Below are 102,513 nucleotides of genomic sequence, written 5' to 3'. Positions count from 1 at the left end.
CAAGATAAAATTTTCCACATCACCCTTTGATAGGCCATAGAAACGCTTCAAATCCTTTCGGAGACTAAATTTAAGTGCTTGGAAGCCTCAGGCTGATTCCACCGACTAGAGACGCGTCTGTGAGCCCAGCGCGTCCCGGAAGAGCTAATCTGGCTGGCAGGACAAACACGTGGAGGGCTTATTGACAAAGTCTTAGCGGACTCCGGCCCGTTGGGCTCTCAGAGTAAGTCTGGCAGGAGCAGGCCGCCAACATAGCGAGCTCCGCCTCAGAGGCTCTGCAAACTCTGGGTTCACTTCCCCAGCTTCGCGCAGGCCACGCAAAGGAAAACAAAGTCTCGCCCCCATTAGGAGCACCAATCCCACGCTCCTGCCTCTTTCCCTCCAATTAGCTTCTAGGATGTGGTCCTCACGCCAGACTCGTCCCGCCTCCGATTGGCGGCGTCTTACTGGTGCGAGCGGCCCTGGCCAATCAGCCCCCGTCAGTCCACCTCGCGAGTCCGCCGGCAGCGGCGCGAGAGCCGGAGGCCCGTTGAAGTTGATGGGGAAGCGGGCGTGGCGTCGCCTCGCTGGGCCCGCCTCCGCCTCCGCCCCGCCCTACCCTCCAGCCACACCTCTTCTCCCTAATCCTTTTCTGGGTTGCGGGTAGGGGCCTGCTCGAGGTATCGGCGAGGTGAGCTCCGAGGTCCGATTATCTGCCGCCGCCAGCATGGAGTTCGTGAAGTGCTTGGGGCATCCCGAAGAGTTCTACAACCTGCTGCGCTTCCAGATGGGGGGCCGGCAGAAGGTGTTACCCAAGATGGACCAGGTGGGCCGAGCATCCCCGCATCCCGCCGGAGCCGGGAGGCAGCGCGCGACTGCCGGCTTCCGGGCCTGGCCGGCAGGACCCAGAAACTAGGGCCAGGGTTGCGGCCAGCGGGTGCCTGACGCCTCAGGTTCCCTCCTTCCCTCGGGGGGGCAGACCCTTGACCCCTGTCAGGCCGCCCCACCCTCCCAGCCTCGTTCCCCTCCCCTTAATCCAGTATCGTGCCCGGCTGCCTTTGGTCTCCTAGGCACCCCCCCCCCTCGAATCCCCAAGTTGTCTTGCTGCTTAAAATGTTTCTGTTCGTTCAAGACGTTGGTTTTCAAGTAATTTTGCTTCATATTTCGTTCTGTTCCTGAGATTAATGTTTTTCTGTGTTCTAGTGTGTGGGTTACAAAACTAAGACTACATGGGTAGATTAAGTGGGAAAGGACCTGTGAAAGAATTTTGTGAACATAATGAACTATGCAAATGTTGTCACGAATACCTCCTCTGGAACGAAATCTTACTCATCCTTCCAGTTTTCAGTTACACCACCTCCATAAGCTTCTCCTCCTTCCCTGCATTCCTATCAGTCCCTTGTTCCTCAGTGTTCCCTGAGTTTTTTAGAACACTTATCTACTCTTGCAAGTTCTTATTAGTTGTCTGTATGTCTGTTGATTAGCTACATTGTTGGCTACTTGAATGCCAGCCTTGGTTTTGTTTATATTTCATCTGCCTCACTCCTGTACCCTTTGTTAAATGAATGCTTACAAAGGTATTTATTCCAACAAGAAGTGCATGCTCACAAATGGTCAAGATGGTCAGTTTCATGTTATGTGTATTTTACCACAATTAAAAAACCAAACGCAGTGACTTTAAAATAACAACTGTTATTTAGTTCAGAGTTCTCTAGGAGAGCTGGGGAGTTCTGGTCTGGGCCAACTTGGTTGATTTATACTGGGTTTGCTCACCTGGCTGATTGGCATGTGGCTGGACCATCTGATTAGCAGGCTATAGGTTGGAGCATCGAGAGGAGGTGGGACCCTGTGTCTCACCTGGCAGGCTAGTCTTAGGACTCCCCGCTCTTGACTGGAGTCGTGCAGACCCCAGTGTGCACGCACTTTTCAGCTTTCTGCTTGACTCACAGTTGCTACTGTCTTTTTGGCCAAAAAAAGTCACAAGGGGAGCCCAGTTGCAAAGGGGTGGAGAAAGATTCCACCTCCCAGTGGGAAGAGCCACAAACTTTATGGCCATTTGTAACGTACCGTACTTAGTCTACCTTGAAAACAATCCTAAAGAGACAAGTGCTAATATTTTCTAAATTAGGAGACAGTGGCATAAAGTAGTTGAATTTGGATGCTTTCAAGTGGTGGTTCCATAGGCTATCCTGGGCCTATCTGAAGACCTTCATGCTTCCACTCCGGAAGCTGGCGGTCTGGGATACAGAGCACAGGCTTTGACCGACCCCAAACAGCTGATCACATCCCAGCACTGTCACACGTGCTTAGGAAGCATCACAGGCACACAGCAATTCCTGGTTTCTTTCTTCCCTTCCTGATTCTGCTATATATTAACCTTCCTGCCTTCCCTCCCTCCCTCCATTTCTCCTTTCCTTCCTTTCTATATTCATTTAACAAACATCTGACCACTGGTTGCATGCTTGATGTTATTTTAGGTGCTGGAGATAAAACTGAACAAAATAGGTGACCACTTTGCTTTTACAAACCTTATATTCTAGTACAAGAGCAAGAGAGAATGAAAAAAAAAGCAAATATACAATATTTCAGATGGAAAGAAGTACCACAAAGAAAAATGATAGCAGGGCAAGGGAGCTGAGTGTCTGAAGTCAGGGGACACAATTTATAGGGTTGTGGTTTGGGTCCAGAGACTTCTCTGTGTCACATTTTCCTCTCTATGAAATGAGACTTGGAGAAAATGGTAGTATTGCTTACTTCTAGAGGGGAATGAATGGGTGGCCAGAGTAAGGGGTAGGGGGTAAGAGTTTTCACAGTATAATCTTTTTTTTTTTTTTTTTTAAAGTGAGACCTGGGCTAGTCCTTCTTCTAGCTCTAAGATTTGATGAGCAATGCAGTACAATATTATTTTGTTAGTTGTAGTTTCCCTGAGCCATTTTTAATCCCCATGAATCATTTAAAAAAAAATAGCTGAGTATACCTCTAATTAGAGGAAACAGGAAAAACCATTTTCCTTCACTTAACATTGTCTTAGTTTCTTTCTTAGGTAACAAAGAAGCTGGGGGAAAAGTTTACACTTAGCAGACATGGAGGGCTGAGATTATTTCAGTCATAGAAGGATTTGGCTATAGGAGTTCAGGGTTCCCTAAACTTGATTTATCCTGAATTTTTAGGAGCATATCAGTAAATCTGGTGGCATACTGCCACCTGCAATTGTGTGACATCACTTAGAGAGCACATAATGGAAAAAGTCAGTGTTTTGTAATCATGCAGTTCTAGCTTCTATCAAGGCTAAATCCTATTATTTAGACTAAGGTCTGTTAAGTCAAATCCTGACTCTTCCTTTCGATAACAATCTCCAGCAACAGTTTCTTCATCCATAAAATAGAGATGGTGGATCACAATCTGTCAGTCACAATTTCCAAACTCCAAAAAGGTCTGAAAACAAAGAGGTTCGTAATAAGTCTGGCTCAAGGTCATTCGGGAATACAATGTGCTTTGATATAAAGTGATCCCACATAGTATAACTATTCAAAATGTTTTGCTAAAGAAGTGTCGATAATCAGTTACGGGGAGCCACTCCACAATGACAGGCGATCTGTGCATTTTATTGCCTGTCTTCTGAAACACTGTAGATTCTGAATTCGGCTGCACATCTGGTCATGACAACCTTGGGTGGATTGCAGGTCTGTATAATACCTTCTTTGAAGGGTTGCGTAAGGATTAACGGTCATGTTTATATTGTGCTTGGCATGTAGTAGCTGCCCAATAAGTGGTAGTTTTTACTCTTGTTGTTATGTAACTTCAGTTCTCAAGTTTATGGGGTTTTCCCTCCCTTCTGAGGGAAACTGTGTTGCTTAAAGTCTGAATGGAAGGCCGTGGGTAGGGTTGGTCGCCGTCCACTTGTGGAACGGACTTTCACCTGGAGCCCCAGTCCTGGGAGGACAGTCCTGTACTTGTTGTCACTGCACATCCTTCCTCTTACTGCCCTTCATCCTTGTTTTCTCTTACTGGAGAGTTCTTGGGAGTGTGCTTATCTCAGCAAAGAAAAACAGGCTTTAGGCACAGGCCACAGTAGCTTTAGCTTTTTTTTCCTTTCCCTTAGTTTGGGGGAAACAAGCCGTGGAAATGTTTTCCATAGTGTGGTTCAGTTATATCTCCCTGTATCTTCTTGGTAATTTGAGGAAATTATTGTTACAGAATGAGGTATTGAAACAAATAGGTGCCAGGAAAAAGAATGATGGGGGGAAGGAGATGGGAAGTGAGTTAGTGACCTTGCTCCCTATTGAGCGGAGGAGGTCTGTTGGAAAAGAGAGACCTTGTTCTTCAACATTGTTGCTCTTCATAACTAGTGCCATGCACCTTTGAGATCTGGTGCAAACCCTTAGTTGTAACAGACGCAGAGCAGTGAAAGGAATCATTGTGGCCTGGTAACAGGTGTATGTGAAGAGCTGGCCCAGAGCTCAGAAAAAAGTGATTGTTCTGTTCATTTTATTTTATTGTGAAGTCTTGCCTCTCCACATTTTGATAGGGAAGGAGTTGTGAATTGTTTTTAGATGCTCTTTGAACTCACTCATTTACTTATCAGACCTTCCCTGAGAATTTTTGTATGCCAGACTGTATGTACTAAATGGTTTTACTAATATATGGTGTGTAGTAAATATTAATTTTTACTAGTAACTTTTTATTGAACTTGGCAATAAAGTGAAATTCTCATGATTATGTGATTTAAAAAGAAAAGCTCTATTCTCTTGACAAAAGAATATGTATCCATGGTAGGAAATTTAGGAGATACTCACGAATGAAAAGAACATAGTTCACCTGGTCCCAAGGTTCACTGTTAACATTCCAAAGTGACTATGGTATATATATGTACCATCACCCTGTTGTTAGATATTGCAAATGTTTCCCCTTTCTCTGTTAAAAAGAGAGTGGGGGATACTTGGGGGGTGTATATGGGAAGTCTGTATTTTCCACTCAATTTTCCCTGAACTTAAACCTGCTCTAAAATATAAGGTCTCCATAAAAAAAATATACAAAACAGATAGCAATTCTTTCTGATATGCTTGCATGTCAGAATATGGCTCTTTTTTTTTCTCTCTGGGAAAAACAGTTTTTGTTTTCCTTAGGGAAGAGTAAAGTTGGTGAAGATTGTTACAGCTCACTGATTTGAAAGGGAAAGATGATTCGAAATCTTAAAAGTAATAGCTAGCTTTCCAGACGCTAATAGAGGTTTTACAGGTGTTAAAGTAATACCAGAACTGGACAGTAATTAAAGGCGTAAAAAGAGATCTTATTCAGAAAAGCAACTGCAGTAGAGGAAAGAGACCTCAGTATAGAACTGGGCTCAGTTCTGAATATAAGAAGTAGTGTAGGGGTGGATGGATGGAAAATTACCAAGAGGAAACATCTGGGTTCTGCCTAAACGATCTACCGGGATTCTTGCTGGAGGCAGGTCAGGGCGCTGGGATGATGAAGGTGATCATATATGGGGCCATGGGGGATTCTTGCTAAACCAATTTTGCAGGGTTCTTGCTAAAGCTGAGCGATGCAAAGATAAACAGAAGTACACATGTGGAGGGCTCAGAGGAGCCTGACTAAAGTTCTGTCGCAGGGAGGAAGAGCAAACTTATCAAAAGAGAACTGGGTTCCCTCTGTAGCCCGAGGATTCTGGAGAGAAGGGGAGCACGAAGAGGAAAGCGCGGGACAGCAGAGGGGCTGGGAGTCGGAAGCCCCAGGGCGGGGCTCGCGGCGGGGCTGGGCGGGGCTCGCGGCGGGGCGGGCTTCGGCCCGGGTGTGGGGTGAGTGGGGCTGGCGGCAGGGTGGGCGGGGCTCGCCCGCCGGCGGGGCTGGCCCTGGGGCGGGCGGCGGGCCTCGGTGGCGGGGCGGTGGACGCCTGCTCCCTGCACCGCTGCGCCAGGCCTAGTCCGGTGGAGGGAGAGCCCGTCCCGCCCCTCGGTGGGCGCCTCTCCGCTCCTCTCGGGTCTATGGAGGAAGAACTGCGCTGGCCCTGCGATTCCCATGGCCGCAGTCGCCTGCGGCACCAAGGCCATGTCCCTTTTCAAGCGGACCTTGGTGCTGAGTCCCGGCGCGGGGCCCAGGGGCGCGGGCACTCCCCCGCGCGGCTGTCCCTTGTCTCCCGCCGCCTGGCCTTCCAAGGACCGGCCGCGGGGAGAGGGCATGTGCGGCCGGCTGCGGAGCCCCGCGGCAGCCGGCCGCCAGCCCCAGCCCCACTCCAGCTCCTCCGCGTCTTACACCACCATGTGTCTCTGCCCGCAGGACTCGCTCAGCAGCAGCTTGAAAACTTGCTACAAGTACCTGGATCAGACCAGTCGCAGTTTCGCAGCTGTTATCCAGGCGCTGGATGGAGAAATGCGGTGAGTGGCGGAGGCAGCTCTATTTGACTTGGGGGAGGAAAGTTTTGCCAGGAGACTTGGAGTCATTCGAAGCTTCTTTTTGACACAGCCCCGCGTGTTGTAGTCTCCTTACTTGTGCCTTAGCCAGAACATGCCCCAGTGGGTGAAGGAAATGTCCGCGGTTGAAACGCTCCTGTGTTTACTTTAGAACGCCCTTTCAGGCACCTAGCCATCTCTTAGTGTCCCTGCAGGCCCAGTTCTTTGGGCGGGGGTGGGGGGGGGGGGGGTGGGGGTGGGGAGTGTTTATTAACTTTTTTTAGTCCTGGCAGCTGGACCTGTCTGTGAGCTGCTCAAGCATTTTCCTTGGCTTCACTTATGCTACCTTGCATTTCTAGTATACTGGGTTAATTCTTCTGAAGTTGCCTCTGTGCAGATTATATACGTGACTTAGACCAATTGACTTTAGGTATGATAGTAGTTATAGTGAGAAGTTATTGTGTCTTTTGACTTTATCTGCAAAATACTAGTTCTTTCTAAACATTTGGTCCGCTGGTCTGTTCTACAGTTGTTCTGCATTAGTTAAATGTAGCTCGTTATGTAAGGGAGTAGTAATGACATCCAGCTGGTAAGTTTTTTAATTTGTTTTTTTAATAAATTACAGAAGTCCATTGTTCCCATCTAAGAAAGGGAAGCTAAGAAGTTGCATTAAGTACGAAAAGCTTTGGATAGCCACTCATAGTTCTGTAGAGTTAAGGGTGTAGGACGGTTTAGAAAATGGCCAGGCAAAAATGAGATGTGATTATTAAAACATAAATCTTTGAATGTTTGTTCCAATGTATTAATAGTTTTTCCTTTCTTACAGCCATGCAACATGCATATTTTATTTGATTCTCCGAGCCCTGGACACTCTGGAAGATGACATGACTATCAGCATAGAAAGGAAGGTCCCCCTGTTACGTAACTTCCACTCATACCTTTACGAGCCTGACTGGCGGTTCACAGAGAGCAAGGAGAAGTACCGACAAGTCCTGGAGGACTTTCCAACGGTAGTGGGACTAAGGGGGCACAGTCGTGTGCATGATTGGTGGGATGGCTGTCAGCCGGCCCATGTGCCTGGAGGGAACTGCAGAACCAGCAGTCTCAGGGCAGCATAGTATAAGGTGGCAATTGTGCATCTCAAGCCAGACTGCCTGGGTTGGCGGCCTCACACTGCCACTTGTTAGCTGGTGCTTCGTTACACAGCCTGCCCGTGGCTCTGTTTCTTCATCTATAAAATAGAATAATAGTCCCTGCCTCCTAGTGTGATTGTGAGGATGGAAAGAGTTAACATAGAGGGAGGTCTTAGGTGTTAACTGCTACTGTCATTACCAGGGTGTTGTTGGGAAGTCCAGCCTTTCTTTGTGTGGAAAGAGCACTCAAGTGCTAGTGTCGTGAAAGATGGGTTCTCCAGCCAGTGCACCCAAGAACACAGCTGAGGTGTGTTGCTCTGCTGGCCTCCGGGGCGCCCTGAGCCTGGTGGCCTGCTGTGTGGCTCATGATGGGTGGCAGCTGTGGGGTGGGGAGCAGGCTCTTCGCAGCTGGGGTGCGGCTGAAGCAGGGTGATGATCTCTCCTCCCACAGCTGTGAGCTTGACACGCCCCTTAACTTCCTGGTGCCTCAGTTTCCTCACTTGTAAAGTTAGAGCTGTAAGGCGTGAATGAATTCATACATGTAAAGTACTTAGAATAGTGCCTGGTACATACTGAGTGTTCTGTAAATGTTAGGTATTTATTTAGTCCACTCTTTTGGAGTAAAGTGGGTTCTAATTAAAATCTTGAGCTTTAGAAAATCCCACAAATTTCTCTTATGCATGTGACTAGGTCCTACTCTTCTGGAATTTGCATGTCTCATCACATAAATAAGTGATTCTTCTGTATCTTATAAATAAAAGTTAGATTGAGCAAAGTTTCATGTTCCCTAAGAGCCCAAAGAAGCCCTTTTGGTACACAGGTGCCAGAATTTGAGGGGAAGAATAGCCCTTAAGTGGCTCTCTTGCTATTGAAACAAATCTACATTTTAGAGTGGGGAGGGGAGGAATCCAACCATTAAAAAAGAATGTGAGAAAGACTCCTTCTGAGCAAGGGCTGTTTCAAATTACTGAGATCACATCTTCAGTGTCAAAGCCAAAAACAAGATATAGTACCATGCAAACCAAAAGAAAAAGGCTGTGAAGAAAAATTAGGTGTTCATACATTATATTACAAAAGATGAAAGAAAAATCTGTGGAGAAAAGTTAGGCAAGGAAGTAGAGCTCTCACCTAGGGAAGGTAATTGGTTCTCACAGGACTCCTCTCACAAGACCAGAGGAGGTGGCCTCTGACTGGAAATCTGTGGCCATTCACTTGATGAGCTTTGGAAACTGCTAATGCAGAGAAAGTGCCGCAAACAGGGTCACATCCCGTTTATAATTGAAGTGTCTTCTCACTTAAAAAATCATGCATTATTCTAGCTGGAGCCTCCGAAAAAAAAAAGCAGTCTCCCAAGCTACTTGAATCTTCATAACACGTAATTTATGTTCATGGGATAAATGTCACATGTGTTTTAAAAATCAAGGCAGCCCTATCCACTCAACAAAAATGAAAGATTACGAAAATAAGTGCTAAAATAATTTTGGAGGTATAGCTAGCAAATTTTCAGACACTGTTCTAATGTGCCTGTGAAACTTGAGTCGATTTCTTTATAAAAACAACACTGTGTTCTCGAAGGGTTCAAGATGAAGACTAAATCCATCTTTTCCTGTATGGAGTCGTAGGGTCAGAGTACAGGCCCTAGGCTCTCAGAAGCAGAGACTTGCTCCTGTGGCATGAAGGGAACAGCAAGTGCAGGCTGGGAGTCACTACTTTGCTGTTGTTAACCTTTTACGTTCCTGTGAATGTGAAATAGGTGAAGCTGTGTGTTTTGTGAGAGTGTGTAATTTTAAGATACTTGCATTGGAGGTCCTGTCCATCTGTGGTTCACCTTGAGAGAGGAGTATGTGGGAACACCTCCTACCTCATCTTCAGGAATAGCTTGTGTGCGTGCTGGCGTATCCCAGCATCTACAGTTGGAAGGGTGAGCTGGTTGCTGGGGATTAGGTATACAGTGGGTTTGGGACAAGGGCCTCCCTTGCTCTTGGATGGAGGCAGGAAGGGCCCTTCCCCCGCCCCTCACTTTTGAGGGCCCCCCTCTGGGCTGCCTCACCCTCAAGGGGGGCCATGGAAGTATGCCTGCCCCGAGCTGGTGCAGCTCCCCTTCTAGACCATCTTCTGGGGTCTGGAATTCAGTGCCCCTAATTCCCCGAATTCCCCCCTCTCCCCCTGCCCCCAGCCTGCAGTCCATTTCTTGGGGGCCCATCTCCTCCAGGGTGGACCGTGCACCAATGACCATACCCCTCGGCCCGAGGGCAGCTCTTCAGGAGGGTCTGGGTGAAGTTTGGCCCTGCTGGCTGGAGTGTCCTTGCACACGAGTGTGAGATTCCTCCCTCCAGCAGTCTTTGCCCTATTTAATTTTGGAACAGAACTGAGGGACCCAGAATTTTAAATTCACACCCGAGTCTTCTAGGTTGTTGTGAAGTTATGTTTGTCAGAACAGGAGAACATACTGCATTTGGTAAGTTACTTGCTGGATTGATCATTTAAGATCTTGAGCCATATGGTGTGGGGGCCGCTGTTGTGCTTTTGCCCCAGGCCCCGTGGAAGGTAGGGCTGAGCCTCCACAGGGCCTTCTAACCAAGTGAACTGACTGAAGTCTTCCTCCGGACACAGGCCGTCAGGATTGGGATGGGACCTGGGACTGTAATAAGGCTTTAGTGCTCATTAGTTGATACCAGGCTTTCTAGAACACTCGTATATTATGAGTTAAATTAGAGTACATCTTTTTCACCTGGTGCTAAGTAGTCTTAGAGCTCTACCTCCAAACATAGCTTGAGGAATAACAAAGGATGACTTTTAAACGATAATAGCAATAATAGCATACGTTCATTGACCTATGAGTTATGAAATGTATTTCATTATTAATTTATCATTTGCTTTGTTTTATATTAATGTAGTTTTAACACGTGATGTGCGTGCAACACTGTTAGCCACATTTTGTATGGATGAGGCAACTGACACATGGAGATTTAAGCCCCTTGCCTGAAATCACCTGTGAAGTTAAGTGGCAGAACCAGGATTCACACCCAGAAGGCCTGCCTCCAGAACCCTCGTGCTTAATCCCTGGCAGACTTTACTGCCGCTTTAAAAAATGGTTAAAAATAAAGCTTTGCATATAGGTGAAGGTAGTAGCATCCCCCAGTGTTTTAATCATAACATCCCAAGGTTTGTAATTAGGGGGATTTCTGTTCACATGCTCTCCTTGCCCCTACTTGGGATCTGGTCTTTCTCCATTGTACCAGCAGACTCCCTGTGGTGTCCCTTCCTTCTCGTACTCAGAATCACTAGAGAGTCACGCCGGGGCCTGGAGATGCTCTGTAGCTGGGAAACAGAATTACCTGGAGAGACAAGGAAAAGCCCTTCCTGGCTGACCTCGCTGGGCAGAGCTGCCTGGGGGAGTGCCCCCGCCCCCACCCCCCAACAGAGAGCTCTTCATTGTCACTCTTTCCTAGAGATTTCTGTTTTCATGTTTTGAATTACAGAATGATGTAGTAAGTACCAAAGAGTTGAAGTTGGCTCACCTTCAGCAGTGAAGTGTTTATTTTGGAGCGTTTGTTTTCAAGCCCAAGCTGCTCCTCCCCTAGCTTGCTGGCCTTTCCTCTCTTATAAATAGAATTGACCCAGCCTCTGTTGAAAGACCAGGTCCTTTGGAGATTCAGGGATTCAAATGACCTTTGGTAGAGTTGCTTGCTGGCTTCAGTCCCTGTGGAAATCATTATACCTTTTGGCTTTGTCTTGGACCAGCTCTTCTGGAAAGAACAGTTCTGGAGAGATGGGATTGATTTTATGGGTTTTGGGGGTTTAAGAGTTGATGTTCATCAGAATAACCCTAAAGTATCTCAGGCTCCTGAACCCCTTCGGTGAACTGCAGCCCTCTGGGTTTCCCTCGGGTCCTTAAATTTAGGTGTTTCCTGAGGGAGTTTTTCTAACCTTCCTGTAAACATAGACCAAGTATTTCTCACACTTAAAGTGCTTAGCAAAGTGTAGTCACTGTTTTCAGTATTGTGTGTGATAGCATATTTGAGAAGTTTCATGGTGTTTTATGTTATATTTTGATAACCTACAAACACTTCTTTGAACTTAAACAAGATACTTGTACGGTAGCAGTGACTTTTAAAAACATCAGTAGTACTTTTTGGACTATGAAAAAAAGATGTTGGATAGCCTGCCTCAGATTGAACTAAACTGAGTTGTTTAAGGAATTAGAAAGTGTAGCCTTGTAGTAGCAAAGACACTATAGCTTCATGGTATGAATTCGGGAACTGGTGATAGAAAATGGTTGGCCGGTCTCCTTGCTAGAGTATAAGCTCTGGGGGAGGGAGTTTGTGTGCATTTCAGTGCCTGCAGCAGTGCTGGTTGCGTAGGAAGTGCCCAAGAGATGCTTGCGCAGATGAGTCTTCATTGTCATGAGGCTTGTCTGAAAATGAGGCATTCTTCCTAAAGTTCTTCTACTTATGTCCAGTTTTATGTGGAAGCATCTCATTTCTCATTAATTGGAAAGATGATCATATACTAAGATGGAATCTTTTTGGGGGCGGGGTGGGGGGCATGCCTTGTGGGATTTTAGTTCCCCGACCAGGGATTGAACCTGCGCCCTCAGCAATGAAAGCTCAGAGTCCTAACCACTGGACCGCCAGGGAAGTCCCTGAATCTTCTTTTGAGTCTAGAAACTTCAGCATTTTTATATCCTCTATTTTAATATTTATGAAATTTGCTGAGCTTATTATTCAGTATGTAGATAGCTAGCATAACCTAGATGTTAGGCTTATAGCTAGATCGTTTGGGCGTCTTCACTCACGAGTTGTGTTACTGTTTTGCTTTATGATCTGTAGGTACCATGTTGGTTCCCAGTTTTAATATTTGTTTCATATTTTCTGTTTTTTATGACCTCCATTTCAGATCTCTTTGGAGTTTCGAAATCTGGCTGAGAAATATCAAACAGTGATTGTTGATGTTTGCCGGAAGATGGGATTTGGAATGGCAGAGTTTTTGGATAAGCGCGTGACATCTGAACAGGAGTGGGAGAAGGTTAGTGTCCCTGTGGAGCGCTGTCGGTGTGGGCGGCACCAGTGAGCCGGCAGTGCTCACTGCGACATTCAGGACGAGGGACAAGTGGTGGTTTTACAACTTAGCTGTAGTGCCTCCACATAAACACGTATTAGGGGCTTATGTGTAGTAATACCTGGAATAGTCCTTGCCCTGGGGAGTTTACCCTTAAGTTAGGCCAAAGCAGATATAACTCCTCCCAGAAGTGCAGACATTAATTAAGCTGATGAAAGTGTCTCTGACTTGCTGTGAAATTTTAGGTAAATGGCCAAATTATTTCATGTAATATACAGACATCAGTAGTTTTCACATCTTAAAATGTGTCTTTTATTTTTCTTTCCTTTACTGAACACGTGTGTGTTTCTGAGTCATTTCCAGTTCCTCCTTAACACAAACTTCCTTTTTTTTTTTAAATGAAATTTGGATTTTTAAAAAAAAAAATTTTATTTATTTATTTAGGCTGCCTTGGGTCTTCATTGCAGCATGCGGAATCTTTAGTTGCAGCATACGAACTCTTAGTTGTGGCATGCATGTGGGATCTAGTTCCCTGACCAGGGATCAAACCCAGGCCCCCTGCATTGGGAGCGCAGTGTCCTAGCCACTGGACCATCAGGGAAGTCTCCACAAGCTTACTTGTAAGTTCAGTGCCACTGTGGCCCCATTTACTTAAGAGGAGTAGGTATTAGGCTGTTAAATTATATTCTGTCTGTTTCCTAAGAAACGAAGGGGTTTCATGAGAATGCCAGGGTACTAACTTTGGATCAGGGGTGCATTACATTACACTGAGGAATGAGTGCCTCTCTAATACCCACTCCTTCCCCATCATCTTTTGATAGAAATAAGATGATGTGAGAGATTCCAGGTTTCTTGATGCCCGCCTCCCTCTTGCTACAGTGCTTCTACAAGCACACAAGATGCACATACGTGGGAGTAAACTGCAGTAGCTCCCGAGGGGCCCAGATTGCCTTCCTCCGGAGACAGAGCAGCTGGAAAGGGCTGTGAGAGCAGATGATGTGGCAGATACAATTATAATGGCTTTTATTTGGCCCGAGTTTGTTCCTGACCAGCAGCTGTAAAGGACACTGGCCAAGGGCCTTGGAGAGAGTACTTATCTGGACAAAGTGACGTAATTGACTACTAAACCTGACTCAAAATACAAGATAGGAGGGGAGGGGTCTTGCCCATTTTCCATAGGAATGGCCTTTGTGAGACTTACTCATCACCTCAGTGGAAGCAAAGACATTTTAAACATCTACACTGTGTACATTTTTTGTCTCTAATAGTGTTTAGGTTAGGATCCCAAAACAGATGCTACTGCATTTTCATCGAGTGAGTGTAGGTCCAATGTCCGGCCTCTTCATTTGGCAAGCCTCAAAACTTGATGACAGCATCTTTGGAACTGCTTTTTTTATGCTCCACAAGTTAGCATAGTGTGACTGCTGCTAGAATATCAGCTTATGAATTTAAAGTTAAAGCTGAACCTCCTGGCCATGAAGCAGCGCTGGTTATCAGTACAGTAACTTCCTTTTCTGCTGTGCAGATCTATTCAGGAAACTTAATTATAGATTGTTGAATAGAAGTTCTGATCAGATAAAATTGAATACTCGTAAAGATTTTTCTTTTCCTTCCACTTTAGAGGAAAATGAACACTTCCATTCTAGGAGTATTTCTACCCAAAGAATTATTATCTTAACATAAAACATGCTTTTCCTTGGGGTATACTAATGTTTTTGAAGTTCTAGTAATTCTTTTAAAAATTTCTTATAGTTGTCCACAGCTGCTTTCTCTCTAATTTCAGCATATTTTTACTCTTTCCAGATTCTTCCTCTCCTAGAACATATTTCAAGTGCTTTCTCTACTGTTTCATTGTACCCCTTGATTAGTCTGTGACTTTGTATTACTTTCAACCAGAGACACTCTCTACTCTGACCTTTGCCTAACTCTGCTCCAGAGGGTTCTGGAGTTCTCTTCTTTAACTCCTCTTCACTTCTTAAGTTGTCTAATGGACATTCATTTTACAAAAGTATTGCATTAAGTAATATAATATTGTAAATCAACTATATTTCAATGTAAAAAAAAAGGAGTATTCCATTGAGTTGTCTTAGTATACTCTTTTCAGGGAAGGAAATCTTTGACAAACCATTTTTATGGACAAAAAAAATTCTTTAAGATTTATGTTTACTCAGATCTCATTTGAGAGAAAGGCAGAGTTTTAGTAAAGTTGTTAAACCGTGCCTCTGAAGCCAGACGACTTGGCTGGGAATCCCTGGCCTCTGACTGGCCAGATGAGTGATCTGTGCAAGTTAATTGACATCTCTGTGCCTCAGTTTTTACATCTGCACAGTGGTGATAATTATAGAATGTGCCCCAGAAGATGTTCGTGAGGACTGAACATGCAGAGTGCTTAAACACATCCTTGTCATGTAAACAAATGAAGTACTACCACTACGTTCATAATGAGGATTTTGAGACACTGCAAGATCTTAAAATGTCTTCAAGACTAAATTCTACTTTGTCCCACCTTCCCCCTCTCCCACTGTGTCCTCAAGTCCGTTCTGTAGGTCTGTGTGTGTGACGAAGTGAGAGAGTAGCATTGACATAGATACACTACCAAATGTAAAATAGATGGCTAGTGGGAAGCTGCTGCATAGTACAGGGAGATCAACTCGATGCTTGGTGATGACCTAGAGGGGTGGGGTAGGGAAGGTAGGTGGGAGGCTCAAGAGGGAGGGGTTATGGGGATATATGTATACGTATAGCTGATTCACTTTGTTGTACAGCAGAAACTAACAACATTATAAAGCAGTTACACTCTGATACAGATCTGGAAAAAATTAAATGCTATTTAGTATTCTAGTTTCTGTTAGAATATTCCTTATTCGCTCATGACCTTCACTGCCAATTTTGGATATCAAAAAGTTTACTGTGCTAGTTGATTTTTCTAATAACCTTTTATTCTAGAAGCAGTGCATGTGAATTGTACAGATATAGAAAATACAGTAAAAAAAAAAAAAAAAAAAAAAAGAAACATCACGTGAGCCAGAGATCATTTCTGTTAAGTCTTTGCACATATCCTTCTTGGAATGTTTTTTTCTCCTTACAGGGACATGGTGTATAATGCATTGTTTTAAGCAAAATGAGATCTTTTTCGTTGTTTTTGGAACCTGGTTTTTTGTAGTTAATGATCTCTAGCATTTCTGTTTTAGTAAAAGTTTCATTATTAAACTACTTTAAAAATCATCTTTTACAGTACTGTCACTATGTTGCTGGGCTGGTGGGAATTGGCCTTTCTGGTATGTTCTCGGCCTCAGAGTTAGAAGACCCCTTAGTTGGTGAAGACACAGAGCTTGCCAACTCTCTGGGCCTGTTCCTGCAGAAAACAAACATCATCCGTGATTATCTGGAAGACCAGCAAGAAGGAAGAGAGTTTTGGCCTCAAGAGGTAACAGATTCAGGGGATTTGGGGAAAAATAATTTTGAACACTCTCTGACAACAAACCATTAAACTCTTTTGGTTGCAAGTGACAGAAGCACAAATCAGGCTCCCTTAGACAATATAGGAGAGTGCGTAGACTAGGTTAGGATTTCGTTTGCCTCAGGAAGACTGGCTGCATCCAGGGGTTCGGACTGTGTAATAAGGCTCTGTCCCATTTCTGTCTCTTGGACAGGCTTTCGCCAGTGGTGGATGTAACATCCCGTGACTCACGCATAGGCTTGGTTCCTATGCCCATCTCTTAATCAATTACTAGCTGAAGGGCTGAGTACTCAGTCTAGACCCAGATTATGTCTGCCCAACACACACAGAATGGATTCCCCCCAAGAAAGAAGGACTTGATGGCAGGAAGGAGCCCCAGATGGGCACCCACTACAGAGGTTCATTATCAGAGACAAGAGTAGACCTTCAACTTAATTAAAAATGGACAGGGAAAGGAAGGGCTTTGACATTGATTTTATTCAGAAGGAAAGCTAGGAAATCTTATCACTATTTCCTGATTTTGCTTCAGCATTTACCTTTTGTTTTCCATAAAATGATTTCCTGAGACTAAGTGCTTTTAAAGTGAAAAAAGGCAGGTGAGAAAGTGGAAAAAGTACTTGGAACTTATATTGCAGATAAAGAGTTAATATTCCTAATACTAAAAGAACTGCTAAAAGTTAAAGACCAACTGCACAGTAGAAAAAAGGGCAAAGAGATAACAGATAGTTCACAGAAAGGAAGATGCAGATAATCCTTAAACATCTGGGAAAGTGATCAGCCTTACTCCTGATAAGAAAAATTCACATTAAAACTCCCCTGACCTCAGACATCACAGGTTTTCAAGCTTCCCAGGTGACTCTTATGTGCAGCCAGGTTGAGAAATGGCTCTCGACATTCCCCGCCTTTGGCATCAAAGCTCAGAGAAGGGAAGGGGCTTGTCTCAGAATCCCCAGCGAGTCTGTGGCCACCCCGGAAGAGGGGCCTTTGTCTCCTAGGTCACAGCCTGGCGCCCATCCAGGGAACCACACCACCTCTCAGACGAGGCTCTGCAGCCCTGCGCATGCTTCACTCCCTGCTCTTCTATAAAATAGAATAGTTTATACTACCAGGTGGTGTTGTGAATAAAATGAGATAAATTTCTAGCACAGAGTGCTTAGTGTCAGTTTAAACAGCTTAACAACAACAAAAAGCCTCTCTGAGATACCATCAGATTGGCAAAAAGTCGTAAATTTGATAAGCCCTAAGCCAGACTGGGGCTATAGGCGCTCCTGTGTGGTTGGTGAGCGTGAAGCTTGGCAAATGACAGCTGTGGGAGATTACTGACCGCAGCCATTGTTTGTAGTGGTTAGAGTTTATGAATAACTCAGATGTCCATCCGTACAGAACAGAGTGAATCAACTGTGGTCCGTCCACCCAGTGGAGTACAAAAAGGATGATCCTACTGTGGAATGAGCTCTAGGTTATATTACTAAGTAAAAAAAGCCAGGTGCATAACAGTGTGTGGTTTAAATGGAAGGATAAACCAAAAAATAATATAGTGTTTTCAGTAATTGTGAATAGTAATAGATATTGAAATATTGAAACTATTGAAACTTTGTAGCATAAAGAAAATAGATAATTTTTTCATATCATTAGGAACCAAGATTTTCAGTCTAAAATAAGTTACAAAGATAGAAAACAATGAAGTTAAGCAAAAACTGCCATGATCCTAAACTGGATTAGAAATATCAGTATGAGCTCATGATATCGTTTCTCCTAGAAAAGTCTAGCTCCGTCTACTAAGAGTTGTGGAAACAGTGACTAAACCTTTAGGAGTGTGTACCTCTGCTGTTCTGATTATGGTCTTTTGATACCATTTCCATAGAGATATAGTTCACATACCATGTAGTTTATTCTTTTGTTTCCAGTGGTTTTTAGTAGATTCATAGAGTTGTGCACTTACCAGCACAATCAATTTTAGAACATTTTCATTACCCGCCCCCCCCCGCCCCGGCCCACCAAATCCCCAGGCCCACTAGCAGTACTGTGCATTTTCTCCTGATGCTCAGCCCTTGGCAACCAACAATTGACTTTCTGTCTGTAGATTTGCACGTTCTGGACCTTTCACATAAATGGTAGCATATAATTTGCAGTCTTATTTGACTTTGTCTTCAAAGAAAGACAATTTTGTGGCTTAATTTTTTTGCATGGATGTCCAGTTGCCCAGGACTATTTGTTGAAAAGACTGTTCTTTCCCCAATTGAATTTTAGCAGCCTCGTCGAAAATCACTTGACTCTAAATGTGAGAGTCTATTTCAAGACTTTCAGTTCGGTGCCATAAAATGATAATTTTTTAATTCTATAACTTTGTTTTACTAGCTGGACTGATTTTATAAGGAGACGTTTCCTCCTGTTTACTACTTGGTTACTGAGCTGTACAGTTCATATCAAGAAGGCGGTATATATAGTTGATTCATTTATTTTCCTAGCTTTTAAGATAATGAATTAGTTTCCTCAGAAGGTGAACAATTAGGGATTTTTGATTAACATTGTAAACACATGGATTAAAACATATGTGATTGGATTCAGTCTGTTGCAAATTAAGAATGGATAAGAAATTTGACTCTCCATAGAATCTCTTAGTCTTTTTAGGCCTAGTCATTTCTTTTCAGAAGTGTATCAAGTTACAATAAGCATTATTCTTTAGGAAGCTCAAGAATACCTAAAAATAAAAGTAAATTATTTGCTAGCTTCAGAGAATCCTCTAGATAATATCATTAAAGATCATCAGACCAACTCTGTTGCTGGAGCTGAGGCTGCTGTTTCACTGTCAGGTTCCTAAGATCAGGAGGTAGTGTTCTCACAGTAGAGACTCAGCTCATTCTCCCCGGATGACGCTTGTTCAGCAGTGTTCTTATCAGAGTTGGGAATGTAATGTTCATCATTAATTTTGAGGCCTGGCCATCTTGAGACTGTTTAATGTTTTCCTTGCAGTGCTATTCTAGCTGAGTTTGTTATAGCTGGTTATTTTTTCAGGAGTAGACCAATGCCTTGTGAATAACAGGAGGCCTCTTTGGCCTGAGGTCCAAAGTATTGCTTAGTACGTGCTGCACAAATTGTCCCAAAGGGACACTTTCCCAAATACTTAACTTCCGCTTGGTTGTGATTAGACCTCAATTGTAGTCATAATGGCTGTTGCACGGAGGTTAAAATGGACTTGGTCTTGGTGAAAGGTGAAGCAGCAGCTACGAAAGACTTCGTATATCACAGTTCTTGTTCACAAAGATCCTTTCATGTGGCTTGTACACTGCTTCCCTGTGCATATGTTGACTTGTCTTTTAATCTTCTCATCTTTCTAGGCTTGGGGCAAGTATGTGAAGAAGCTGGGTGACTTTACTAAGCCAGAGAACATTGACTCGGCTGTGCAGTGCCTGAACGAACTCGTAACCAACACGCTGCACCACATCCCCCACGTCATCACTTACCTTTCACGACTTAGGAACCAGAGTATATTTAACTTCTGTGCTATTCCACAGGTGTGGAGCGGGGACGCCAAGGGGGGCAGGTCGTGTGCTGGGGATGGGGGTGCCTAAAATGCATTTACTATTTTGGTCTGTGTATGCAGAAATGTGGTTCCTTAAAAAGATGACTCTAGTGTATTTTCTTCTGCCAGGGGCAGGCACGTTTCACAACACCTCCCCCTTTGCCCCACAGCCACCACACTCAGCTCAGCTTTGAGGTTAAGGCCGCTCCTTTCTAGACTCTTTTAGAACCTTTTTTTTCCATCAGCTGTTCTAAACTAGTTTGATTCGTATCCTCACAATTAAATCTAGGGCTCTGACTCAGATATATGAGGAGTCCTAGGTGAAACACAGGTAAAGCTGTTATTAAAAAGTCTTAATGAAGCACCTAATTTTTGCTATCTTTTTCCTAGATCTTGGGATAACAGAACCTGATCCTGTGAACCTAGGAGCTTACCCTTTTTAAATGCCTTTACCAATTATTTCAGTTTTTAACTCAAATAAAATGAAGAAAGTTATAGGATTTAACTGGTTTGGAAACATGGTTTGATCTTGCTCTAATGACCAATTTTGACAAGTTGATGGAACTAAAATCTCTATGCTGGACTTAGGTTTCCATCTATCCTAGAAATAATTTACCTTTGAGCATGGGAAACTATACCCTCACCCCACCCCTGCCTTTCTTTTGTCCCCCGCCGCCCCCTGTGCTACTTTTTTTCTTTAATGTGTAATGAGTATGTTCACTGCAGGAAAAATAGGAAGAAAAAACAAAATAGAAAAAATTTTCCAGATATTATTTTGGAATATATTTCAGATCTAATCACCCATTGCCCTAGCATGGAAAATGTTACATTGGCTTGTATTTGTTTTTTCCAAATAAAAAGAAAGTTTCATGACTAAATTACAGAATTATTCAAGACTGCAAAGGGCACTTTGGTTCTGCGTGTTGCCGAGAAATGGAGGTGTGGGAAAGGGAGAAGTCTTGATGTGCTTGCTTTATGGGTATTTTCTCCTGGTTAGTTGCATCTTAGCCCTTTGGCACTTTCTACCAAAGGTTCTCTTCCCTTCTCATGATGATTGCAGTGTCTCACCTTTTTTCATGAAATGAAATGCAGTGTTTTCTCTCTCTCTCATTATCTGTAGGTCATGGCCATTGCTACTTTGGCTGCCTGTTACAATAATCAGCAGGTGTTCAAAGGGATGGTGAAGATCCGAAAAGGGCAAGCAGTCACCCTGATGATGGATGCCACCAACATGCCAGCTGTAAAAGCCATAATAAACCAGTACATGGAAGAGGTGGGCTTCCACTTGATAATATCACTATTTAAACATTTCGTATTTGGATAGAAGATGATCTTTACAACTCACAATGTTACGGCATAAAGAGACGGGTTGGTGTCCTTTATTCGGAAGAATATGCACAGGGAGCTGACTATTGGGAGCCGCCTGGTACCCTGGTCAGAGAGGATAAAGGAAACCAGGCCTTAGGGTGGAGTTCCTAGGAGAATCATTTTGGGGGCTGGAAGATGAAGTTAGAGGCCAACCAGGCTTCTTGTTTTATGGCTGAGGCATGTGAAGCTGAGGCTGTGGCTGCCAGCGCAGTGTCTGACTGAGCGGATCTGGGACCCCAGGCCACACTTCTCGTCACCCAGTCAGGTACTTTCCATTGCGGCAGGGACCTCGATTAAAAAAACCATCATGGGGAATTTTGGCAAAGGAATACCATTAAGCTGCAACTATTTCTAAATTTTCTAATGCAGATCTCATTTCAAATGCCAAAACCATCTATAAAACAGAACATGCTTGTTCTAGTCAAGTCTCCAACTCTGGAGGGTGTAATACATGACTTCATTCAAAAGAACTTTTTCTTAGAGGCTAGAACTCTACTTGCCAGGCTCTGGAGCAGTGCTTCTCAAGTGGAGGTGATTTGGTTTTCTCCTCCCCCAGGGGGCAATGTGTGGTGATATTTTTATTGTCACGCTGGGGTGTGTGTGGCTACTGCCGTCTGGTGTGTAGACACCCGAGATCCTTAGGTTTGTTCTTACTGAAGATTGAAATACTGCAGAAATAGATGAAAACATAAGACCCCCCACCCCAATCCTCCCTCCCCAAAGATCACCATTGCACCTAGTTTTCTGATCCTTCCAGTCCCCAGGTTATGCTTCGACAGGGATGAGGTTTGTAACAGTGGTTTCTTCTAAACACAATTCTGCGTAACAACTGTTGCCTCTGATTTCCATTGCATATTGCACATTCTCCTTGTATTTCCTCCCTGTCTTGCACCTGCCAAGTTTTGGACCTCAGCATCTCTGCCCGAGACAGCTGTAGAAGGTATAAGAGAAAAATCAGATTTTTAAAAAATCCTAAAATTTTTTCACTGACTAGATGAATACATTCAGCGACTGACCAAAAAATTGCTACTTACGAGACTCGGGATATTGGGGGTCAGTGTTTAGCCAATGCTTATTTGGGGCTTACTCTGTGCCTGGCATAGCAGCCCAATAGGTGGATACTGTTAATGTTGAGGAGATTCGAGGCTCTAAGCCCGTGGCTGGGGCCATAATTTGGACCGTGTCTGGCTGACTTCAGTGCCTATGGTTGTTCACCAGTTCAAACGAGCTGTTCACCACAGTTCTAAGGGCTTGAATTATCCTTTCTAAACCAAAAAGGCCCTGTTTCTCCATTTTATATAAATTAGAAACATCCTGTGTGGTTTGTAGTTCAGGGAATATTTTAGTTTTGCAGGTTTCTTCTGATCACGGATTTTAGAAAATGATTTTTTTAGAACTGTTGTGGGCAGTTCCATTACTATATTAAAATTCAGATTCTATTTAGTATTTTCCTTAACTACTGGAATTAAATCCTAGTTGTGATTCACAGTTTGATTTAGGGCAGGGCTGGCCAGACTACAGCTGGCTGACCCCTTGATTTCGTAAATGACTTTATATTAGGACACAGCCAGCCCATTTATTTCCATGTTGTCTGTGGCTCCTCAGAGCTCTACAACAGCAGAGCTGAGTGGCTGTAACAGACCGGGCCCACAAAGCTAAAAACATTTTCTTGGCTCTTTAAGAAAAAGTTTGCTGACCTCTGATCTAGGGCATCATTTATTTTGTTTAAAATTACTCTGGTGAGACTCAGGGTATTTTGGAGGAAATATTAATAAGTTGATTTGACTTAAAAAACTGAGGATTTCTAAGTCTCAAGTAATAGAATGTGATAATGGTTTTAATATCAGCCTTAAGGACATTTTGTCAATACATTTCAAATGAAGACTTTTTGTATGAAGTCCACAAGTTGTTGGGCATTTTGCTGGCAGCCAGACGTTAACTCTAATCCTGTTTCTCCTCACTGACCACGTCTGTCTTTTTAAGACAGGAAGACATTTACCCCTCAGGTCCCTGGTTGTAGCAGTAATGCACCTGCAGGGGACTTCAGAGCTCTCCTCCTGCAACTCTGTAAAGTGCAAAGGACGAGGTGGAGCAAAGCCCAGATCCTCTGAGCAGGGGAGCTGCTCCTCAGGGCCCTCGTCCTCTGGAGCAGCCTCAGCTGGAAACCAGTGTGGGTACCTGGCAGCTGGTGAGAAGCTCAACCAGCTATTTTGGGACAGAAACAAACGCTCAAGCAAACAGCCAGAAACTTTAACTTCCTTCTCTGCCAAGGTTGATTCCTTGGCAAGAGCCAACTTTTTCAAGCGGGTGGAGCTTCCTGTTTGGCTGTGGTCCATCTAGAGCGGCACCGTGCCCTTCCAGCCCTGTGGATCCTTGTGACTCAGAGTGCAGTCCTCTGCCTGGCATCTGCGTCACCTGTCCGCCTGTGAGCATCTCAGTTCTTGAGTCAGGATGTGCTTGTCGCAGGATGCCCAGGTGGCACCAGTGAACACAGTTGTGAAGAGCACGGCTGTAGCTCCCCCTTCGTTCTCAGTTGACGGTGCCTTTACTTCTGTGAGCAAGTATGGGATTGGATTGAGCTTGCTGCATTTTTGTCTGTGTCCTGACTCCCATCTATGCCCTCTTTCCTTCCTGCCCACCTCCCTGAGCTCCTCTGCCTTGTGTGTCTAAACCGTTTCTCCCCCGCTCTTGCCTCTTAGTGTATATATGCACTCAGGTCACTCCCTGCAGACAGTGCCACATCCTGACTCCTCCTGGGCTTTGGCTCTGCACGTCCCGTCCCACCTCACCCCCCCCGCTCCGCCCCACCCCGCTTCCTTCACAGCCAAGCTTCTCGAAAGGGCAGATGTTCTTAATGTTATTCATTCCCTCCTTTTTTTCTCAACCCACTTCATTGTAACTTTTGCTTCCTACCTTTTTTTTTAAATTAATGTATTTGCTGCATTGGGTCTTCATTGCTATGTGTAGCTTTCTCTAGTTGTGGCAAGCGCGGGCTACTCTTTGTTGTGGTGCATGGGCTTCTCATTGCAGTGGCTTCTCGTTGCAGAGCATGGACTCTAGGCGCGTGGGCTTCAGTAATTGTGACATGTGGGCTCAATAGTTGTGGCTCTTGGGCTGTGGAGGGCAGGCTCAGTAGTTGTGGCGCACAGGCTTAGTTGCTTTGTGGCATGTGGGATCGAACCCATGTCCGCTGCATTGGCAGGTGGATTCCTAACCACTGTGCCACCAGGGAAGTCCCTGTGTCCTACCTCCGTCATTAGAACTTTTCTTACCCAAGTGATCTGATGACCCCCCAGCTCACAAGTTCATGACCACTTTCTTGACTCTTCACCCATCCCTCTTTATTGTGCGACACTGTAGGTCTCTCCTTGAAGCCCTTTCCTTTTTTGGTTTCTGTGACATTCGCCCCAGTTCAACCTCTGACCTCTCTGCTCTGTTCTCTGGCTCCTGGTGCTGGTGTTTCCTTGAGTTCGTTCCTAATTTTCATGTTTTCTCACTACAAAAGAGCTTTCTGGCCCCCGAATCTGCTGCCGTGGCTTCCTTCTTCCTCTACCATGTGCTCCTCATGACTGACCTGTGGATCCACCTCAGGCCTTGGTCATTAACTTCTCTTTTTGTTGTCTGATGATATTACCTTTCACGTAATCATGGAGTCCCGGTAATCTGGGGGCTGTTCCATGTCACCCCCTGTTCTCCCTAACCTATGTCAGGAGTCTCCACGTCCTGGCTGTTCTGCTTATGCTTTCATACTTGTCAGAATTATGTGCGCATTACCCTCTGACGGCAATTCTAGAACTTTACCTACAAAAAATAACCAGAAAATGTGCAGAGGTGCTTATTGGAGCATTTTGTCCTCAAGCCTCGTTGGGAATGCGTTGACTAAATTATAGTACATTCGTACTTGTGTTTAAAAAAAGAATGACATTATTTTGTAGGTTCTAGCATTAAAAGTCCATAAAAAATTGTGAGTGAAAGAAGTCAAATTATAGAACAATGTTTATAACCTGCTTTTTAAATAAAATTGTGTGCATGTATAATTATATATGGATAATATAGAATCATTTATACATTATACATATATGTAGAGTACATGTAATATATAATACATCTATATGACATTTTGTGTTTGTATGTAGGCTTATATGGGCATAGCAATAGGTATATAAGGAACCACACCAGGATATCATATTATTACATTAATGCATGTATGTGATAGTTTGTACAGTTTTACGTATAGGCTTATGAGGGCATAGTGAGGGGGATAATGTAAGGGAATTTCGATTTCTTCATTTTGTATTACTTGTTTTTATAAGCATAATTCTGTCGTTAAAATTTTTGAGAAGAAATTATAGTTTCATACCCCTGTGTTTTTCTCTCTGTAGCTGTCCTTCATAGCATAATATTAGATGTTAGATGTCATTAGTATATTCCTATAAGCATATTCTTTTATTTCCTTGTTATACTAACTCGTAGCTTTGCTTTTGAGGGGGAAGGTAGCAAGAATATAAGATGTGTTTGTGGAAAAAAATACCCATTGTATAATGAAAAAATTGAAAATAATTTTTTAAATACCTGCTCCGTCCTCTTCATCCACTCTGCCTCTATCTAGGCTCAGGTAGCAGTCCCTTTCCACCTTAGTAACCTCTAAGGTTGGTTGGTTTGAGACAGGAAACGTTGATCGAGGGCCTGCTGCGTGCCAGGCACAGGGCTGAGCTGGATATGGAAAGGCGGGGAAGCCATGGTCCTTTCGGGCCTTCAGCCTGGTTAGGGAGACGCGCAGATGGCTCAGCGTGAGTGACAGGAGAGTACCGGAGGGGGCTCTTGGCCTGATGTGGGGATTTGGGGCGGGTGGTCTGGAAGACGGGATGCCTAAGCCAAGACTTGGGAGGGATCCTGGTGGCAGAGGGAATGGTGTGATCAGGGAAGGGAGCAGAAGCAGCAACATGGCATGTGTGAGACAGTAAGAGACAGTTGTTACTGGAGTGTGCGGGGGCAGGAGGGGGCTACTGGGCAGAGCCAGAGGGCCCGGGGCACACTCTAGAGCGCAGGCCTCACCAGGCAGGGGATAGGGAGCCCCTGAGGCTGTCACGCAGAGGGGATTTCAGGTCTCTTCAGTGACGGTGTGGGGGATAGATGAGTGGGTTCAAGCACAGAGGCGGGAGGTTGATGTGGAGGCTGGTAAAGCTCAGATGGGAGGCACCGGGGGCCTAACCACCAGCAGGGTTTGCAGGCGTGGAGAGGAGGCCTGGGTTCAGCAATTATTCTGCAGGTTTGGGAGGGGGAGGGGTGTGCAGGTACAGGGAGGCCTCTGGGGTGACTCTTGGGGCCCCAGCTTTGTTCTCTCACCTGCCGCCCACACCTCAAGATTCCATCTCATCCTAAATGCCTTTGCCCGGTCTTTGCAATATCATTTCCCTGATCCGTGTGACTCTGCTCCAGCCTCGGTAGACAATGTGGACGTCACTGGCTCTGCAAGGTGCTGAGGGTGGAGCCCACGGGGCCCGCCCTGCTGCTCCAGGACAGGCTGCCTGACATCCTGCCTTATTAGTGGAGTGACTTTGGGTTATTACTTTTGTGTTCTCCGAGCCTCAGTTTTTCTCATTGGTAAAATGGGCATAAAATGCCCAGCTGTTTCAGGTTGTTGTAAGAAGTGAACACAGATGTTTATAAAGTTCCTAGGACTTAACTATATTTTTTTCTCTTTCTTCAACAGATTTATCACAGAATCCCCGACTCCGACCCATGTTCTACTAAGACAAAGCAGATCATCTCCATGATCAGGACACAGAATCTTTCCAACTGTCAGCTCATCTCCCGGAGCCACTACTCACCCATTTACCTGTCGTTTGTCATGCTCCTGGCAGCCCTGAGCTGGCAGTATCTGAGCACCCTGTCCCAGGTCACAGAGGACTATGTTCAGACTGGAGAACACTGACTGGGCTTGGTCTAGAGACTGAGCACCCTGGGAAACGATCTGGCCTTCTCTTTAGGGATGGATGTGGGCTTCCCCCATCTTTTCTCCCTCCTGCTTTAATCCCTCAAAGAACTCTGTGGGCCTGGACCTTTAGAAACTGTGACATGCGGTGGAGAAGAAGATAAGATTAAAGGGAAAGGACCCCTCAGCCTGGGCTGCCTGTGCCCAGCTGTGCAGGGTGACTGAGGGCCGAGCATTCACTGTTGCGGGTCAGGGAAGTGGCTGCAGAGAGATCGTACTTAGTGTGAATATGGGCTAGAATTATAATTAAATGTGTTTAATTTGAAGTAACCTTTGAATACCTATTCTAGGAGAAAGTAAAGTGCATTTTCTTTCTGTTCGGTTCCTGGTTTTCTCATCTTTTTGTTTTCTTCAGTGGACTTGAATGTATTAGATGCAAATGTTTAAAGTTCTAGGAATATTCCCATGTTTCCTAAGAATGCAGACTGTCTTCTGCACATGAAGGCTAAGAAGTAACTGCTAGGTGGTGTTGGCATTATTTCCTTATTGAAAGGGAGTTTAGGTTTCAAGATGGCCTTTGTCCCATCGTAGCAGGTTGGTTTCCAGTTAAGGCTGACGTTTTTGAGATTTTGAGAATAAAGAATTTAATTACTAGGCACTTGTCAAGGGCAGTTCACTTGAAGCCTGCATGAACCTGACCGCTACGGGACTCCAGGACAGAGTCCGTGCTTGAGGGACAGTGGCCGCTGCTGCCACCAGGAAGCAGAGACCCAGCTTCCTGGCCCTGCTTTGCCTGCCAGGAAGGGAGCGAGAGCATCGCCTCCGCCAGCCTGCTCTACTTTTGGCTAATTCTCTTAGCTGTGTTCAGAAATTTAGTGCATTCAGAGGTTATTTTCAGCTTTGGGTTTTTTGTTTGCTTCTCAAGAAAGGCAGAAATGTTTTCAGATGATTGGCTTGAAAGCCCGTGGCACTTAGCCCAGCTCCCCCAGCACGGGGATCCGCCTCCCTCTTCCCCCAGCATTGCTGAGATTTGGGCTGTGCCCACCCTGTGACTCCCTGAGACTCTCAGATCAGAGGGGGTGTTCGAAAAAGCCCCTTGGGCCGAGAATCCCTGTTGTAGGGCGTTCCAGTTCTTTCCAGAAGCTGTGTTCTTGGTGTATACAATGTATAGTCCTCTTTTCCTGCGGCTCTTGTGTAGTGACTTAGTCACTGAATGAGATTTGTCCCAGCAATAATGTTGGGTTTGCACTGTTACACACGCACCGACACTGATTCTCCTTGCGTGGCCACTGCTGCCGTCTGACAGTGGACTTTTGGTTCATGGAGGCTTCAGTTCAGCGGTTCATTTGTGACTTGGTCCTGGGTGAACCAGTCACCGCATTGAAGCAAAGTCACTTGCCACCTAGAGCACAGCTCTAACCAGACTCAACAGTGGTATTTCAAGTACTTTAAGCATCAAAACTTGGTTGGAGATTCCAAGGTAGGTGTTAAGATTTGTGTGTTGAAATCTGTTCTGCTAAAGTTCACGTACAACAAGGGACAAGCTGGTAGAAAGAGCCTTGGTCTGAGGCAAATGCACTGGAAACTTCTCTCATGGCTCAGCCATGGGCTGTGGGGCTTTCTGAGCTTCTGGTGGTTTGTGTGATCTCTTAGGTCTCTCCCAGCTGTAAAGCTGTAAAGGCCTTAGCTCTTGTGCCCACTCCTTTGGAAGAACATTTTCCTTCTAAATGTTTTCTCTGTGGTCATTGCCAGATAAATACAGGATACCCAGTTAAACTTGAATTTCAGATAAACTTGTTTTTTAGTATAATTATATCCTAAACGCTGCATGGGACATATTTATACTTAAAAAAAGGACTTCGGAAATTCCAATCTAATTGGGCATCCTGTATTTTTACTTTCTAAATCTGGCAACCCCACCCTCTATGCCACACTAAGGTAATCAATTAAATGTATAGCATCCCTGGCATAATTTGCTTGATTCCTACTTACAGTGGGAGATCTTAAGTTTTCCTCAGAGGTGTAGCTGACCCATCTGAACCCAGGGCTTTAAATCCAGAAACTCAGAGAGCCTGACCCCGTTTGGGGAACTTTCTGGAGCCCTAGCTAAGACCTGCACACACAGGCACACCCTGCCCTGGGAAACTCCTGCCTGGAAGCCCCACACTTCTAGCTACTGAGCCCCTTCTCTGGGGCAGGACATGTAGGGGGAGGAAGTGGGGTGGCTAGACATTTGTTAATTAGCAGGTGTTCTAGGTTATTTTTAGTTTTGGAAACAGAGCTATATGACTTAAACGTCAGTGAACTGCCTTCTGAAGGTTCCAGATTGCTAGGACCATGCTTTCTCAGTGAATCTGGGGAGGTGCTCCTAAACCTGCATTTTTAACAAGTTCCCTGGAGTCTTGGTTGAACTACATTTGCTCACACTTCTAAATCTGAACAAAAATATGTCCTCCACGTAAAGAACGAAAGGGTACTGTCACTTCCAACTGTCGTCTTGTTTGCGGGCACCCAAGAAAAACATAACACCTACTGAATTGGGCTGAGGTTGACAGGGTGGTATCAGTGGGGTAGTTTGTTTACTGAAGTAGTGACGTCAATCCCAATCATAAACATGGCTTTTTGTTCTCTAACAAAGACTCCTTAGGCCAAACGTGAAAATGCCCCAAGGTCCATTTTGGTTCACTTAGTGCATCTCTGCTGACTTCTGTGGTGAGGATGGAGGTGCAGGTGGGTACATGGTGTGGATGAGAGGGTAGGAAATGGAATTATTCAACTCAGTTTGGGAGTGGGTAGAAAATGTTAGAACTCCACTGGGGTTATGACTGTATCCTAGTTGAAATTGTACAAATCATGCAATGATGAATTAATAGCTTTAATCTTTGTTAAACATTCCATAAGTACCACCAGTTTTCCCTACAGTGTTCACCAGGTGAACTTATTTGAGCTTATTTGATGTAGTTCTGATCATAATTTCTGAGGCACATCAGATGTCAAACCTCTCATGCTTCTGGGAAGAGCTGATCCAGCTCCCAGTCGTGGAAAGGGAAATGACTTGGGGTATTGACAGGCCAGTGTTTAGCGGGGAGGGTGTGCCAATTCTCACAGTCCCCTGTTCCCTTGAGAACTGGTGTTCTTCCGTTATGTATGATTAATTAGGATGATGGAAAGGAATACGTAATTCTTAACCAGCAATGTAAATCCAAGAGACGGGAGCTCATAAAACTGCACACGGGCTCTGCCTCCACCCGGGGAAGCTGGGCTTCCAGCAGAACTAGTTGGGACAACAGTATACCACGCCTGCAGGAATCCTCAGGTCACTGCTGGTGTGTGGTTGGTAAAAAAAACAAGTAAAAGAGGTAAGAGTTCTCACCTCTTTAAGCAGGGACAGAGCTCTTCGAGGCTTGGGGCAATGTGGGGTGGTGGGTGTATAGAAAAGGGTTGATGAGAATGACAGGGAAGTATAAGGCGCCATGGTTTGAAAGTATGGCTGCAGCAGTGACGTTAAAATTAGGTGTTTATTTTGTTCCACTCAACTCAGGCAAGAGATTCCTGGTTAGAGGTTCAAGGGCACCAAATCCATGGGAACATGATTCCTTTTGAGGGATGAGGAAGGACAGCAGCTAAAAGTCTACAGACAGTGACAGACAATCTTCGAGATGCCACCAGAACAGACTTCACAGTGAAGGAGAGGGATTTTATTGGCAGTCATTCCTTTCCTTGTTATAATAACAGGGTGAAGCAGTGATTTTCAACAGTAGAAGCTGGCTTCTCCCCCAAACTAGTTTCGCTGTGGTAACAGAGGGCTGCAGGTCAGTCACATAAAATCCAGTTTGAAGGAGACAATCTGTACAGCTAGTACAGACCTTCCAGCTATGAGACTCTCATTCACATCATCAGCCGAGGTACATGAAAAAGAAAACCTAAGAATCACGCCAAGGACAAGACCAGAGAGGGTGAGCCATGCTGCGAAGCTCGACAGGTGCAGGGGCCCTGGGAGAGCGTGGCTTTCTCCCGAGGGCTGCCCCCATGCCCCCCCCTCTCTCTTCTCAGCCTATTCCAGAAAGCTGCTTGTGGGAAGCTGTCTGCTTGTGTGGGAATCCATCTAGCTAGAAGCTCTGCTCTCCACTCCTTTGGGAAACCTACCAACCCTGCAGGTCTGTCTGGCTCCCCGGTGATGCAGAGGCGGGGGCGTGCAGGTGGCAGGAGCGGGGACAGCAGGCACAGCCCTGCTGGTCTCTGGGGAAGACTCGCCCTACTCTGGCAGTGGCTTACGCGCCTAAGTGTTTGCGATGCGACAGCTGTCCATCCCCTGGGTAGGCCTTGGCTACATCTCCTTGGAAGACAGTGCTGATGGCACCCACGAGGCTTGGCCCAATCCAGTCCTTCAGGCCCTGTCTGAAAACCCTTGTATCTCATCATAGCTCAAAGAATAAAAGACATTCCTACCCCCCACCTGATCCCCAGTCCAAATGGCTATATTTAGAGAAAAATGGCCCCAGGGCCAGTGGACAGGCCCACAGGAGGTTAGATCTAGTACTGATGAGTGCATGGGATTCCAGCCACGATTTCAGATTCGATTCCACAATGATCCCGTCCTCTGAGGATTTTAAAGAAGCCTGGAAAGCAGAAGTAAGATGCCTTTAGAGTATGCTTAGCTTTTGACCTTTGCTGACAAAGCTAGACCCACCCTTGAAAGACGGGGACAGACGTCACAAACCAGCCCCAAAGGCGTCGGCAACCATCACACAGGTGCTCGGCCAGCTTGTCTGCCCCACAGCCCAGCCCGCATCGGGCCTCTGGACGCCACGTCACCTGCCCCTGCATCTGGTGCCGGGGGAGCGGGACAGAGCGCGTGTGGTTTGAGGCCATGGCCCTGTCCATACACCGTCTCGGGATCAGAGGCTGCCCTTGTGGCAACGGGAAACCCCAGCTCCCTGACACCTGTGCAGCTGGTGGAGAAGGACAAGATGCCCACTGTGCGCTGACCCCACTGTGCGCTGGTGCAGGGCCCCCCCACTCTTAGCAGGAAGGGGCTGTGCTCACCACTGTCACCCCAGTCAGTGTTCCAGGAGTTGCCAACCAGCCAGTAGGGGGTGTCGTTCTCCACTCCCCAGCCCAGGATGCGGATGGCGTGGCCCCCCACCAACTCTCCTGTGACGTGCTGGTACACCCCTGGGAAAGGAGAAAGTGGTCAGACCGAGGCCAGGCGGCTGCCCCATCTCCCACAGCACCCCTCCAGCTCAGCCGGCCACCCCCAGGCAGGACAGACGGGGCCGGAGAAAAGGACGGGCCCTGGTATTCGATGAGAAGGCTCCAGGGGTTCCCACAACATGTGGGGATTAAATATTTTTGAAAGCCCAATGCACTCAAATATGTTAATATTAAGATGGAGTCCAATAAAATGTGCTTGTTGGTTGCCTTTAAAGTTATAGATTCTAATAAGTTAAAATACCAACAGTTAACTGTTTTACATGCTGGGGCTCCATGTAATGATCTGTCGAAAGGATTCTGCGGCTCAGAGTTTTAAACTGCAGCTCTGGGGCACACCCAGCAGAGGTGCCACGGCAGGGGCTGGGCTGGCAGCTGCCCGTGCTGAAGGCGCAGAAAGATACTGGCTGCGGTGCTCCGAGGCCCGCCAGGTTACCCTCTCACTAGTGAATCACCTCATCCAACTGCAAATGTGTCACTTACAATGCTGGTGGAGGCTGTGTTAAGAACTGCCAGCTTTACAATTTTTTTCTTGCCAGGCACCTTAGTTTTTCTGTTTTTTTTAAATACGACTGGAGAGCTTTGGAGCTTTTGATCTAGCAGACGATAAAATGAGACAGAAGCCCTCAGCACAGACTGTTCTCTGGAATGGGGGATTTCTAAGACAGGACCATCCTCCCCCCACCCCCGTTTGAATCTCCACAGCAAGGTGCTCCCTATTTCTTCACGATGCTAAGACTTTGCCAAGACAAAGATGAGGAAGGAGGTCACTCAGTCCAGACATGGGAAACCTATAGTTACAACGTGAACGTGACGAGGAAGCAATGGAAGCAGACAGAGATGGGGGCTGGTGGCTCCCAGAGGAGCGAAGAGGCTCCCCGAGGAGATACTTGAGCTGGCCTTTCCGAGAGGAGTAGGAATCGGCCATACAGGAAACCTTGGAGATGCCAGCAGGAGCCAGAGGACAGGGCAGGCGGGAAGCTGCTGGGAGCTCTGCCAACAGCCAAGGGGTGGCCAGGGGTGTGCGGCACCGCCTCCTCCCGCAGGTCTGCCTCCCACCCAGGAAGTCCTGACGGCAGGGAACCCAGACCTCCCTACACCATCAGCTGCCACCAGGGGTCGATACACACCAGACTTGTACATCAGGAAGTCCAAATACACGGAGAAGGCCCCCTCGACTGGGCCGTTTTTGTAGATCTCCGCCATGATCTCCTTCTCGCCGCTGGAGATGCTGTATGAACTGCATCCTGCGAAGGAACCAGCCAAGTGGCGGCTTGCCCAGCACGCGCGCACGCGTGTGCGTGTCTGTGTCTCTGTGTGTCACTGTGTGTGTGTGTGTGTGTCACTGTGTGTGTGTGTGTCTGTGTGTATGCGCTTGTGTGCAGTGAGCCTGAGGCCCTGGAAGTGGGGCAGGTGGCACCCAGAAGGATCCTAGGCCAGATTACTCCCCTGTAAAATAAGGGGTTTGGTCCCTTCCTTCCCAGGCTGAGGGTCTAAGACACCACTGATGCAGATTTCAGGGTGGAGATGGGCAGAGAACGCACGGCGCTGCTCCCTCCCACGAGAGAGGCATTGATGGTGTTGATTCTCCATCCTGTGTCCCTGACCTAAGACTCCAGCACCCTGGCTTCCCCCAGGCACGGGGGCCGGGTCACCCACCCCACTTACCAAAGTGCTTGTCTTCTTTGTAGGACGGGGTATAGCCGGGCTCACAGACCTTGCTGCACTTGGGGGTGTCACCCTCCCCCGTGCACGGGGGCCGGGAGCCGTTCACGTGGTGCTCGCAGGGAGGGATGGAGTAGGGTCTGCAACCTGAGGGGCCAAGGAGAAGGGTGGGTGTTGGCGGAAAGCCCTTCAGAGACCCTTCAAGGCCTGCGAGAAGAACTGGGGTGACAGCTCATGGGAACAGAAGTTACCCTGGAGTCTGCAGCACTGACACTGTCCTTCCTCCTGTAGCTAACTCTGCTGTAGACAGGGCTGCCATGTCTTTCCACCTTAACTTTCACTTTATAGGGGGAAACAAGACTTTTATTCCTGCATATAAAACCCATCAGGGCTAAGAGCAGACACTCACCGACATGTGAGTTATAGAGGCCCCCAGACACCAGGCCTTGTTTGGTCCAGAAGTTCCAGGCTCCAGAGGGGAAGCCACCATTACAGCTGAGAAAAGAGCCACTTGTTAAACTCATGGTGAGAGTCGTTCTGGCTGCTCCCAGACCACCGCCCGGTACACCCACCACTGCCTTCAGCAACTGGCCCAACGGCTCTCCCAGATCCCCCCAAAAACCCCAATACATCTTCCCGTGACAGTCAGTTCTTGCAGGGAATCACCCAGGCTGCCCACCAAGATCCCCAAGACCACAGAAGTACTTTCACAATCAAGTCCACACGAGGCTGTGTCTTCTGTCTAGACAGGGATTCTCAAAAGACAGTATGTTAGAATCCGCTGGAGCACTAATAAATAACACTGATGCCAGGGATTCTGATTTCATTGCTGTGGGGTGAGACGTGGGCACTTCTTTTTTTTTTTTTAAACTCCCAGGTACTTCTATCTGCAGCTGCACCTGAGAACCACTGTTGCAGAACCAAGGCCGGAGCTGGCAGAAGGCAGGGATTTGGTTACTAATGTAGCTCATTTGGGAACCCATCACCCTTAATTACAGAGAAGGCGACAGGCCCCAGGCCGTTACATTTCCTTGAGCCGGAAAGGGGAACAAACATGACAAAACCCAGAAACTAAAGCACCTCTCCTGGGGACATCTGTTTTGCCCGGACCCACCACATACACCCAGCTCTGCGGGGGGCCAGCCTGGTTTCAGGTGCCTCCTGGAAAGCAACAGCCTCCTGGGGCCTCCTCCCAGACGCCCCAGGTCCCCACTGCGTCTCAGCAGGGACGTCGTCCTGCCTGCGGGAGTAGTACCCCCACCCCCAGGGAGCTCTCCAGCCAGCGTCCACCTGCGGGTCTGCTGGGCGGCTCCCAGGGGCTCCAGCTCACCCGTCCCCACACTCGTCCCCGCAGCAGGTCAGCATATCCTCGGCGGACACCTCCACGTTGACACGCCCGTTGCTGCGGATGCAGATCCGGTCAGAAATGGCTTCCACGGCCCCGAACGCCTGTAAGAACAAGCCGCACACAGGTGAGCCCCACTCCGCATTGTGGGCCTTCCAGCCTCCACCCGGGGGGACCTGCAGCAGGTACCTCAGGCCTTCCTGGTGGCTGGTCTCTCTCCATGGCAGCTGAGGGGACCGGCGCTCAGGCTGAGCTTTAAAGCAAGAGACCAGTCCACCCCAAGCCTCTACCTAGGCATGCAGTTCATTTCTGAAACATGCGGTTTTTGGTTTTTTACATAAAAATATAGCTTGCAAGAAAGACAGATACCGTGATTCCACTTACATATGAGGTACCCAGACTAGTTAAAAACATAAGAGACAAAAAAAAAAAAAAAAAAAAAACGGCAGGAGTGGAGGGTATGGCTGTTAGCACAACTGATGCCATCTTGGGCCCTTACAGTTTCTCTGGTCCTTTTACTGACCCTACCCAGGACTGTACAGTGCAGTAAATCACTTCTCTGTCATCAAAGGCTTTGCACTTAATAGATTTTAATAATCATCAGCCATGCAGCCTCTATGTTCTGTCAGTCCCCAAGCAATGATCAAAACCTTCGCTGACATATTCCTGGAACCCGTGAGAGAGACTAGTTACCCATTCACGAATCTTGACTTTCCCTTTCCAAGCACCTAACTACCCCCCATGCCCTAGGTTAGCTATGAAACTGTCGCAGCGGCTCCTCAGCGGTGCGGAACGTGGCTGAAATGCTTCCAGGTTGTCGTTCCCCACTCACACACCCCCATCCCGATCCCACCCTGGGAGGTACCCTGTAATAAACTGATTCATTGATTTAAAAAAAGAAAAATCACAGAGACAGAAAGTAGAAGAGTGGTTGCCGGTGGCCACATGACACAGTTCTGGCCAATGATCTGCAGATACAAGTGTCAAGAAGAGGAGGGGATTTTTCTCCAATAAAAATATAACGCCCCCCCCCACCCCAAAAAAAAGAGTGGTTACTGGGAGTTGGGGCGAGGGGAGCAGGAGTTAGTGTTTTATGGGGACAGAGTCTCGGTTTTGCAAGATGAAGAGCTCTGCGGACGGAGGTGGTGACAGCTGCACAGCAATGTGAATGGACCCAGCGCCACTGGATAGTACACTTAATGATTAAGATGGTTAAATTCATGTCACGTGACTTTTACCCAAACACAGTTAAGACAGCTAACTGATACAGATGGGATGCTTCTTCATGAAGCAGAGTAAGGGTCAAAGCTAATGGTATTTGCTGGTGGCCCAGGACAGCGTGTCAAACAGAAACAAAAACTGCTTCACAACCCATACGTGGGAAATGCCTTGTACAGGACATTCTGCACATCCATTCTTCTACCTGGTCCTGCAATAATTCATGACTGCAGGGATCTTTCCTGTTTTTATACTGGTGGAGACTGAGACTTGGGAAGTTTATGTGACTTGCCTAGCCACAGCTGGTCTAACCTCAACTCCCCTGGTCGCTCCCACCCCAACCCGTCCCCTCACCCCAGCCCTCCAGGCCAGCGGGGCCTCACCCAGCAGGAGCCACAGGATCCCTGGTCTCTGATCTCTTTGATGGTCGGGCAGTTTGGCCACTGTTCCCGGGCATCGAAGCGTTCAGGCAGACTCATGCCCTCAGCAAATGCAGCTCTGGAAAAAGGAAGGTCTCTGTCAGAAGCTGTCAGTTGCAACCTGCTTGCCCCACCAATCCCAGCAAAGGCCAGCTGACTGTAGCCTGGGCCATCAGCTAGAAGTGGAGAGGCACAAGGATGTGTGCAAGGATGTCCCCTTGGAATTTTATTGAAAAAAAAAAAAATTTTTTTTTTTTTTGGCCACGCCATTTTGCTTGCAGGATCTTAGTTCCCCGACCAGGGATCGAACCCGGGCCCCCTGCAGTGAAAGGGCGGAGTCCTAACCACTGGACCTCCAGGGAACTCCCCTTGGAATTTTATAAAACAAAACCAGGTTCTACTGCTCCACATAACTTACCAATCTGTATGCTTCTTCCTACACTTATTTTACAGATATTTTTGAAGAGTTTTCGCCATGGAGTCCAGATAATCATATCTCTTGCTTCCCCCACCCCGAATCAAACACCTGCCCAGGTTCATCATTTTTTAAGTATCTTCACAACTGTGTAATGGTCCCCACCACTTAACTATCCAATCCTCACTGTTGCCAGAGTTTTCTAACACTTCGTTCGAGAGTAATATCTACATGAAAATGCAAACTGCAGACTTTTCCAGAAAAATAAAACATTAATGGCAGATCATATGGCTTTTCTTAGATTTTCCTTAAGTTATTCAAGATTGGGACCATTCAGATCTTGGAGACCCCGACCTAGGGCCTTTCCCACTGCGGCTGGGACCTGGAGAAGCACTGTAGGAAACTCTGGCATTGGGGGTGGGGCCCTGTACCTCGGGCAGAGTCCCTGCAGCTCGGAGGGGAGTGAGGCCTACGGATGCCAGGGCCTCTCTTGCCTCCCCCTTCCCTCTGGACCAAGCAACCCCGCTCACACAGCAACAGTGCTGGTGCAGACGTGCATCCTCCCAAGGAGCAGGCGCTCACCTCTGGGGCAGCTTGGGCCCGCCCAGGACGGTGCCACACAGCTTCTTCACGTAGCTCAGGTCCACATTGTAGAAGTTGTGTCCAGCCTGGAAGAGAGCCCCACCCACAGCAGTCACCCACCAACATGGTGGAGGGGTGGTGCTTCCGGAGATGGGGTGGAGGGTGCACACTGCCCATGCAGGGTGACAAGGCCAGGGGTCTCCTGCCTCCAACTCTGCAGAGCAAGGGGGCTGGGGCACTGCTATAGAACGAATGTCTGTGTCCCCTCAAAATTCATGTTGAAACCTAATCCCGAAGTGATAGTGTTAAGAAGCAGGGCCTTTGGAGTTGCTTAGGTCATGAGGGTGGAGACCTCATGAATGGGATTAGTGCCCTTTTATAAGGAGACCCCAGACAGCTAGCTTGCCCCTCAGGCCAAGTGAGGACACAACAAGAAGCTGGAAGAGGAGCCCCACCCCGGAATCTGACCATGCCAGCACCCTGATCTTGGACCTCCAGCCTCCAGAACTGCAAGCAATAAATCTCTGTTTACAAGCACTGATCTATGCTCTTTTGTTAGAGCAGCCTGAATGGATTAAGCCAGACATCTGCAGAGCAGGCCGGGAGCAGCCCAGAGCGACCGCATGGGCAGTGGGCAGCTCTTAGACCAGTGGGTATCTCCTCTGAGGTGTACCATTTGCTGACATCATGAGAGACCCTCCACAGCCCTGAATATAGCTTATTTCTCATCTCTCGGTTCCTGCAGCCTCGGGCCTCAGGGCTGGGCAGAATCATGGACTTAGTGATATTGATGGGCTGTGACACCTACCACGGTAGGGTTACAGCATCTATCCAGGTGTGAACTCTTCCAGAGCTGGTTTACCCGCATGCACCTCCACATACACACACACACACACACACACACACACACACAGACAACACACACACACAGAAGGGGTAGGGCAGTGCACGTGGGCCTGAGCAGCCAGGATTTTGAATCAGATCAACTGCCCAGGACACACTGTCCCATGGGCTATAGCTGCAGCCCCTCCCCTGGGAGTCACAGTGCACAGAAGGGGCCCCCGGCCCACCTTCCACGTAGTGTTTTGCTTGTTAACAAAGTTGACCAGCTCATCCGACAGAGGTGGGAAATGCAGATCGCTCCGGGCACTGGTCAGCACCACCAGGCAGCTGAGGGTGGCCAAAAGCTGCCACATTTTGGAAACTGGATCCTAGACTCACCTGGAGAGGAAAGGGCACAAAACATCAGGATGCTTCTTCCCTCAGTTCAGGTGCTCGACACACACGAGGTGCCCCTCAGGTAGCTGCTCTGGGGCCACAAACAACCTAGTGGTCCAAGGGCCCTAGTTCCATCCTGGCTCTGCCATCTGCCCCTTTGGGTTCCTCAGCTTCCTCTCCTGGAGCTGGGGTGTTGGCAGAGAGCCTTCAAGACTCAGTGCCCACAGGCTCTCAGGCCTTGTCTCAAAGCCCCAGCCCGTGCCCACTGCATGCAGGACTGTGCAACAGACTGATGTCTGTGTCCCCTGCCCCCAAATTCAAGTAGAAATCCTACCCCCCAAGGTGATGGTATTAGGATGTGGGACCTTTGGGGAATGATTAGGTCATGAGGGTGGAGCCCTCATGAATGGGATTAGTGCTCTTATTAAAAAACAGACCCTCGCAGAGAATGGACTGGAGGACACGGAGTTGGGGGTGGGGGGAGCAGGGGGCAAAGGGGAAGCTGAGACGAAGTGAGAGAGTAGCATAGACATATACACACTATCAACTGTAAAACAGATAGCTAGTGGGAACCTGCTGTATAACAAAGGGAGATCAACTCCATGATGGGTGATGCCTTAGAGGGCCAGGACAGGGAGAGTGGGAGGGAGTCATGGGAGGGAGGGGATATGGGGATATATGTATAAATACAGCTGATTCACTTTGGTGTACCTCAAAAGCTGGTACAAGAGTGGAAAGCAATTATATTCCAATAAAGAACTTAAACAAAAAGAAAAAAATCCTGATCCCCAAGACCACAAAAACAAAAACAAAAAAAAACACACAGACCCTACAGAGCTCCCTGACCCCTTCTTCCATGTGAGGACACAGGGGACGTCTCACCAGGCAGGGGGTCCTCACCAGACCTGACCTGGGGCTCCCAGCCTCCAGAACTGTGAGCGATATGTTTGGAAGCTACCATCTGTGGCATTCTGTTGTAGCGGACTGAATGGCTAAGACAGACCATGCAGTCCTTCTCCAGGTGGCTGGGAGCACGAGAGAAAGCCAAGGGAGGGGCTGTGCTACGTGCGTGAGGCCCCCACAGACGTGGCCAGGACACTGTGTCACCGGGTCTCCAGGGCTGTCTCAGGACCAGGGCAGGGCTCACAGTCTGAAAGGGTGCTGGTCACTGCATGGTTTGTAGACCAACTATCTCGTGAGCTGTGAGGTCGTGGCCGAGGCGGACCTGCTGTCTGTCAGAACCCACCCAGGGCCCAGGCGACAAGCAAATCCAATAAGTCCACCCCAAACAAATGGACAAACCTGGATCTTCAGGCAAAGCTGGGCCCAGTGCCCTCCCCACTATGATCAACCTGCCTTTCCATGGGTTCCTGGGACAGTTTGGGACTTTTCCCAACTTAGTACTCCCAAGGAGTAAACGGCCTTTCCCTGTGATCATGTCTCAAGCGGAAGACCCATGGGATAAGAAAAACACAAGAGAAGAAAAATCTCATGAGCCACATTTTGGAAACCAAACAAGCAAACACAAGCCCACCCCCAGCCCCGCGTGCACTGTCTCGGGAGCCAGGAAGCAGAGCTGGTTTGGCGGGTGGCACAGGTCTCCCAGGACTGTCTGTGGTTTTTCCAGTCAGCCAAGGGCTCTGCTTCCGGTTTCAGAGACAGGGCTCCCGAGAAGGCAAGCCATCCCATCACCACCACGGCCTTAGATCTTGGACTGGCTGCAGGTCAGGAGATCAGCAATTTCCAGTTCAGCGTCTGAATCACACTCTTAGGCAAGAGGCTCTGATAAGAGCAAGAAATGTGATCTGGGTGCCACAGCACTGCGGGGCCTGGTGAGATGTCCACTCAGTGAGTGAGCGCGTGTGCGCGCATGCGTGCTGGGGACCTCCTGTTCCTGACCTCAGGGGCTGACACAGTGGGGTCCCTGTGTCACCTCCTCAGGTCACAGGTGGTTGTGAGCAGTACATGAAGATGACGTAGGTGACAGCACTGAACACGCTGCCTCCCACGCAGTGAATTATATTTAAGGGAAAATCTAAACTTACGTGTTGCTTAAGCAACAATTCACTTGGAAGAATCCATGCGTGAGGAGAGCCAGACAGTTCTGGAAAAGAGCAGTGATGGAGGCCTAAACCTCTGGGGTGGGAAACGGATGATAAGCCCTGGGTGACGCCAGCCCAGGAAGAGTTCCACCAACAAAACAGACCATGGGGAAGCACATCCTCTGTGTGGCAGAGGCGAGGAAGGAAGCAGCACATCCTGGTGGATGGCGCCTGCACAACTGGCTGCGCATTTTGAAGGGGGAAAAAAAAAAAGACTGAATGTTTACCCTCAAGTACTTACAATACAAAAAGTGCTACATGGGACAAAGATCTTGAATAAAAACACAGAAGTTGTATGAAGAAAATAAGCGCACTTTAAAAAATGTAATAATGGAGTGAGGAATGCCTAAGACTGATGTAAAACAGAATCTTAAAGGGGAAAATGAATACAGGAAAATAAGTCTCTTCTAGAAAAAATGAACTACAAAGTGACAAATGGACAAAAAAACAGTCCTTACAAATACTTAAGGCTTTGTTTCCCTAATGCGCAAAAGACTCAAAAATCAGACTAGAAAAAGCATAATAGAAAAATGGCCAAAGGACATACAGAGTAAATGTACAGAAAAAGAACTACAGAAGGCCAATGATATTTAAAGATGCTCAGCAAACAGGGATGTATCTTCCATCAGACTGGCAGAGGCTGCAGGGTTTGAGAGTTTTCAGCTGGGGTCAGAGGTGGGGAAACAGATGCAGACACTGATGAATACCCCGCCGCAGGTACAACCCAGCCTCCATCAACTCTCCAATCTGCACGCCCGTTGACTCAGCAGTTTGACATTTAGAAATTTATCCCACAAGCCTCAAAACACAAAGATACTGTACATGGGTGTTTACTAAACATTCTTGGTGTTCGCAAAAGACCGGACAGAAAGCGTCTAATAACAGTAACTGTTAAGTTGTGGTAAATGGTTAAGTAAGAGAATACAAAAGCAGCCATTAAGAAATGAACTAGTTGAAATGAATCACGTTGTACTGATAAAAAAAAAAAAACAGACCAAAATATACAAGTGAAAGAAAGCAGAGCCGCAGGTGAGTCATTGCAAGTGTGAACCCATCGAGCCACGTATACGTTTATTCCTGTCACTACGTGCAAAACGTCGAGAAAAACATACAAAAGTCACAAGAAACTTCTTGTTTTCATTATATAGCCTTTTTTTAAAAAACGAGCATGTTATATTCAAAGTTTTGTTTTTTAATTTTGTTTTTTAGGAAGAATAATAGCTGGTGCTACCAAAGACCCAGAGCCACCCAACTGAAAGAACACTTGTCCTGATAAGCCCCCAAGTGCATTCCCAATTGGAGGGCTCCTCCCCAGTGACTTCCTGCTCAAAATACTTCACCTTCCCATTTTCAGTGACTCATGGGGTGACTGCTGCTCACATGACCCCGTGTCAGGGAGCCTCCAAACTGTTAGGAAATGTCTCGCTGGGTCCACATGCCGCAGGAGGGGCGATGGAGCTCTCTGGGGCCTTTTTTAAAAAGCCTTCTGGGCAGAGGAGCAAAGCAGAGGGTTCCTTTCTATTGACACCCTGACTTATACTTGGCATCTTAACACCATCCCAAGATGGAAGCTGCGCTCCCTGCATGTGGGCATCCAGACCCACCAGGCAGGTTGAGACCTGGCCGATGGGCCCAGCAGAAATCGCACCTGGAAGGGTTGCCGCCCTCGGTTCTCACCACTACTTGTCCAGGTGTCAGGAACACGGCAGGGGCCTCAGGAAACCAGAGGCCATCCAGGCAGCACATTCCCTGTGTGTCAAACAGGAGAGTCCCCAGGGTCCCCTGCAGGCTTGGCCGGCTGCTGATGTGGAGAATGGCGCACTTCCACAAAATCCGGGCTGCACTGAAGATCTCTCTAGTTACGGAAATTTCCTGGCAGTCCAGTGATTAGGACTAGGTGCTTTCACTGCCGAGGGCCTGGGTTCAATCCCTGGTCACCCCTAGTCTGGGAATTGGTATCCCACAAGCTGCACGGCGCGGCAAAAAAAAAAAAAAAAAAAAGATTCTCTGGTTTTGCGGAGGCAGGGAACTTGGGCAGCCCCCCGCTGGTTCTCAGCGCCCAGGCTGACAACTGCCCCACGTCCTGCCCCGCTTTCCTGCTCCAGGCTCCTATCAACTGTTCTCCCTGCTCATCCCCAGCCTCCGTGAGAACCAGGCCCTTGAGCCTGGGGGTCGGGGTGCAGTGCGAGCCACCGGCCCAGCCTGTTCACAGGGCCGTCCCTGCAGCGGCAGCCCACCTGCCCGGGCCGAAGCATCAGAGAAGAGCATCAGGGCTGCGGTTCAAGTGGTCAACAGCCACTTGAGCCGGCTGGGAGGACGAGCTCGGGGCTTGGGAAGTCAGGAGACCTGGATTCCACTTCCTTTCTAGGTATGCACCTGCCTTCACTGAGCCTCAGTCTCACCACGTGTAAAATGGGGCTAATGACCACCCGTGTCCCAGGGTGGAAGTCCAAAGTGAAAGAAGGGGGCCTGCCACAGTCAGAAGGCAGCAAAGGTCCCCGCCCTTCTCCTCCTCCCTCTCTCTTCTCCTTTCCCCAGTCGCAGCCCCATGCCAGAGAAGCCCAGTTCACTCAAACTCGCCCACAATACCTCCACCACAAATAGCCCCAATTAAAACTGAGGCTTGAACTCCAACAGACCTCCCATGGGCCTCCCGTTCTGAGAGGCTGGGGGCTGTTGAGATCCCAGAGAATACGGAGTTAAATTTCTCCTCCTAAGGGGACAGATGCCCCAGGGCAGTGGTAACTGCATTCCAGTGGGAGCCCACCTCTTTCTTTCTGTCCACATCCACACGCGTCCTGAAACAGGACAAACTAAGCACAAATGGTTTGAAAGCATAAGCTGTGCTGATACCAGGCCAGTCACATTCCCGCACATGGCCACAGCAAGAAACACAACCAGCTTTCACTTCCCCTCTTTTGGACAAAGATTTCCCTTTTCTCAATGCTGTGGGGTTTTTTTTTCCCTTAAATACAGGAGAGAAAGGACACAAAGTTCTTATTGTGAGGGAAGAGGGCCCCAAACAGGATTAGGACACCTGCAAGTCACCAGATCCCCGGCAGCATGTGGGTGAGGAGTGACAGCTGTGGGCAGATGTGACTTCCGGCCCTCAGTCAGCTGATTTCCTAGGAAGACCTTGGGCTCCACTACACCCTATGGCCCTTTTCCAAGCTAATCTCTGGCTTTAAAAAATGGGCTCTCATTTCTTTCCGCTCCAAACCCTGAGAGCCCTTAACTGTTTACATGAAAGCACATTCTGCTCAAGCTCTGGAGAATGCTGTCCTGTGCAAAGTAGGGCCTGTGTGCAGGTGACCCTGCCAGCCTCCCCTCAGGGCAGAGCTCTCCCCACACCACCCTGAAGCCAGTCCTGGGACTACGGTGCGCCTCGGGGCTCTGGAAGGAGGGGAATGAACACAGGAGTCTTGACAATCCCAGGGACACATAACCAAACCTGACCTTTAAAACAGCTTTCTTAGGTGGTTAAGAGCCCTCTGTAGACTGGATTCTAAATCTGTATTGGATCTAAGGAGACAGGATGCATATACCTGAAATTTCCAAATCAGCCAGCTGCAATCTTCCAGCTAATCCAGAAAAAGATGGACAAATGTCCAGCCACAGTCTTTCATCTGCTCCTGCGCACTTCCTTACCCACTGCTGCCACTCAAATACTGCTTTTCAGAGTTGGCTCAAGAGAGCTGAGTGCCTACATTTTGCCAATAGCCACAAATTAAGGTTCTTATATATCAGCAGAGTGGCTCTAGGTTGGGGGGAGGTGGAAGGGTTGGAGGGTTGTGAAGGTTCAGTGCGACCATGTTAGAACTTGTGTTTCTTTCTCTTCCACAGAGACCACCCTTGCCTCTCGCTGTCACCGTGGACACTTCTCCCTTGAAGCGTGGGCCACTTCATTGCACCCACACAGAACCAGGCAGGCCTTCTTTCCCCCTTGATGTCAGCTGCCCACTTACACCTCAATGTTGGAGCAGCAAAAGCGCCTTGACCTCAAATGTGCTGACTGACCTGAAGGACACCTGGGACCTCTCCTCTTTGAGTCTGAATCACAGCCTTGACGTGGTCTTTCTGTTCTATGTCTTGGTTCCTAATGGAAACGTGTTTAGCTGCTTCTTGGCTTATAATCTTTATTTTTTTCTTTTTATAAATTTACTTATTTATTTTATTGGCTGTGTTCAGTCTTCACTGCTGCACACGGGCTTTCTCTAGTTGCCTTGAGCGGGGGCTACTCTTCATTGTGGTGCATGGGCCTCTCTCTGCGGTGTCCTCTCGTTGCAGAGCACGGGCTCTAGGCGCATGGGCTTCAGTAGCTGCAGTACATGGGCTCAACAGTTGTGGCTCACGGGCTCTAGAGCACAGGCTCAATAGTGGTGGCACTCGGGCTTAGTTGCTCCACGGCACGTGGTATCTTCCTGGGGCAGGGCTTGAACCTGTGCCCCCTGCATTGGCAGGTGGATTCTTACCCACTGCACCACCTAGGAAGTCCCGGCTTATAATCTTTAAATCAAAACCAAAAGCAAACACAAAGGGCTGCCAGTCCTCATCCTCACAGCTTTAAGGAGACAGATGGCTAGGCACTAGTTGGCTATCTGTCCCCTGGAGTCAGGCTCCCCACAAAAGAATGTCCCTAAGCAAGTGCTGTGTGACCCAGAAAAAGTATCCACGTCACTGTAGGCTCCAGGAGCTGCGAGAAGGCCCCTCCTGCCTCACCCACCTAAGCCCTTTAGGACACTCACAGGGACTCCCCCTGCTGCCCATCTGCCAATCATCTGTCTGAAAGAAGTGACTAATTCTCACCAGGCTGAGCAGGGTGGCCTCCTCAAGCTGCTCTCCCACGGCTACAGTGCCCACAAATGGAACATTGCTTAAGATCAGTCACAGTGGCTCATATCCTGCACACAGAAGAAAATTACTACCCTAGGCCTAAAACAATGGACCCCCCGCCCAGGAAGGCCCTCAGCAGTCAAACTATTTTGTTTTTTTGAGAACTAAGACCATTTGGGCAAAGTTCTGGAAAGTTCTGGAAGCTTTTGCTTGCCAGCTTGCTCCCCAACTCTAATGCTGACTTACCGAGATGCTGAAGTGGGCACTTCATCCCCATGTCTCAGCTTCTAAAATGGGCGTGCTGCCTGAATTCTGAAAGACCTTGAGGCTACTTTATAAAAGCTTTCAGAAATCCTTGGAGGTTCAAATGAGATTAGTGTTCTGTGACTCTCCAGCCTGCGGGAACACAGCGGCTCCCTAACTCAATCCCAGGCCAGATGACATTTCCCTGCTGGCTGGGCACTGGCGGGGAGGGGGGCGGGAACATTAGCAAACACAGAAGCAAGCAAGAGAAAGGCCTTGCCTCTCTGCCTTGGCCCCAGGTTTCCTCTCCTGGGGCCCTGGGAAGAGGTACTCCCCTCACAAGGCTGCTGGGAGATGGATGGAAATGCCTTCCCTGCAGCCGGGCTCCATGCAGATAGTCCTACTGCCACCAGGAAACAGTCCCTCACACACCAGCACCAGTGGGGCGAACACACAGCTTGCTGTGCACAGGTCCATTAACTCCTGCCACCCCAGGATAATTCTTTCTATTCTCAAACACATCCCAGTATAGAAGAAAAATCATGATCCTCTACTTTTAGGGACAAGCTCTCAAATGATGGTTTATTCTGCATCTTGGCCACCAAACCAAAGCACCTCCCAAATACCTGCAGGGTTAAGCAGATGGAAAAGGGGGGCCAATGGCTCCCCGCGGATGTGTGACAAGGCCTCAACCCTGGAGCGGCTAAACCCCTTGGCCGGCCCAAGTCTTGCACAAGCCCAGAGGCCATGTGACTTGTTTGTTCCAGTGAGCACATCCGACCTGTCCTGGTCTGCAAGACGGGGGTCACGGAAAAGCCCAGTCCAGCTAGTCTCACACTGCTCTATACTGGGTCAGCTCACTGTCTAGATGGCATCTGTCCCATCCTCCTTCTCACATCCTTGCTGGTAACTCTAGGTTATTTTGATGACCAGACTAAGTGAGTTACTGGCCTGGCAGAGACAGATAACACAAGTCAGGACTGCAGGTACCATCCTTCCCAGTAACCAGCATTCATAAGACAGTAGTGATGGAAAAGGGCCTCCGGTCTTGATTAAGGCTTTTGCTTCCCAGGTGAGGGGAAATGGAGCTTGAGAAAAGACTCAGGGCAATCTCTGGATGGTGTACGTGGGTAGGGACAGAACAGCCAAGAGATCAAATTGTAGAGATTCCTCCACAATTATCTGGGCGACCCTCATCACGTCACAAGTTTGCAGGTGCCTCGGTTTTCTCATTTGTAAAGTGGAAGAGTCACACTGCCCATACCCAAAAACCACAAGCATCCTCAAAGTTAAAAAATCAGAAAATACTATCTTATTGCAGACAAGTCCAGATACCTAGATTAGGATCAAAAGAAACCTTCTTAAATTCTAGCTGTTGACAAACACATTAAAACTCACGAAACATCACCGATCAGCAACAAAAATAGAAAAACCTCATCAATGATATCCTAGGGCAAAGAATTAAATTTGAATTTGCAGTCATGCAAATTAAAACAAGGACACCATTTCAAACATCAGATCGGCAGAAATTAAAGTCCGATAATAATCAGTGTTGGAAAATATGAGGAACAAGAACCCTCGAGGCCACTGGGAATACATGTTGGTAAAACCTCACTGGACAGCACTGACAGTACCTAGAAAATGGAAGGTGTACACACCTTAGGACCCAGCAACTTACTGACTTCTCCTGCTTCTGCCTGAGAGAACCTCTTGCAAGTGTCTGAGACAAGGATACTGCAGTGCTGTGAGAACAGTGAAAAAGCAAAAACTTAACTGCCCCTGAGGAGAAAAGTACGCTGTACATTTAAGATGAATAAACCGGACCTGTATGTATTAACATAAATCAATCTCACAGACATAAGTGGAAAAAGGAAACATGCAGTATAATTAAAGTTATCTCAATTTCAATAACATTATTCACAAATTGATACAAAGTAGTAAAAGAACAAGGAGAAAAAAACCCCCCCAAAACCCCGGCCACACAAGAGAATTATAAACAGAGGCGCAAATAGCAGTTACAATGTCCCTCAAGCAAGAGTAACAGACTTGCAGAGCGAAGAGGCTGGAAGCTGCTGCCTGCAGAGGGGGGCCATGACCAGGAGGGAAGGCACTGATGCTACAATGCTCCCCCCAACCACACACACACAAGCCTGAGATAAGAAGCTGAGGGTGCTGCAGAAAGCAGGTGGGGATGAGGCTTGAACTTTAAAACCAGACTGAAGTCTAAACACTTAATAGTGTTTGATCCCTAGATCCCCCTCCTACCCAAACTAGGGTAGGATGTGAACATACCAGCCATGGAGGGACTCCCGAGCACCCTTGCTTAGGCAACCCTGGAGTGTGTGCTGAGCATGAACCAAGAAAGATGAAGACACGGGACCAGGGGTACAGTGCCAACTGCTTCCCAATACCCAGTGAGTCCAATGTACACCTGGGTGTGCCTCAACTAGATTCATCAACACACTGTTAACCCCAACCACCTCTACATGGGAGGCTGAGCCATATTCAAGCGTCACTGCAATCCTCCTTAACCTACAGAAATTATCATTTCATATAGTTCAATCTCACATATTTCCAATACTTTCCTTATGCCAAACTGCCAAAAACAGGCAGGTCCTCACCCTGAAACATTTCAGTCCTTCTCTCCCAAGGATGTGGATATTCAATACAATCACAACTCATCACATTTAAGAAAACCATCCAACAGACATTCCAAGGCTCACCTGAAAGCACTCTTCCTTCACTTCCCAATCTGACCGCCAATGGCAACACAAGATAGCTAAGCCCTAAAATGTATGCAACTTCTTACTCCAACTCCCAGGGCCAGCAGCTGGGGAAAGAGAGCTAGGCTATAAGAAGGCTCTCGGCTCAAGCTGCTGAATCAGCAGCACACGGACAGGTGCCTCTTGGTGCCAAAGGGCTTCCACCCTCACCGCCTGACCAGTTCAGAAACAGGGCTGTCCTGACCCAGCAGCAGAGGAGGTAACTGGAGCCAGCGCTGTGTCTGGTCTTCACTGCCTCCCCCTGGACCTGTGAAGCCCCCAGATAAGAGATCTGCACCTTTCCATCTGGCTGCACCCCAGCTCTGAGACAAATGCCCCAAAGGCCTGAGTGAATCCGTTTACCAGAGCTCCTTCAACTCTCTGGGGAAAGCCACACAGGGTGGGGGCGGCCCAGCCCCTTCCTCTACAAAGCTCAAGGGTGCTAGGTCACCATTACCAGTGCCAACAGGAAATAATCCTCCAGGAAATTAAGGATGTTATGAAAGAAAAGGAAAGTAGCCTTTACCAAACCAGACACCCTGCTAAGGCTCTTCCTCTTACCATCCTGCATCCACAGATTCAGCTAGATGAATGCACCTCAGCTGTATTCACCTCTACTGGAGGCACCTGAAGGTCAGTTTTTTCAAGGTAACCAGAGGTGCTGGCTCTCCCTTGGAACCCTACCTCCCCTCCACTGGGTATGAGTCTCTCCTGGGTCAGGCAGAGGGATGCGGGGCCTGGGCTACTGTCCTCCCCTCACCAGCCTACTGGCTTCCTTAGTGCCTGGGGAAGGGGTTGACCAAGGCCCACTAAGAAGGCAAATCCAATTCACATCTACCTGGACAGCCTGCTGAGCCCCAAACTCAGCCACCCCACAGTGCTCCCTCTCCCAGGCCTCCAGGGTCATCAGCTGAGGGACAGGCAGCGCCTCCGGGACTCTGCCCTGCCTTCCCCTCGCCCACAGCACGCTGGGCCCAAGCCTGCTCCCAGGCTTAGCAGTCCAGGACACTCCCAGGGAAGGGGATGGCACTCTGGGCCCTACAGTCTCCTGTCCTCCCCTCTGCTTAGTTCCTCCTCCCATCTGTGGATTTAACTCTTCTGTGGGTCCCACCCCACTCCACCTATTTTCCAGTTTCTGTTTTCTGGGGGTCCCTGGAATTGTCTGTGATCGTGTGCAGGAAGACGTCCAGGCAAATCCTTTAGAGAAAAAAAAAAACGCCTAAAACAGATGCAGGTAAATACTATCATCTCAGCAATTTGCTGAGGAAACCGAGGCCCAGAGGCTCACAAGGGGCTGAGGAGCCGGGCTGCAGCCGAAAGTCAGCGGGGTCCGGGCCAAGCTCTTCCTCGCAGGCTCCTCCCTCGGATCTCCCAGCAAGTTCCCCGGCTCCACGGGGCTGACCCCACGGCAACCGCCCCCGGGTCTGGAGACAGCGGACCCTGGGGTCGGGCTGGCCCGGCCTGGGGGGCACGAGCCTCCCGGCCGGTGTGGGAATCGGGGCGGGGCCCGGCTGCCCGCGCGAGGGTTGCTTTTTGCTTTTCTCACAACAACGACATCCGGAAGGGCGCGATGCCGCCCCGGCTCGCCCCGCCGCGACTGCCCAGGAGTCCCCCCTTGCGCCTGCCCGGGATGCCGGTCTCCCCATGCCCCCGACCCGCCCGCACTCACCGCCCGCCGCCGCCGCCAAGGGCCTGGGCCTGCAGCCTGCGACCGTCCAGGCCGATGCCGATGCTGGTGCCGGTGCCTGAGCAGCCGCCGTAGCTTCCCGGGGCCGCCCCCGCGCTAAGTACGGCGCCCGGCCCCGCCCCGCGCCCGGCTGACTCACCACGTGACCGCAGGCCCCCCGCCCCGGCCGGCTCCGCCCCGGCCCTGCGCCCGTCAGGCTCCCGGGCATCTCGCCGGGGAACAGGGGCTCTGAGCCCCGCCAGCCTCTACTGTGCGCGCTGGGACTCGTGCGGAGCGGAAGGGGGCTGGAGGCGGTCCTTGGGGCCTCACCCCGCCTGGAGGAATTCCCCGTGGCCGCCCTGGCCGGGACGCAGCTCATCAGAGCCCCGGATCCCTGCTTGGGGAAGGGGATAGCTGTTTTTATTTCGTTGATCCAGAAACCACTGCCAGAGATGGGGGTATCGAGACAGCAGGCTTCCCAGAAGAGACTTAAGAGGCTGTTAGCGTTAATATTCTGAGAATGTGTCTATCAGATAGTCCAGCTATGTAAGAATAATTAAAAAAAATTACCACTGAGTACGGATTTCAAGAGCTGCATCAGGATTTCTATAGAGAAGGACCTGAGAGGCAGAAATCTTTCTGGAAGAGGGGTGCCAAGAGGGTGGTCCTGAGGAGGACATACACAGCTTTCAGACTGTTGTCTTGGACTTTACTTGGGGGTGGAGGTCCCTAAGGAGGCTGATGGAGATGGTGGGGGCAGCTCAAGACCCACCCCACCCCATGAATCCACGAATGTTTCTAATACTCATGACAACCTTGCAAGGTTGGTATGATCCCAGTTTTATTCAAGGGGCTCGAAAGTCTGGTATTTTATCCTGGTGCACCTGTAGTAAGAAAACTGTAGGTCTGGTCAACTCCAGGGAGCCCTGGCTGTGGGCTGCGTCCTGCGGATGCCTGGCTATGAGCTGTGACACAGTCCCTGTGCCTGCCAGGGCCCTTCAGAGAGCTCTCTGGACACATGTGCTCGCACCTGTTTGGTCCCAGTTACGGATAAGAGCGGAAAGAAAAAGACTCAGTCCACACATAGTTGCTACATCCTCAAGTGCGTGGAATATCCGGGGAACTTACAGTAGCCTTGGGGATGAAGAGACTCCAGCCTTGGACTCCAGACTGCAAGTCAGTGTTTTGCCAAGTCACCTTCATATGACATCAGTCATTCTTAAATTCCATAATAGTGCTCATAAGAGAAGGCACAAATAGAGAGGACACACACATGAGCATGATACATCTCTCTCTCTTATCTTCATGGCATGGCAAGAGGAGTGCTGAATGCTTTCCATGTATTCTCTCAGTTTTACAGAATTTTTGATGGGTGTCATTATAAAGGTGGAAATCCCTTCTGAAATAGAACAAAAGAAAAATAAACAAGTACTACTAGAGTAGAATTGAACCCTTCCTGGGAGATCTAGGAGTGCTTCATGGAGGACGGAACATACCATAGACCTTACTTTACTTTTCTCTTTACTCTCATTGGCTCTTAAGCTCCAAGAGGACCATGATTTTGCCTGTGTTGTTCCCTCTGCATCCCCAGCACATAGCAGCGTGCTTGGCACGTAGCACAGTGTGAACACACGTTCATTGAGTGAATTTATAAATGAATGAAATGGACTTTGAAGGTTTAGTAGAATTTTGGCTTAAGTTACCAGGTTTGGGGTTAGGGACTAGCCCTCAGAACTTATAGAAGGGCCCTGGCCTGTATGTGCAGAAGCTGCTTGCCAGCTGAGCTTTTGGAAAAGAGGCCTAGGTATACAACCAAAAGAGATGAAAACGTGTCCTCACAAAAACTCGGATTCAGATGTTTATTGCAGCGTTATTCACAGTAACCAAAATGTAGAACAACCCAGTGTCCATCCACTGAGGAACTGATACACAATACACCATATGCCCATACGATGGAATGTTACTTATAAAAAGGAATGAAATACTAGTACAGCTACAGCATGGATAAGCCTCAAAAACATTTATGATAAGTGAAAGAAGCCAGTCACAAAGACAACATATTATATGATCCCACTTATGTGAAATGACTAGAACAAGCAAGCCTATAGAGATAGAAAGTAGATTAGTGATTGCTTTGGGCTGTGGGGGCAGACAGGGAGATGGGAGATTTGGGAGGTGATAGCTAAAAGGTATGGGATTTCTTGAGTAATTTTGGATATATGCGTACCCTGTGAGCATAGTAAAAAAAAAAAGGCATTGAATTATACATTTTTAAATGGGTAAATATTATGGTATGTCAGTTATATCTCAATAAACCTATTACAAAAAAATTTTAAAGAGTTGATTAGAGAAGTACTGGAAAAGGCTAAAGTAGAAACAGTCCACTACCACCACCCCTTTTTAGGCTGTTCTTTAAAAAGTCCCTTTTCTGAAGAAATGTCTGATCTTTTTTTCCCTTATTTGTAAACACTTGTAAATTTGTTTTCCTCTGACCTCTTTCTCCCAGCTTCTAAATCCAGGGGAATTAGGCTGGTGGTGGAGAGATTTTTAATGGATGGTCTGTCAATATTTACTGGGTTCTTTAGCCAGCAGTGGAGTCTGATGGTTTGGGCATTGGCTAGTTCTTCTTCCCAGGTGCTGACCCAACAGAGTGAAACCTGATAAGAGCAGATCCTCTCTCTACCTTCTTTTTACTGCTTTAACCTGTTAGTTCAAACTTCAAGCTTGAGTTGCCAGGGCCTTACAAGATCAGACCAACCTTCCTACCCAAATGGATTTAAAAGAACAACAACAGGACAAAACAAAGGTTCCAGGTCCCAGGCAAAACTGGGACAACTCGGGACAATTTTGTCCATCCCCAAAAGGAACTCGACAATATAGAACAAGTTAAGCTTCTTTTTAACAATCTATTTGGCCAAAGACAGGTGGGAAGGAGAATGATAAAAGAATAAGTCTCAATCATCTATTATGTAATACACACGTTTTAGAGAATATTCTCAACAACCCCATGATGTGGGAGAGTTTCCCTCATTTTATAGATGAAGAAAAAGTGACTCAAGAGAGGTCCCGGTACATCCTAGGTTATCACAGTTTATTAGGGGCAGAGCAGCGGTTCTAATAGGACCACATGACCCCGCAGCCCCAGCCTCTCCTGCTTCCTCAGGCAGTAGGAGAGGCTATAGTACACCGATGGGCCTCTGCGTCCAGGATGGGATTTTAGGAAGGGACAAAGAGTGGCTTTTTTTCTGCCCAAGGTATTGTGTCCTCAGGAGATTGCAGTTAAAATACAAACAGATCATTGGAGAATTAGCCCAGGGTCACAAGGAACACTTACCGCAGAGAATTTCTGTCCCTTTGCTGCAGCTCTAAAGTTTGCCAAGAGTCCCTTTGCAGAACTTCTCCTCTCTGCCTATTTCAGGTTCTCGTCCCTACTAAGATTGCCTGGAAGGCTCTCCCTTTTCCTAGGGTCCACAAGCTTCAGCACTTTGTTTTGGGCATCTCAACACAGAGTGGGTGCAGTTGACGCTCAGGCTGCCTTTCTGAGAAAGTGCCTTGTCGGGGGGAGCGGGTAGAGTCTCCCATCTGGGTGGGTTAGAAGGAGCACTCTCTTCATGCCAGGTCCAAGCCTGTGATGCTGTAGCCCCTGCATCAATGTTTTTGGCTGGGAGGGGACAGAGTTTGGAATCTGCCACACAGAGCTGTGTGACTGTTATTGAGTCCACGCTCGTACTGCTCACTGCATGACATGCCAATAAACAGAGAGCTGAGTTGTTAGAGCAAGAAATAGCGACTTTATTTGGAAAGCCAGCAGGACCAAGAAGATGGTAGATTAATGTCCCAAAGAACCATCTTCCCTGAGTTAGAATTCAGGCTTCTTTTATACTAAAAGGGGAGAAAAGTAAAGCCCTGGTTCTGGCCAGCCTCCAAGGAAGTGTGTTAATTTTTTGCTTCCTGCAGCCATTCACAGGTGGGCCTGGTCAGGATGTGTCCTGTGAGCTAAACAAGGTATTTTAGCTTAACACTCACTACCTGGGAGGCAGGATTCGCAGAGAGGGGCCCTTATGCGTAATTTAAGCTTATAGGCAACATCCCTTTAGTGATTAACTTGTAACAGAATACAAAGTTTCTTCCTTATTACATGACTTGGGTAAGTGACTCAAACCCTCTGTTCCTCTCTGGCTAAGGAAGATAGTTGTATTTACCTCATTAAGCTGTGAGGACTAAGTGAACTGGGCTCCATTCATTCCCTTACGATTCGTATCCCAAACCCCATGCAATTTCTCAAATAAATCTGGGTGGTCCCCAGGGCAGAATTGGCTCCACTGGGTCAAAAAGCCCATTTGGGGGATATTGTTTAAGACAAGCAGAAATGTAACTGGAATTTGAGTTGCAACCAGCACCCTTAGCCCCAGAGGTCCCTTTTCTTGGAGGCTTAGAGCAGAGATAAGACTTTTTTTTTATTATTATTTGTTTAACTCATTTATTTGGCTGCACCAGGTCTTAGTTGCAGCATGTGGGATCTTTAGTTGCAGCATATGGGATCTAGTTCCCTGACCAGGAATCGAGCAATCGAACCTGGGCCCCCTGCATTGGGAGTGCAGAGTCTTAGCCGCTGGACCACCAGGGAAGCCCCACAGATAACACCTTTTGAAGGTCTGCTTGGGCCCCTAATTCTTCCTTTACACCTTTTATGAGCCTGAGAGCTTAATCTCCTGAGACCTCTAGTAGGTGGAAGGAAGGAAATATTTGAAAGAGGATTTCTTTCCCCACTCACGCCCTATCCCCAGTTCACCCAAGCCTATAGGGCCAGAAGCACAGGATTCTACTACCATGAACCAGAATCTTCTGAGCTTCCTGGAGAGCTCTGATCAATGGGAAGAATTGACAATAGTCTCCTCCACAGAGATCTTGTTACCCAAAAATTGGGTTCACCTCTTGGTGGATGTCAAGCCAATAGACACAACTAAGTCAAAAATCGGGAGAAGGATGTATTATTACTTGTAGGAAGGAGAACACCAGGGAATCTTTCCCTAAGCAGTATATCCCTGAACAGCAAAACTGGGGAAGTTTTAAGCCAAGGGTACATGCATATTCATGAAGGAGCTTGAGCAGAGGAGAATTAGCATAGAACTGGGACAAAGGTCAACAGAGTCCAAGTCTTAGTTGATTGAAGTCAGGAGGGTCAACATCATCATTCCATCCTCCACCTGGGTTAGGCCTTGTTTCTGCAGAACTTAAAGATCTATTGGGACTTTCCTGATGGTCCAGTGGTTAAGACTCCATGCTTGCACTGCAGGGGGCGTGGGTTCGATCCCTGGTTGAGAAACTAAGATTCCACATCTTAAGATCCTGTGCGGCCAAAAAAAATTTTTTTAAAAAGATGTGTTATTATGTATATCCCCTGAGGAGGAACTAGGACTCTGCTTTATCACTGCACTATTGTTTGACTGCCTTTTCTCTGTTCCTGCATTCCTTTGTTCCCTTAAAATCATTAATTACTGAGACTATTCAAGGGTAAGCATTGTGGCCAGGCTTAGATCACAAAATGGCTTAGGCCAAAATGGGTTCTCTTTTGTCAAGAAAGCCATGCCTGGTTCTCTTTCTCCAGGAACCCCTAACCTATCTGCTTATAATCTCCCTTCTTAACACTCTTTTTTTCCCAATGGTCCTAGCCGGGGTGGGGGAAAAAAAAATGGAGCCAGAAAAACCTGGGTTTGATTTCCAGTTCCACAGTTTCTTCACTTTTCCCAGCCTCTAAACAGATTGTTACAAGGGACAATTTAAGTTAGATTCTGTGTAGTGCACAAACCACAGTGCCCATGTAACTGAGCAGGACGCTGTGGGGCCTTGCTGGGGACAAACTCCCCCACGTTCCCCACCTCTTGTTTCTAAAAAACCTTTAACCTCCTAGGTCTTTCCCAAGTTCCAAACAGTGAATTTAACCAGGAAAATTAAAAAATACAGAGACAAAGGGAAACAAACAAGATAAAATAATAATAGTTTAGCCATAAAACAAAGTCAAGGACCTTTACTTCTTGCTCAAGGGCTATAGATAATATCCTGAACCATATCCTTGAGTTTTACAGATACAAACCCCTCATCAGGTGGAAGAAGTTAACTACATGCTAACGATCAGCACTTAGACCCCAGATTGGTTGGAGCCAGAAAACTGATAATTGAGGTCACCTTGTTACCTCATCACCAACTAATCAGAAGAATGTCCATAAGTTGATCATGCACCCCAGACCTTCTCTCTCACTTTCTTTTTTTAAAAACCCTTTCCTGATAGGAAGGGTAGGAAGGCGTCATGGGAGGGAGGGGATATGGGAATATATGTATAAATACAGCTGATTCACTTTGTTGTACAGCAAAAACTGGCACAATAGTGTAAAGCAATTTTATTCCAATAAAGGGCTTAAAAAAATAAAAAATAAAAACCATTCCCTAAAAGCCATTGGAGAATTTCAGTCTTTTGAGCATGAGCTGTCCATTCCCTTTGCTTGGCCGTGCCATAAATGCTGTACTTTCCTTCACCACAACCCAGTGTCACTATATTGGCTTTGCTGCACATCTGGGCAAGCAAAACCAAGTTTAGTTCAATAACACCCACAGACACATGCTTCATGTTTACAAACTCCTCCTGTTTTCTAATGGCCAGAGCAAAATATATAGAAAGTTCTGGTCTTAAAACATGGACAATAGCAAATGTTGGAAGGCTGTGAAGCATTGGGGGTTCTTGTGTATGGTTGGTGAGAGAGTAAAAGGGTACAACCACTTCGTTTAAGAAATACTCTGGGGATGTCCCTGGTGGCGCAGGCGTTAAGAATCCACCTGCCAGTGCAGGGGACATGGGTTCAATCCCTGGTCCGGGAAGATCCCACATGCTGTGGAGCAACTAAGCATGTGCACCACAACTACTGAGCCCACGCTCTGCAGCTACTGAAGCCCGTGTGCCTAGAGCCCGTGCTCCACAACAAGAGAAGCCACCACACTGAGAAGCCTGTGCACCACAATGAAGAGTAGCCTCTGCTCATCACAACTAGAGAAAGCCTGTGTGCAGCAACAAAGACCCAATGTAGCCAAAAAAACAGAAAAGAAAAGAAAAAGAAACACTCTGGCAGTTTTTTTGAAAAACAATGTAAATATGCCCTTACCCTATGACCCAGAAATTCCATTTTTATGTATTCACTCAAGATAAATGAAGATATATGGCCACAAAAAGACTTGTACAAGAATGTTTATAGTGGCTTCGTTCATAACAGCCAAAGACTGGAAAAAGACCAGGTGTAGGAGGATGGATAAACAAGCTGTCGTATATTCAACAATCCTGCCCAGACACAAAAAAAGGCCAAATTCCTGCCACACACAGCCAACCACAGGATCAGTCTCAAAAACATGCTGCATGAAAGAAACCACACATAAAAGAACGCCTACTATGTGATTCCTTTTAAGTGAACGAGCAAAACTAATCCATAGTGGAAAAAAAATTATAAAATTACTTGCCTCTGGGGATGGTGATGGTGAGAATTGGCTGAAAAGAGGCTTGAGAATGTTCTGGAGTGATGATTAGGTTCTATATCTTGACAGAGATTTGGGTTACACAGGTGTATGTCCTTGTCAACACTTGGAGAATATATACTTCAGATCTGTGCATTTCATCATGGTGGATACATTTTACATCAAAACAAATCACTGCAAGCAAATACTGGATTCTAGTTAATGATATGGATGCTGAAAGGGAAGTTACAGATGTGTGCAATTTACTTGGAAATACATTAAGATGATGGATGGTTGTGACTTCCCTCATGGTCCAGTGGTTAAGACTTCGCCTTCCAATGAAGGGGGTGTGGGTTCGATCCCTGGTTGGGGAGCTAGGATCCCACGTGCCTCGCGGCCAAAAAACCAAAACCTAAAACAAGCAATATTGTAACAAATTCAATAAAGACTTAAAAATAATGGTCCACATCAAAAAGAATCTGAAGAAAAAAGATAATGGTTGGATGGATGGATGGAGGAAGCGAGGGAAGGATGGGTGGATACATAGATGTACAATAAAGCAAATATGATAAAATGTGAACAGTAGAACCTAGGTAGTAAGTATACAAGTATTCATCATAAAATTCACTGTAATGTTCTTTCAGCTTTGCTGGCTTTGAAAATTTCCATAATATCACATTGGAATAAAAGTTCTGATCTTACAAGCATAGGAAACAAAAATAAAATGCAAATTGAAACAACTCCACAAAAATTATTCTCAAAAGGTGGGCTCAAGTATCCCTTTCTTTCTGTGCACATACATCCCTGGTGTCTCATTTTGTGTCCTAATCTCCTTTTCTTACAGGACACCAGTCATACTGGATTAATGCCACCCTAATGACCTCATTTAATGTGATCATCTCTTTAAAGGCCCTATCTGAAGAAGGGGATGAATTGGGAGATTGGGATTGACATACATACAATACTATGTATAAAACAAATAACTATGAGAACCTAGTGTACAGCACAGGGAACTCTACTCAATGCTCTCTCGTGACCTAAATGGGAAGGAAATCTAAAAAGGAGGGGATATATGTATACATATGATGAATTCACTTTGCTGTACAGCAAGAAATTAACACAACATTGTAAAGCATCTACACTCCCCCCAAAATTGCTAAAAAATAAATCCAAACACAGTCACATCTTGCGGTACTAGGGATGAGGTCTTCAACACATGACTTTTGGAGGGAAATAACTCAGCCCATAACACTGTCCTGGAGGTCAAGGCTGCTTTGGACCTTCCCAGAAGAGGCAGGCTATTTGGAGACCTCAGAGGAAAAAAAAAAACAGGCTGAAGCCAATCCTGACCAAATGTGTCTTAACAGAGTAGAGAGCGCAAAGCAATAAGGGACCAAAGGCCAGTCATTTCCTCAACAAATATTCATTAATAGTCTGTGATGGGGCAGGTGCTGTGCTGGCTCTTGCAAGTTAAAAGGGAACTTTGCTGCAAATCATAGTGGATTAGGTTGCACATGTGTTAGAAATCAAAGTAAATTTCCTTGACGATAAGTACAATAGCAAATGAGCTTTCCAGTATTCATTAAAAAAAAATCATTGTATTGTTTCCTGGTTTAGCATTAGAGGGGTAGTATTAATTCAGGTTTTGATATTGCAAATAAATATTGTCATCATCTTTACATGTAATACCTTGGTTACCTTGCTGATACTTGATTTCTAGAACTAACTTTATACTGTTCAGCCATCCTTCATGGTAGCACCTACTTGCTTCCTGTGGCTATAGTCAAGGGAGGGTTCAATAGTCCCTGTTAAGAAGGACCCATGGGAATGTATTAGTCAGGGTAAGTAATATGAGCTCCTATAACAAAAAGACCTGTTTGTTGGCAACAGATAATTTCTTTGGAGACTAGTCAGGGTTGGTTGGGGGGAGTTGCTCTGCTTTGTGAGTCACTGAAGGACACAGGCTGCTCCCTTCTTGTTGCAATATCATCTTCTACAGATGGACTCAGAGGTCCCTGCCAAAGGGAAGGGAGAGAATGGGGGAAACGTCCATGTCCTCTTCACCACCCTCGCCTATGAGCATACACTGCTTTCATATACATTCCACTGAAGAAATGTCTAGATGTAACAGGGTTGGGAAAGATGGTTTAGCTATGTGCCCAGGAAGAAGAAATGGTTTAGGTAAGCTCTGGTTGTCCTCTGCCAGGAATTCATAATCCTGGTTTTACCACTTAATGAACTTGCTTAAGGCTTCAGCAAGTTCATTAAACTCTGTGGGCTCCTTTTTCCTTATTTGTAGAAAGGCAATGATGATAAGGTTGATCTTATAGGGGTGTTATGAGAACAAGGGAGTGTCTTAGTGCAAGCTGGTAACAAAATACCTCAGACAGATAGGCTTAAATAACAGGAATTTATTTCTCACAGTCCTGGAGGCCGGGAGTCCAAGCTCAAGGTGCCAGCAGGGCTGGCATGTGGTGAGGCTCTCTCCTTGTGTTGCAAATGGCCAAGCTTCTTACTTGTTCTCTTGTGGTCCGTCCTCCACACTGGAGATGGAAAGAGAGAGGAAGCAAGCTCTCTGGCATCTCTTCTGATAAGGGCATTCTCATGACCTCATCTAAACCTAACTACTTCCCAAAGGTCCCATCTCTAAATACCATCCCACTGGGGGTTAGGGCTTCAACATGTGAAATTTGGGGGACACGATTGAGTCCATGTCAGGGTGTAAATATATGTAAGGCACCCAGCACAGGAAGCACTCCAAATCACTAGTGCTGACAACACATATGAATATGTTTGTACTCATATAGCTCCTTATTGTTTACAACGCATTCTCACCCCCATAATCTTTTCCACTTGGAGCCTCTTAGCAGCCCTGTGAGGTAGCCTTCTTCCAGATGAGAAAACCCAGGAGAGGCTGGGCGATTTGCCAAAGTCACATGCACTTAAGCAGCTAAGCCTCCTGACTCAGCCCACACTTTTCCTGTCTCTTCTGAGGTCACAAGCACCACCTATAGTACATGTCCCCTTGGACCCACTCCAAGACTGCTGAGGACTTTGCAAAGAGGTCTGAGTCACAGAGAATTGACCAGTCTGCTTTGGGTCCCGTACTTGGGGGTCTCCTGGAATGCATCAGACAATTTCTATTCTAGATACTAAATTTCCCCTAGAGACAGATCTGTCTGTGAAAAAGCAACTCCATGCCGTCAGCAGTGAATATGGAACATACAATCAGCAAAGTCATCAGGAAGAGTGACCATAGGGAAGTACCCCATTTCGGGGTTATCCATCGTTTGGGGCTCAAATGGGACAGAAGTTTTATTACCATACGCCAGCAGAAATCGTTTCTGAGTATGAAGTTCTTTTTGCTAAGGGAGGGTAAAGAGTAAACTGTTCCTGTTTAAATGCATAGTCATTGCTCTGTCTCATTTTAGAGACCAGTGAGATCACCACGGACAGATGGTCTAATTTCTCTGTCGATTTCAGAAGGCTTGTTTGCTGTAGACGGCCAATAAGTACTTTCCAGAAATCAACTAATATTCAGAGAAGATCTTTTATTTCTCATGAATTCTTCTTTTGCTTGAGGATGTCTTCAGATTTTAGAAATCGATGGTGAGAGGACTTCCCTGGTGGTCCAGTGATTAAGGCTCCATGTTTCCACTGCAGGGGGCACGGGTTTGATCCCTGGTCAGGGGACTACCATTGCACAGGCTGTGCAGCATGGCCAAAAAATTGGAAGGAAGGGAGGAAAGGAGGGAAAAGAAATCTACGGTGAGACATGAAATCCTTTGTTTCCTCCAGATGTTTACCTGTGTGAGCTCCCCCATCCGCGTCTGTTTATCTTGGGTTCTGTGTAGGCGAGAAAACCTCCTCTAATTGGCACAGGTGTCTGTGACTGGACGAATAAAGTATCTTTTGATTGTTAATCATCTGATTTGTGTGTGCGTGAAGGGAAGTAATGGATCAGTCATCAGGGAGCAGGTGAGGGAAGTTGGTGACTTTGCAACAGGAGCTGAAAAGGGCTTGAACGTTCACCTGGGGCCAGGTACAGCCTGAATCCCAGCTCAATTTTCTGCCTTCCATTCAGCCAGGAGTGGCCTTCAGTCCTGGAGAAGGAGCTTCACGGAAGACTGGCTGGGGTAACGGGCTCGTGAACCTGTAAAAGAATGGTGCCTCCTGCCAACAGAGGGAACGTGACCTGTGGGAGGTAGAGTTCTAGCTGTCATCAATCTGCTGGTAGTGCTGGACCAGATGCCGGTCAGGAAGCTGAGGATAGGAAGACAGGCTGAGCCCAAGCCTGGGGTCAGCCATTGCCGTGAACTGGCACCTCAGCTCAAGACCAGGAGCAGGAGGGGAACCAGGGTCGGTGTGTCCGAGACAAGCCTGAGTTAATCAAGGCAAAAAAATATCTGTGCTCTGTTAACTTGTCCCTTTGCTATTGCTATTTTCTGACACTTGAGGTTTTCAGCTGGGGCCTCCCCTTCCGTTTAGGTGCAGGTAAAATGAATGGAAAACTTCCATTTTTGATGGTCTTTGGATGTTAAAGGTGTCCCTAGACATTGCAAATCTCCAGGTGAAGGAGGACTTTAGGGAAGGAGGTTGTGCTTGCTTTCTGAAGACATAAAATTCCACTCTTGTTCAATTTCTTTATTACTTAATTATTTAAAATTTTGGACCACGCTTCATGGCATGCAGGATCTTAGTTCCCCGATCAGGGATGGAACCCATGCCCCCTACAGTGGAAGCGTGGAGTCTTAACCGCTGGACCACCAGGGAGGTCCTGCCACCCTTGTGCAATTTCTGAAGCTCACACTCATCCTGGTGAGTTTAATAAACCCACCTGGAGATTTGGAAGTAGACAGTGAGGATGGGCAGGTGGAGGTTACAAGGTGGAGGAGGGCTGTACCTTGCAGAAATGCATCCAGAACATGGGGCATCTCCTTCCAGATGTTCTTTTGCTGACCCCACTTGCTTGATTTCATGTTGCCCTGACCTCTCCTCCCTCCTTCCCTTTCAGTGGCAGGACAGCCCACTCCTTCCCTGACTCACACACAGCAGCCTTCCCGCTTCTCTGATGTCGGGGTCCTTCATCCCACTGAATGGGCTGACATTCATCCATCCCACAAGGTCTCACCTACCCCAGCCTGGCCTAGCTCAAGATCCTTCCTGTAACAGTTGCAGTTCCGGGTTCAGCTGTACTCTCTCTTTTTAATTTAATTTCTCTAGGAAAGTTCCTTTTGGAAATTCCAATCTTGCTCAGCTGAACTAAGGGGGTCACGGCAGGACCACTGTGGTGCTGTCCTGGCCTCCTGGGTTCCAGGTGTGCCTGGGGGCGGGGGTGGGCCCAGGGGAGTCCAGCAGCGGGTGGAGGCGGGGGCACAGCTCCTGCTCAGTCGGCAGGATTGAGTGCCCATGCTGCAGAAGCCTTCCCAGGCGAGGGAACATGTTCTAGACACACCCACCAAGGTTGCCCTGAAGGTTTCCTTAGTTTCTTAAAAATTTGTTTTTTATGTTTGGCTGTGCTGTGGGGCTTATGGAATCTTAGTTCTCCGATCAGGGATTAAACCCAGGGCCACAGCAGTGAAAGAGCCAAGCCCTAACCACTGCACCACCAGGGAATTCCCTAGTTGTTTTTTAATAAACTAGGTGCAGTGGTTAAGAATCTGCCTGCCAGTGCAGTGGATGTGGGTTCCATCCCTGCTCCAGGAGGATTCCACATGCCTCTGAGCGGCTGAGCCCATGCGCCACAACTATTGGGCCTGTGCTCTAGAGCCCATGAGCCACAACTATTGAGCCCACGTGCCACAACAACTGAAACCCACGTGCCTAGAGCCTGTGCTCCACAACAAGAGACGTCTCTGCAATGAGGAGCCCGCGCACCACAATGAAGAGTAGCCTCCGCTCACCACAACTAGAGAAAGCCCATGTGCAGCGACGAAGACCCAACACAGCCAACAAATAAATAAATAAATAAATTTATTAAAAAAGTGCATGTGAAGTTCAACTTTCATTCATAATACATTTATGTTCATATTGCTACAAAAATAATGTAATCTCCAGGTTTGCAGTGTTTGTATATTTATCTTGCTTGTATGTACCAGTCACTCTACTAGGCTTTAAGAATTGAGTGACGAGCAGGACTGATGGGGAATTTAGGATCTAAGTGGAGAGACAGATGTTCATCAGTTAGCCAAACCAGTAGAAAACACCACTACCTGTGGTATTTATCTGGAGGTCTGTACCTTCTGGGGGCTGGTAAACCAGGGGGGTCAAGTGCTCTTATTCTTTTCCAAGGACATTGTGAAGCTATTCCAACATGTGGCTCACTTAGCATACATTAGCTGAGTGACTGAATAAAGGGATAAATGTGTGAATTACAAAGTTTGACTGTGATGCTCATCCAGGAGTGTGATGGTTCATTTTATGTGTAAACCTGACTGTCCTAAGAAGTGCCCAGACAGCTGATAAAACATCATTTCTGGGTGTGTCTGTGAGGGTGTTTCTGGAAGAGATTAGCATTTGATTCAGTAAATGAGTCAAGATCACCTCATCAGTGTGGGTGGACATCGTCCAGTCCCCTGGGTGCAGAATGGAACAGAAGGCAAAGGAAGAGTGAATTCTCCCTCTTTTTGAGCTGTACGACCATCTTTTGCCCTCAGACATCAGAGCTCCTTGTTCTAGGGCCTTCGACCTCAGACTGTGAGTTACACCATCAGCCCCCCTGGCTCTCAGGCCTTTGGACTCAGACTGAATTATGCCACAGGATTTCCTGGTTCTCTAGCTTGCAGATGGCAGACTGTGAGACCTCCTGGCTTCTGTAATTGTGGGAGCCAATTCCTAGAAAAAATCTCCCCCGCCCCCGCCATATATACACCTATTGATTGTTTCTCAGGAGAACCCTGATGAATACAGGAGCTTGTACAGCCACTCTGGGCTGCAGATGAAAGCCAGCAAATGGAATCCAAAAACACTGGTGCTTTAACGACCTTCAGAGATGACGAGGTTGAATGGATTAGTAGGGAGTAGAGGAGGGTGAGGAGAAATAACATGAACATGAGCTCATCTGGACTAGAGTCGACTAAAGCCCGAGTTTCCAGACGAAGCACCTTGGATCTGAACCCACAGCCCGTGATGCCCATCCTTCTAGGAACCGCATGACTGACATCACCGCTTGGTACAGGTGCCAACTAAGGTGATGCAGGTTTCACCTGATAGAGATCATCGTCACGCTGGTGTTTCCAGGGCCAGAGTTAACAGAGGCCAAGGTCATAAGGTGATGTTGGCTGCTTCCCCAGCCCCCCTGGCTTCCGGTTGGAGTGTGGGACAAGGTATGGGGCTAAGAGAAACAGGTGCTAGGAGCCAGGGAGACAGCTTGGCAAGAACAAGGTATCTGTAAACCGCCTTTGATTTATTCCCGGCTTGTTCCCACTGTAATTAGACAGATGATGAGGTTGCCATCCCTGGGGTCTCCATAGTGGTCCCTGCACTGAAGAGGCATCTGTGGCCTCTTGGTGGGGTGGGTCTTCCCAGGGGCCTCAGGAGCAGTGTGCTGGTGAGCTGCGCAGGTGTGTCTCTGTGTGTCCTCTGACCTCTCAGTGTGAGGAAAGGCGATATAGAGGGAACAGGCTTTGGGAACTGGAATTCGGGCTCTGGCCTTGGTAGTCTGTGTGTCAAGTCACTGGGCTTTTCTAAGCCTCAGTTTCATCCACCAAGTCATCTGAGATACAGGGGCAGTATTTGCCTCACAAAATGGATGTTGAGATTAGAAATAAGGTACGTCACGTGCCTACACAGTACACGGTAGATGGAAGTTGTAGGTGATGGCCATCACCACAGTTGTGAGGTAAGGGGCCCCTCTCCAATATCTCCCAGGATTGCAGCTGAGATCAGGGTGTGTGTAATGGTGTCTCCTTCAGAGAGCCCACAGGATGCTCCCTCTTGAGTCTTCTTGGACACTATGCAGCTCCCATCCCATGTGAGGACTTGATGGCGCACTCCCTGTCAGTGTGCAGTCAGCTCATCACCGCTGTGGGTGGAGGAGAAGCAAGTACAGGTGATGAAGCTGAGGGAAGCTCAGCCTCCCAGTGGTATGAATGAGAAACCCCTTCCATGAGAACATCCTGCATTGATTGGTCCAGAGCAGGATATGTTCTAGGGTATCTTCTTTTTTCTTTTATTCTTCTTATCATTATTATTATCATTTCTGGCTGTGCTGCACAGCTTGCAGGATCTTAGTTCCCCAACCAGGGAACACAGTCACACTTAGAGGTACTAGGGTTTAGGGCTTCAATGCATGAATGTTGGGGGTGGGGCACGATTCAGCCCATAACACCTGGTAAAGCTTCTAGCCAAGTAGTGGCCCCCACAGATCCTCATTATTAGGAGACCCTGACATTTCTTTCCCCAGCCTCTTTCTCCCTGCTCCTAATTCTGGGATATTTCTGTGGTTTGGGAGTTGATAATTATGCAGGGGGTGATAGTATTATTTTTCACAGTGCTTAGTAATAAAAACTAATAGAAGGTAGAAAGGAAATGTGAAAAGCCGGCTCAGCATTGCTTTACAAACAGTCTACCCTCAGGGACTTCCCTTGGGCTAGGCTTACTGAGAAATTATCTGCTGGTTCTGAATATGTGGAAAATGTGTTGCTCCCAGGTCAAAAACATGCTGTGGTTACAACAGACCTCTTGTGCCTTTTGTGATGGGCTGTTTGCTGCATAAATGAAGAAAAGGTGTTTAGAGGATATTTCTATGTCCACATTAATGTAGCCTTTTTGGTGAGAGGGTCTCTCATAGTAGCATTTTTATTTATTTTTATAGTCCTTGAAAAAGTCTAAGTAATCTTAAAATTGAAGGGCACCTAAATGTGATTGTGGGCCTTGTAAGTGCCAGGTACTGTCTCGGATGTTGGGAATACAGAGAGGGTCTTGACAGGCTCTCCGCTCTCTAGGATGTCAACTTTTTACAGTATCCCATACATCTACTGCCAAAGGTTACAAGGCAGTAGCACTTTTCCTACATAACTCGAACCCCTGGCTGGTGGTCACTAGCCTTGTGCCTGAACAGTGGGGATGCTAGGATGCTTGCTACTTCACCAGGCCTCCCTGAGGTCTGAATACCGAGTCAGATCTCTATCCTACTTGCACCCTTCCCCTCCCCCACCCTGCCCCAGTTCAAATATCACTTTCTGCCCAGGCGAGCCTGCCACATCCTTTGATTTGGGCCAAATGGCCTCAGTTCCATCAGGTCATGTTCTTGGGAAACAGTTCACAGACCTGACCTCATCCTGGTAGGGCTTCTTGTCATTTGCTGCTATCTTCCTGAAAGCATGGGCTCCAGAATGGGCCCAACCCAGAGCAGCCCAGTGTCGGGGGTGGGGCTGGGGGACAGCCCTCCCCACCAAGACCCAAGGGCCATTTCCTCCAGAAGTCGTGGGGTCCTGGATGGTTCTTCTAAAGGCAAGAGTCTTTTTTCTCAAATTTCTAATGTCCGGACTCTTCGTTAAGTCACTTGAATTCTCCCTTCTCTGCATTAGGGCTGGGGTTGGGGTTGGGACAACATAATGAAGTCACATGTCTCTCATTCCCTTTATTGTTATGAATGATAATATTCATTTATGGATAACAATGTGGACCAGCTATGGAAAGTCTGGTGTAAGAAAGGCCTTGCCTTAAATATTTGTTGGATTTCTAAAAGCCTGACCTGTGGTTTGAGCCGTGAAAAGGATGACAGGAATGCCTTTGTCTTTCCGGAACAGCCCCAGGTCACTGTGAGCCCAAGGACAGGCCAGGCTCTTTTGCTCAATTGCAGTCATTGAAGCAAATTCTTATTTCTGCATTCCAGGTGAAAAGGACTTTGGAATTCTCCAAGACAGATTTTAAAATATTTGTTATACACACATAAGAAGTAAATATAAATAATAACAACAGGGAATTCCTTGGCAGTCCAGCCCAGTGGTTAGGACTCTGCACTTTCACTGTCAAGGGCCTGGGTTCAATCCCTGGTCAGAGAAATAAGATCCCACAAGCTGTGCAGCACAGCCCCCCACCCCCCAAAAAAAGATAATAATAGTGAAATGCGCTTTCACATACAGGCACAACGTCCTTCAGTCTCTTCATCAACCCTGAAAGAGCTCTTAACAGATGAGGAAACTGACGCAGAGCAGGGAGGTAATCAGTCCAAGGACCCAGAGCCAGTCAGCACTAAAGCCCAGACACGGACTCTGCTCATTTGGCTGCAATTCAGCAAATCAGTCAGGAGCGGTGACCAAAGCCACCAAGGGCCCTCCAGAGCTGGGAGAACAAGGTCGGCAGGAAGCAGGGGAGCCCAGAACCCAGCCCAGCCAGCTGGTTGCATTTTACTGGGGAGCTGGATGAGCCGCACTTCAACACACACAAATATACACGTGTACACACACACCACAGACGTCACACCCCGCCCACACATACCACACATACACCACACACTCCCCACACACTATATACACACACCCACATCACACATACACCATACATCATGCATACACACACCACACACACACACCCCCACACACACCCCACACACTATACATACCTCCCCTCCCCGCCCCACACACGCGCTGTGTTGAGCAGAGGAGGGGGAGAGGGAGAGCATGACTGGGGTTCTGACTGGGAGAACCCCGGAAGGCTTTGCCAAAGAGACCTCCGAGTTAGACTTTGGAAGACAGTTGAGTTTCAACAGGAGGAGGGAACTTGGGGCACAGAGGCTCCAGACCCTCCCAGGCGAGGGAACAGCAGGAACAAAGCTTTGAGAGGAGGGCCAGGTGTGGCCGGGGGGCTGGGGCAAGGGGTAAGCAGGGGAAGGACTTGGTGATGGTAGGTGACAGTAGACCAAGTGTGGCTCCTGTTTTGAAGAATTTCCACGTAGGCTCTTTCCCTGTCACACCTCTGGAACTTGGAACTTGTTTTGGCAGTGCCCTCTGCTTCCAGTGCTCTCCCAGCTTCATTTCTACCTGGGTTCCAGGCTAAGAATAAACATTTCTTCCCTAAAGTGTTTATTGATCCTGTGGCGGGAAGGACCTCACCCTCCTGAGCTGCTGGAGCTGATGCCTTGTGGTCATTTGGGGCAAGTGCCCTGGGAGCCCCAGGAGGGAGGGATGGTGCCCTGCTCACCTCTGCCCTTTCCAGGATCCCATTTCTGGCCCTGCACGTGGTGCTCATCCCAGCCCCTCCTCTGAATTAGTCTGTGAACTTGCCCTGGGAGCCCCCCGGCTGCTCCCCGGGGGCCCCAGGAGGCCTCAGCACTCGTTGTGCAATAAGCTTCTCTTCTCTGGGAGCAAGCGGGGCAGACAGACCTAAGCTGCGACCCCTGTCTAGTCCAGACCCCCATACAGTTTGTGTTCCTCTTTCCCAGAAAACGTGCCAGGCAGAGAAGGAGACAGCCTCGCGTCCCGCAGACAGGATCTCTTTCGGGAGCCCCTCTGGATCTACAAAGCATGCTGGCTTTTTAATGTTTCAACCGGACAGTTCAAACCCAGGACACTCGCCCTTCATTATTACAAATGCAGCAGCAAAAGTGTGGCAGCGCGTCTCTGCCCCAGGGGAAGGACAGAGGGGCTCCAGGCTACTCTTTGGCCACCCCAGAGCTTGGCTGCCGGTACCAGGCACCCATCCAGGTCCACCCGGTGGGCCAGGGAGGGTCCAGAGGTCAGAAAATAAAGGGAACACAAATCCATTTGGTCTCTGTCTCTTAGTGTCCAGAAACTTGCTCCTCACTGTGACAGAAAGCATGGAGGGGAAGCCTCACCCAGAGAGGCTGGTTATGCCGGGCTCACTCCTGAGTCCGGAGTCCTCCAAGGCCCCATCCAGCCACTGCACTGACAAGGGCAAGGTACATATTGCTGACCTTGGATGCAGAGGCCTCCTGATGTTTGCTTTGCCCCCCTCTCCTTTGAGAGTCACGTGCTTTGGTGAAGAGGAAAGGAGAAAGGCGTTCAAGGCCTTCATTTCCTTCTGTGTTTTGCCATCACAAGTGACCCCAAGCCCTCCTCATTTCTCTTCCCTCTTCTAGTAAAGCTGAAAGGGTTCCTTTGTCAGCCGTAGTGCACTTCCCCAGCCCCATTTGCGGCCCATCTTTGGCCCGCCACCTCTGTATCTTTCTTGTGCCTCCAGGATGCACTGAATAGCTGTGCAGATTATTCACTGCACAACCCTAGGGGGCGCCATTCACAGACATGATGAGGTGAATGGCACAACGGTACACAGTGGCTTCGTGGGTCCCCTTCTGCCTTCATACACTGTCTTTGTCATGTTAGAGTCCATCAGAGGCTTCCCTGAGTTGGCAGCTCTGAGGTCCTTTTCCCATTTTTGAGAAGAGTCTGGCACAGAGAACTATTTCTCTATTACAAGAAAAAACAGTTCAGGGATTATGACAAGTGGTAGCTGATACTTGGCATCAGTGTTGGGGAGAAACTAAGATGGTGGTGAGGAGTGGGGAGAAATAGAGCATGTCAGCCTTAAAGAAAGGAATTTCTACTCACTTCTGGAGGATTCTTGCCATAGAAGTGAGTAGTTCTCGTTCTCCTCACAAAGAAAGAAAACTGTCCTCAGAGGTTCTGCCTCAGGTGACAGAGACATTCTTTCGGACATCAGACTGCAGTTTTGAAGGCTGTCTGGCCAGCTGGCGCCTACAGCACCTGCAGGATTTTCCTCTCATGATGGTACCATCCTCTCTGCCTTGGTTCCATAATTTTTTTTAATTTATTTTATTAAAGTATAGGTGATTTACAATATTGTGTTAATTTCTGCTATATAGCAAAGTGACTGAGTTATACATATATATACATTATCCTTCAGATTCTTTTCCATATGGTTTACCACAGGACATTGAATATGATTCCCTGTGTTACACAGTAGGACCTTGTTCATAACTTTTTTTTCTGGCCATGCTACGTGGCTTGTGGGATCTTAGTTTCCCAACCAGGGACTGAACCTGTGCCCTTGGCAGTGAAAGCGCAGAGTCCTAACCTTTGGACAGCTAGGGAATTCCCATAATTTCATTTTATTTTTTAATTTTTAAAAACTTTAACCACTTTTTAGAGTTGAGGTATCCTTAATTTGCAATGTTGTAGTTTCAGGTGTACAGCAAAGTGATTCAGTTACACGTACATATAATTTCTTGATGAATGCATCTTTGTCCTCACAGCAAGGCTGGGATGTTTGATTTCAGGGGTGAGTCAGTCTGGATGCAGTGGTGCTCTTACCAGTCATCAAGTAGTGAGATAGTTCGAGGTGGTAAAGAGGAGGGGGGCGGGGAGGACGATCAGGAGGGTGTATCCTCGGGGAATCCCATGAAGAACATGTTCCAAGGAGCTCTACACAATCAGAGGTTTGTGCCTGATCTGCTGGGTCCACGGACCTGCTGGGTGAGGGTCCCTGGTGGGCCAGGAAGCGGCGTGGGTTCAGGAGCAGTTCAGGGAGGGCCGGGGTATGTGGGGAGAGGCCCTGAGAAGTGAGTGGGAATTTGTGGATGAGGATGAACAGCTGTCCAGAGGTGTCCCCTGTGGGCCCTGGATGCTGGGGTTGGTCCCCAGAGTAAGGATACTGGGGCGGCAGCAGGACCCGGGAAGCGGCAGTCCCCCGGGCCCTGGACTCTTCCCCAGCGGGTCTCTCCCGAGCTGTGGGGCTTCTGGTACAGCGATCCTGTCAGACAGCTCAGGGGCTGCGGGTATGATGGTGAGAGCCAGGGGTGGTAAGGGCTGCGAGAATGAGGCCAGATCCCCATTATGGGCTGAACGGTGTCCCTTCCCAAACTCATATGTTGAAGCCCCAGTATCTCAGAGTCTGACCACGTCTGGAGATAAGGTCTTTTTTTTTTTTTTTTAATATTTATTGGCTGCACCAGGTCTTAGTTGCAGCATGCAGGATTCTTGTTGTGGCATGTGGGATCTAGTTCCCTGACCAGGGATTGAACATGGGTCCCCTGCATTGGGGGAGTGGAGTCTTAATCACTGGACCAACAGGGAAGTCCCTGGAGATAAGGTTTTCAAAGAGGTGACTTGAGTTAGAATGAGGCCTTTAGGGTGGGCCCTCACCCAATCTGACTAGTGTCCTTATAAAAGAACTGTAGAAACCTGACAGAGGACATAGATGGGAAAAGACCACATGAGGACACGGTGAGAAGGAGACTGTGATAATGTGACATATAAAAAATATATATTTGGGGACTTCCCTGTTGGCACAGTGGTTAAGAATCCACCTGCCAATTCAGGGGACATGGGTTTGATCCCTGGTCCAGGAAGATCCCACATGCTGTGAAGCAACTAAGCCCGTGCACCACCACTACTGAGCCTGTGGTGTAGAGCCCATGAGCCACAACTACTAAGCCTGCGTGCTGCAACTATTCAAGCCCGCAAGCCTAGAGCCCATGCTCTGCAACAAGAGAAGCCACCACAATGAGAAGCCTGAGCACTGAGAAGAGTAGCCCCCGCTCGCCACAACTAGAGAAAGCCCACGTGCAGCAATGAGGACCCAACACAGCCAATAAATAAATAAATTTATCTATTTTTAAAAAAATATATATATATATTTGGTCATTCAGATGACCAAAATATATTTCTCATATATATATGAGAATATATATATAACTGTCCACAGTTCCTGGCTCTAAGCTCCCCAAACCCTTGGAATTTCCTAAGGGTTGAGAGTGATAAATGTTAATGAGGTGACTTTTGGATCCCACCTAAGGATGGGGCTGGTTGCCAGGGGGACCAACCAAGTGACTAGAACTTTCAGTCCCACTCCCGACCTCATGCCTATGTAATGACAGATCCAGAAAACCCAAAGGGATGGGGTTTGGGAAGCTTCTGGGTGGGTGAACACATGGAAATTCAGGGAGAGCCATGGGCCTGGAGAGAGCATGGATGTCCTCCGTCTCTTCCCACATAGCTTGCCCTGTGCATTCCTTCCATCTGGCTGTTGTTGAGTTACATTCTTTTGTAATAAACCAGTCATCTAGTAAGTAACATGTTTCTCTGAGTTCTGCGAGCCACTCTAGCAAAGGAACCATGTCTGAAGTGGAAGGGAGGGACAGTCCCGTGGGACTGAACCCTGAACCTGTGGGATCTGATGCTCTCTCTGGGTAGACAGTACTAGAACTGAGTTGAATTGTAAGACACCCTGCTGGTACCTGAGGATTTTTCTGTTGGTGTGGGGGACCCCCCCCCCCCCAGTTAGAACTGGGTCTGGGAACCTAATTTAGTGACCACGTGTAAGCCAAGGAGAGAGGCCTCAGAAGAAACCAACATTTCTGACACCTTGATCTCAGGCTTCCAGGCTCTAGAACTGTGGGAAAATTAATTTATATTGTTTAAGTCACCCAGTCCGTGGGGAGGCCCACAGGGCAAGAAACTGAGGGTGGCTTCTGGCCAAAAGCCAGCTAGGAACTAAGGCCCTCAGTCCAAGAGCTCCAGAGGAACTGAATCCTGCTGACAATCTCACAAGTGAGTTTGAAAGTGGATCCTCCCTGAGCTGAGCCTTCAGATAAGACCTCAACCTTGGCTGACTACAGCCTTGTGAGAGACCCTGAGCAGAGGATAGCAAAGCTGTGTCCAGATTCCTGATGCAGAGCAGCTGTGTGATGATAGCTGAGTTTTAAGGTACTGTGTACTAATTTGTTACTCAGCAGTAGATAAATAATTCAGTCCTGAAATAGCTCTTTGAGATGGAGGCTGGAGTTTATCCTGGGCCCGGTTTGCATTGGCCCGAGGTAGACACCTTGACTATACCTGGAAACTCGAGTCTCCTGACCTCAAATTCCTCATTGATGAAATGAGAAGTTTGGATAGACCTCCAGGGTCTCTTCTAGTGCCAACTTTCTACAATATGATTAAGAGCCCACAGGCAGCAAACGTGGGTTGGTTGGCTTCTAGTAGCCCATTGACACCTCATTTAAAAGCCAGTGTTTGGGGAATTCCCTGGTGGTACAATGGGTAAGACTCTGCTGGTCAGGGAAGTAGATCCCACATGCTGCAACTAAGAGTTCGCATGCTGCAGCTATAAACATCCCTCATGCATGCTGCAACTAAGACCTGGTGCAGAGAGAGGAAAGGAAGGAAGGAAGGAAGGAAGGAAGGAAGGAAGGAAGGAAGGAAGGAGGAAAGAAAGAAAGAAAGAAAGAAAGAAAGAAAGAAAGAAAGAAAGAAAGAAAGAAAGAAAGAAAGAAAGGCCACGGTTTGGCATTTCAGAGTTTTGCAGAAGGCAGCCAGAGTGGGTCAAATAGTATCTCCCAAAATTCATGTCCATCCAGGACCTCAGAGTGTGACCTTCTTTGGAAGGAGGGTCTTTACAGATGTAATTAGGTTGAAATCCTACTGGATTAGGGTCGGCCACCAAATCCAATGACTGATGTCCTTATAAGAAGAGGAAGGGAGTTCCCTGGTGGTCCAGTGGTTAAGACTTGGTGCTTTCACTGCCAAGGGCCTGGGTTCAATCCCTGGTAGGGGAAATAAGATCCCACAAGACGCACTGTGAAGCTGGGGAAAGAAAAAAAAGGGAGAGGAGGACACACAGAGACACACTGAGAAGGAGATGTGAAGACAGAGGCAGAGATGAGATTGATCAGCTACAAGCCAAGAACCAAAGGACTACCAGAAGCTTTGAGAAGACAAGCAAGGATTCTTTCCTAGATCCTTTGGCAGGAGCATGGTCCTGCTGACACCCTGATTTTGGACTTCTGACATCCAGGACTGTGAATGAATACATTTCTATTTTGTTTTCAGTCCAGTTTGTGGTAATCTGATACAGCAGCCCTAGGAGACTAATACAACAGCATATTTATTTTCTTTTAAATTTCATGTATACTATGCAGAAGTTATTGAGATTCTTGGAATTTTCATGAAGTATAGATATCTACCATGTGGCCATGAAGAAGGATGATTTTGAAGATTTTAGGTAATACTATAAACAGTTTTCTAAATTAAGAATAGAAAGCAGAAGTCTGTAGAGTGTGATTATGAATGGGTAAAAGGAGACCCACTGCAGAGGGAAAGCTGAAATACAAATAAATGGTAGGATTGTGAAGGACTTTCTCCCTTTTAATTTTTCAAAATTATTTAATATGTTTATATTCATTTCTATGGAAAACATTATAGGATATTGCATGAAAGGAACCTAGATTTTAAGAGAGAATCTGAAACATGTACTTTATGGAACATAATAATGAATTTGTGACCCAACTACCCACTTCAGGAATAAGTTAGCCATGAAAGTACATCACCTGTATATTTTTCCCTGTCTACCTCCTCTCTCCCAGAGGTAATAAATATTCAAAGTTGAACTTATCTCACTATTTTACCTTTAAAAAAATAGTACTGTGAATTACGAATCTGTAAATGGTAATTGTTTGGTTCTATTTACTTTGAGGTTTATCAGAATGGTTGTACATCCTAGTTTTGTGACATGCTTTTTTTGGTTCAACGTTACACACCTAACATTCATCTACATTGATTTCTATAGCTGTTCTTCATTCAGTTTCATTGATGTATAGCCTGCTTTTAAAATGTATTCATTCATGGTTTTGTTCCAGGTATTTTAGAATAAAGGGAGAGAGGTGGAAAAAAGGAAATTCAGTTTTTTGAAACAAAATTTTCAGAGAGCCAAACTTCTGCAAATAGGGACATGTGACATAATACGACCAAGTATGGTGGTTTTTTCTCTTTCCCTCCTTGGTTTGAGTTATTTCCTTGCCTGCTGCCGGGACGTGATTTCAGAGGGTTGCTTGCTTACTGGACCTGAGCCTCCCAGACTGGCTTTTGTTTCAGGAGGACCCAAGGGAGGGATGAAGGTGGGGAGGGCAGAGCCCTTTGACGGCTCAGGGCAGGGCGTGGACCTCACAGCACAGCGAAACTCCACTGCTTTCTTTGGAAGTGGTCAGGAAAGATCTTGTATTTTTGGCATTTTTGCTTCCTCTCTGCGTCTTTGGCCCACGCAGTGACCTCAGCAGCTCCTGACCGTGGAGTCACATGCCTTCCTCTACTTTGGAGTTTGAGCTTTATCCAGCCCCAACTCTTTGGCAACATGTAACATGTGGGGCTGATGTCAGCAGTGGGGACATCTTTATGCAGCTCTCCATCCGTCCACATGAGCACAATGATTCCTGGGGCACCCCAATTTCAGCCTCCCTAGAGGAACCCACAGTGTACATTGTCCTGAGACAGGCCCTGACCCGCTAATGACAGCACTCTCATGGTGCTTTAGCTTACGAAACCTCTCCATATACAATCCCATCCAACTCCTGCAGCAACCCTGGGGGAAGGCACTTCAAGTCCATTTGACAGAGCGGATGGTCTATCGTTAAGTGGGACAACTGGGTGGGAAAAGTGTGGTTAGAGAAGACGCTGCCATTTATTGTCTCTTCCCTGGATCTCGCCCTGTACTGGGTGCCTTGCACATGCTTGACCCTTTAAGCAAACTTGTGAGGCAAGTAGTATTTTCATGCTATTTAAAAAAAAGACAATTGTTATGTTCCTCCTCCCACCCCCCAAATTCATATGTTGAAGTCCTAACCTCCAATGGATGGTATTGGGTGGTGGGGTCTTTGGGAGATAATTAAGTTTATATAAAATTATGAGATTGGGCCCCCCACGATGGGATGAGTGTCCTCATAGGAGAAAGATCAGAGCTCTCTCTCCAGCATGTACATGGGAGAGGAGGACACACAGCGACAGGACAGCTCTTACCAGACATTGGATCTGCTGGCACCTTGGTCTTGGGCTTCCAGCTTCCAGAAATGTGAGAAAAAAATGTTGGTTAACCTGCCCAATCTATGGTACCCTTGTCATTGATTCTGAATTGACTAGGACAACAACGAGGCTCAAAGAATAGAGTGACACAGCAACCAGGGGAAGAGCAGGAACTAAACTCAGCCCTGGGTCTCAAGTCTAGTGCTTTTACCCATCACTATCTACATTAGCTGTCTTTTGCTGAGCAACCAGTTACCCCCAAACTTAGTAAAGGCACATTTCAGGGTACTGTGGGTTTAGTTCCAGACCTGCACAATAAAGTGAAAACCTCAATAAAGCAAGTCATATGAATTTTTTTGTTTCCGGGTGCATTCGAAACTTATGTTTACACTATACTGCAGTCTGTTATGTGTGCAACAGCATTAAGTCTAAAACAATGTACAGAGAATTCCCTGGCAGTCCAGTGGTTAGGACTCTTGCCCTCTCACGGCCGGGGCCCTGGGTTTGATCCCTGTCTGGGGAACTAAGATCCCACAAGCCGCACAGTGCAGCCAAAAGAGAAAATAATAATAATAATAAAACAAAACAATGTACATACCTTAACTAAACATTACTTTCTTGCTAAAAAATGCTAACCCTCATCTGAGCCTTCAGCAAATCACAACCTTTTTGTTGTGGAGAGTCTTGCTTCAGTGTTGATGGCTACTGAATGATCAGGGTGGTGGTTGCTGAAGGCCGGGGTGACTGTGGCAATTCTTTAAAGTAAGGCAACAGCGAAGTGTGCCGCATCCATTGACTCTTCCTTTCATGAAAGATTTCTCTGTAGCACACGGTGCTGTTTGATAGGGTTTTGCCCAAAGTAGAACTTCGTTCAAAGTTCGAGTCAGTCCTCTTAAACCCTGTTGCTGCTTTATCAACTAAGGTTATGTTATATTCTAAATCCTTTGTTGTTGTTTCAACAATCTTCAAAGCATCTTCAACAGGAATAGATTTCATCTTAAGAAACCACCTACTCATCCATAAGAGGCAACTCCTAACCCATTAAAGTTTTATCATGAGATTGCGGCAATGCAGTCACCTCTTCAGGCTCCACTTTTTTTTTTTTTAAGAACTTTTATTGAGATATAATTGACATACAATAAACTGCATATATTTAAAGCGTACAATTTGATTTTTTTTTCTTATTAGTAATGTATATACAGCAATCCCAATCTCCCAATTCATCCTGCCCCAACCGCCACCTCCCCACCCCCGCTTCCCCCCCCAGGCTCCACTTCTTTTTTTTTTTTTTTTTTTTTTTATTATTTTATTTTATTTTTTTTGGGGGTACACCAGGTTCAATCAACTGTTTTTATACACATATCCCCATATTCCCTCCCTTCCTTGACGCCCCCCCCCTCGAGTCCCCCCCACAGGCTCCACTTCTAATTCTAGTTCTCCTGCTGTTTCCACCACATCTGCAGTTACTTCCTCCACTGAAGTCTTGAACCCCTCAAAGTCATCCATGAGGGTTGGACTCAACTTCTTCCACACTCCTGTTAATGTTGATATTTTGACCTCTTCCCATGAATCACAAATGTTCTTAATGGCATCTAGAATGGTGAATCCCTTCTGGAAGGTTTTCAATGGATTCTACCCAGATCCATCAGAGGAAACTCTATGGCAGCTACAGCCTTATGAAATATATTTCTTAAATAATAAGACTTGGAAGTCAAAAGGACTCTTGATCCATGGTCTGCAGAATGGGCATTGTGTTAACAGGCATGAAAACAACATTAATGTCACCGTACGTCTCCATCAGATAATGGGTGACCAGGTGCATTGTCAACAAGCAGTAATATTTTGAAAGGAATCTTTTTTCTGAACAACAGTTCTAAATAGTGAGTTTAAACTATTCAGTAAACCATGTTGTAAACAGATGTGTCATCCAGGCTTTGTCATTCCATTTATAGAGCACAGGCAGAGTAGATTTAGCATAATTCTTAAGGGACCTAGGGCTTTTGTAAATGAGCACTGGCTTCAACTTAAAGACAGCAGCCACATTATCCCCTGACAAGAGAGTCCACCTGTCCTCAGAATCTTTGAAGCCAGGCATTGACTTCTCCTCTCTAACTATGAAACTCCTAGATGGCATCTTCTTCCAACATAAGGCATTTTGTCCACATTGAAAATCTGCTGTTTAGTGTAGCTGTTAGGGAGTCCAAGCTTGCACTACATTTAGGCCCCCTACAGGACAACAATGGAAAGGAAATTGCCCTGCCCTAGGGGTGGCTCCGGGCCCAAATTGGATGCCCTGTCAGGTCTTAGATGGTGATACCTGACCAGGTCCCTATGTCCCAGCAACTAACACAGTATTTTCTAATTGATCCCCATAAGGAGGCAGAGCCAGTCTGACAGCTTCCTGAGCCCCAGTGTCTGGGAACTGAGGCTGGATGGGAACGGAAGGTGGGGGAGGGGTGGGTATGTTGGCATAAGGGTTGGAGTGGCTGGGACAGCCAGCTTGGCTGGAGGTTGGAGCAACATATCCTAACCCTTGTTCCCTTTCTTTTCTTCCTGTGTGACAGACTTTCCCTTGGGTTTCTTTCACTATAAGGTGACAACTGTCTGACTTTTTCTCACCCTCATGTAAGAGCACAAATGCTTTCACATAGAGGATTTCATCATTCTTTCTCGCTTCTTCACAGAATAGCTCTAGAGCCATTCAAAGGCCACTGTAAAACCATAAATAGCAATTGATCATCTCTAACCATTAAAAGGTTGCCTTTTTTAACCTACTGTATACCACAGGCAACTCAATACTCTGTAATGGCCTAAACGGGAAAAGAATCTAAAAAAAAGAGTGGATATATGTATATGTATAACTGATTCACTTTGCTGTACATCTGAAACTAACACAACATTGCTAATCAACTATACCCCAATAAAAATTTAAAAAAAACCGCACCCCAAAACAAGGATGCCTTTTTGCCTTGGCATCAACCAACTGCGCTGAATTCTGGGATGGGGCTCTTGGTGATTTTAGGGACCTTTCTTTTCGCTCTGGGAATGTCCCACTTTTGGACAAGAACAGACAGGTTTTTTTTGGTTCCTTTCCTCAATTTGACACCAGTCTATAAATGGAGAAATGGTACAAAAACAAAATGAAGTGAGAAACCCAAAGAACAAACAGAGAACCTCAAATAAACCCTCAAGTTTGATCTCAGCGTTTTACATATCACAAGAACTACCAACTCAACTCCCACACAGTGTGACTCCTTGTCCAGGCCAATGACACAGGAGACTGCAAACGATGTAACTAACACAACAAGAGTGCACAGGGTCCCCAGAAAACTCTGCCAAAACCACTCCTGGAGATACTAACAGGGACTGTGGCCACACATTGTTATAATAAAATATCATCTTCCTCTCAGTCATGGGTTCACAGCTGTAATCAGACCACTTATCCAAAATGTACCCCAGAGGACTTTCTTTAGGGATAGTTGAAACATTCCCCAACTTTTAAAGGCAGAAATACAAGACAAACAAAACACAACTGGTGCACAAAAATGCTAGCATCCAAGCAAAGGAATTAGTTGCTGGACTTGTACAAATCAGGTACAAGTCCAGCAACTAATTCCTCTCTCCAGCAGGGTCTGCCACTCAAATGCAAAGCAAATCGGCTTATTCTGGAGAAAAAAGTCCCAAACAGAGAGGAAATAAAGCTTCTGCCTATACACCAGAGTAACCTACCCTACTATATTGAGCCAGTTGGCTCCCAGATGGTCGATCCCTTGCTCCAACTGCCAAGTGGCAGCCAGTGCTGCTTCAGGGAATTTTGAAGCGAAGATTCTCAGGACAAATGGTCCCAGCAGCTGCCCGGGCCTTACTCGAAAACTCCCCTATCTGGGGCCCTCTGGCCACGAGCAGCAAGGCTCCTGGCTGGCTTCAGAAGATGGTGGACTCATGTCCCCAGGAGCCACCTTCCCCGAGTTAGAATTCAGGCTTCTTTTATACTAAAAGGGGTGGGGGGGTAAAGTCCTGGTTCTGGCCTGCCTCCAGAGGGGATAGGTTAGGTTCTTCCTTCCTGCAGCCACTCACAGGTGGGCCTGGTTAGGATGTTTCCTGGGAGCTAAACAAGGTATTTTAGCTTAATGCTCATTACCTGGGAGGCAGGGTGCCCAGAGGTGGGCCATTATGTATAATTTAAGCTTATAGGCGACGTCTTTTCAATGATTAATTTGTAATACAATACAAACGGTCTTCCTTATTACATAGCCATCTTCGTGAATTATCTTAGCTAGGTCACCTGGGTAACTTGGTGCAGCTTCTCCATCAGCACTTACTGCTGCACTTTGCACTTTTATGTTATGGAGACAGCTTCTTTCCTTCAACCTCATGAGCCGACCTCTGCTAGCTTCACTTTTCTTCTGCAGCTTCCTCACCTCTCAGCCTTCAAAGAGTTGAAGAGAGTTAGGGTCTCGCTCTGGATTAGGCTTTAGTTTAAGGGAATGTCATGGCTGGTTTGATCTTCTATGCAGACCACTAAAACATTCTCCATTATCAGTAATAAGGCTTATGAGTTTTGACACGTCTACATTGGAACTTCCCTGGTTGTCCAGTGGTTAAGACTCCATGTTTCCAATGCAGGGGGTGTGGGTTCAATCCCTGATTGGGGAAAATACTTCCACCCCCGCCCCAAAGTCTCCTAGTGCCCCTTTTTAATCCATCTCTACTTTCATCCTTGTCCCCAGGCAATCACTGGGATGCTGTTTGTTACTGCATATTAATTTTCAATTTCAAGGATTTTATATTAATGGAACCACACAGTGCATTCTCTTTTATGTCTGTCTCCTTTCATTTGACATAATGATTTTGAAAATCATCCATGTTATTATGTATAGTTTGCTCCTTTTTAAAAATTAAACAATGTTAAGAGCTTTATTGAGGTATAACTGACATACAAAAAACTGCATGTATTTAACGTAGACACTTTGATAAATTTTGAGCTGTGAATATGCACCATGAAACCATCACACTAATCAAAATAATGAAAACATCCATTACTCCCCAAAGTTTGCTGTGCCTGTCTGTAATCCTTCCCTGCTGTTTTCTCTCTGCCCCTCCATCCCCACCCCCAGGCGACTACTGATTTGGCTCTAACTACAGATTCAGCTACATTTTCTAGAATTTTTTTTTTTTGTTTTTTTTTGTTTTTTTTGGCACACAGGCTTAGTTGCTCTGAGGCATGTGGGATCTTCCTGGAGCAGGGATAGAACCCGTGTCCCCTGCATTGGCAGGCGGATTCTTAACCACTGCACCACTTAGGAAGCCCTTTTTTCTAGAACTTTATATATGTGGAATCATACAGTATGGGCTCCTTTTTGTCTGGATTCTTATATGTAGATCTGTCTCTGTAGGTACATGCTCACTCTTTTTTGTTGCTAAGTAGTATTCCATTGAATAGACCACAATTTGTTTTATTCATTCACCAGGGATGGAAGTTTGGGTCGTTTCCATTTCTTGGTTATTATAAAGAAAGCTGCAATGAATATCTGAGTGCAACTCTATGTGAACAGATATTTTAATTCCTCTTGAGTAAATACCTAAAAGCAGAATGGCTAGATCACCTGTAGGTGTCTGCTGAATTTTTCAAGCAACTGTCAAACTGTTTTTCGAAGTGGTTGTACTTTTTACACTCCCACCAGCAGTATGTGAGTTCCAGCTCCTCCACATCCTCCCCAGCACTTGTGTGGTCAGCCTTTAGTGTAATAGTCCAGTGGGTAGGCAGTTGCATCTCATCATGGTTTTCATTTGCAGATAACTAATGATGTTAACCACTTTTTCATGTGCTTATTGGCCATTCATATACCTTCTTTTGTGAAATGTTTATCCAAGCCTTTTGCCCATTTTTGAAATTGGGCTGTTTGTCTTCTGAGTGAGTGAAATGCAAAGTATAGAGAGTGCTACTGTGGGAAGACATTCTGGAACCTTTTTGAAGCATTGAAAGTGTTGAAGTATGTGGGCCGAGCGATGGGATTCAGAATGTCCTGCTTGAGCAGTGGAGGAGCTGAGGGTGCGGGGCGTGGAGACTAATATCACCCTGTTTGGTCCTGAAGGATGGCTGGTTAGCCAAAGACGGGTAAGATTCCTCAGAGGAGGAACAACCTAAGACAGGCACAGCCGCAGAGGGGCCAACAGGGGTGGTGCATAGAACCTTCCTTATATCACCGTGTTTGGCCCTGGAGGATGACTGGTTAGCCAGAGATGGGTAAGATTCCTCAAGGGAGGAACAACCTAAGACAGGCACAGTCGCAGAGGGGCCAACACGGGTGGGGCACAGACCCTTAATCCTTTTGAGAGAGGTCTCCTGCCCCCAGGGCTGTTTTGCTCTCCACCCCCTGCTCAAATCCACACCTGCTCAACTCGGACCCAGGAAGTAAACAAAGATAATTGCCTCAGTCATGTGAGGCCTTTGATTGTTTATGAGTGTAACCTGAGAATGTTAGCCCACGAACTCAATAAAAGCAACCTGGGATGAATCAGCAGGGCTCTTGATCCGAGAGGTCTTGAGCCCCCCCGGTCCCACTTTTCTCTTCAGTCTGTGTCTGTGTCTTCTTCAAGCTTGCGGCACCCGTCACTCACCTCGAGTCGCCGAGCTGGTCTCGGCAAGCTACAAACATGTAAGTTATTTGCATGGGGACAGTAGGCCCCGTCTAGTTCTCCTTCTGACTTTTACAGCTTGCTGCCCACATTATGTGGTGGTGGCGGTGGCGGTGGCGGTGGCGGTGGTGGTGCTGGTGGTGGTGGTGGTGCTGGTGGTGGTGGTGCTGGTGGTGCTGGTGGTGGTGGTGGTGGTGGTGGTGGTGGTGGTGGTGGGGAACTGTTAAGGACCTGGGCAAATGTAGCCAAGAGGGTCACATGCAGAGGATGGGGGGTAGGGTGAGGTTGGCAGGCATCTTATGGCATCATAACCTTTAGGGTCCATGTGTCTGGGAAGGTCACTGGGTCTGGGCACTGCTTCCCACTTTTTTGGTCTCAGCCCCCATATGGCTCCAGGTTGAAATCTCCTCAAATTACGAACATATACATTACCAGGGGGACTTCCAGTGGTCCAGTGGTTAAGACTCTGTGCTTCCAATGCAGGGGGCATGGGTTCGATTCCTGGTCGGGTAACTAAGATCCCACATGCCACGTGCTGTAGCAAAAAAAAAAAAAAAGACAAAATAATTACCAGGAAATGTGGCTGCAAAGTACAAACACCATAGCTTATCTCATCTCCAAATTTATGTCTCTATAAAGCCAAAGCAGCCAGGAGTGTGGGTTTGGTGATCTTTGCTCTGCTGCCTCAAAGAGGTTTTGTGGATCACAGGGCAATGACTTGCCAGCAATGATGACTGGGGTGAGAATATTAATAATTCTTTACACTTACTGAGCACACAACAATTTTAAAAGTCTATCTTTGCCTAGTGTCCTTTTTTTCCTTTAAGATGGACAGGGCATTGGTCAGTGTGCCCATTTTACAGGGAAACTAACTGAGGGTCCGACAGACTGGAAGTGATGGAGGCAAGACTCCTTCTCCAGCCCAGAGAGACCTGGTGGAGTCATTCCCAGGGCAGCCTCAGCATCTTCTGGCTGTGACCTCCCACAGAGTTTACCTGCTTCAGGTGTACCTTATCTTCTCTTTTTTCCCTGTGGATCCCTCCTTCCCGTTTTTATTTATTGAACAAACATACACTGTTCACCGAACAAATAACAAAAAGAGAAACGAGTGTACTTACTGGACTCTGGAGCCAAAGAAACCCGAGTAAATCCTATAATCTCAAGGGACCCGTTTTCCGGAGATTCTCAAGTGGGCAGCCTCTCATCTTACTGGACAGATCTTCTTCTAGAGCCTCACCCTGAAGCCAGACAAGAGCTGGCGCCCTGGGTTTGTATTCATTTCGAATTCAGGCTGCGGGTGGGTCCCTGGAAGTCACCAGGAGCCTCCTTCTTCCAGGCGAAGCTCCAGGATCCACTTTCAGCTCCAGGCCGCCTTCCCCGCCCCTGCGAGCCCGTGGCGCCCTCCGTTAATGCCGACAGCGCCGCCCAGCGGCTCATCTGGGAACAGTCGCCACCACCTGGAGAAAGAGACGGATGTTCTGGGTGCCGAGCGGTGGGAAGAGCCCCGCTTAGGTCCCGATCCCCTACGGTCCGGCGGAAACCACCCCAGGCCGGCAGGGGGCCTTCTCCCCGTGGAGGACAGACGGCGACACACATGCCAGCTCGAGCCACCTCCGTTTGCTTCTGCTGCCGTGACTTAAGGTTTTCCCCTTTTCCCGTCTCCGGAGCGTGGTCTGTGTCCAGGGCTGCGACGGGGGGGAGCCGGGCGCTGAGACTGTCGTGGGGGCGGGGCTCCCGTCCGCACAGATGCCCGGGGCGCGCGGGTTTCTGTCTTAGCCTTCCCCGCAGGCCTCCTGGGAAATCCTGCCTCCTCCTGCTCCTCCTCCTCCTTCCTCTTTTTCATTAAACGCTTCCGTTTTCTGGACACCCAGGTGTCGGCCGCTGAATGACCCGAGGCGTGCAGCAGTCAAGGGATTTGGGATCCAGATGTAGCTGTGCCCCGGGTGAGCATTTTGTCCTACGCGGGGCAGGAGAGGCTCACGACTGAAAATAGAGCCTCCTTGACTGACTCTCACCCTCCAAGCTCTGCTGTGGAGCCCCCAGAGCCTGTAGGTCGGGGGACAGCCCCCTCACCTCCCGGCCCCCGCGATCCCAGACCCCATGGTCTGGCTTAGCTTCACCTCTCAGGCAGGTGGGCTCGCTGTCCGCCCAGAACATTCCCACGATTTCCCACCAGTCTCTTCCCCTGGAAGGCAGCTCCCCCAACTCCCTTGGCCTGAGATCGGCATATCCAGAGGGGCTCTGCTTGTTTCCCAACTCTTCACGGACATCTGACAAGAGTCTCTGACACCCGAGCTCCAGGACCAAAAGCTCATAGTGGACGTGTGGACACTGTTTGTGAATTATCTTAATGTTTTTCTAATTAGAAGGGTGATATGTCTGCTGTTCTATACAAAACATTTAAAGGAAAAGTAAGAATCATTCATTAAACTACCCTGATATAACTATTAATTGTAATTAATTGTAATTAATGTCTTCCTCTAGACATAATTTTTTCCGTGAAAATACATGTATTTTACAAACATAAGATCATATCTATTAACCATCTTTTAATGTGCAAAAGTTATGCTTCTGAAAAAAAAAGTTATGCTTCTGAAGCTAGCTATTGAGCTTCCAGAAAGCATGAACTCCTACTCGCCTTTCAAAGCCCAGTGCATGCCCCTCCCATCTGAAGGACTCTCTGATTCACACAGGCAGTGTTAACTGCTCTCTCTTCTGTGTGTTGATGACACTTTGACCATACTTTTATTTCCACACTTATTATCTTGCATTTGGCTATTGGTCTATGCAATGGATTTCCCCATTTGACTGGAACTCTTTGAGGCTGCAGACCCTGTCTGATAGAATTTTTATCCTTACCTATAAAGAGAAATTATTCTGACACTTGTGAAAATGGTAAGAAAAACTAACACAACATTGTAAATCAACTATACTTCAATAGAAAAAATGAAAATGAAAAAAAAATGGTAAGAGACTTTATTCAAGACTATTGCAAAGGGGGTCATGACTGTGGCAGTGAGAGAGAGAGATGGGGCTCAACTGCTACTACAATAAGGACAAGTGGGGGGGAATCCACACTTTCACTGCCGAGGGTGAGGGTTCGGTCCCTGGTCACTGGGGAACTAAGATCCTGCAAGCCTCGCGGCATGACCAAAAAGAAAAAAGTGGGGATTTCTAGTCAAGGAGCAGGGTAGGGTTAATGGATGGAAAATTACTAACAGGAGACATCAAAGGTAGGGGAGATCCTTGCTAAACTGATCTAGCGGCAGCCTGCGGACAGGATAGGGGCCAAGGTCGAGACCCAGTTGAGAGGAGGGCTCAGGTAATGTTTGGTCAAGGAGATAGTCTTTGTCACAAAACACATCCACTGAGTATGTCTCTATTAGAGTAAATATCATGCATATAATTAAAATAAGCCACTGCATTTTTAAACTATCTTCCAGGAGCAAAACTCATAATTCCTCTACAGAGTTTGTAGACTTGAAAAGAAGGAGTTTGTTACCACGCATCACATAACCCTTGATGCCAGAAGCCCTCTATAGAACAGAGGAGCTTTACGGAGACAAGGGACCCTCAGCCTGGCTTCTATCCTGATATCTCATACCCTCCAAATCCATTATTTATTCAACAAACATTTATTGAGTGCTTACTATGTGAAAGATACCGTTGTAAGTACAGAGAATACAACAGTGATCAGAACAGATCCCTGCCTTCTTTGGGTCTTATATTTTACTGGAGGGAACCAGACAAATAGCCAAATAAGTAAGTAAAATATGTGCTGTATCAGATGGAAGAAAACAAAGCAAGGAAGGGACAGTCCCATCCCTAGTCTGGGCAAGAGGGACCCCTTCCCTAAGCCCCACACCTTAGAGGCAGACCCGGCCTCCTCCAAGGGGAGGAGTTTGCCAGGCCAATGGGATGCAACCCTGGGAGCTTGAACCCCCTTTTCAGACCACAGTCTGGTTACCCAGAACATCAAAATTTCCTGTCAAAATGGCGCAGAGTCCACATTCTGGGCTTGTATGGATTTCCCTGAGGTCTGACCTTAGCGGGTAGAGTGGAACATGGGTGTATGTACCCCTAAGCCTGCAGTGTGATCAGGAGGTGGATGCATGCTGGGGGAACAGCTGAGATGCTCACGTGTGTGTGCGGATCTTTAGAGGCCACGTGGAACTGGGGGTGGGAGGAGAAAGAAGGGGCTATATTTGGGGGACCACCATTTTACTTTTGCTCCAGTCTCCAAAGATGTTAGGGGCAGGCCCAGGAAGATAAGGATAGGGAATTTTTTTGAGGGGGTACATCACTGCAATTTTAGATTGGATGGTCAGGAAGGCATCACAGAGAAGGTCTTACTGAAGACCTGGAAGATGAGGGAAGGAGTAATGTAAATATCGGTGGAATAGCATTCCAGACAGAGAAAAAGCAAGTGCAAAGGCCCTGTGGCATTTTCAGGAAAAGACACCTTGGCCCACAGGGACCAGCCACATTTGTGTTTGTGCAGAACATAACAGGCTGTGCTGTGCAGCACGTGGGCTCTTAGTTTCCTGTCCAGGGATCAAGCCCATGCCCCCTGCAGTGGAAGCACAGAGTCTTAACCACTGGACCGCCAGGGAAGTCCCCATAAGTGTCATATTGGGTAAATGAAAGGGCCACGGTTGTCCTTCCCTGCCCTGCGCCAAAGAATATACCTGGGTCAGCTCTGCTGTCAACCTGATGACCAGGGACTGCTACTCTTCAGGCCAGGATTTCCCCAAACCTGCTGTTTTTAAGGTTTTTTTCCCAGTTCCCTTGAGACTCTCTCCTTATCACAACCACCTTCCTGTTTTCCTCTCCCACCCGCACTCTTGATCTCCCCGAGTTCTCCCCACACATCTGCCTGTCCTCAGGGACACCCGGGTGTCGGATGTGGCTGCAGACACAGGGCTGAGAGGGGGGCAGCTGGGGCTGGGGGAGGCTGTGGCAGAGGAAGGAAAGACTCAGAGGTTGCTTGACCTGGTCTCAGCTGAGGGGAACAGGGAACGTGTGTGGGTATTTACACAGATAAGAGGAAAAGGGAAAAAAAAAACCTATTTTTTGGGACCGGTCCTGAGGTTTTGACCTGACAGGGAGCCTGGGTCTCAGAATTTCAGCTGGTGGCATCTCAGCTTTGCTGTCACTGCTCTGAGCACCCTCCATCCTTGTCCCTGGAGAGGGTTGTAGTCCCTTGGGGGGAGGTGGCCCCCTCTCAGAAAGTGGAGCCGGCTTCATCCCAGGGCTCCCCTCCCCCAGCCTCCCGTGGCACAGGCTGGTCCCCTCACAGGCCCTTCCCACCATCCTGGGCCCAGGTAGCACTGCCTGTCTCAAGGGATCCGTGCAGGTCCATCCTTTTCTGCGCAGACTGTCCTGGCTGGTGAGGCGGTGGGGTAACCTCCCCTGTGCCCTAGAGACCCCACACGTCTTTGTTTGATTGCCCTGATCACTCTGGCCCTGTGACTGACTTCTTCCCTTGGTGGCAGAGGCCCAGCACAGGGCCAGACACGCAGTGGACATTCAGGGTGTTAGTTTAGTGAATGAACAGGTAGGATATGAACCCCGAAATAGGCTCCTGGGACAGTTCAGTTTGTCTAAGGGTGGAGGGGGTGCCACAAGAAGGGACACATATTGGGTTGAAAATGGGGACTGCATTTGGCCAGCATCTCCACGCAGTCTCTCCAGGCCCCGGAGGGTCGTGCCTGCTGCCTGGGTTAGCAGGGAGGAGCTGGGGAACAGGAGCGGAACATAACCCATGTTATAAAATGCTTTTGATACAAAGAGCTCAAATTTACCATCTAGCAGGAGGTCCTTCCCTTGGGAGGTGGGTGGGACAAGGACGCTATGCCTATCACAGATGGAGAAACTGAGGCTCAGAGAGGTGACCTGACTTGCTCAAGGTACCCCCGTATTTAAAGTCAGGGCCAATCCCCCCACCCCGACTGACCTCTTGATTGCAGCCTTCTGAGCAAAGCTGAAGCAGAGGACTCAGGTCAGTGATTCCTTGATTTCAATGTACAAAAACTGTGAGATGATAAATAACATGGTTTTTTTTTTTTAAGTCCCTAAGATTGTGATAATTTGTTATGTGGCAATAGGTAACAAATACTGATGTACATCAAATAACATGGGAAACTTTGGGAATCATATTATCCAGTTAAGTTAAAGATTAAGATACAATGCTTTTAGTTTTAAACATCTTGATCAAAGTCACAAAAACTGTCCTTTCAAAGATGTAAGTAGTTAACTGTCTTTAAATATCCTCTGAGACAGACAGAATGTTCTATGATTGAGTGGAACCACCATTCATTAAATGAATGTTAAATAAGTTCAAGAGATCAGGCCATAGCAAGTTAGGTTATTTGGGCAAATACCCCCCACTGAAAACAACAAATTCTGGAATTAAAAAAAAAAATCTTAAAAGCATTTTAGTATGGATATAACAGCAACAAATTATCAGGTCAAAGCCGAAATATAGGGACTTCCCTGGCAGTGCAATGGTTAAGACTTCACCTTCCAATGCAGGGGGTGTGGGTTCAATCCCTGGTAGGAGAGCTAAGATCCTACATACCTTGTGGCCAAAAAACCAAACCAAAACAAACAAAATCAGAAGCAATATTGTAACAAATTCAATAAATACTTAAACAAACAAACAAACCAAGTATAAACAAGTACCTAGAGATGTAAGTGGAATGTTGAAACCACTTTTGCCTTGAGGGCATTTGCTAATCCTGGCAAATTGGGACTTTCCTTTGACAGCCTCATGGGTTGGATAATGAAGGACAGAAATAAAGTCCAAGCCCATGTAAGTTGGAAAGTCTAATAGAAAACTTCTCCCACAATATGCTGGCATCACAAAAGGTTACATTCCTAGAGTAAGGGTGAACTAGATATACAGCCATCCTACTGGTGGTTAGAAATTGCATTCATTGTATGGGTGGTGAAAGGAATCTTAAGCTTTGAACTTAGTTTAAGGCAGCTCTGGAGGTATATAGCCCCTGCATACCTGACATAAGCAAGCAAAATCTTCTTTGCAGAATGGTAGTTTGATCCTGGATCTTAAATTATTGCTATACATATTTTTTTAAGTATAATGAGCATCTCACAATAGAAGACAACGTGGCACCAAAAGAAAATAAGGTATCATGAGGAGAACCAGCATAAAGAACAGATAATAGAAGCAGATATACAAATACTTCAATCTCCTCTCTGTCTGAATATTCCAAGTATACCTCCAAAAAAATATACTTAGCATGCTTAAAGAAAATATCTGCAGGAAACTTTTCAAACTGGCATAACAGATCTTAATAGGAACCAAATAGAACTTTTACAAATGAAACAATAACCAAAAATTAAAATTTCAGTGGCTGGAAATAATAGCCGATTAGACACAACTAAATAGAAGAATAGGAAATTAGTCAGAAGAAATAATCTGAAATGCAACACAGGGAGACCAAAAAAAAAAAAAAAAAAAAAAAAGGAAAATGGAGAAGAAAGAGTGAGAGGTATACAAAATACAATAAGAGGGTCTAACATATGTATAGGTGGAATCCCAGGAGACAAGAGAGACTAGAACAGAGACAACATTTGAAGGAATAACAGTTTAGGATTTTCCAGAATTGATAAAGAGACCCCAAATCCACAGGTTCAAATATAATAGAATAAATCCCTAGGTAGATAAAGAAAACATATATCCATGCTAGATACATCTTAGTAGAACTGAAGAAAACCAGAGATAAAAAAAAGAATCTTAAAAGTCACCAGAGGGAGAAAAAAAAGAGATGACCACACCAGTCATAATGGAATCTAGAAGGTAATCAAATATTTTCAATGCACTGAAAGAAAATAACTGCCACTTTAGAATTCTATACAGTGCAATTTTTTTTTTTAGGAACAAGAGCAAAATTAAGACATTTTCAGATAAATAAGACCAGAGGAATTTTTCAATATTAGACCCATGTAAGGGAATTCTACAGGCTGACAGTAAAACAATCCCAGATGGAAGGACTGAGATTCAAAAATAGAGATCCAAGTGAGTGAAAATATGGATAAATGTAAATGAACATACATTGTATCAAACAACAATAATAATTTGAAAGAAGAACTGGAAAAACTGACATATATAGCAATAGCATGCCTGCTGGAGGGGTAAGTGGAATTTAAAGTGTTACAGGTTGTTTTACTGTCTGGGAGTGGGATAAACATACTGTTCAACTTTAGACTTTGATGAGAAGTTAACTCTGCATGCTCTGATTTCCAGGGTAATCATGATAAAAATAGGGCTTATAACTTCCAAGGTGGTAGAGGGGGACAAAAAGGAATGATAAAATTAATCAACTTGAAGAAGGGCATATGGGGATATATGTGTACATATAGCTGATTCACTTTGTTCTACAGCAGAAACTAAGACAACATTGTAAAGCAATTATATTCCAATAAAGGTGTAAAAAAAAAAAGAATTAAGGCAAAATAAGGTAAAAGAAACCCAACTAATTACATCAAGTGATGCCCAGAAAAGAGAGAAAAACAAACATAGAGCAGCCAAAACAAAAGAAAATCACAAAGAAGTGGTAGATATAAACTCAAATATGTGAGTAATCACATTAGACGTAAATGCACTAAATACTCCTGTTAATAAAGGTTTTAAGACCGTGTAAAGTAACTGTGTGGACCAGAGAGGAAACCAACCTGCCCAAGTCCCGGGGGGTGGGGTGGGGGGGTGGGAGGGGGTGGGTAGCACCCTACTTCCTAGTCCTGTGTTCTTCCAGCCCGACCCAGTTCCACTGTATGAAGCAGCCCACTGTGTGTTGGGTGGTGTCAGATTTTGGAACACACAGTTGAGTAAAAACAAAGTTTTTATCCTTACTTATCCTAAATGAGGAATGAGTATGTTTTAGTAGGAATTCTTAGCTATATACTTTTTCTAGGGGTCTGTCGTCACAGCACAACTTTATGGTGGTGGAGGTGGGGGTAGAGACAATTTTGAGGCCATGTCTAAGAAAGGCCCTGCCTGTGGGCCTGAATGTCCCTCAGAGTGGGACTGTGTGAACACAGAGGGGAGGGTGGGAGGGGGCACTTTTCTCAATGGAAATTCATCAATGTGTTTCTGTCTGCCGCAGTTATCAATGTTGCTATTTCGGTGAGGAGCCCTGGAGCCTCCACCGGGCTCCCGCCAGACGCTGGGGGTGGGGGCGCAGGGCAGCGATATGGCGGGGTCCTCTCTGTCGTCAGAAAACATGAGCTCACGCCAGGGTTTCAGCAGGTCACCGAGATAGCACTGGCTCCCTGGAGACAGGCGTGACCCTCAGGTCGGCTCCTAGTCATTGAACTAAGTGGGCCCAGATAAGGGCCGGATAATGGTAGCCAGACTCCCACGGCCTGGGCAGGCTTCCCCCAGGGCCCTGAGGCCAGAGAGAGGACAGGTCAGGGAGGGGCCAGCGGGAGGGAGCCCTCAGGAGATGCCGCAGGGGCTGCCCAGACCTCCTGGGCTCAGAGCCTTACTGGTCTGAGGCCCTGCCTCCAGGCCAAATCGTTGTTAGGACAAATGGATGTCTGCTGGGAAGACCACTGGCCACAGTAACTCCTGGAAAGATGTCGAACTGGCAGCACTTCCTTCCCTGGACTTTTTCTTGTTTCATCACAATTTTCTGTATTTGTTGGCAGATTTTAGCTTGTGGGGAAGTAGACTTGCCCATTCAGGGCCCTGCTGTGCATAGGGTGTGGGTGTGGGGCACACAGGGTTAACCTGCACGGTGGTTTCAGGAAAAGTCAAGCCCTGATCATGGTCCAAACAGTTTCTCAATCTCTGTGCTCTGACCCTGAATCTGTCACTGAAAAGGCTTCACCTCACTAAGCCTTCCTGGGACTTAAGCCACGACCCCTTTAAAAACAAAATGATAAAGTGAAATCTGTGCAACCATCATGGAAGATGGTCATGGCCCAGGCCTGCGAGTCTGGGGGCTGCTACACTGTACCTGGGGATGCAGGGAGGTGGATCAGAGCCGGGAGGACCTAGAGCTCACCTCATCCCACGATGGCAAACACCCTGCTGCGCGCGCCATCCAGGGAGCTTCTAACAAAGGACCAGAGTGCCTCAGTGAGATGCAGAGATTTGCTGCCCCTGATTCTCGAGAGGTGGGCACCGAGGCCCAGGGACTGAACCGGGCTGCCCAGGTTGGCCCAGCCAAACACATTCTCCACACCCCCGGGCTCACAGGCCTTCCCTCTAGGGAAAGAACAGAAAGAAATCATCTAGGTATCATTGCTCATGGTGCTGCTGCTCAGGTATCTTGCCTGTAGACCGCCTCCAACTGCAAATGAGAGTTATGACTTGAGCAGAAAGAAATCCCAAGCCGGCCACTAAGAGTGAAGAAACCGGATTCCCATGACTGGAACGCTAGCGACATCTACCCAACTGTGCAGGGGCTGCATGTGCGCCTGGCAGCCATCCCTTCGTTCCAATACAATTTAATGTATGAAAATTGTAAATGCATGCAATTCACGTTATTTAAGAATATAAGCACACGCATAAAAAGAATAAAATATGCTTGCAAATGACAAGCGTAACTTCAAGGTGGAAATTACCTCTGGGGAAGGTAGAGACTGTGGTAAGAGTTTTAGCTCTACATGTAATTTTTTTTTCCTTTAAAGAAATCTGAAGGCAGTATGACAAAGTTCCAACATCTACTAAATCTTGGAGAAGGTAGGGACTTCCCTGGTGGCACAGTGGTTAAGAATCCACCTGCCAATGCGGGGAACATGGGTTTGATCCCTGGTCCAGGAAGATCCCACAAGCTGTGGAGTAACTAAGCCCGAGTGCCACAACTACTGAGCCTGTGCTCTACAGCCCATGCTCCACAACAAGAGAAGCCACTGTGATGAGAAGCCCACGCACTGCAACGAAGAGAAGCCCCCGCTCACCTCAACTAGAGAAAGCCGGCAGCAACGAAGACCCAATGCAGCCAAAAATAAATAAATTAATTAATTAAAAAAAAATCTTGGAGAGGTAATAATGGAGTGTTTTTCTGCACTCATCACTTTAAGATAGTTTATAATAGTAATGATTATTACATTATATAGTATATATTTATTGTACTATGTTGTATAGTAAAGTTGTATATTCGTTATGTATTACATAATTACATATATATAAGGACAACGAAAAATAAGAATGTAAAATCCGGGGTCCAGGTCTTTGGTCCCGATGGCAGCAGAGCAGCTTAAGTAGCAAAAGTTGTTAATACTTGGTGGCTACTATTATTACGATTAATAGGTTTACCGGAGTTGATGCAAATAACTGAATAGCAACTAAAGACTCATGTATGGGCTAAACAAGAATGGCATTCTTCAGTAGAGGTGACAAGATGAAGATGATACGTGCATTCGTTGGTTTGATACTTTGTTGTTGTTGAAGAATGGTCCAGTCCCCTGTGAGATGTGGTGTGGAATATCACGTTACTGATACAGAATGTGGGCTTTGCACTAAGATGTCCTATAGGAGGCTGAAGGAGGCATTTAAAATTGACAGTCAATATTATCTCCAGATTAACGTTGCAGCCTAGTGATGATCACAGATCATAGCTTCCCACAGTTGGAACTAAACCCAGACGCTGCCTAACAAAGTCAGCAGGGCTACAGCAGGGATCACCAGATTTTGACAATTTAGGTTCACCTTCATGATTTTTTACATGTTTGGGTATCTCTTGTAGTTTATGTAGTACATTTTAATTTAAGTAAACTCACTTTTCACTACCAGAGATTTGAACATGATTGGTCTGGGTTGTTTCCTGGGATTTTTAAAATGTCCCCAGTTGATTCTCATATAAAGCCAAGGTTCAAAACCACTTCTTCAAAGCAAGAAAGGGAAATCCAAAGTTTCTGGGTGTGAGGAGGGAACTGAAAGTCAGAGTGTTGGTGTGAAAGCTGGTGCCGTGGGCCCTGGAGTCTGGGTGGGTGGATTCTGACCAGGAAATGGATCCGATTGGTTAGAGGCTTGGGTTTCAACACCCTCAAAGGGACAGGTGATGAGGCCCTAGGCCTGTGAAAAAGGGAAGTTGGACCTGAGACCACTGCTCAGTGAAACGGGGTACTAAAACCCCCTACCCACTGGTGAGGGAGACTTTGTGTACCTGGGGCTCTAGGCAGGAAAACATCCTCCAGGATAAACAAAACTCCAGCTGAGAAATTCACTTAAAAATCAGTCCCCAACAGCTCAAATGTCCATCCATGGATGAATGGATAAACAAAATGTGGCATATACATACAGTGGAATATTATTCAGCCTTAAAAAAGGAACGAAATTCTGTTTATTTTTAACATTGAGATATAATCAACATATAACATTGTATTAGTTTTAGGTGTACAAGGAATGAAATTCTGACACGTGATACAACATGGATGAACCTTGAAGACGTTACATGGAGTGAAATAAGCCAGTCACAAAAAAGACAGATATTGTGGAATCCCACTTATACGAGGTACCTAGAGTAGTCAGCTTCATAGAGACATAGAGTCAAACTAATAGAATGGTGTTTACCAGGGGCAGAGGCGAGGGGAGAGTAAGGAGTTAGTGTTTAATGGGGACAGAGTCTCAGTTTGGAGTGATGAAAAGTTCTGGAGGTGGATGGTGGTGATGGTTGCATAACAATGTGAATGTACTTAATGCCACTGAACTGTTCACTTGAAAATGGTTAAAATGGTAAATTTTATATTATGTGTATTTTACCACAATAAAAAAAATCGGTCCCAAGTTTATGGTATCCCTGGAATGTTTGGCAGAATCAAATAAAATGCTGCTTGGAGGAACAATCCTCTTCCCAGAGTGTATTGATTTCCACAGTAGAGTGGGGAGACAGGGGGTGGGTAGGATGAATCCTCACTGAAAACAGTTTCATAGTAATAAATTACAAAACATCAGAAAATCACCTATCATGATAGAGAAACAACAGGATTACCACTCCAACAGAGTGAGGTAATGGGATAATCTAAAATAAAATAAATATGTTAGAGATGAAAGAAGAACTAGAAACCATAGAAACATACTATATGCAAAAGAATAGCAATTTAGATACGGCTAAAGAGAAAATTAGCAAATGAGAATACAGATCGGAGGAATCTTCAACAAATGAGGCCCAGGACAAAAAAAAAGAGATGGAAAATATAAAAGTGTTGTTAAGAGGCATGAAAGATGGAATGAGAAATTTAACTCTAAATCTGAAGATGATGTTGGTGGTGCCCTGTGCTAGTCCCTGGACCCACCTGATTTAAAGCAGCAGTGGTAGATAATTCTGTGCACAGTGCCAAATCCTTTCTCAACTATTCCCAGTGTCTCTGTTCTGACCCTGGGCTTTCACCAACACTGCAAAAGCCCACTTAGTCTATACATAAGCACAGCTTGGAAGTTTGAAGGTGTTAATACTTCCAGCAGCAGCCCTCAGTCAAAGGAGGATGGGAGTAAGTAAATAAATGTCTCAATTAAGTTTTCCTTTGTTGAAACAATTGGAGGCATATGCTATATAGTTCTCCAAAGAATTTGCTGCAGTGTTGAATCCTAGTTAGCCACAGTGGTAACTAGTTCAATAATGCAGGCTTTATTGAATTCCTGCTTCACTCACCATATTTCACTATTTCTGGTCACTGAGATCACTACCTAAATAAACTACTTGCGCCTAAATCCTTCTCTCAGGCTAAATTAAAGCAAAAGAAGGGAATGCAAAAAAATTGCATTATTTGAAGTGGCAATATTTGAAGGGGTAATATCTGAGAATTTTCCAGAATTAATGAAAGACAAGTAGCCTTAGATTCAATAAATACAGTCCTAAATAGGATTAAAAAATAAATTTAGCCAAGAGGTAAAAGACCTGTACTAGGAAAACTATAAGACATTGATTAAAGACATTGAAGACAACACAAATGGAAAGATATACTGTGCTCATGGGTTGGAAGAATTAATATTGTCAAAATGACCATACTCCCCAAGGCAATCTACAAATTCAGTGCAGTCCCTACCAAAATTCCAATGATATTTTTCATAGAATGAGAACAAATAATCCTAAAATTTGTATGGACCCCACAAAAGACCTCAAATAGCCAAAACAATCTTGAGAAAGAAGAACAAAGCTGTAGGTGTCATGCTCCCTGATTTCAAACTATACTACAAAGCTACAATAATCAAAAGAGTATGGTACTGGCACAAAAAAACAGACAGAAAGATCAATGGAATAGAATATAGAGCCCAGAATAAACCCTTGCTTATACGATAAAATAATTTACAACAAAGGGGGTAAGACTATACAATGGGGAAAAGGCAACCTCTTCAAAACTGGACAGTAACATGCAAAAGAATCAAACTGGACTTTCTCACACCAATACTCAAAATGGATTAAACACTTAAAGTAAAACCTGAAAACATAAAACTCCTAGAAGAAAACAAGCAGTAAGCTCCTTGATTTATCAGTCTTAGCAATGTTTTTTTGGATCAGATTCTAAAGTCAAGGAACAAAAACAAAAGTATACAAGTGGGACTACATCAAACTAAAAAGCTTCTGCACAATAAAGGAAACTATCAACAGTTGAAAAGGTAGCCTACTGAATAGGAGAAGATATTTGCAAATCATATATCTCATAATGGGTTAATATTCAAAATATACAAAGAACTCATACAATTCTATAGCAAAAAACCCCAACCAACCCAATAAAAAATGAGCAGAGTACCTGAATAGACATTCTTCCAAAGAAGACATGCAGATGGCCAACAGACACATGGAAAGATGCTCAACATCACTTTTCATCAGGGAAATGCAGATCAAAACAATAGTGAGATACCACTTCCCACCTGTCAGAATGGCTATCATCAAAAAGACAACAAAAACAAGTGTTGGCAAGGACGTGGAGAAAAAGGGAACATTTGTGCATTGTTGGTGGGATTGTAAATTGGTATAGTCACTATGGAAAACAGTATGGAGTTTCCTCACAAAATTAAAAATAGAACTACTGTATGATCTAGCAATCCCACTTCCAGATATTTATCCACCAAAAACAAAAACATTAATTTGAAAAGATATATATACTCCAATGTTCACTGCAGCATTATTTACAATAACCAAGCTATGGAAGCAAACTCACTGTCTACTGATAGATGAATGAATAAAGAAGATATTTATGCACATATGATGGAGTATTACTCAGCCATAAAAAATGAAATCTTGCCATTTGCAACAACATGGATGGATCTGGAGGATATTATGCTGAGTGAAATAAGTCAGACAGAGAAGGGCAAATACTACATTATCTCACTTACATGTGGAATCTAAAAAAAAAAACCTACAAAGAAACAAAATGAAAAGACTCATATATACAGAAAATAAACAGGTGGTTGCCAGAAAGGAGGGTGGTAGGGGTGTGTGTGAAATAGGTGTAAGGGAATAAGAGGTACAAACCTCGAGTTACATAATAAATAAGTCATAGGGACGTTAATACGTAGCATAAGGAATACAGACAATAATATCGTAATAACTTTGTATGAGGATAGAGGATTACCAGACTCATTGTGGTGACCATTTCATAACGTGTGGAAATGTCAAATCACGTAATACACCTAAAACCAACACAATACTGCACATCAACTATGTATCAGTTAAAAAAATGATAACAATACCTATTTCTTCATCCTTTCACCAAAACCAGTTGTTTCCATCTTTTTAATGTTTTCCCCGATGATGTTTCTCACTAATCTCCCACTTCTCCTCTCCCTTTGTGCCACTGACTTCTCTTCCAACACACCAAACACAGACACACTTCAGAGACTCATACTTTGTTTTCAAGTCACAAAATCACACAAACATAATCCATATGGTCAGAAGTTATGGAGTGAAAATCACTCAAACAGGCATCCACGGGAGTTTGTAAAATCACACACACACGTCTTCACACACAAACACAGTCCTCTTTCCAGTTAAGATAAGACTATTGGTGGGAAAAGTGCCGCCAAACTATCTCATTTCCCCGTGTGGGCGTCCCAGATAAGTGGCCTCCCACATCTGGACAATAATATCCCAGCTGACAGCTTCTCCGCAGCCCTCCGCCCGCCCCTCCTGAGAAGTCACCATCTTCATGGCTATGCCTGGGGCTGGGCCGGGCCAGCAGCTCTGAGCAGATTAGACAGGTGAACAGTGATAAGGATCTAGAAGCAGGGGCCACAGCTATGACTGCGGTGTAGCTCAGGGTGCTCGGTGTCCAGCATCACGTGGCCAGCAACACTTGGGAATGGTAGTAGCCAATTAGAGTAATGAGAGTAACCCCAGGGGCCCACATTATCACTGTGGCCTGGAAGGGAGGATGCAACATGGCCAAGCTTGAGGGGTGTGTCCAACAGGTGTGTAAACTTCTTCCGCTGCTCTACCATCCCCAGGCACTCTGGATGGGGTGGCCCTGATAAGATCTCCCTCTGCTGCCAATGTTCTCTCCCTCCTTTCCCACACATGTCGGCCTTTACACTGTGGCTACTACAATAGGTTAGTGACTGCCAGGTGCTCTGCTCATCCCAAAGGATATGAAAGGACCTCACGGTCTAGAGACATGTCTGGGATCCCTCTGGCACTATAATTATTTTATAACCCTAGACCATGTCTCCCTGCCCTGTGTTCCTTGCTGCTCTGTCCAATGTTCGTGGTCTTGGTACTGCTGATCTAGCTGCTCGTGATACCCATTTTGAGTCCTTACTTCTATTTGTCAAGTAAACGCCTGGAGATAGGCACATAGGAGACCAGCAGTGATGAGTCTGAGGCTGGAGGAATACACTGCTCTGTGTCCTCACATCCAGGCCTGGGAAGGAGATGCTGGAGCCTGCAACACTCTGCTTGGAAGCTTGGAGACCTTGTCAGGCTGTGCAGTGTGAAGGTGGCCGGTCCTGATGATGTCTTTTGGTCCTCCAACCTGGGAGGGAGGGGCAGGGCTCCTCACCTCTGCTACAGCTGAGAAACTGAAGCCTGCAAAGCTTAAACAACTCACCCCAGGCTACACAGCCGGGAAGGGAAGAATCCAGGTCTCTGGACTTGAGGAATCTGGGCCCAGCCATGGGTCACATCCATGAGAGCTTGGCAAGCGGGCTCCACACAGCAGCACCCCCTCGGTGGAGTAGGCGGGGGCATCCTGTGCGCTCTCCTGGGGCCCAGGCTCCTGTGTGCATCCTTAGGGAGGCGGAGACAGAGCAAGTCACATTTATGCCCTACTCAGCCCCCAACGTGAGCCTCCTGGTATAATATGGTTGAAAAGGGGAAACAAAACATTAGGGGTAGACTTGGGGGATAAATTGTTGGGAAGGCAGTTTCATGGGCTGTGTGTATGTATATAAGCCTAGTATTCCCAGCACTAGTTGATGAAGCTGCTGGCTTTTTCCTTAGAAACAGTCTGAGCCTTTTGTTCTCCAATCAGATTGAGACCCCAAACCCTCAGACTTGCTTATTTACTGAATATTGGTATCCTGACCACAATAACAGCCACATGACGGGGCCCTGAGCTTGGATATGAGGACTAAAGCTTGGGGAAGTCCAACCAGAGCCTGTCTGGACTGGGAAGAGTCACACACTGGGGTCCAAAGCGGAATTCTGTAAAAGAATCTAGGGTTAAATATCAAACAGTGGGAAAACCAAAAGCAAAAATGGCCCAGAAGCAGGAGTGAAGCTTTAGCGTGGAGCTGGGATTTAGAGTTGGAGCAAGAAGAGGTTTGGAAGCAGAAGGGAGGGTCAGGGAGAGGAGCTGGAGTATTTAGGGGTCATGGTTTTAAAGTGTTCTAAACTATGGAGCCTGATCGTCACCCAAAAAGGCTGTTTCAGTTTTCACTGCTCCCAGCAAGGGGTGACAGTTCCTGTTGATCAGCACTCTTGCCAATACAGCCAGTCCCCTATATATGAACGAATCCCATTCCAAGAGCGTGTTGGTAAGTCCAATTTGTTTGTAAGTCCAATTCGTTTGTAAGTCCAATTTGTTTGTAAGTGCAATTTGTTCGTAAGTCCCACGAAGTTAGCCTAGGTACCCAACTAACACAATTGGCTACATAGTACTGTACTGTGATAGGTTTATAATACTTTTCACCTAAATAATACATAAAAACCAAACACAAACAATAAACATTTTTAATCTTACAGTACAGTATGTTGAAAAGTACAGTAGAACCAGCTATCTCCCCGCTGCTTTTATGCTTGCTTCTGGACATCCTGGGCTTGAAATAAAGATGCTGTACTGCTGTACTCTATATGGTACTGTACAGTAAAGTACACAAAAGCACAACCAATTGTAGAGGATGCACACACGTGACAATGTACGCCAGACAGGTGAACTAACTTATGTGATTGGACATGTGAATGCACATTCGGATCTTTGGAAGTTTGCAACTTGAAGGTTTGTATGTAGGGGACTTACTGTACTTGATATTACATTTGAAAAATGGGATCTCATGAGACTGCGGTCCTGGAGGCTCTTACTCTCTGGGGGAATTTAAGTGCCCAGCATGTGGCAGACCTTCAGGAAGCATTAATTATTCACAGCTGTCACCCCAAGCGGGGTGGGAAGCTGGGGGTGGCTATCAGGCCTGGGAGGGAGGATCTGGAGGCCAGCCCTAGGTGTTCTGGCCCAGTAGTCCCTAAAGGAGGGAGCAGCCAGACGGATAAAGGCCTACTCTCCAGAACCAGAACCAGAAGGTCCAGATCCTATTCTGGGACCAGCTGTGTGACCTTGGGCAAGTCACTGGTTCTCTCCTTTCTCAATGTTCTCGAGCACAAGAGAGAAACAGAAAAACTAGCTTTCCAATACATGGAGCTGTTGTGGCAGAGATGAGGTACATTAAATTCAGGGTACAGAAAGATAAAAGTCTCACAAAAATGCAGGAAGCTATTGGAGGTATTAAGAGGGAGATGGGTGAGAATGTGAGATCTGGGTGGCATGTGGGATGAGAAGTACTCTCCTAGGCCCCTTCTGCTCCCTGACCATCTGCTCTGCATCCAACCTCTAGGACGGAGGTGCAGGGTTTACCTGGGAGATGACCTCCGGCCAAGAAGGGACACTCAGAGTCTGCACAAAGGTTAGAGAGAGTCAACTGGCCTGGTACTTCCAGAAGGGCACAGGAAGTGAGCA

General features: G+C 46.6%; 2 protein-coding genes across 5 annotated transcripts; one reads left to right on the top strand and one right to left on the bottom strand.

Annotated features, from left to right (window-relative positions):
- Positions 1 to 525: 525 nt before the first annotated feature.
- FDFT1 (farnesyl-diphosphate farnesyltransferase 1) lies at positions 526 to 27,212 on the top strand. Of its 2 annotated transcripts, XM_057720009.1 has the most exons (8): positions 526 to 805; positions 6,256 to 6,353; positions 7,195 to 7,378; positions 12,401 to 12,529; positions 15,798 to 15,989; positions 19,361 to 19,537; positions 20,666 to 20,818; positions 26,627 to 27,212. In XM_057720009.1, the coding sequence occupies exons 1-8, from the start codon at positions 707 to 709 to the stop codon at positions 26,846 to 26,848; spliced, it is 1,254 nt and encodes a 417-aa protein (XP_057575992.1). In that variant the 5' UTR covers positions 526 to 706; the 3' UTR covers positions 26,849 to 27,212. The 2 variants fall into 2 exon arrangements, with proteins under 2 accessions (XP_057575992.1, XP_057575991.1); XM_057720008.1 differs by lacking the exon at positions 526 to 805 and having other exon boundaries at positions 5,913 to 6,353.
- A 3,135-nt stretch (positions 27,213 to 30,347) lies between these two features.
- On the bottom strand, positions 30,348 to 50,663 carry CTSB (cathepsin B). 3 transcript variants are annotated; one of them, XM_057722479.1, is made up of 10 exons: positions 50,531 to 50,663; positions 38,774 to 38,924; positions 37,704 to 37,789; positions 36,671 to 36,785; positions 35,055 to 35,173; positions 34,134 to 34,219; positions 33,728 to 33,871; positions 33,190 to 33,306; positions 31,895 to 32,023; positions 30,348 to 31,467 (listed from the first exon to the last, which is right to left on the bottom strand). In XM_057722479.1, the coding sequence occupies exons 2-10, from the start codon at positions 38,897 to 38,899 to the stop codon at positions 31,382 to 31,384; spliced, it is 1,008 nt and encodes a 335-aa protein (XP_057578462.1). In that variant the 5' UTR covers positions 38,900 to 38,924; positions 50,531 to 50,663; the 3' UTR covers positions 30,348 to 31,381. The 3 variants fall into 3 exon arrangements, with proteins under 3 accessions (XP_057578462.1, XP_057578461.1, XP_057578463.1); XM_057722478.1 differs by lacking the exon at positions 50,531 to 50,663 and adding an exon at positions 49,983 to 50,058; XM_057722480.1 differs by lacking the exons at positions 35,055 to 35,173; positions 37,704 to 37,789; positions 38,774 to 38,924; positions 50,531 to 50,663 and having other exon boundaries at positions 36,671 to 36,744.
- Positions 50,664 to 102,513: the final 51,850 nt, after the last annotated feature.

Source organism: Hippopotamus amphibius, chromosome 2 (genome assembly GCF_030028045.1).
Source record: "Hippopotamus amphibius kiboko isolate mHipAmp2 chromosome 2, mHipAmp2.hap2, whole genome shotgun sequence".
In the NCBI taxonomy this organism is placed as follows: Eukaryota; Metazoa; Chordata; class Mammalia; order Artiodactyla; family Hippopotamidae; genus Hippopotamus; species Hippopotamus amphibius.
The sequence above is the reverse complement of the archived record's forward strand: the minus strand, read 5'-3'. Positions and strand labels throughout refer to the sequence as shown.

Excerpts from the sequence above, each read along its gene's own strand:
- FDFT1 (XM_057720008.1), top strand. The coding sequence starts at position 5,998 with ATGGCCGCAGTCGCCTGCGGCACCAAGGCCATGTCCCTTTTCAAGCGG. Across the intron at positions 6,354-7,194 it reads GCGCTGGATGGAGAAATGCG|CCATGCAACATGCATATTTT; the intron begins GTGAGTGGCGGA and ends CCTTTCTTACAG. Across the intron at positions 20,819-26,626 it reads TAAACCAGTACATGGAAGAG|ATTTATCACAGAATCCCCGA; the intron begins GTGGGCTTCCAC and ends TTTCTTCAACAG.
- CTSB (XM_057722479.1), bottom strand. The coding sequence starts at position 38,899 with ATGTGGCAGCTTTTGGCCACCCTCAGCTGCCTGGTGGTGCTGACCAGT. Across the intron at positions 36,786-37,703 it reads GGGCCCAAGCTGCCCCAGAG|AGCTGCATTTGCTGAGGGCA; the intron begins GTGAGCGCCTGC and ends TCCTTTTTCCAG. Across the intron at positions 31,468-31,894 it reads CACTGACTGGGGTGACAGTG|GCTTCTTTAAAATCCTCAGA; the intron begins GTGAGCACAGCC and ends TCTGCTTTCCAG.